The sequence below is a fragment of the Meles meles genome, chromosome Y (assembly GCF_922984935.1).
Source record: "Meles meles chromosome Y, mMelMel3.1 paternal haplotype, whole genome shotgun sequence".
In the NCBI taxonomy this organism is placed as follows: Eukaryota; Metazoa; Chordata; class Mammalia; order Carnivora; family Mustelidae; genus Meles; species Meles meles.
Window position 1 is genome coordinate 14,611,290 of NC_060088.1, and position 144,179 is coordinate 14,755,468.

The 144,179-nt window shown below is 50.7% G+C and overlaps 1 long non-coding RNA gene across 1 annotated transcript; it reads right to left on the minus strand.

Moving 5' to 3' along the window:
• Window positions 1-29,831: 29,831 nt before the first annotated feature.
• Window positions 29,832-120,697, minus strand: LOC123935777. Its single transcript, XR_006817019.1, has 3 exons — window positions 120,615-120,697; window positions 95,762-95,835; window positions 29,832-32,877 (listed from the first exon to the last, which is right to left on the minus strand). It is a non-coding gene; the product is annotated as an uncharacterized LOC123935777 (long non-coding RNA).
• Window positions 120,698-144,179: the final 23,482 nt, after the last annotated feature.

The following is a 144,179-nucleotide window of genomic DNA, read 5'->3' on the forward strand; positions in this document are numbered from 1 at the left end:
CCATCAAAACAAAAAGCTGCTCCGCAGCAAAGGGAACAAAACTAAAAGACAACCTACCGAATGGGAGAAGATAGTTGCAAATGACATACCCGATAAGGGATTAACAACCACATATATAAAGGACTTACACAATTCAACACCAAAATACAAACCAAAAATAAGCAAAGAAACAAAACCCCCAAATAACCCAATATTAAAATGGACAGAAAACATAAACAGACATTTCTCCAAAGAAGACATACAGATAGCCAAGAGACACATGAAAAGATGCTCAACATCACTAACCTGCAGAGAAATGCAAGTTAAAACCACAATGGGATATCACCTCACACCTGCCAGAAGTTTTAAAATCAAAAACACAAGAAACCTGAGCCTGGTGGTGGGTATTATGAAGGACACGTTTTGCATGGAGCACTGGGTGTGGTGCATAAACAGTGAATTCTGGTACACTGGAAAGAAATTTAAAAAATAAAAAATTAAAAAAACACAAGAAACAAGGGTTGGTGAGGATGTGCAGAAAAAGGAACACTTGAGCACGGTTGGTGGGAATGCAAACTGGGGCAGCCGCTGTGGAAAAACAGTATGGAAGCTCCTCAAATGATTAAAAATAGAATTACCATAGGATCTGGTAGTTCCACTACGGGATATTTACCCAAAGAATATGAAAACACTAACTCAGAAAGCTATATGAGTCCCTATGTTTACAGCAGCGTTATTTACGATAGCCAAAATATGGAAGCAACACAAGAGTCTTCTGACAGATGAATGGATAAAGAAGATGTGGCATACAAAGACAATGGAATATTACTCAGCTATAAAAAAAAGAATGAAATCTTGCCACTTGCAACAACATAGACGGATTGAGAGGGTACAATGCTAAGTGAAATAAGTTGGTCGGAGAAAGACAAACACCATACAATTTCACTCCTATGTGGAATTTAACAAACAAAACAAACGAACAAATTAAAAAGGAGACAAAACACGACTCTTAACTGCAGAGAACACACTGGTGGTCCCCAGAGGGGAGGTGTGGGGGACAATGGAAGACACAGGTGATGGGGGTTCAGAGCACACTTACGATGAGCACTGAGTGACGTATAAGATTGCTGAATCACTATATTGTACACCTGTAACTACTCTAATACTTACATTAATTATATTGGAATTTTTAAAATAAATTAATTTTAAAATACATGATGGTGTCTGCCGTATCTTAAAACTTTTCATGGAATCAAATTTTGTTCCATTAAAAACCACCTTTGCTACCCCACATTAAGTAGCTGCCTGTAGCAAAAAAAATAATAATAATCGTGCTGATTCTGATGATATGTCCTAGAATTTTGGATGTAATCCTTGAAGAAAATACAGCTGTTTATTTTTTTTCCTTCAAATACCTGCTAATTGAAAATTTTATATATTTTTTTAAATTTCTGAGGTCCTAAAGTCTGCTTCTCTTGGAAATTCTTTGCAAGAAAACTGCTTTTCCTTTTGAAGAAGTTCTGTCTTTGAACCTTCTCTGAGACCATTTCACTGCCATTTGCTCAATTTCCTGACCTCGAACATGGGGGCAGTGAGTGGGTTGAACTGTTTCACCGGGTCCCACTATGATGGAACTGAGCATGAGCAGGACCTCTCAGGGAGGTGGCTTCCCAGCAGTTTTGACTGTTGCTGTTAAGATGAGAGGGGCTCCTGGGGTACTTGGGTGGCTCAGTGGCTTAAGCGTCTGCCTTCGGCTCAGGTCATGATCTCAGGGTCCTGGGATCAAGGGCCACATCGGGCTCTCTGCACAGCAGGGAGCCGGCTTCCCCCCTCTCTCTGCCTGTCTCTCTGCCTGCTTGTGATCTCTGTCTCTGTCAAATAAATAAATAAAATAAAATCTTAAAAAAAATGAGCAGGGCACCAAATGCATGCCTGGTGCCAAAGATCTGGGGACTCGAAAATGAGTAGTGTGTCCCCTTGAACCTTGGTGTTTCACAGTCTGGTCCAGGAGCCAAGTTTAAACAACCCGAGACCAGAGACCTCAATGAACCCCTCACCAGAGGAAGCATACAGGGGGCAAACAAGCATATGAAAAGATGTGCTCCATGCCAGAGGTCCTTGGGAAACGCACCTGAAAAGAATGATGAGGTACTGCTCCGTGCCTGACAGCATGGCCCAGCTCTGGAATGCAGAGACCGGCCAGTGCTCCCGGGGACATGGAGCAACAGGAACTCCCGTTCACGGCTGGGATGATGCAAAATGGTGCAGCCGCTTTGGAAGACAGCTCGGCGTGTGTGTTAAAAGAGGGGGACCATCAGAGACAGCAAGCGCCAGATGGGAGTCATTTGCTCTCCGGGACAGCAGACCAAGACTTAGGTACGGTTTCAGCCTACTCCAGGAATGGGGGCTTTTAACAGTTGGACCTGAAATTTCCCACTCTGCTCTAGCGATGTAATCTACACGGTACAAATCCGTCCTGTTCCTTTCCCCGCCAGAAGCAAGTGTCATCCTGCCTCCTTCCCTGAGAACTTCCTACCCTTTTTCTTTGAAAAGCTTCCATTTCGTGCGGTCCATCCGAGCGTCTCTCTTCTTACCACATGGTGCGCTGCCTGCATTCACGAACTGCTTGATAAACCCAATTAGATCTTAAATTTACTCTGTCAAATTTTATTGTTTAACGTGACACGAGACATATTGTTCTCGTACAATACGCTAATGGTGCTCTTTGGTATTTCCCCAAATGAACTGAGGATTCGTGTTTCTAAGAAACTTGGCATGGATGTTTATACAGCTTTCTTCACAATTACCAAAATTAGGAAGCAACCAAGTTGCCTTTAGTAGGTGAACGGATAAATAAACTGGGGTCCACCCAGACAGTCAGATACTCCTCAGTGCTCACACGGAGTGAGTTATCAAGCCACAGAAAGACGTGAAGAAACTGAAATGCCTGTTACTAAGGGAGAGAAGCTGATCTGAAAAACCTCAATACAATGATTCCAAATATATGACATTCTTGAAAAAGCGGAACATGGGAGATAAGTGTTTGTCGGTTTGGGATGGGAGAAGGATGAATGAGTCGGGTGAGTGTGAAGATTTTCAGGGCAGTGACCCTACTTATGTGCCGTTGGAATGGTGGATCCCTGTCTTCATACGTCTGCTCAAACCCACAGAACACCCAACGCCCAGCGTCGACCTGAGCGAAAGCTATGGACCCTTGCTCCACAGGCCGTGTCAGCAGACGCTCACCAGTTGTAACACTGTACCCTCGGGGGGGGGGGGGAGGGAGTTGATGACGGGGCAGCTGTGCAGCTGTGGGGGCAGAGGACGTGGGGAATCCCACCACCTCTCTTGTCATTTGGTACAAACTTAAAACTGCTCTAAAAATTAAAGTTTATTTTAGAAAAATGTAAATAAAATACTTTCAGTTTTCAATTTCAGAAACTTACCCTCTGAAATGTCTTTGACAATGCTTAGTTCTGTGGAGAGAGAATGGAATTCAGATGCCTTACATGCATTTGTCACTTAGAGATTTTCTGTTCTCTTATGAGGCCTAAGAATAGATTCAGTAGGATTTTTACTTGAAATTTGAAATCCTGGACAAGTATTGTGGAAGGAGAAAAGGGCATTGAATTCTAGGTCATCTAGTCTATTATGAAAACATACCTGACTTCCCTGATGCTGGGTGCTTATAATTCTGCAGGTAACACACATTTTTCCTGGAATTGAATTTTTGGGAAAGTGCAGTCTCTTCTTGGGGCTATTTCTGTTCGTCTTGTATCACATTTAATTCATCATGTTTTCTCAAGTGGGCTCTCATTAAAGCATGCTGCCTTTTGAAGTTCATATGAAAATAACCCAGAATCATGATGAATGGGTTAGAGTTTCCTATAAGTCAGGGTATAATTGACTACAAGGTGCTCTTTTTTTTAGTTTGATTAATTATTCTGCACTCTCTAATGAATAACACATAACTTAGCACCATGAAAAAGCATATATCACAAGCAAACAATGTGACAAAAATCTGACTTCAAGTCCATTAGAATGGGAAAAACATGGCGTTCTAGTATTTTTTCTTTTCTGTTTAGGTTTTTCCCACTACAAATAGAAGTCAACCAAATCCTGACTCTTCTGGCCTATAAGTGTATAACAAGGTGGTAAATTTTGCTTTCGTATTAGAATAAGTACTTTTAGGACTCAACGTATTATGAAGCCCGTTATTAAAATATTCTGTACAAATGCAAATGGAAAAAATCATTGTCCTTTACGAAGCATTGAATGTTTGGGCAAGTAGAAATTTTCAAGCGGTTCTTGCTGTAACAGCAGGAGAATTCAGCTCCTGCTCTCTGGAAACAGCTTCTCTCTGGCTGCTGTTAATGCTTGTAAGTCATTAGCTCCATAACTTGAAACTAATCCTCTGCTGGTCAACTTGCCAGAAGCCAGGCGTTAATGTGCCTTGTGGGAACTGCTTATTAGGAACAACAGATCACACCAGTCAAGCCTCACATCTGTCCACCCTCTATTGTGAAAAATGGGGAGATTGGAGAGTGCCTTGAAACTCCTTTTTCTTTTCGCCCTCACCGTTACCCTGAGCGATACATAACATCTTCCCAGAGCTGTTTCTTACAAAGAGGCTCGTAGACGGAGGTGAGGCTGAGCCAGAGCGGAGGCCACCTTGGCCTGGTCTGTGCCGGGCGTCCTCGCCTTGAGCAAACTTGTGCAGACACAGGCTTGAGCATGTGCATGCGCGCTCAGTCATCCAGAGGTCGGTTTATTGCCGGATGCAGAACACGGTTTCGTAACTGGAACGCGAGGAGACATCTGCAGGCTGGGCGGGGGACTCCGTCTACTTGGCAGACGTGGAGAGAGAGGAGAAAGAACCATTTGGAGGGATTTTTCATGGAGTCGGGGATAGCAGAGTCACGGGAATTGTTCTCCCTTCCCTGAGGTTCTGCAGCTAGAGCGAAGGTCAGAATGGCCCGGCAGGCCGATCACAACGCCGCACCCGGACCCGCCCTGGAGCTTCTGAAGCTGCAGGTGTGCAGGGAGACCCTAGCCCTTGCGTGTCTGACAAGCACCCAGCCCATGATTCTGGTCTTGGGGCCCCACTTGGAGAACCACTGATGTCAGCTTGTCTACGCGCTAGCTTTCTCTCTCGTGCTTCTCTGGGCTCCGTAAGGTGCGCCCAGTTCTCGCACTCGGTCCTCCGTTCTCTGCCTCTTGGACCCGCGTTCTTCTTCCAACCAGCCGTCCCTCATTCGCGGTCACGTAGAGTTTCTTAAGGTCTGGCTTACGAAACGGGAGTCCGCGGTGGCTCCCATGGCAGAAACGTAACTGAGGACGTAGTCACTTTCATGACATTCATTTGTGAAAGGAGAGGATTGGAATAGTTGCTTTCTCTTTTGAAACCTACGTTGTGGTTCCAGGTTGATGGGGGAAGGAGCCCCTGGGTGCCTCCTCTGACCATGTGTGTTCAGGGATGGAGGACTATGATGAGGACTCCTCAAGGGGAGCCTTAGAGAGGACAGTTCATAAGTAGCCAAGGTCCAGTTATGGAACAAAAATAAAGCACATCAGCTTGAGGGTATGGACGTGGCGTAGAAGGAACAGGCTGAGAATAGACTTATCACGTTGCACGAGAACCCTCTCAGCGTGAATGTGTGGCTATTCCACACTTCCTTAAGCTGTCCGTTTTCGCCCAACGCTGGACTGTTGGATCTGAAACGGTCTACGTTACGGCGAACAAATGCTGCCTTATGATGCAAACATATGCTCTAAGAATTAAGTACTCTCTGGAAAGACGGACAAGGGACGAGTCGTTGTCAGCAAGATGGAGAGACAGATGGGTCAGAGTGAGACACTGTGCTCTGCCATACGCCTGGACATGGCAAGCAGTCCGAAGTTAAGGAACAAACACTGACAGTGATTTTTCAAGCCAACGGGGAACGTCCATGAAGACATTAAGGCAGCGATTCCCAACTGGGTGCTGTTGGGGTGTGGTTCAAACCACATAGCATTTGGCCCAGGGCTTTATTTTTGTCGCCGTTATGGGTTGACTTGTGTCCCCCGTTGCCCAGATCTGTGAGTGGATGGCCTGACCTTCAGTACCTCCAAAAATGACCTTATAAGGAACGGGTTGCTGGAGATGGACTTAGTTAAGATGAGGTCGGACCTGAGCAGGGTGAGCCCTTGAAGCAATATGACAGGGTCCTTACAAAAAGTAGAAATTTGGACACAGATGCTCGTAGGCGTACGGACACAAGTAGAAGGCCACGTGAAGGTTAGACTGGCTGCCATGAGCCAAAGAAACACGAGAAGTTAAGAGAAAGGCGTGGAATGAATCGTTCCCTGGAGGCCTCAGCAGGAGCACGGCCTTCTTGACACCGTGTTCTAGGACCCCAGCCTCTAGAATTATGACAGTCACTTTCTGTTGTCTCAGCCACCTAGCTTGTGGTCCTTCCTTAGAGCAGCCTGAGGAAACTTGGTCACTATGTCGCCTTTTGAATTTTAAATAATATGAAGAATGCTGTGACGTTGTGGTTTATAAGGGATATATATCTGGTAATTCAGGTGACCAAAATAGATTTCTCACGTGTTTGGTTTTCTTCCACTGGTTTCTGGCTTGAACCCCTTGAAATTTCCTGTGATGTTGATGTTGTGGTGGAGGTGTCTTCTGTGACGTTCATGAGGGGACTTGTTTGGAAAGTCCTGAAGTAACCTAAGGGTAGGGGGCAGGTCGCCAGTGGCAGCAGCCTGTGAACGGAGGGTTGGAACTTCCAACGTCCCCCTCCGTCCAGAAGGGGTGAGGTGCTGCAGGTTGACTCAGTCACCCGTGGCCAACGATTTAATCAGTCATGCCTGTGTCATGAAGCCGCCAGAGAAACCCAACAGAGGAGGGTGTAGAGAGCTCCTGGGCTGCTGAGCTCAGAGCAGTGAGAAGCCTGGGGAGGGCCTCAAAGCTTGATCCTTTTCCCCGTATCTTGACCGAAGTATCTCTTCTATCTAGTTATTCTGACAGTACAACCTTTTATTCAAAATCAGTCGCCTAGTAAAATGTTTCTCGGAGTTCCGTGAGCTACTCTAGAAAATCAGTCAAACCCAAGGAGGGGTTTGTTGGAACCTTGGGTGTTTGGCCTGGTGGTCAGAAGCACGGGTGGGGCGACTGGTGGGCTGGGTGCGGTGTGAGACAGTCCTGGAGGCCTGAGCCCTTTGCCTGTGGAATCTGAATTGAGTTAAATTCTCCCACACCCTCCCCTCCTGAGGTCTGAGAGCTGCTTGGTGGGGTGTAGGGAATCCCACAGCCCATCCTCCATTGGAACTGGGTGCAGGAATCCAAAAGAAATAGTCTTTGATGTTATTGGATTCATGACCCCTGAAAGGGGGTTATGGGTTATGGGTTATGAATTCAGATTAGTGCAGCCCCGTGTTAAAGAACTATACTGTCTTCATGCTTTATGTGGATGCAGTGCCGTTGGAAAGTCTTGAAACAACCAAATGATGTAGAAATTCATAAGATTGATCTTCCCCATAAGCAATGGAAAACCATTTTTTTCCTTATTATATCAGAACTTCTTAAGGGCTCTTGGAATTCTGACTTCTCCACAGTTAATTGCATGAGCCACCCAACACTCTAGACCTCTCGGAGACCTTCTACATTATTAACGGTCACCTTTTATGTGCAAATCATTCATCTTGATGGATTCTGCCTCTTGCCAGCTTGACTACCGCTTTGACGTGAAATGATCACAGATGGTCTTCATAAATATCCGTGTCCGCCTTACAAAAATACTCTTCTTGTCGTTTTAGAAAAGAAGAAATGGATTTTTTTTTTTTTCGAACGCTTGCATTTTTGTGATAAGGGACCTGGTTCTGGTGACTCCAAGTTGAGGCATGCTTTCTGTCAGGATATTCTTTCTGTTTGAATCAGCCATGGGTTGCCCATTTTTAGCCTTTTGGGGCTCTAATGTCTTCATCTACACAGGGAGAACATAGGGCTCGAGTCTCTATTTAAACTCTCACAATTCTCATAATGATCTAGAATGTTCCTCCAGAGTCTTGTGTCACCAGGATTGTTGAAGGCTTTCACATGTGATTCAAAGCCACAACAGTGAGTAACCTCGTGTGTCCAGAGAGCCTGGGCGGGGTGGTTTTGAGGGTTAGCGCTCTCACGGGATGCTTAGCTCCTCCCTTCCAACGCACTCTGCACGTGCCCTTTCTCCTCAGACATTGGTGAGCATTCTTCAGAAAGGTCCCCATGTCACGTTCACCTCCAAGGTGTGGGTTGTTGGCATCATCCTCTGCGTCGTACCCCCTGAATGTTATGGAAATGAGTAATGTCTGTGTGATCTTCTTTCTTCATACTCAGTTGGGATGGACCCCATGTTGTGTCCTCATCTGGTCTGGACCTTTGGCTAAGGCATTGTACGTGTTTTGGAGAGAGCGATGAGAGCGTTTTGTTAAGCGCAGAAGAGGATATCAGTAGGCAAGAAGTCTGACCTTCAATAACTCCTCACCCCTTTGCCCCAAATGCATTTGAGAGGTTTCAACAAGAATTCAGGGATGGAAAACTCAATGAGAACAGGGGAGCATGTTACCGAGATGCTGAAACTCTTTCCCTTGGAAAGTGGCTTGTGTTATAAGACAATTACATGTCATTAACGAGTTAGATTTGTCTTGTTTTCAGCAAGAAGATGGATTACATGAACCTCCAAGGTCTTCACTGATTTGTAGTTATATGGTATCCTCTGAGTCAGAATTCTGCAGCATACAAACATTTTGAGTGGGTATTTAGAAACACATTTTGAGTCCCTTTTCTTGTCCTGGTTGCGTTTAGAGAACAGCTTGGCCATGTTTGGATAGACTTGTGGGCTCTCCCAGAGAGGAGTTGACCAAAATGCCCACTGATGGGAACGCCTTGCACAGAGGCGATGTTAGTCGCGATGTAGAAAGTCCCAGAGAGGTCTGGAATCCTACCCGGCTTAGCGGATTACCTGTGGCGGAGGCAGAATTTTCAACGCCCTCACAACGTTTTGCTAGAACCATAAATTGGTTTTGAGTTGCTATGAGTAAGGGCCGTGTTGGCGCACTACCAGGCAGCACAGGGCTGAACCCGGACGTAACTAAGAGAGCTGATGACGTCATGGTTTAAGGGGCTGGGTGCATGCTTTCCGATTTTGCTAGAATTTCTCTTGACGAATTTTTCTCTTTTGTTCCTGTTTAAGACATCCTATGATAGAAATACAGCAGCAGCAACAACAAGAAGGAGGTTTAAAGAAAGGACCAAAGGAGCCTCCTAATTCTTGCTGGTCATTAACGTATACTTTCAGCGAGTTGTACATTTGCGTCCCATCCTAGCCTTTCCAGGGAGCTCGAGCAAAGGATGTTATTAAGAATTGTTGTGTGTTTGGGGCGCCTGGGTGGCTCAGTGAGTTAAGCCGCTGCCTTCGGCTCAGGTCATGATCTCAGGGTCCTGGGATCGAGTCCCGCATCAGTCTCTCTGCTCAGCGGCGAGCCTGCTTCACTCTCTCTCTCTCTCTGCCTCTCTGCCTACTTGTGATGTCTCTCTGTCAAATAAATAAATTCTTAAAAAAAAAAAAAAAGAATTGTTGTGTGTTTACATTGTTTTTCCGCATTGTTCTTGCACTTTTCCCTGCTTTGATAATGACTTTACTTCTTCACAGGGACTTTGGAATGGTGCTGACGCTTTTTTTAAGGAAAGGATTTCTCTTGTTCTCTCAGTGGGTGGGTACACAGCCTCACAACAAAGTTGCTTTTAAATGCACAAAACACGGATAATGAGTTGAAACATTTTGAAACAACACTAGGTTTTTCTTTGGTGAACACGTTCAAGAGAATACAGTTGTCTTAGTTTCATGAATTGAATTTGTAATGCGTCCTAAGCTAGCGTGACCCACCGAGGAAGACCTCGCAGGACTTAGTGAGATCTGTCCCTGGACGAGAATGTTCCCCGGCTCACCTGCGGTTTCCCGTGGTTCCACTTCTGTCTCTGCACTGTAAGGGCGCCCTTCCGCCTGCCACCACTCGGTTCACTCCTTCAACAGCCTCACCTTTTTCAAGAGATGATCTTTCCTGTCCCCTTGGCTTTATTGTAACTTGTATTTTTCCAAAACCTTCTTGGTTGGAGAAAACGCTTTCCCCCGGATGTGTATGGGAAGGTGACTGGTTTTCACAGGTTGTGTTATTCATGGAGCATATTCTGAGCTTTCGAGACGTGAGCTCAGAACCTGGCTGGGCGACGTTCCCAGTATCAGCCCCCAAGGGGGAGTGAAGGACGCAGTGCTAGGCAGGAGTTGGGCTGGTGTGGCTCCACAGCACCATCTGGAGCTGCACCTGCAAACTTCCCCTGCCTGGGACAGGGAGCTTGGTCCTTTGTCCCACAGCATCTACCAGACTGACCCTCCATGTGGGCTTCTCCCTGAAGTCTGTGGCCTGGTTCACGATCCTCTCTTCCACTGAGTATGGTTTCCAGGTGGGGAAAGGTAGAGTTTGGCCGTGAACTGTCTGAGATCAACGCCTTCAGTAGGAAAGTCCATTTCAGCCATGGACACATGGGGACATCTGGGCGGCATGCGACAGGATTCACTACCAATCATTACTTTTTTTTTTTTTTAAGATTTTATTTATTTGACAGAGAGATCACAATCAGGCAGAGAGGCAGGCAGAGAGAGAGGGGGTAGCAGGCTCCCTACTATGCAGAGAGCCTGATGCAGCGCTCGATCCCAGGACCCTGAGATCATGACCTGAGCCGAAGGCAGAGGCTTAACCCACTGAGCCACCCAGGCGCCCCCCGACCGTCACTCTGGTGTGCCACAAAATTCTCCCTGTGGGGTGGAAACGGTTCCAACTGTTGGCACACCAGGGACCAGTCATCCACCAGAACCCTTCTCCCTCACACTTTTTAAACCACGCCTTTCCACTCTGACCGTAAACACTTAACCATTTTCATGCTTTTATTTGCTTTCTACAACCACTCTGTATCGTTGATCACTAACCCTTCACTCCGTCATCCCTCAGAGTTCAGTCTGTTGTCCCAGTTTCCCACCAGTATCACAGCGTAAGCAGCATGTAGGACATCTGTCAGTCCACAGATTCCGGGGTCAGGTCTCGACCCAGAGAACCCCAGCATCTAACAGATTCCACACGTGGTTCTTTGAACCCCCAGTGTGGGATGCACTGGTACACAGGCCCTTCCCCTTTTCATTTCCTGTGACGTCCTGTCTACAACCCATGACGTATCATTTTAGTTTTGGCTTTAGCTTCATTTGTCAATTTAGCTATTTGTCAATAGCTTCATTATTTTTGCCCTTGGGCTAATCTCTGACTGCAGATTTCTGACTCTGAATCCGTCAAGCCCTAAAGCTGCCTACTTGGGTGTGTCATTTCAGGGTGTGTTATTTCAGGGGTGGGTCCTGCTGGAGAAACTCACACGGTCTTGGGGTGCATGGGTGGCCCAGTCAGTTGGGTGTCTGACCTTGGCTCAGGTCATGATTCCCAGGTCCTGGGATCAGGCTCTGTGCTTGGTGGGGAGACAAGCTTGGTCTGTTTGTCCTCTGCCCTGCTCTCTCTCAAATAAACAAATGAAATATTTTAAAAAAATCACACAATGACATGGAACGGTGTTCCTATGACTCTGCATAGCTCACGACCTCAGGTAAACATCTGTACCTTCCACCCATCCTGCCGGTGTAGTTTACTCGCTCCAGCTCCCACGTTCCGTCAGCAGCTAACCCGGATGCTCATGCGCTCGTCCAAGCCCTCCTCCATCAGCTCACTTCTTTTGGAAAACTACTTAGTCCTAATTTCACCGAGAAAAACAAACTGCACAAGAAGCTCCTTCCGCCCCAATTCACGTCCGTAGAAGTTCTGTACGCACGTGCGACATTCGAGGCCATCGAAAGCCACACAGAGTTTACCTTTCCGTGGCCTGGACAGACCCCCGTGTAGCACTGAGAGTCCGTCCTTCACTCCTAGAACCACAGGCTCACTGTCTGTGACACACGCGTCAGTTTAAGAAGCTGCTGGTCCTTTCTTGACTGCAGGTTAGGGAACGGAGGGGCTGCCCCCGAAAGAGGAACTCTCACGATGTGTCATGGGGGAAGAGAGGGGGTCTGTCGAGAGCCAACCTGAATTTGTAGAAGAGATTTTAATGAACCTAAGACACCACAGGTGTGACATCCATTTTTATGCAACCTAAGAAATGAAAAAAAAATGACCATAAAGTCAGGACACAGGCTCAGTGATGGTCTTTCCTAGAGGAAGCATCATTTGGGGTTACCTAGAGGTCTCCGTTGGTGAAGCATCTGCCTTCGGCTTAGGTCAGGATCTCAGGGTCCTGGGAGGAAGTCCAGGCTTGGGATCCTTGCTCAGCGGAGAGCCTGCTTCTCCCTCTTAGCCTCCCCCTGCTTGTGCTCTCTCTCTCTGCTTGTCAAATAAATAAAATCTTTTTTCTTTTAAAGAAACATCATTTAATCCCACTAATATCTTCTTGTTCTGTAATGCCTTTTATTTGGTCCAGGAGTTTCGGTGATTTCTTTCGTGTTTCATCTGCATTTTGTGACTCCTTTTGTTCCTGCATCAGTCGTCACCCGCCACGGCGTCATCTGCTCTGTCCTACTGCTTGCTTACATCCTGTAGGGTATTGGCTAAATGCGAAAGTTCAGGCTTGTGGCAGGACTTGCCACACTTTTCGTTTCTTCATTTGCATGTCTGCATGCACCACAGTTTCCCCTTTCAATGCCAAATCATCGTCTAATTATATTAATCACATTTTATTTTATTAAAAATTTTTTGAAGGTTTCATTTATTTGTTAGAGACAGAGAGAGAGGAAAGGAGCAGGGGCAAGGGCAGAAGTTAGAGGGAGAAGCAGACTCTCCGCTGAGCAGGGAGCCGACGGACTCCAGGACTCTGGGATCCTGACCCAAGGCAAAGGCGGGCTGCCGACGACCGAGTCACCCAGGGGCCCCTGCACTGACCACATTTTAAATGGCGGTGAAACCCGCCCTGTGTGGAAGCAACAATGTACACACCTTAGTTTCACTGGTGAGAGCACGCACAGCGGTGACCGAGTCCTGGTGCGTGAAATGTTGGCCACTGTGACGGGCCAACAGTCATGGTGTCGCGTTCACCGCAGTCGGGGAAAGATGACGGGTGGGTTGTGTGTCTCAGTGAAGCACAGTGTCTCACAGTTTTGCCCATGGTTGCTAAAAGGACAGACTCTATATCCCAGAAGTGGATGCTGGGCATTAACTCTCGTGTCTAGAACTCCTCGCCCCTCTCATTTCCACCGTCTTTTCTTCTGTGCTTCGTCTCTAATGACTGTGGATTACAGCAGGCGTAGCTGGGATGCTCACATGTTAGTGGGGAACCCCTCCCCCAAATTGCACAGTCCTGAGGGTTGCCACGGAGATTACCTAACCCACTACCTAAGCTAACTTAACCCACCGTAGCTAGCTAGCCCACCGTGGCATCCGAGGAGCTGGATTGACGGCCAGCTCTCTGTAAGCGGGGGCTGCAGAGACCCGAAACGGTGCGGATGTCCCTGTGCCTCTCGATGTCACAAACAAAACCTGCTTTTATATTCCAATCTGCTCTTCCATTTGTATGAGTCTTTAAATCTCACGCTGCTGCCCATAGACCCGACGTGCCATTTACCCCGGACTTTGTGGACCCTTTCTGTCTTCCCTGTTCTGTCCGCTTCTCCTACTGCTCCTCCTCCTCCCTTCTTCCCAGTCTTGTCTTTGTCAACATCACTTAGAAATTATTCAGGTCAGGAAAGCGTCCAAGAAAGGCTTGGGAACAGACGTAGATGTGTCCCAACTACAGTACCCCCACTGGGGAAGCGGGTGTTGTTCCTACACAATGAACCCAAAGCCTGTGCCCTGCGGGACTGGCCGCTTGAGTCCCCAAGCATGGGTTTAGTGTAGACACGTCGAGATGGCCACTGGCGAGTGGTTTCTGCGATCAGAAGAACTCACACACAATCGACGCGTAAAGTACACATTTCAGAGTGACGAATGGGAAGCAGTGAAGGAGACTGACATTTGCAGGGACGTTTCTTTGTTGCTCAGGTTTCCTATCAGCATTTCTGTAGCCGTCCGATGTCTAGTAGGTGTTCTTCTCGCGCTTCCCCTTGTACAATGAGTCATTCACTCAATTCTAGTTATGACCTTCAGTGCTCCCACTAAACCAGCTTCAGGCTGGAATTATTTCAGCACAAATCAGGGATTCTGTCGGGAAATCGTCCAGGGTTTTATGTGATTCCGTGGGGACGGCCCACCTTTCTGGAGTTGTCTCCTGAAAATACACATCGGAATACCAAATACGGCTTAGGAAATTCGTATCCGAAGTCCTAGCTGGCAAGAGTGGATCCGGGACCAGCAGGTCCTCCTGGAGAGGGGACTGACGTGGGAGACCGTAGCTTGAGACGTCCTAAGAGAAGCTACCGCTTCTGATCCTGTGTTGGGTCCCGCCCTCCTCACAGGGACCCTGAGGAGTAAAAATTCTGTCCTGATCTAACGCTCTCCCCGATATAGAACTCATTAGAATATTCCTTGTCAAAATTCATCGTAGCATGTTAATAAAACGTAATGTTTTCCCATATGGCATAGTCTGGTACTTGCTGTGCTATAGATTTCCTTTCGAAAACTTTAATTACGTGCATCTGTAAAAAGATAATTCGCATGATCATTTCTAAAATAATTTGTATTTGATTCTGAATGCAAGTTTTTTTGTTCCGTTTTTGATATTCTGATGCTGCATCTCTTGAGCTCTATAGGAAACAAAATAATGAACCTACTTCCTAAAAGCTCCTCTCAGAGAACGTGAAGAGTTTGCGCAGCTCAGTCTATTTAACTTCATGCTCTTCAGGTCCTTATGACCTAATGATTAAAGTGTAAATTTCTCGTATGACTCCCTATTCCCTTTCATTCATTTATTTAATTAATAGTATTTCTTAAGGTGGTCAGGGAGCCCACGGTAAGCAAGAGATACAGACAGACGCTGCCTTTACCATGTTTTCAGGCACATGATCATGAAAAATAACCCATTTACAGGTGTCCACCACGGTAGAGCGTTTTGGAAGAGAAGTGCAAGGAGCTTTCTAGAGTGTGTGTCACCGGGGATCTGGGTTGTCACCAGGGACCTGGGATAGATAGGCTGCAGGGGTCATGGAAGCCTTCCCCAAAGTAGCGGCATTTTCTGTGACCTGAAGGATGCACGGAGACTGGCCTGGGGGGGCACATGTTCTGGGTGGAGGGACAGGGCTCGCACAGCTTCTTATTCCCGACGTGCTGCTGGGCACGAAGACGTGAAGCAAAGACACTGTGGCCAGGCGTGCCTCCCGGCACTGGGCACGGGGAAGGGCTGGGCGTCCGCGGAGACAGACACGTGGATGGCCAACGGTTCTAGAGAATTCAGTTCAGTGTGACGTTGGTGGAATCCAGAGAGGATTTTCTGACAGAGACTGGGGGGTAGAAGGACATTTATTTAAGGAGGGCGACCCGTAACATTTGAAAGAAGTCCTACTTACGATCAACAAATACACACACAAAGCTTACTTTCTTTCCCCTCTCGAAACTTTGATGTGGATTTTGTTTTTTAGAGTCGCTTCAGGTTCCCATCAAAACCGAGGAGGAGGTACACCGTTCTAGAGACTCCCTGTCCCCACATATGCACGCCTCCCCTGGGATGCACATCCCTCACTCACGGTCCGTGGGCTGTGTCCGTGAATCTTCCGTGACACACCGGTGTGACACACCGTTATCCCCCGAGGCCACCGTTCACGTTAGGGTTCCCTCCTGGTGCTGTACATGACAAATGGATAAGGACATGGAGCCACCATTATGCTATCAGAGGATTTTCACTGCCTTAAAAATCCCTTCTGTCGGGGCGCCTGGGTGGCTCAGTGGGTTGAGCCTCTGCCTTCAGCTCAGGTCATGATCCCAGGGTCCTGGGATGGAGCCCCACATCGGGCTCTCTGCTCAGTGGGGAGCCTGCTTCCTCCCTCTCTCTCTGTCTGCCTCTCTGCCTACTTGTGATCTCTGTCAAATAAATAAATAAAATCTTAAAAAAAAAATCCTTTCTGTCCCACCGTTTATGTTCCCCCCTCCTCTGCCCTGCCTGCCCACGATCTTTCCCCCATCTCCTTAGTTTTGCCTTTTTGGGAAGGTTGTATATTTGGAATCCTACAGCACACAGCCTTTCCGGATGCGCTTCTCTCACTTAGTGAGGTACGTAGAAGCGTCCTGAGAAATATTTTGAACAAAATCTATAGTCGAAATGATCACTTGCAAAGATTCATTAGAAAAAAAATTCCAAGCCACAGAAGTACCTTCTCATAATGTCCTTCTCCAGCACTATCTTTTAGCTGCTGTGGAATACAGGGAAAATTCCAAGTATGTTGACTGTAGACGAGCACACCCTGTTAATGATAAATGAAATTAAGTGTATTATTCCATGGTTCCAAAGTAATAGGAAATTATTAATAGGAATAGAAAATGAAATTAAGTATATTATTCTGTGGTTCCAAAGTAATAGGAAATTATTAATAGTAATAGGGAAATATTCTGCATGAAAATGAATTCCTAAATTTTAATCCATACCTTCATTTTCCTTTTTTGATTTTTTTATTTTAGTTTTGTTTATTTAGGTAATGGGGCTTGAACTCACCATCCTGAGATCAAGAGTCGTATGGTCTTGGGCTGAGCCACCCAAGTGCCCATCCATGCCTTCGTTTAAAAAAAAAACAAACCTTACATTCATTTTTATTTTTTATTTCTAAAAAGATTTTAGCTAAGATTTTTTTTTTTTAATTTATTTGACAGAGATCACAAGTAGGCAGAGAGGCAGGCAGAGAGTGAGAGGGGGAAGCAGGCTCCCTGCCGAACAGAGAGCCCGATGTGGGCCTCGATCCCAAGCTGAGCTGAGGGGGGATCGTGACCCGAGCTGAAGGCAGAGGCTTTACCGACTGAGCCACCCAGACACCCCGAAAAACTTATGTTTAATATGAGATCAGAATTGTCAACTGACAGTCAAAGCTGATGATTTGTAGCTTCACACGGTTACATGGTAAACATTTAACGGTAAACCGTGGTGGGTTTTCCGGGATAGTTTCAGTTTCAAATGTTCTGTCCTGCAGTTGGTCACAGTGTAGTGTTGGGTTTGCAGAACTGCCAATTAGCCCTGGTTGCACACCTGCACGTGCTTGTGTTAAAGAAAATGTGCGAGCTGTTCTCTCTTCTCTTTTTGCAAACGCTTCTATCTAGATAGCTAGTTCTCATTTATCCTTATCCTTTCTTTGTGGGTTGTCTTGGAGTAAATGACGTGTTTTCTTTACTCGAAGCTTTTGGAGAATCATTTTTCTTTAAGGAGGAAGGAAATCAAAAAGCGAGAAATGGAGAGACTTTGAACATGAACATGGCATTGAAATAATGTCCGGGTGCAGCTGACTGAACTTACCTAAACTCTTTGAAAGTTGGACTGACTAGCGCTCATGTTTGATCTAGTTAAACCAGTAAAATACAGGATGTAATCTTTACCCCAGCCCCCGTCTGATCCTACCTGGAGCTACAATAATGATTCAACAGGCAATCGTCCTGCGACTCTTTGTCTTTGCTGGCTTGAAGCCAGAAGGAGGCTTGATTGCAAATACTGTATTTTGTGTTCTCCAGTGGCTTCACAGGCGCAGGCTATTGTAATCTGACTGAGAATTTCCCCCAGGGGCGGGATGTTGAAATGTACTGAATTCTTGTATTTTTCCACGGCTCTTCTGCTCCCAGAGCATGACAGGTGAGCAGTGGGGCTGGACGGTTTGGTGTGTGTGCACCTGGCATTCATCGGGGGCTTTACCAGTATCCCTGATGCCATTAGGCAGGGTTCTTAGAAGTTCTTTGTGGAGGTAAATAGGAAGGCGGATGCTGATTGATAAAGGCCAAAGCAAAGAACAGCTGCAAAACCTTGCCGTGGGGTGATTGTTTTAAGAAAAACAGGAAACCTAAAATCCAAAAAGGAAATGCGGACGGACATATCTGTGGACGTGTGTGTGTGTGTGTGTGTGTGTGTGTGTATAGAAATTTCTGCACAGAGAGAAAACATGGATAAATTTAAACGGCGGATGACAATGAAAATGTTTACAACACCTGTTATGGACAAATGATTATGAAATCTAGTTGGCACCCATAGCTGCTAGAGTCGATAAGGCTAAAGAACCCAGAACAGAGATGGTGAAATGCAGACGGTTCGGGAAAGGAGATACGCGTGCCTGAAGGAAATGAAACCGAAAATAATACCTTTGCCCGTTCATATTGGCAAACGTGGCAACGCGGTTACCATCCAGGAGAAAAACGTGGGCTCCCTCTCCTGAGCCTCACTAAGAAGATTGGGCTCCATTATACATATGAACCAGGGGGTTTGAGTACAGGGTCACCCCCCTCCTGAAAACAGTCATAACGGCAAACAAAGTAATGTCGGTCGTAATGGATGTTTTTTTCTGACATCTAGCTCCGTTGCAGACATTTTGCTAAATACTTTACGAGGATTATGCGTTTAATCCTCCCGAGCATTCTGGGACGTACTGTCGTCGGTAAGAACAACAACAGAAAACCCGATTACCACCGTAATAATCTTCCTCACTCGCTTGCTATGCCCCCCAGTATTTCTCTATAATGACAGCTTCTCATTTCATGCTTAGTGGGACATTCTGCTTAGAACGAAAATGTTCTGGTCGAGGAAAAGCCCTGATGTTAATTCCGCCCCCTCCAAATGCACGCAGCTTGGCCGAGAGGCTACAGCTGTTGGTTTGATGGTCTTTGGAGCACTGGGTTTGTGCATGGCGGGGCAGTAGACGGTGCCTTTGCTGGGGCGCTGAAGGCCCTCCGTGCTCCATCCTTGGTGTTTTCTTGTCCAGCTTTGGCCGTTTTACCTACAGTCAAAGGAAGCAAGAGGGAGCTAAATCAAGGTGTGCCAGACTCTTCCTAGCCTTTCTTTCTTTCTTTTTTTTTTTTTTTCCTCTGAGATGTACATAACACATTTTATTTCTAGCAATCAGTCCAAATCGACTCTCATCTGCTCTGTCTGTGCCTGCAGCCTCCTCTCCTGGTCTCTGTTCCAGCCCATCAGTCTGATCTGCTGCTTCCTGAACCCATGACACTCCGGACCATATAAGCAACCTTGCCCCCTCCCGAGATTCTAACTCGGCAGATTCCTGCAAAGCCCACCATCGGGTTCACCCCTTGTTTCTTGCAACCCTTACTCAGGGAGGCATTCACACTATGCCTAGCCATTTGCTTCATGACTCTGGCTGTTTCACTTGGCTTCTGGGAGTCCCCGTTTCTCAGCTGTGAAACGGGTCGATGAAGTGATGTCATGGTGTGGGGTGTGCGTGTGGGCTGAATATGGGGAGCACCAAGCACAGGCCTGCTATGAAGATGTGGGCAATAATGCAACCATAATCCCGACGGATAATAATCCCGGCAAAGGCGTACCCCCACCTTCCATTCATAATACTTTATCGGCCCTCGCTCTGGTCCAGCAGCAACTGCCGTGTCCACTCGGCAGCCCCCGGGTGCCTCCCGCGGGCAGCGACGGACGCCACCTCTGTGAGAGCCGGGAGCTGGGCCGCTGTCCTGGGAGGCATTCCAGGACAGAGGGGAAAGGCACTCCCGTGGCGGAGCTGACTTGAGTAAAAGACGTCTATCCCAAGCCCACAGACTGGGGGGTGCATGTCTCCAGAGCAGCGCAGCAAGGACAGAGGCCATTAGGGCACCGTGACGTCCTCCAGAGGCCTTGTCCATCTGTCCAGGGTGGGGAGGACTGTCCATCTGTCCAGGGCAGGGAGGATGGGGAGGGAACAGGGCAGAAGCTGGGCCATGTCTAGGTTCCCTGCACAAGGAGCAGGACCTTCTGACCACGGTCCTCAGACCGTGACCCCGATAAAGAGGTTGTGTTGGTTCAGACGCTTGACCCTGACTCCAACATCCAGGCTCACTCATTTCAGCCCAGAGTCCCTTGCGAAGGGACCCCACCGCTGTCTGTCACTGGGCGCTGAGCATGGGGTGCTCGGGCTGGGGTCCGGGGTGCCCCGATGAGTGTGGTCCTGGGAAGTCCCCGCAGGAACCCGCCCCACACAGCGCTGGGAGGAAGGGCCGTCCCCGGCAGGACGGCGAGGCTGGCTTCTCGTAGGAGGCTCACCGAAGGCGCCTCGGAGGCCGCTCTCCGCTTTTCCGTGGTGCGCCTCTCGAGTCTGACCTCGGCCTTTTGCCGTGGTCACCCTTCGTCTGGGCGACCACGCTGCAGCCTGCCTGATCGCCCTGTGAACTCCAAGTGTGTCTCCGCACCCGGGGTTCCTCTGACGAGTGTCCGTCTACGCGCGGTGCGTGCTTTCCCGCGTCGTTTCTACGAACCCTTCCTTCCCGGGAATTAACACGGCCACCTTTTGTCTTGCTTTGTCCTCTACCCGGGCTCATTATTCTCCCAATGCGGACCCTGCCAGAAATCACACTTTTCCTCCTCCCCGACTGTTCCTGTCCTTGCCCAGCTCCGGTCCGGCTAGTCCGGCCAGGGAACCTTGAGAAGCAGCGAGAGATGTGGGCGCACTGAGGCCGTGCAGAGGTCGGCAGGGCATCGGGTAGGTGATACCAGATTAGCTGACATCGTGGGTCTGCCTTACGATTCCGGGGCTGCGGGGCTGCAAAGGAGAGTTACGGCCTCATGGTAGATCTCACGGTTACAGCTTTGACATGGGGCTGTGGTGCTTCAGCCCGGCCATCTCAGTCGAGCGGGGGAAACGTTCTGACTCTGTGTGGTTGAGGCTGATCCAGTGGGAATCCTGTATTAGGACGGCGTGTTATTGGAAGTGCGGTATGTTTAGGTAGATTCTTGGGAGCAGAAGAGAAAAATGGGATCTTTCCATACAACGCAATTGGACAAATCGGTAGGAGTGTTGGTTTTCGCAGCCGTAGTGGCAGAGCGAAATCCTCTACCGTTTAGCCAGCCGAGAGCCATGGTGCCGCGTGGCCGAATGTAGACACAAAAGGCCACCTGTTCTACTGTTCCATTTGCATGAAATTTCCAGAATTGGTCAACTCTACAGAGAAGGAGAGTAGGTCAGTGGTTGCCAGGGGCTCGAGGGAGGGAGTTGGGAGCGTGACTGCTGGTGGGTCCAAGTTTCATTCTGGGTTTGGTGACAGAGTTCGACGATGAGATGGGGGCGACAGTCTTGTGAGGGCACCTCTCGGTCTTCAGAACGGACTTCTGACTACAAACCGTTGGTGTGTACGCTTCGAGTGACGTACACTTCGCGTGTATGAATTGTATCTCCATGAACTTGCTGTAAACATATTTTTTAAAAGATATATTGGGTCAGTTTTCTCTTCTGTGAATGGGGAACAAATGGGGAACTGTTGTCTGGGCAGAAGATGATGTTCTCCAAATGCAAAGTTTAGAGATTCAGAGGAATAGGCCCGTACGTGTCCTACCCAACCCTGAACGTCAAGGAACGAGGAACCACAGCATCTAAACTATGGGTTGACTGCTCTTACTCTCTCTACCAACCACTGCAACCTCACACATTCAGACATAACGTATCCTAGCCACAGGAGAAATCACGACCAAGACGTTGGTCATGGGGGAATGAGAGGTTTCCCCGCAGAAATGTGGATGGGAGATACAGTAAACCATAGTTCTGATATTTCTTCCACGCTGAGTGAGTTATCAAGCCATGCTGCGTGGTGTAGGTGTTCTACTTCCTTATGCCGGCAACATCATGCATGAGATAGTGTTCCCTTTAACAGACGGATAAACTCCAGGTACAAGGGTAGCAAGTCCCTTGTCCACACACACACATCCACCCGGTGACTTTCCAGTAACAGCAGACTCCCAGGCTCCAACTCTATGACTGTGAATGGGTTGAGATGAAAACCCCTGACTTCTAAATTTACCAAAACTGCTTACTACTGGAGAGATGCCTAGTGTTCATTTTCCCACTGGTCTGCATTTCATGGCTCAGCACGGCAGGAGAGGTGGCTCGGACCCTTTTCGTCTCAGGCAACTTAAAATCTTTCTTACTTTGTACATCTGTGTTTCTATCATGAGGTCAGGGATGAAACTGGAACTTACGTTAGAAACACGTTTTCTGTTTGGGGAAGAGAGAACATCGGGGTGGCGAAATTGCTCTTCTGTTAAGGATGATATTGAAAAATGATACTCACAGTGTCCAGTTATCAGTTAGAAAATTATTTAATGAGCCAATATTTCTTTCTCTTTTGCAGAACAATGGTTCCCTGGTTTGGTGCCGGAATCACAAGCAATGTTCTAAGGTATGTTCCCTACAACTGTGTCAATATTTCTAAAAGCCTTTAATTTGGAGATAATTCTAGAGTCGCAGGAGGTTGCAGAGACTGCAGAGAAATTACCCATATTCCCTATGCAGTTTCCACCGAAAGTTGCACGTCGCGTATTTGTAGGACAATGTTGAAAGCGGAACGCTGACATCGATGCAATGTACGTGTCATCATATGCCAGCTCATGACTTGTAGGTTCAGTTAGCCACCGCGGCAATCAAGACACACATACCAGTTTTTCTATACATTTCCTCATTTCTCTCCCTGTAATTTTTTTTTTAATCCAAAAACATTTTAAGGGGAAAACGTCTTCTGGTTGCCCCAGAAGATTCACTGCATTCTACATACACTTAAGCTATTTTGTCTGTAGTTTCGTTGGCAGGAATTTGCGCTACTGTGGTTTGTGGGACATGTACGGTGGGTCAGTCCGATGACCGGAATATCTTCTTCGTGTATTTGATCTTCCTCCACCGTTCTCGGCTCACAGCTCCCCAAACCCTTGGGACTTTCTGAGCAATAAGAACACGGGGACCATCTTCTGGGCTACTTGGTCTCTTGTCCTCGGTTTCTAAAATCCCTCTGGAGCCCCAGAGGTAAATCAGGGTCTTGTTATTCATAACAAGCCCCTCTCCACCGCCAAGGGGTTTAGTGAACGAGGTGACTTTTGGAACACGGCTAAGGAAGGGGGCTCTTGCTAGGCAAACCAACCCCGAGTCGAGGGTTGGAACTTTCAGGTCTGCTCCCTGATTTCCAGCACAGGAGAGAGAGCGGGAGGTGGATTCAATCACCAACACCCAATGATTTGATCAGTCGTGCCTAGATAACGAAGCCTCCATTTAAAGCAGAACAAAAAGGAGGGGTTTGGAGAGCTCCCACGTGTGATACGTGCGCAGACGCAGACCTGGGGACAGGTGGCGTCCTTGGAAGCTCCCGCCACTTCCCTGTGCCTGGCCCTGTGCGTCTCTCCCGCCTGTCTTCTCCTGAGCTAATATCCTCTCAGAATAAACCCGTCGAACGTGAGCGGCTCATAAAGTGTTGCTCACGTGTGCTGCTGAGCTGCCCTAGCAAATGAGTGGAAGCCAGCGAGGGGGTCAGTGGGACCCTGCCGTGTGCAGCAGGTCAGGCAGAGGCACAGGTGACCTCTGGGATCTGTCATGGGCACGGAGGTGGGAGTGAGGCAGGGGCGTGGGGAGCAGCCTGTGCGACCGCGCCCTTCACCCCTGAGACGGACACTGTCACCAGGTACGTAGTGTCAGAAGTGAGCTAACATGTAGGACGCTCAGCTCGTGCCCGAGGGCTGGTGGGCGTTTGTAGAAGCCGCACCCGCCCATCCCCACACAAGTTGGAATGGGGTGCGGAACTTTTAGAATTGCTGGTTAAATAATTTGACTCTTGAAAAAGCCTCCTTTCCATTTGAGTAACCCTCGTTGTGCCCACGCTTTCTAAAGTTGTCATTGTATTCATTCGTGCAGGGAATAGCATACGTTTGACCTCAGTCCCCAAACACAGCAATTTTGAAAAAAAAAAATACGTATATAACAGGTATATATTTGTAGTATGTACGTATGAATACAGTTTACTGCTGGCTGAAGATATTGGCAACTCTGGGATCCCAATAGTGTTTGAGGAGCTTTATTTCAGCCACATTACTATTAGACTTAAAATTCCAACAGTCCTTTATTTTATAACTAAAATGTTATCTGGGCAACACATAGCACTAAAGCTGCGTGTTTCTGAAGAACATTATTATTTTGAAGGGTCTTCCAAACCCGTTCTCTCCCAGTCAGTGACCGTGGGCTGATATCCCCACACCAGGAACTTCACTGCCGTGATCCATTCCAACGTCCGTGCACACATGGGGACGTCTAATACACACGGACTTTATTGAAAACAGAATTAGTAGTGAAATGTGGAATGGTGTGACGGAAGTAAGCTTTGCTTAGCTCTGACTTGCTAAGTCTTGGGCAGAAATGAAATGCCTCGTTTATGGTACTTTCACTCTTTTTATGTCATAACTTCAACCTTTGCTCTGGTGAGACCTTTCCTAGGCTCTTTCACATTGTTCTTCCACTGGCGTGTTGGGTAACTCGTTTATGTCATCATCGCAGGAAGGTGTATGTACACACACAGAGAAAATGACATGGGCTGATGAGATTCCCCGAGTAGCGTTTCTGCCCCGTTTTATATTAGTTGAGTATTACATGAAGTACCAGTGTTCTCTCTCATTAAGCAACACTCTTTCTCCTTACTCCATTAAGAAATTAATTCTTTTTTAATCCCTTTAAAAGAAGTTCAAATGGAAAAGTCTCTTGTGAACTGTGTTTTTAAGTATCCTAATTAAAGACCCCCTCCCCCCACCGCCTGTCAGAACGGTGGGTTGTTAAACCGTATCTTCTCGTGAATGATCCAGGCTGACACAAGAGACTGCATTTCACAAGAAAAGAAATCAATTCCTTTTGCCTAGAAGCAAGGAACGCATTAATAAGTTACAGCTAACCCCACCAGAAACTTTGGAATACAGTACAAAGCTGTCGTCAGTTGAAGGGTTGGCTTTAGTCTGAATCTTTGGGAACGAATCTTACGCGCTAATCCAAGTTATCTCCTTTGGATATTACCCCTACCGGCTATGTTTGCAGCTAATTACAGTTTGCATTTCTTTTCAGATCTGTGGAACCCGTAGAGTCTTTCTGCTCTTCATCTTTAGAGTGATGAGGGGAAGCGTGAGCGGTAGGGACTCCATTTCACAGGTGGGGACACTCGGGCACATGCCTAGTCGATAACAGTCCTGGAGTCAACCGGCAGAGGGTGGAGGGTGCCCGAGTGCGGAACGCGGCCTTCTCCGTCGTGCTGCCCAGAGATCAACAACTGGAAAACCTGTTGTGAGTAATACTGCGACAGCCGAGTAACAGATAAAACCTGAGAGTAATAATACTGCAACAGCCGAGTAACAGATAAAACCTGAGAGTAATAATGATGTAACTTTCTGAATGTGTTTTGAAAGATAAGGATCGTGGAATGGTTGGTAGAAGCCACGCACGCTCATCGTTTGTGAGTTTGTGGCTGCCATCGACAAACATGATCCTGCCTCCCGGCCTCCTGCACCGCCGCCCCTGCCCCTTGTCCCGCAGGCCATCGTCTGCCTGGGCCGTCCACGAGCATCCTGTGGAGTCTCCCAGCTGCGGCTTTTGCCCCAAACCGTGCAGTCCGCACAGGGCTCCTGGAATGACCATCTAGACGTAAAAGCTGAATCGTGCTGCCCGCCTTACATCTGTTGCTCTCTCTCCATCTTGCTCAGACCCAAACGCTGGCCCCGTGTCTCCCCTCTTTCTCTCTCCTACTTGATCTCCTCCTACTTTGGCCCTTGGAGGCTGCTCTTCTCTCCACCCAGAACTGGGTGTCTCTCCCCCATGCCCTCATTCCCATCCCAGCGACACGTGCACCTTCTCAGCCTCGCTTTCCTCGACCACCCCCTGCCCATCATCCCACGGTTCATTGACACCCTGACGTGCCGTTATAGAGGTCTTGTTTTATCTCTCACACTCTGTCTCCTGGACCAGAAAGTAAACTCTTGGCAGAAGCCGACTCTGCCTTCTTTGCTGACTGTGCTGTTCCCCACTGTCCTAGCGTACGATGCTGGGGGACACCTACCAGCTGCTCAACAGATATTTCTGAGGAAGGAATGAATGAATAAGACTGTATTACATTTTATCCTCCCCAAAGTGCATCTTTAGTGCATTACCTTTACCAGAAAGTAACAACACAGTCCATTTTGTATCCATGTAACTTAGCAAGATGATTCATTATTCAGAGAATCTACACCTTTGTCCTCTACTCAGTTCTCTGTCACGAGGTCAGCACCGCCAACTCAAGGGTCTTCCGCACCATTCGCCTTGTAGGTCGTGTGGAGTAGTGACTGATTGTCCTGTGTAGGTTTACGCGGTGGTTCTCAACCTGGGGTGATTTTGCTCCCAAGAGCACATGTACAATGGCTTGGGACAGTTTTGGTTGTCTCAGGTGGTGGTGGAAGGCCACAGGCAGCAGGTGGCTGGAGGTCGGGGATGCTGACGGCAACCCGCAGTGCCCAGGACGGCTCTGCACAGCAACAGTTACCTGGTCTACATGTCCGTAGTGCCGAGGTGCAGAACCCTGGTCCGTGCATTTTGGCGGCTACAAAAGAAATGAAGAACGCAGCTCTAGTCTCTCCACTTGTACTTTCTGATGTGATAGAAAAGTAAGTGTGTCATTTACTGGGCACCTGGTATGCATGGAGCGCCATCCAGGGGCTTGGTACCTGTAGGAATTCTCATTCTCCCCATATACTCTCTAATGTCTGGTGGATGGCTCTGCCTTCTCACCCAGTTTCTGCTCAAACTAAAACCTGCCTCCTCACCATCTAGAATTAGGCATCTACATTTCCCAAATCTTCTACATTTCCCAAATGCTGTTAAATATGGCCATGTAACTTATTGCTAGCCCACTGAGTGCAGTTGGAATAATTGTGAAGGACTTTGGAGATGCCTCTGTAAAAAGGCTACTGATTTAGCTAGAAAACATCCTTGTTGGCTCTTTCTTCCCCTTTTCTGTCCTCTGCTGTTTAGGATGCAGACAAACGTCAGCGGCTCCAGCAGCTGTCTCGCTCGAAGACTTAGCCTTGACGATGGAGGCAAGTGTGAGAATAACCAGAAAGATAGAAGGTGTCCAGGTCTTTCATTGCATGGAGCCCCCATTTCAAGTCTTGGACCTCTCAAATTATGTGCACACGGAAGACAGATAACTTTCTATGTTAGGTAAAGTAGCTTTTAAAAAACAACAACTTTGTTTTTGTTGTTGTATAAAGATGAACCTAATCTTGACTTTCTAATTGGCGTGACCATCTCTGTTTCACAGACGCTTGGGAGGGTTTCATGACCTTTGTGCGATGTCACTTGGCTACTAAGTGCTAGGACTTGGCAGAGACGGAATTTGTATGAGTTCTGACGGAATCTGAAGCTTGTGGTTTTCCCATTAGACACCCTACACATTTGAAAGAGAGAACCACGAGAATATTCTGAAAGATCTGCTCAGTGTAGCGGTTAACTTCCTGGTGCTCTGGGTTCTTCCCGAACCATCTTAGGGCTGCTGTGAAATGTACAACTTCCTGGAAACACTGTGGCCCAACTCTATGGAGGGAATCACATCTTCTCCTTGCTTTTCCATCTCCGTTGTCCAGTGCGGGGGTAGCAAGGAGCTCTCTCAAGGTGACCGCCTCTCCTGGTTCCGCTTCATTCAGGGATCACAGCAAGTACCTGGAGCAATGGGTGCCTTAGAAATTCCTCCATGAGGCTCATTGCTGTCTTTGAGATGAACTCCGGGCTCAGGGGAACGTGGTTTGCTGCCTTGCACTCCAACATAAACTGCAGAATTCCCATCTGAACTCAGAGTCAGTCCAGGATGATTTGGGGAGGACTTTCTAAGTATAACCAAATCTACCCCCAAATGGTTATCTTTTAGGATGACTTTTAGAACTTCACTTTTCGTAATAACTAAATCGTACGATCATCTGGGAGGCAAACCATACGAGACTCTTCATATTAGGGAACAAACTGAGGGTGCTGGAGGGAAGGGGGTGGGGGACGGGGTAAGTGGGGGATGGGCATGAAGGGGGCCTGTGCTGTGATGGGCTCTGGGTGTTACATGCAACTGATGAATCACTGAATTCTACCCCAGCAACTAATAATATGCTATGTGTTAGCTCACTTGAATTTAAATAAAATCTAAAAAAAAAAAAAAAGACCATCTGTTTCTAAATTAAGAAATTAATTTAATTTCATACATACAAACATACATACATACATACATTTCATACATACATACATACATACATACATACATTTCATACAAACATAATCTAATTTATGCCTTTGGCATAAAAGAAAGAGGCATTTTTGTATTCTATCTAAATAGTCTATGTAATCATTTTTTTTTTCTTTTTTTTGGTCATGAATTTTTATCTTAATGTTTTCACCCAAGCAATCCTAAGTACTTTTGGGGATGAAATATTACTGCGGTGCTATAAAAACCTAACAAAATATCCAAATAAAAAGTTCAGTTTTGAGAATTTAATTGTTTTAAGAACTTCTTTTAATTAATCTGTCTCTTAAATACCACATTTTTCTATACCAAATATAATTTCCTGATTTTTTTCCCCCATATACCACAATGGGATGGCCATTCAGGCCCCTCATTTATGTGTTTATTTTAACATTTTCTTGAAATATATTTCATTTACTTGTGCTAAGAGAGTTCGGTTATTTCAGTTTCAACAAATGCTCATTGACCGTGTCCTCCTGTGTCCTGGGCCCATGTGATTAAGTAATACAATAGCCTGTTTGGTCTTTGCTCTTACTTTGTACCTGGTCTGGCTTGCTGACCAAGTTCCCTTTTTAACAATCTTCATTATTCCTTTTAAAAAAATTGGCACAGGATCCCTTAAGAGTCCCCAGGATTGTGTGGACGGGCCCGTAGGCCGCCTTCTCCTTATCTCACCAGCTGTCGTATTTGTGTCTTTTTAGGATCCGTCCATCCTTTGCTCCCTGCTGGTTCCGTTTCATTCTTCCCCAATGCCAGCTCTCCTTCCTTTCTGCCACTCAGAGTTTCCTCTGAACTCATCCATTACTTAGTTCTTATGTAAGTGAGTGGGTTTCTGCCTTCTTCTTGGGGCTCTTTCATAGCCCATGACTCAGGACTCACCTGGGCGCAAATATTTGGCGACAAAGGACAGAACTGTTGGGGTGTTGGAGTGTTAGGACTTGACTTCTGGGTGTTAGGACTGTGGTAGGAGTTAGCTGGGTGGCGGGAGGGGGAAGGTGAGGGATGCCCACTGGGATGACTCTTGTAGGAAAGACAGAAGAATTCCGAAGCTAGAAGGACTTCAGGAATTCTTTCATAGTGCCCTTGGGAATCTGATCTCAAGGCAGAGATATATCTTGACAAAGGCAACTGCCACCCCAGTGGAGGGTTTTATTCTCAGAACCTACATTAGATTCAGTGTAATTTCTCTGAAGACCAGTTTGGGATAATTTTGGAGCATTTGCTGCGAGATTTAAAATGCGAGTAAGATACCCTAGTGTTTTGTCTCACTGGAAAAGTCCAGGTCATTTTTATGAACCGTTCTGTGATGTCGAGAATCTCTCTTTATCTTTTATTTTAAAGATTTTATTTATTTATTTGAGAGAGCAAGAATACCAGCACCAGTGAGAGTGGTACACCACGAGAGGGAGAGGCAGGCTCCCTGCTCAGCAGAGAGCCCAGTGCGGGGCTTGATCCCAGGATCCTGAGATCATGACCTGAGCCGAAGGCAGAGGCTTACCAATTGAGCCAGCTGGACATTCTGAGAATATAATTTTCTTAATAGCTTCTTTTTAAAAAAATGTGACCTTCCTATTTTTTTTTTTTGAAAGACTTCTATTTATTCGACAGAGACAGAGCTAGAGAGCACAAGCCTGGGGGGAAGCAGAGGGTGAGGCAGGCTCTCCGCTGAGGAGGGAGCCCCATGTGAGGCTCCATCCCAGGACCCTGGGATCATGCCCTGAGCCAAAGGCAGATGGGTCACCGACCGAGCCACCCAGGCGTCCCTCAGTGAGACACTGTTTTAAGCACTGTACTATGATACTGTGATTTGTAATACATGCATATTTGGTCTTCGTCCCCATTTCTGGCACGGAGCTCCTAAAACCCTTGAAGTTCCCTAAGTGGAGAGAACAGTAAGATGTCCTTTGTTCCGTGAATGAGGTGACATTTGGAAAGCATCCGAGAACGGAGCGTGGTTCTCAGTGCCGCCAACCACACAGTTAGAATGTTGGGACTCCCCGTTCCACCTGGGACCTCCAGGGAGGGGAGAAGGGCGGGAGTTCAGTCTTCCAGGGCCAGAGATTTCACCCATCATGCCTAGGTAATGAAGCCCCTGCAGAAACTCAGAAGGAGGGTTTAGGAAGGCTTCCAGGTTGGTCGACACGTCGGGGTGCTGGGGGAGCGGTACCCTGGAGAGGACACGGAAGTCCCACATTCCCTGCACGTCTCCTCTGCCGGGCTGTTCCCGACTTACATCCCTTATAACTACCTGGTGATCCAGGAAGTACCGTGTTTCTCTGAGTTCCGTGAGCCACTCTAGGAAATTCCTTGAACTCAAGGAGGGGGTGGTGGGCATCTCCGAGTTACAGCCGGTGATCAGAAGCACAGACGACGGGCTGAGCGGGGAGGAGGAACACAGCCTTCCAGGACGGAGCCGTCCACTGTGGGATCCGGGGCCATCTGCGGGTGGATGGTGTCGGAATGGAGCAGGTGGGCTTGCGGCGTAGGGAAGCTCATTCTCGACACACGTTGTAGTTACTGTCTCATACCTTATGCCAGGGGTCCGCACTCGGGCCAGATGGTAAATGTTTTCATCTTTTGCTGATTGTAAGATTGCTCTGGCAACCATCCATCCACTCTGCCACTGTAGCACGAAATCAGTGACCGATAATACATCAACGGATGGGTGTGGCCGTGCTCCAATGAAACTTTATTTATGGGCACGGAAATTTGAATTTCATGTCATTGCCACATGTCATGAAATTTCATTTTTTTCCCCCGAGTTAGCATTTACGAATGCAAAAACAATTCTTAGCCCACCAGCTGTACAGAAAACAGGTGCCGGGCTGGATTTGGGCATTTGCGATAACTCGCCCGTCTGTACTTTGCCGCTGCATTCACGTACGCAAAGCCACACTTACACAAAACAATGAAATGCTTTCTTCTCCCCACACAAAGACATATCTTGACGTATTCAAACTCAAACAAAAATGGACAGTTTCTCACATCACTTATGGATCATTGTTGGTTGGTGTGTGAGGAATGTTGAATGAACGCATGATAAGCAATAGTAAGACAACGTCGAAGAAATCACAGCTTTTGAAAATTCAGTGTTGAAATGGGATGATTAGACCAAGCAAAAATGGTGAAGCACTTCAGATCGAGCAAAACAGAACCAACGTGCGAATGGATGTGCTCTGTCAGACCCTTCCAGATTATCTCCTTTGTCCATTGTCTTTCAGCTATTTTCTTAGTCTGCAAAGGGTAGGAAGCTGGTAATAATGCAGATGAGTCTTGTCCATGCAAATGCAAATGGGCCGTGGCCAGAGGAATGCCATTGATGCTGGCTCCGTGAATAGGCCATTTGGCATCTATCTGTAAATCTGGTCCAGCCCGTCTTGCTGTATGGGAATATATATTTATATTTTTTTGGATTTCTCCTTTGAACCAAATGTAACCTATTCTTGGTCCTGGCAGTGTTTCATGGTGGAATCTAATCGTGGACACACGGTCATGTTATGTTTGCACGAGAGTCATGCATTCGCTTTATAAAAAATTTATCCTTTCATATTTATGCTCTGTGACCTTGTACCTGGGCACCTTGCTCTCCGCGACAAGCCGCCCATCTGTGGAAAGCGGGTTGCTTCTCCTTCTCCTTACGGGTGTTGTAACTCACTCCCTTGACTTGTTTCCCATGCGGTGCTGAGGCTGTGTGTTGAAAAGGGGTAATTTAGGGCCAGGCTCCGTGCCTTGGCATGCTGCTTTGATCTCAGTGGGAGTTCCGTTCTTCTAAGGGCTCCAACTCCAGAGTCTTAGTCATGTTCCAGCTTTATTCAGAGCCAAATTTAGAGGTGAGGAATATTGGTTTTGCTTGTACGTTTTGCTTGAACACTCGAACATCTGGACGGCTTCATTTGACATCTGTGAAATTTATTGGAGAAGGGTCAAACCTCTGAAACACCGCAGAATGCGGCCGTGGAAGGTTTTGTTCTGTGTTAGATATTTGGTGAATCCACAGACCCCAAGGAAAATGTATCTTAAGGAGGAAAATGAAAAACCTGGGCCCCCATGGAAATGTACTGTGTCCGAATATCCAAGAACGTCCTTTACTTCTTTGCACCCCTAATGAGCAGTGGATGGAAAATTTCAGATGTTTTACATGGTTTAAAACATTTAAATCCTATGATAATACTTACTGATATTCTGTCGTTTTCCCTGACTATGCAATCAGCTGCAAGGACAAAGTTGACGTATTTTGAATATCTCCTACGTAACCTACGGCTGTCTCTTGGGAATTACCCATTCTTTCTCCGGCGAAGCCACCACGGACAGTGATTATCAAAGAAGTACAGGTTTGTACCCCTAGGAGAGACAGCTTCTTCTGGAAAACGTCCCAAGTGGAATGATTCATTCCCTTTATTGTGGTCCCCATGCTGTTTCCGTAAGTGAAAATCATGACCTCATTTCTGGGGAAAATAAATGGCATCTCACGCTCTGAGAAGAGAGGCTCTTCTGTTCCTTTAACCAGTGGTGCGATTAAACTTTCGATGGGATGCATATGAGAAGGGTTTAAGGGAGACCTGGGTCCTTAAACTTCCAGTGTGAGTCTAGCGACCAGCAAGCTGGGTGAGGGCTCCTTGCACAGCATCGTTCTCAAGAACTCCGGTCTTGTGCGGGAACGTGCACAAGGATGTCCTCTGTGACGTACAGGCCGAGCTGGGGAGAAAAGACAAAAAGGAGAGAATCTGAAGCAGACAAAAGCAGAAATAACTCAGAAGTGGGCTCACGAAGCATCTGGCGGCAAAACTTCATCTCTGAAGCCGTGAGCAGCAGAGCTGAGCTGCGTGAGAAAGGCAGCGTCCCTGCAGCCGCCCCGCAGGTGGTTCGAGGCGTTAATGGCCAAAGCAATGATGAGATCCGAGCTCCCCGGGGTGCGCGCTCCCCCATCTAATGCCACCCCCAGCACGGAAGGGGCCCAAGCTGGAGCCTCCTTCCGCTTCTCCCCACGTGTCATTCTTATGGTAAGTGTTCCCTGTGCTCATGCTGGGAACTTTTATCAAACATATTAGTGGGCTTCTGGGGGATCATTAGCCCGCGGGAGCCGGAACATTCCATGCTTTTTGGACCTGGAAACTAGCCTGACAGAACACGCACCTCCTGCTGGACCCTCAGTCACCCTGTGAGCAAGGGAGCAGGTTCTCATTTAGATTCAAATCCAACACGGGACACGGGAGCGGCCCGATGTGTTTCCAATTCTCCGTGTCCGCTTTTTACGGGCGTGGACGATGCTTCCACCTGCCGGACTCGCCAAAGCAAAGACCCGCAGGAGGGAAAAGCCCGCCTCCGTGGGAGTCTTTATGCGCACCCTTGCTACTCTGACCGTTTGTTTCTCCTCCCGTCCCAAGAAGGAAGACGCCAGCAAAGTCTCCGGTTTGGTTCCCAGTTGAAGAAGGCTCCCGAGAGCCAGCATCCGAAGGCAGTGTGTGCGAACGTGGGAAGAGCATCTCGCCCAGGAGGCACGGCACGGTGACTGTGCTGTGACAGCCGTGCCGGACCTGTGACGGGTCCATCCGGAGGCGCTCGCTGCGTGGGTGAGCCCCGACAGCTTGAAGACACCGCGGTCTGATCTGGCCGCTGGCGGAACACACCGGTGCTGGGGACAGGTGGCTTTAGAAAGGAGAGGCGTGGACTTTCCGTGGCCCGGGGGGCAGATTTGGTGGCGTCACAGGCATGATTGTGCTTTGTCACCCTACTTCCCCCAAGAAGGGGCCTTGTCAAAGTAGACTCGGACAGTAGAGGGGCGGGCAAGAGCTCTCACGGGATGGAACCCACCGTTGCTTAGCTCTGTGCCTAATCTGGTCTCCATCCGTTCCGCTGACCTTGACGTGAGGATCAGGTCTCGTTCTCCTACCTATTCGTGCACAGGACTTCCTCTTAGAAATCTCATTCGTGTCCTGCCTCATCTGCCTTGGAAACATGATTTCCTTATGTTTTCAAGAGAACAATCACTACAAGAAAATAAATCTAGGTTTTATTTTGTTTCTTTTATTTATTGGTTAGTAATCTCTACGCCCAGCGTGGGGCTCGAACCCACGACCCGGAGAGTCGTGTGTTCTACCGACAGAGCCAGCCAGGCGCCTGAGATCTAGGTGTAATTTATTTTAATTGATTTATTTTGGAATCTAGGCTTGAATTCCAGCTCTGTTTCTATTAGCTGAGTGAACAAGGACACACTCTTGCTGTCTGTCTCACCTGAAAAACTACAGGCCGATTTCCGCAAACTAATTTTCCTTTCTCAAAAGATCTTACCTTTGACCTATTTGATTCGGGAGAAGTTCCATCACCCTTTAAACAATGATGTGCAACTACTTGGATTTATTCATTTTGCAGCCAGTTTAGGACAGAGAACGCCCTTGTAAGATTCATTGCTCAAAGCGTGTTGTTCTTTGGGTGATTTGAGGTGTGGGTGTGGGTGTGTGTGTGTGCCCACGTGTGTGCACGTGCTGGCTAAGCTGGACATTTGTTGTTTTAAATTCCTTTTCAGACTAAAATTGAATTATTGTGGCTGGACTCTATGGGATGTACTACTGAGGTCTACCTTCTATTTTCTTCTGGGTTGAAAGAGAAAATAATTTCTTTTAAAGGAAGATCGTTGTCGTGTGTTCCCGTTACCTCTGATGCATGCCTACACCAAGAGTGCATTGCCCGTTTACTCCAACATCTATGTTAGGCTCTTTGATTTCCACAGTTGATAACGGGCAGACAAAAGTTCTGCTGGCTATGCAATGACGGCCACACGTGAACAAAGCCGCCGTGCTCCTGGGACTCGCCAAGGACCAGGCTATCACACGCTCCGTAACCTCGTGCCGCCAGAAATCAGCAGGGAGAAACCGGCTTCAGACCTGCCCGGTGCATCCATCGCTTCCAGATTTTCTGCAGTCATGGCCTCCATTACAGACCCGAGACTTGCCACGTCCCCATCTCAACTCTGTCCTTTAACCAGTGGTTTTTATTCAGTGCATGTTGCTACAGGGTGGCAGGTGGCATATTCTCACAGACTGTCTCACTGTCCCAGCCTTTGGGACCACCCTGAGAAGCTTGGGAACATGGGACTGTCATCCCATGCCGTCCTTAGAAGGAAGCTTTTGAAGGCATTCATTCCGTTGGTATTATCAGTACTAATTATGTTTGCCCTAGAGCTTGGTAGGGTTTTGTTTTCCCCCTCCTGTGGATGCTGTGTAGTGTCTCCCCTTGCGTTGGCTGTCAGAAACCTAAAAGATCAGTAAAATGCCCTATTCCTAACACGGGTGCTGAAATGAATGTCATGTATTTTGGAAACTAGCTTTATCCTGAATCCATCTGTTTGTTCATTATCTCTGTTTTTGTCTCCCTTTCTCTTGTTCTTCCCACACACTTAAGATCTGCTTTTTGGCTCTATCCTACAGATCTTGGTCCATTGTTTCTGAACGCCTTTAAGAGTGAAAAGGTCTGTTGATAAGTCCGTAAACCCATGAAACAAGAAATAACAGAAAGTTGCCATATCGCAGCTGCGATGGGCTCGATGAGCCTGGACCGTTTCATCCACGATGTCATGGTTAGCCGAGACGAGGGCACAAGACATCTGTATTCCTACCAGCAGACTTGCTACAGGGCAGTGACGATGATGATGGCATCATACTTGGAAAGGAGAATGGCTGCCACTTGTCGATTAGGTCAGGCTGTAACTGGCCGAAAGAAACTAGAAAAAGCCGTTTGAAATGACGAAGGCGGAGGGAGAGCCGTAGGAACGTGCTCTGGTGGGAAATGACGTAAGTGGACCAAAGGTGGACGCCTTTTGTTCGTGTGCACCCTTTGGAACCAAAGGGCTGCGGCCCTGTCTTCACAGATCTTAAGTCACAAATAGCAGAGGTCAAAGAATAGTCTTTAAAAGTACACAATAAAGAAAGGCCTCCTCTCAACGGGCCCCATTCAGAGCAGAGCTGGCCCATGTGGGTGAGTTCATTTTCCGTTTGTGTGGAGGCAGAAAATGACTTAAAGTGTACACTTTGTAAAGATGTCTTTCTTTCTCGCTCGCTCACTCCTTTCCGTTAGTCATCATAGTAGTAGTCATGGTTTGTGTCGATTTCTGTGAGGATCCTTCTCCATCTGCCCTGGCTCTGGGAGGCCACACTGAAAATTTTACGCATAGAGAAATGCATGTAGATAAACAGGACTTTTGCCTTCTCGTACCTGCCGTGGAAACTCCACTCAAGCGACCATGGGAATGAGGATGTGGTCTTCATCAGAGCAAGAGTTCCGTGTGCATCTGACCGTGCATCTGACCATGCAGCTCTTCCTGTCAGGAGACAGGCTGGGGATAAGGCAGACGTGACTAGGAGGCATGAGCTGATAGTTACAAAAATGGGATCCCATGGCCTTGCCTCACCAAACAATATGCATTTCAAGTCATTGCAAGTGACTAATTCTGTGTCAAGTTGCAGAGAAGGAAGCCTTGGGTAGGAGGAACCTCTGAACGCTGCTGGGGCCGGGACGAGCCTTGCACCGTGCAAGCAGAGATCACTTCAGCCTTCCGCAGACTTTTCTCATGTGCCTTGATGGCAGCATTGTTGAGAGTGCAGGAGGGCCGCCCAGCGCCGCCCGGGGACACGGCCCGCTTGGGCCCTGCTTGCTGATGAAGGTAGGGCTTTGATGTCCGTGCACCTCCCGGTTCTCATAGCTGAAAGGTGGGACTGGGGTGCTTGCAGATCAGTGGGCTGCGTTTCCCAAGAGAAAGTGAACAATGGCTCTGGGGCCATTAACTGTGAAGATTCATGCCTTCGTGTTTGGGACTGTGTGTTCAGCAAGTTATCCTTGGGGTGGGGAGGGGGGGCTGTGAGGTTTGGCTTTTTACATCCCACTGTATGCACATTTTCCCTTTTTGTACGGGGACATAATGCCTGCACTGAGGATAGCCCTCCCGTCCTCTTAAATCCTTCCACAAAAAGATACTTATTAAGGCTGGTATTCTGAAGAACTAAATGCTTCTTTAACTTAGCTTTATCTGCTTCAATGAGGACAGTGTACCGAGTCCAGAGAATTCACATGATGGCCATGAGCGGCCCTCCCTATTCTCTGGGGCTCTTTGGGCGCAGAAATAATCCCTTCCTAGGATCTTTTGAGAAACAACTCAACTATGCATGCCAATCAACTGTAGATCGTGGCCAGCTCGAGAAGGGCTGCACAGACCAGCATTGGAAAGTGTTGTGATCGCCAGAAAGCCCTGTTGCTCTGTCTCTTTAAAAACGGACCTGCGTTCCAAGATCCGGACACGGGGGAGGTAAATGCCCTTCCTGGCTGTGTTTTAAAGCTCCAGGATGCTGCTCTGCTCCCTCCTGATCCCTTCCCCACTTTTGTGCTGAGCACTCTGGGTCTGTTTCCCTGCTTCGTTTCTTTGTCATTTTCAGACAAAAAGGCAGTGAGACCCCTTGGAACTTTTGTTTTCCGAGTGGTAATGGAGAACATATAGGGAGGCGTGAACTCGGGACGGCCTGCGACACTGTGTGCACGGGGGAGGCTTTCTAGGCTGCTGTGTCACCATTTTCTGCCCCGCCCGGGTGCAGTCTCTGGCAGGAGAAAACGATCCCTGGGCCGGGACAGTCACCTGTCCACGTGCGTGTGGGCCGCTCTGCTGGAAGCCCCCAACGCGGTACCATTCGCTGTCGCTTTCTGGAAAGGCTGTGTCTGGGTCGGGAGCCCGACGTCATCAGCTTCCCCGCGTTCTCCCTGGCTGGCCGGGTCATGTCGGTGATGCATTTAGAATTGCAGAAATCCAGTATGAAGACATGTGAAGAACAGACTAGAAGCCTCTCTTTCCGGACTCAGCAGACTCTCACAGCAATGGGACCACGGCGTGTGCTCTCTAGTACGGCGAAGGCAGCGTGGGAAGTCCGTGTTCGGCCAGCCACGTGTCCCTTCTGGCCCTGCGGTGCTCTCCCTGCCAGTCCTTCGCTGTGCAGACACAAACTGCTGCGGTATTTCTGTCTGCGGCTGTGCATACAGCTCCGTGCCACTCGTTTCCGGTTGATGGTCCCATGGACAGGCTTGCACTTCTGGTGTCTTCACTGCAACATGCTTCCTCTGCAGCTGCTGGGAGAGGCAGGGAGCGGCAAGGTCCCGGGGCCGGTCTGTGGGTCCCAGGCCTGACCGTGGGACTCGCGAGCTTGGTGACTTGGACTGAATGGTTTCTGTGCCATCCGCAGACCTCTCTCTCTCCCTGGATGCTCCGTATTCATTAAAAACATGACTATTCACTCAATCATGCTAGCTAAGAGCCTTCTTCTCCTTTACCTTTATGCTCATCCTTCACTAAAGCTTTCACATTCATCTCTCAGACTGTTTTGCCATCCCTGCTGCTGTAACTCAAGCATGCTTTGTCCCAGAAATACACTAGTTTGAACACGCTTATCGATGGAGAATGAGAAAAGTTAAAATCTTTATTTTATCTAAACATGTTCCTTCTTTAATGTTCTTCCCTTCTTCAAGATTTACTTATTCATTAGAGGGAGAGAGAGAGCAGCAGCAGAGGGGAGGGACAGAGGAGAGGGAGAAGCAGACACCTCGCTGAGCAGGGAGCCTGACGCCAGACTCGATCCCAGGACCCCGGGATCATGACCTGGGTCAAAGGCAGACGCTTAACCCACTGAGCCACCCAGACACCCCTAATGTTCTTCCCGTCTTTATGTAGATCTGAGTTCCTGATCTATATGATTTTTCTTCTCTCTAAAGAACCTTCTAACATTTCTTGCAAGGCAGGTCTTTTAGCAACAAATTCCCTCCATTTTTGTCTGAGAAAGCCTTTATTTCTCCTTCTCTTTTGAAAGATAATGTTACAGGTACAGAATTCTAGCTGGCAGTTTTTTGTATTTTTTTCCCCTCCATAGTTTAAATATTTCTGTCCCCTGTTCTTGCTGGCACAGTTTCTGAGGAGAAGTCGGATGTTAATTCTTATCTTTGTCAATCTTTAGGTAGTTTTCCCCCCTCTTGGTATTTTCAGGATATATTTTTTTTTAATCCGCGATTTTCTGTACTTTGAGGTGATATGGTAAGGTAGAGTGTTTTGTCCTGCCCTTGATCACGGAGTTCCAGGATCGGTAGTTTGGGGTCTGATACTTAGTAAGAGAGAGCATTCCTCTCTGTTACTAGGGTTTTCTTTGTCGATGTGTTGCTTGTTTGTTTTTGTTATTGTTGTTGTTGTTGTATCGCTAGCAGGATTTCTTTTTTAATTCTTTCTTGGAATATTCATCTCTCTCCTGACATCGCCCACCTTTTGCTTCTTGCATGTTGTCTACTTTTCCCAGTAGAGCCATTAGTAGGTGAATCTAGTCAATGTAATAATTCCGCATCCCTGCCATGTCTGGTTCTCACGCTTGCTTTTCCTATTTGGATTCTGTTTTTTGCCTTTCGGTATGCCTTGTAATTTTTTCTTGGTAGCTGGATCTGATCTGCCAGGTGAAAGGAACTGCTGTACACTGGCTTTCAGTAGTGTGGTGGTGAGCTGTGTGAGGGGGCTTTAGTGTTCTGTGGCTTACGATGACGTCAGTGTTTTGGTGAGCCCTGGCTCTGGGCTGTGAACTTCAAGAGTTCTCCTCCGTGAGGTGGGACAGAAAGGCTAAAGCCAGCTGGCACTGGGTGTTTCCCTGTCCCAGGTCAGTGAGGCCTTGGTGACCCTCTGGCAGGGGAGGCTCTGTTTACTTGGGTTTCCAGAACGCAGGCGCTGCCCGTAAGAACAGGCTGCTCTGGCCCGCTTCAAAGCGGCTCCTTTAGCTATCCGCCTGCCAGACTCTCGGAAGGATTTTTCTCCAGCATTCGCTGTGGTCATCTAGTTGAGCTCCTGGAGGTACACCTCACAGTATTGTGGGGTTCCCTAATCACTGGGTCCCCCTGACGTTTTTCACTCCCGGACTTGCCACACTGAGCCTCCAGGCAATTGGGCAATAATCCCAGTTCAGGCTTTCCTCCACGAGCCCTGCTTCCTGTGACGCTTCCTACCCTGGGTAAAGCATGACTCTGGGCGCGCACCTGCCCTTCTCTCCGGTCTTGGGGTCAGTGCCTCCTTCTGTGTTCCCCCTTGTGGGACGGGTCCGAAACGACTCGTGTTTCCCTCCGTTCAGCTTTTTACTTGCGGTTAAGACGGAGTGGGGACGTTCACAGTCCTTCGGGCGGAGCTGCAAGCTGGGTGTGTCCATTTCGTATGTGTCTGCTGGGAGTCTTTTCCTCTGTGGCTCAGATACAGGGTCTTTCTTCCATGCAGCCTTCCCCAACCTTCATGCTTCCTCAGTCCCAGGACGAATCCATCAGTCGGTCCTGTGGGCTAACAAGACGCTGTTTTTACATTCACACGCGTTGTCGTCTTGTAGGTTTTTGTTTCTGTGGGTTTGCATGTGGGACCTCGTCGCTGGCATCCCCCTTGATTGTGCTTTATGTTTCTTAGCTCACTTGATGTTTGTTAGCTGCTAATTACGGACCATCCATGCACCTGACCAGGACGCTTGTGGACACTTCACTAGGGTGAGGGGATGGGATGTGGGCTGGATGAAAATTTACTAGTCGGAATCTGAATTCTAAAGTTCTGTGATCTCAAGAAGGACCTTGTGATCAGGATGAGTCCCTTATATCCTCAGCTTACACGAGTGTTAATTTGACATTTTTATTGCTTCTAGATGCCTTCTGAAATGTGTTGATGGCGACTTTGACTTGATCTTCACTTACGAAGTTAATATCTTCCATTTGCTTAAGATTTATCGTTTGCAGACGTCTTCGCATAAATTAATACCGTTTGCTTTTCAAAACATCTCTCTGAGAAGGGAAGGGCAAATATTAACTTTCTTCGGCTGTTGTGCAAGACACACTGTAGAGAGTAGCCTCGTGAAAGTCCCGTGGCTAATGAGATGTGAGGACAGTGAGATGGACCCCAGCGTCCACAGTAACTGTGAAGCGAGGGGTGTGGGGGAGCCTGGAGGACAGGAACCTAACTTCATGTTAGTTGAAGAAAATGTGGAAAGAGAAAAATTAGGTTGAAGTTATGGGAGCCCCTCCTTTTGGTAGTTTGGCTGTCAAGAGAAGAGAATAAAGAGGGAGGTCAGGATTTTGAGAGGCTGGTTGAGCTCTCAAACAAAAGATTTTTGCTTTATTCTCCAGAGCGCTTAATAGATAAATATTCCTCTTCATACCGTACTAGTTAGTATTGATACTGGCTTTCATTGCCCCATAGAGAATGATGGGGAGTCGACCTGTGCAGGCAGGGAAGACTTTTCTACTTTTCTGCTCTTTAGCTTGGCCTCCTGGCTCGCACTTGGCATTTATGCTAGTTGTGAGGCTCGGCTTAACGTGACATGGATGCTAGTTGTGAGGCAGGGGTTAAAAAAAAAGGAAGACTCCTGGGATGGCTCCTAGAACTCTTGCTCCAAGCAACAATTGCCACGTCTCCGTTCACAGCCCACTGGCCAAGCAAGTCACAGTGCCCAGAGTGACATCAATGGGATAGAGAAGCATCTATGGACTGCCCTCTTCTAGAAGGGACATTTGGGATCAGCATGCAGTCTGCCTTCCCAGGAAAATCACTTAGAATGATGAAATATTCATTTTATTCATTAGGCGTTCTTCAGATCTGCACAGAAGTATTTCAGTACTAAGAAATACTTCAACTCATTTCTGTTTTCAAAATCTACAATGAAAATGTACAAGTCGGAGAAGTGATCTTTAGCATCACACCTAAGCCCTCGCTATCCTAGCTGTCAGGGAAAACGTGCCCTCTTGTACTTCCATGGCAGTGAAACTACCCTGAGAAGGGAGCTTTCAGTGCTACTCACCTGGATGAAATAGTGTAAATTTTTTAATGTGTGAAATTTCAGGTCCATGTTTTATTTAATACACACATTTGCATAATACTCTGCTGGAAATTTCTGTCAGTTAAAATTTTAAATTATTTTACACGTTTTTCTGCTTACTGCCTTGGCATTATCCCAGGGGTGCCACCAGGCAACTCTCTGGCTTGGGCTCTATCTTCTCTCCTCACCCCACTTCCTTTTCCAGTCAAGGAATCTTATAAAGATGCAAACCTGTGAGATTCGCATTTTAGAGGAATAATCTAGCATCTGCCCTCCTTTACTTATTTGACACTTAATGACTGTTCTTGCCACGAGAGCATACACATTACTGGAGCCATGTCAGGCGACATGTTATAATGCACGTTTGTGTCAAACCCCAACTTTGGGGTCACTCATCTAGACCAGGTTTTTTCAGACTTTCAAGGGCATCACCTGGAGATCTTTCCAACTATAGATCAGTATTTAGCAGGTCTGGGTGCAGCTCAAGGTTTTGCATTTCCTAGGTCCTGGGTCGTGCGGATATTGCTGGTCCATAGCCTGTGTTTTGCCTAGAGAGTGCGTAACCCACTAAACGGGGAATGCAGCAGCCTGTGGGGTAGCAGCCCATCTAGAATCATTTTCCTAATCAGTGGCAACCGTTACTACATGTGGTTGAGTGAACTTTCCATTTTACTGTGTGTTACTCTCCTTTTTATTTATTTATTTTTTTCATCCTGATGGAAATTATTGTGTGCCCCAAGCCGTTCGTTAATTTTATTTCACCACAAACTAAAATCCACTCAGACAAGCTGAGTTCCGGGAACTTTTATTGCCATTATTTTAAAAAGGAGACACTGTGCCTAAGAGACGAGTTCCTTTTATGTGGAGGGGAAAGAGCGTCTCGTTGTTAGCCGTCTGCTCATCGACCAGAAAAGCTGCTTGGACGTGAGTACAAGGCAAATGGAACACTTTACGCCGCAGGATGTGAGCGCAGGGCAGAAGGGAGTGAGTTTAAGCATGAGATCCAGAGCTATCCACAGGGAGGGAAGTGCCGGCCCTTGGCTCCTGTTCTTGCCTTAGCACGGCTTCTGCAGCTCTGCCCAAGCAGAGACGCGGGACACTGGTGCATTTCTAGGGCTGCTCGTCTTCTGTTAGTGGGGTGCACGGTGGGTGCCCTGCGGCGCCTCTCGTCTCGACACAGAGGTTTGCACAGGTGTGAAGTGTGCACGGGCAGGTGTGGGCATGCCTCGTGCCTAGCACAGCCGCATAACCGTGCTGTTCATCTGTTCTTTTTACCATGAGAAGACACACGGGAGATTCAACAGTTGCTGTTTGAGGGGTGTCCGGCTGGCTCAGCTGGTAGAGCATGTGACTCTTGATCTCAGGGTCATGAGTTTGAGCTCCGTGTTGTGCACAGAGCTCTTCTTTTCTTTTCAAGATTTTATTTATTTCTCCGACAGAGAGAGAGTGGGGGAGCATAAGCCAGGAGAGCAGCAGAAGGATAGGGAGAAGCAGGCTATTATGTTCTCTGCTGAGCAGAGCAGGGAGCCCGATGTGGGGCTTGATCCCGGGACCCTGGATTCATGACTGGAGTCGAAGGCAGATGCTCAACTGACTGAGTCACCCAGGCGCCGCCCCCCCCACCACTTTGGTTTTTTTAAAATATTTTTTTTATTGGAGAGGGAGAGCGAGCGAGAGTGCGCACAAGCAGGGTCCAGAGGGGCAGAGAGAGGGAGAGGCAGGCTCCCCACTAAGTCATGACCTTAGGTCATGACCTGAGCCGAAGGCAGACGCTTCGCCAGCCGAGCCGCCCAGGCGCCCCAGCACTGGGTCATCTTTTCAAGCCAAGTTTTTTTCAGTTAACTATTACTTTTTACTCTCAGTTGTTGAACTGAAGGCTGGTGGGCCAGTGTTGTCATGGCATCTCTGGGACTCTTGGGTGGAATAAGGATTCCGTGAATCAGTGTTTTTTGTCCATTGGAAAAGCCCTTGAACCTAACAGATGCCTGACAGTTTCTGTTTCACAATTCAAGAGAGTTGTTTGTTTTGGTCTTTTGGTCCCTGCTCACTCCGAGGGACCTTTACTCTCCAGATTTTATGACCCATGGCGTCCCAGCTGCTCCCGCGGTAAGTGCTGTGTTTCCGATGGGCACTTTCATCTGCTTTGGTGTTTATGTGTCTGTCTCCTTAGATGGATGGCCGTCTCCTTGAGAAGACTGATTGTGCTCACAGCCTCTTGGGCCAGGAGCTTCTTGAACGGTGGGAGGGGCAGCCTTATTCCAAGATTGCCGCTCCATAAAGCAGGGTAGAGGCTTAGAGAAGGTGTGTTGGGAAGCCTAGATGGGTTGGTACACTCTGAAAGATGTCCTTCCAATTTTTGCCATTAGCCAGGAAGGTCATTCTGATTTTCCTCATTTTACAGTTTAGAAAGCTAAGTTCGGGTGGAACAAGTCTTGTCCGAGATTCCTGAAATTGGCCAGTTGTGAAAAAAATGGCAGGATGCTGTCTCTGGAGCTCACGATCTTTCTTTGTACTTTAAATGACCGTTCCTGGCCCCAGAGTCTGTTCGTAGACTCCCCATGCAAGAAGTTGGAGGGGAAATATGTAATTTCAGTGTATTTCATCATCCTGAGTACTGTTTCTCTCCAGCAATAATTGTCCATTTCTTGAAACGTAGATCTGGAGAGTCAGACATGCGTGTCTCTAGGCACTTGGGGCTCTGCCGCCGTTGGGATTTCAGAAGGACCATTTCTTTTGTGCAGTATTCCCTTTGAACTTGGACTCGTTTTGGAACTCTCCAGTCATTGACAGGACTCCCTAATCTACACAGTGATGTCATTTGGAGAGAGTTGTTCTCACTCCTCAGAGGAGGGCCTAGTTTCTGAACTTTCCAGAGTACTGATAAGCCCTTGGAACCACACCTTCAAGGGCCTGGGCTTGGCGGAGCCCAGCCACAGACACGAGGGGCGAGCACCGCAGGTCCGCAGCTCCCCGTGGCTGCCCAGAACCACCGGTTCTGCTCCCGTGTGCTGTGTGTGCTCTGTGGCGCGAGGCCTGCAGGCACACGAACAGCTTGGGGTGGTTACGGCTGTTACTTCCGCCTTTGCTTCCGGACATGCTGCAGGGACAGAGCTGTCTGTCTCATTATTCCCTCCCTGGGTGGCAGGTATGGAGAGAAAACCCCTGCGGTGATTTCCTTTTTTGTCGTTGTTGTTTCCTCTCATTATCAGTTTTGTACCTTTCCTGCGCATGGCCGAGTTAGGATCGCCCCCACTGATCTGAGCTGAAGGCAGCAAACACATAACGATGCGTTAATAAATCAAAAGTTTAATCATCCCACCCATCCTTCGCCCTTGCGGGGGAAAAAACAACCCAAACTTCCCAACAGATTTGTCAACAGTCAGTCTGGATTTTTAGAATCATCTCAGAAGCTGTAAGGCCACGCAGCCCGAACACCTAGTGTTCACTCACCACACTGGCTAGTTAAATTAATGTGCATCAGATACAATTAGAAATTGAGCTCCTCAGCCACATAGCCCAGTGGTTTTCCACCAGAAATAATGTGGCCGCTCCCAGGCGACATTCAGGCACGTCCGGGGACGTGATGGGTCAGAATGTGTGTGGACGTATTTGGTGTTTGGTTGCTCCCTGTGGGATGGGAGGCGCTGGTGGGGAAGACAGTTTCTCATCGGGTCGGTTCTTTAAACGAGCATCTGCAGACTCTAGAGCCCTCCACGGGCCGTCTGTCTGCAGTTTGTTTCAGACCCTGTTCTCGCTGGGGTCACTCTGCTGGTGAGGTTATGGCGGGTGCTCTGTGGGTGTAGGGCTCCTCACGGAAGGTCTGCACACCCCTGCAATGCAGGAGCTCCCTATCTGACAGACGCAGGAGGACCAGAGGGTTGCTGGCGCGCTCGGCCTGCTCACGGTGGCAGGGAATGAGTGGCTTCCACAGGCAAGCCAGCTTCCTGGTGCCCCTGCTGCCCAAGCGCAGTCCGGGACTCTTGGCTTCGGAGCGTGAGCCCGTTCCCTCTGTCCTCCCTGCCTTCACTGGCAAAGTTGTTAAGGATTGAGGGAGTCCGTGGACAACAGCAGAATAGGCTGACTCTCAGAACCCAGAATGGGAATGCCTGGGTGGCTCAGTGGTTAAGCCTCTGCCTTCCGCTCAGGTCACGATCTTGGGGTCCTGAGACTGAGCCCTGCATCAGGCTCTCTGCTCAGCGGGGAGCCCGCTTCCCCTTCTCTCTCTGCCTGCCTCTCTCTTTTCAAATAAATACATAAAAATCTTAAGAAAAAAAAAAAAAAAAGAATCCAGAATGGTTATTACATCTCAGCTCTCCCTGCCACTCTCGACGGGAACAAGAGAGGGAGGAAACAGGGTTCTTTGTCGCTCGTCGAGCAAGTCTGAGACAGTTAAGGGTCTACCGGAGGGGACAGCTCATGTATCACTGAATGCCTTCTTCCTGGAAGATGTGATTAAAGAAGAGAAGCCTCTCCCCCCTCCCTGCCCTGCTTCGTTGGGATTGATGGGCAAGTGGTGCACCATTTTAGAAAGAGTATCTGCTCATACTATTTCTCCTATGTGCAAAGGCCATTTCTCTGAACCGATTTGTGCACACAAGGTAACGTGATGCATGTGCCTCTGGGAGCTTGCACTTGCAAAAGACAAGTCGTGTGTGTCGTTGAGCACTTACCGTTAGGTATATCTCAACCAAAGGAACCATTTTGGAGCGGAAATCCAAGTGTATTCTGCTGGGCCGCATATGTGGGACTCAGTACTCAACTTTAGCTGCTTTGACATTGGAGTTAAATTTAAAAAACAAAAAAAAACAGTCAAACAGCATTTTGGTTGCAACAGCAAGGACTATCCATTAGGACACCCAAGGACAGAGCCCTCTTAACTGTTTCCGAATGGGACTGTGGAGCTAGAAAGGTCTGATTGTAGAGACCCAGGGTCAGGCTTGCCGTGTTTGAGCATCCCAATGGTTGCGCTCTGCCAGAGGTGAAGAAGCTGGGCTGTTTTGGTCTCTGCTTCCAGGCACGACTGCCGTTGTTGTTAATTGCTCAGGCTCAGCCGAGTGGGTGGACCGTCTCTGCCCAGCATCCCAGAGGGAAAGATTTCTGCCGAAGTTGGGACTGTGCCTTTCCGGGCAAGGCCGCGTCTCTGCTTCGAGACCTGCTGGCAACATACGATCAGCTTATGTATTTATGTATCACCACATGTTTTGGCCTAAAAATGCTGCCTATGAAAATGTGGAATCTATTATGCAACAAAATACTCAGCAGCTTCTCTTTGGAAAGGAAATTTGTGGGAGTCAGGGGGTGCCAAATTCACAGCTTTGGGGCTTGAACAGTTCCTTTCTTGGCTAGGAGGTGTGGCGGTCCCCGCGTGCTGGCCTCCATTTCTGAGCTTCCTCGTGGGGCCCACAGAGGCATTTCAGATCCGTCTGGGGAGGAATGACTCCGGGATTGAGAATGGGCCGAGGGAAGGATGACGTGCGTCCCGTGCCGCGAAGCTGACAGACCAGAGGGGGTCTGGCAGGGACGTTAAGTGTGCAGATACTGCACTTTGCTGGAGACGATACGGTTGGCGTTTCAGGGGCGGCCGGGGGTTTCCGTGTGTGAACAGTGACTTTCCCGTAGATGAGGCCTGTGCGTTTTACTGTGACCCTCAGGCTTAGACTGCCGCGCTCCTCATTAGATCTATGTCTCGTTTGACCTGTCTATGTCTCGAGGACCTTAAGACGTACATGAGGCCTCACCACCCCTCAGCGAGTAACATTTGTGAGTTTAAGGCAGGATTTTTGCTTTTACTGGAGAAACTTGTTGATTTTATAAGTCTGATTTTGCTGGATCACAGAAAAGCTAACATAATAAAACAGACCCAGTGGCATTTTTTTTCCTATTTCTACACAATAACAGCAAAAATTGACAAGAATAATTTTCTTTTAAATCAGAAATTGATTGAGACTTTGAGGATGTGTTTTCTTTTTCTGAGCAGATTTGTGTGTTGATCCCGGGTCTTGTTTTTCCGTCCCAGGGAAGGGAAGGGGCCTGACGGGTTCTTCCCGTGTTAGAAAGAAAATCGATCCAGACCATGAGTTTCTCATTAGAGAGTGAGGAGAGGAGCCAAAAGGTCCTTGCATGTGGTTTATGGGGCTGTTTTTGGAAGCTTGTGAAGTTTCCTGCTGGGGTTTGGGGCTTGAGGACAAAGCAAGCACACGGACCGGCTGACACGTTGGGCAGAGAGGGGGCAGGCAGATCGTGCCATGGGTGGGAAGCTGCTCCTGGTCGGGGCCGGCCTGCCCGGACGGTGTCAAGCTCATCGTAACCCACTCCGCTCTGTCTTCACCCCTCCTGGTCGCTTCTGCTCACATCTGCACATCTGGTCCTCCGGTTTCACAGACCGTTGAGCGCTCTCAGCCTGGGACGGGAATCAAGCATTGGTTCTGCAGCCATTCCGGGAAACTCACCTCCCGGTGAGCACTGAAAAGTACGAGTTCGTGGAGCTTTCCATTTTAACGCCGAATGGAACTCACTCAGCATTTCCTAAAACTTGCAGTAGCGGCGTGAGGACAGTTTGCTGGGAGGAGTTGTATGTGTCCTTCAGAGTCTCATTGTTGCCTCTGTCACCCTGGGTCCTGGGGCTGACCTGTCAACAGGTCATCCTGAGCTCTTGAAAGAATCAGGGTACTTTTTTTTTTAAGATTTTATTTATTTCTGTATTTGATGGGGGGGGGGAGAGTGAGAGAGGGAACACAAGCAGAGGGAGAGGGAGAAGCAGGCTCCTTGGTGAGGAGGGAGCCCAGGGCAGGGCTCAACCCCAGAACCCTGGGACCATGACCTGAGCTGAAGGCAGATACTCAATGACTGGGCCCTCCAAGGGCCCCCAGGGTACTGTTTTTGACAGCGTTTGGAGAGACTCTCCAGCTCTGACAGAGACTCCCCTTGTGCGTGGAGTCTGTAACAACAGCGAGCAGAAGCGGGTAGAGCTGCCAGAGTTCGTTGTTGTGAACGGTCTTGAAGCATCGTCGCACCCTATGAAAGCCCTCGTCAGTCTGTGAAGACAACAGAACGTCACTCCTGATGACATCCGTGAATGGAGCAAAGACAAGATTTGGTGTCTCATGGCAGTTTCACAAACAGAGTAGATGAGCAGGAGCTCGCCAGGCACAACGCTGTGGGTAGCGTTTTCCGGGTTAACGTCGAAAAAGTGAATCGATGGTAGGTCAGAAACAATGGTAAAACACGGGCTTTATTGGAAAATTGGGGACCACACCTTCCTGTTTTCAAGTTAAAAGACATCAAACGTAACACCTGACGACAACAGAAAACAATTGCGAGCTGTGTTCTGTGCCGTCGTCTGCCTGTGGTGGGTGCACCAGGGCCCAGAACTCCCCGTCATGCGGGATTCCCGTGTGCGACCCATACAGCCGTCTCGCTTCTTGTCTCCTGCACGGTGCCCTACGCTACTAGACCTTACTGGCCCTAGAGTGATGCAGCAGATGCCCTCCCACTCTTCTCCCCGCTCGGTGAGGCCATGTCCCCTCAGACCCATGAGCTTGCCAATGACTGGCACGACGTCACCAGCCAAGAGCCCGGCTGATGCACTAACAGCTCTGCAGATGCCTTCCGGGGCTGCTGACATGCGGAGGGTGTCTCTGGCTCCGTTCCCCGTCTGGGGACAGGAGATAAGCCCCCGGCCCGGCGCTCCTGGCTCCCACGCTCCTGTATTATGTATCACCACATGCCGCTCACACATGTATAATTAGGAAACACCTACCCACTCTTACCAAGTTACAAGTCTTACACAGGTCTCCCATTTCCACCATTCAAAATGCCCTTCTCTTTATTATTCTGTTTTTATTTCCAACTTCCCCAGCCCCCACCTTAACCCTCTGGATTATTCCCATCAGCCAGACTTGAATAGCAGGGATGAAAATCCTTCAAGGATAAAGCGTAGAGCAAAAAGGAGGATATGCAGGGCTCCTGGGTGGCTCAGTGGGTTAAGCCTCTGCTTTTGGCTCAGGTCATAATCCCAGGGTCCTGGGATCGAGTCCCGCATCGGGCTCTCTGCTCCGCAGGGAGCCTGCTTCCTCCTCTCTCTCTCTCTGCCTGCCTCTCGGCCTACTTGTGATCTCTGTCAAATAAACAAAATCTTAAAAAAAAAAAAAAAAAGAAAGAAATGCCCCTCAGGAGCCAGACCTCAGGGTCAAGACCACTAACAGTAAAGTCTGGCACCCCCAAGCTTCAGGCCAAAGCAACTGGCCACACTTAGGGCAAGGTCAGGCCTTCCCATCTGGCACCAGAACGCGAAAGTGCAGGTGAATACATCACCTGGAATTTTCTGACCTTCCCGATGCTGACAGACACCATGAGACCTGGCTCCTGCCTATGATGTCCTGGGGCTCAGAGCACTGGGTCTGGAGCTGTCCACTCAGAAAAGGCACTCCCCTCTCTGCACTGCAGCTGCCTTGTCCAGAAAACACAGGAGCCGGACAAGAATCTTAAGAGCCCTTCTCAACTCGAAAATCAGGATCCTATGAAATGTTCATTGACTCATTCTGAGTGTCTTAATTTGTAAAATGGAACTCCTACTTATCACCAGGTTCATTTCTCTACATCTGATGTGCCTTAAATTACTGTTCAAAACTGCCTTTATTACTCTATTCCATCCTCTACAGCCACATCTCCAGAGTGTTGCCCAATGCCTGGTGCACAGTTCTCAATCAGTATCTCCCAAAGGAATGAACGAATGAATGATTCTAGTGCTGCATGAGCGAAGAGCAACAGACATGCTATCATCTTCGAAATCACGAGTAAGAGAGAAGATTTTGTACAGTATGGTACTGTCACAAAAACAGATACACAGATCAATGGAACAGAATGGAAAGCCCAGAAGTGAGCCCGTGATTCTAGCCAAGTCATCTGTAACAAAGGAGGCAAGAATATGCAGTGGAAAAAGACAGTCTCTTCAAGAAATGTTGTTGGGAAAACTGAACCGCTATGTGCAAAAAAGAATGAAACTGGACCACTTTCTCACCATACACCAAAACAAACTCTAACTGGATTAAAGACCTAGATGTGAGAACCATAAAACTCTTCAAAGAAAACAGAGACAGTAATCTCTTGCACACTGGCCTTAGCAGTATTTTTCTGAATACATCTCCCCAGGCAAGGGAGATAAAAGCAAAAATAAACAATTGAGACCACATCAAACTAAAAAGCTTTTATACGGCAAAGAAAACCACCAATAAAATGATTAACAAAACCTACCAAAAGGGAGAAAATATTTGCAAGTGATATATCCAAAATGGGCTCAATCCAAAATACGTAAAAAACTCAAACAACACCAAAAAGACAAATAATCCAATTAAAAATGGGCAGACGACATGAACAGACATCTCTCCACAGCGGACATCCAGATGGCCAACAGACACGTGGAAAAATGCTCCACTTCACCGACCAAGAAAATTCAAATCAAAACCACAATGAGATCCCATCGCCTCACACAAGCTGGAATGGCTAGAATGAAAAAGACAAGAAACAGCAAGTGCTGGCGAGGATGTGGAGAAAAAGGAACCCTCGTGCACTGTGGTGGGAATGCAAACCGGTGTGACCACCTCGAGAAGCTAGAAACAGAAGTACCATGTGGTCCAGTAATTCTACTCTGGGTATTTAGCTGAAGAATCCAAAAACACTAATTCGGAAAAGATACAAGCACCCCTGTGTTTATTACAATAACCAAGATAGGAAGCAGCCCAGGGGTCCACCAACAGACAGAGAAGATGTGGGATCTGCACACGATGCAACACTACTGAGGCACAAAAGAGTGAAATCCTGACATTTGGGACAACATGGCTGGACTAAGAGCGTACTAGGTTACGTGAAATCAGCCAGTCAGAGAGACAAATACCACACGATTTCGCTTCCTTGCGGAATCTAAAAAACAAAATGAACAAACAAAAAACAGCAATAAAAAAAGAGGAGACTCACAAATACAGAGAACCAACCAGTAATCAGCCAGAGGGCAGGGGGTTGGGGGTACAGACGAAATAGGTAAAGGGGATTAAGAGCCACCAACTTCCAAAGTACAGCACGAATAAGGCACAGGGATGATCCGTGCAGCACAGGGAATACGGTCAATAACACTACAACAGCTTTGCCTGGTGACAGACCGTACCTACACTGATCGCAGTAGTTCCTAACGTGTGGAACTGCTGATCGCTATGGTGTACACCTGAAACTAATATATGTCAACCACACTTGAATTAGCAATAAAACTTTTAAAGAATTTTCGGAAGAGATAAAATTCCGTAAACTTTGGGAACGTTTGGGGGGCAAACAAAATTTCATGAACTTTCTTTCATTAACTCTGCATGAAGACAGCAAGGAAGATAATTCAATTTCAGTGTCTTGAAAGCGAAAGATCAACATTCCTAAATGTCCTGGGGCAGCAAGAGCATGTGGACGGGCAGCAATCCTGACAGCAACTGGAAGACTAACAGGGACACACAGTGAAGATGGGCACTGACAAGGCTCACTCAACAAATGCTTCCATTCGACTGGAGGGAAAAAGATTTGTCTCTCCAAGAATACAATTAAGAGCACAAAATAAGCACACAGTCATTGTTCTTTAACGGACTGCCATGTAGTAAAGTGAGAGTCTTTATAAGGTTCTAATGGTTCCAAAGCTCATGCCATGGGCATGGCTAAATAGAAAAAGATTTATTTATTTATCGGGGGTGGGGTGGCAGAGGGAGAGAGAAAGAGAATCTCCAGCAGACTCCCCACTGAGCGCAAAACCCAGCGGGGGACTCGATTCCACAACCCTGAGATCATGACCGAGCTAAAATCAAGTCTGACACTTACCCAACTGAGCCACGCAGGTACCCCTCCAGAATTTTCTGATAATCTGTGATGTACTCAAAGGAGTCATCTCTAACCAAGACGCCAATTTATGGTATAAAAGGCAGAGTGCTGTGGTAGGCAGCCTCGTCGATGGCACCCAATGTGCCGACCTCCTGGTATTCAAATCCTGGCCTATCCCAACCCACACCTGGCAAGGTGGGTCCGCGTGACCAACAGAATGCGGCGGAATTGATGATATGTATATCGCTTCTGCAATTAGGTATGAAATGACTATGGTTTTCAGCACTTTCTTTATCTCTTTCTCCCCAATCCCTCTTCCCCACTCTGTCCATTTTTCTCATATGGATCACTCACTCTGGGCGGAAGCCAGGAAATGAGTGGCCCTACAGAGGAACGGAAGCTTCCTGCCAACTTGCACATCCAGGAATGAGCTTGGAGTGGATCCTCCAGCTGGGAGAATTTTCACAGATCACAGCCAGAGCTGACAATGGGACTACAACTCATGAGACACCCTGGACCATGAGACTTGGATTCCTGACTCTCAGAACCAGTACCAGATACTAAGTGTTGGTAACTTTCAGCTGCTGACCACGGGATTATTTGTTACACAGCAACTGATAATGAATGCAGGGGCTGAAACCCAGTATACTAGGAGAAATGAACAAACATGGCCTAGAAACTAACCCCACCAATCCACTCCCTATCCACCCGCTCCGAGCCAATAATTACTATTTAATTCTACTTGTTTGCCTTCAGGAAAGCATAAAAAGACCCATACTAAATGGATCTATCTTGCCGCCATCAAGTAGTTTTGTTTTTTTTTTGTTGTTGTTGTTTTTTTTTTTTTTTGAGACTGAGAGACAGCAGGGAGTGGGGGGGTGGGGGACGCCGTGTGATACAGAAGGAGAGGGGGAAAGAGAATCTCAAGCAGGCTCCACACCCAGTGCGGAGCCGAAGATGGGCATCCGTCTCATGACCTAAGCCAAGATCAAGACCGGACGCTTAACCCACTGAGCCACTCAGGCACCCCTCCAACAGCTCTCTTTTAAGAGTAAATTCTACGCCTATTGGGTAAGTCACTTCCCTCCCAGATGCATGCAGCCTTAGAAACCAGGCAGATACTTCCTCCCCCTAAGTCCCCAGTGAATATCTTGCTCCCCTCAGCTCAGCATCCCCACGTCCAAACGGTACAAGCAGTAGTTCTTCTCCTCAGATCCGAGGACAAGTTCCTGCTGCAAGTTCTCGGTTTCCTAGGAGCTAAATCCTAAACTCGGCTGATTTAGTTGAGCAGATTCCTGACAGGAAGACTCAAGCAGCTGGGCTGCATTTTGCAGCAGCACAGAACAGCACCTTTACCCGAAAGAGTCCCTTCGTGGCTTTAAGCTACTAATGTTACCTTGTGTAACAGAATTGAGACTTTTTACCTCCAGAGCAGAACTCTAGTTTGTTTGGCTGCCTTTTCCATGAGTCTGACACTAATGGCCGGAATGGACAGAATGGACAGATGCATACGCGCTCTAACTGGGACTCTAATTACGAAGCGGGACCTTGTCTGGGGAGCGTTAATTATGATGCGGAATCGTATTCCCTGCTGAGAAAACTGCTACTGGAAGCCGATCCTCCAGGGCCCCTGTCCGTCTCCCAGGGCTGAATTTGGGGACAGATCACCCGGGTCACCTCCTCTTTACTATCTGAAGCCACCAACGCTGCAGAGAGGGGGAAATTCCCAGGTCCAGGTTTCACCTTCCATGCTCTGAAACTTGCAAACACAGAGCATTCTTGAGCAGACGTGTCGTTCAACACGCTTCCCTCAGAAGAGCCAGGGAGTCCTCAAAGATGTCTGACTCCACATCCAAGACTCACCCACCGTGTCATTTCTTTCAGAGAAAACTGGCCGAGACGCCACGGACATGCTTCCGGATCACAGCCACCAAGACCCCATGGGCACACCTGTCCCTCTTCCTGCCCCCCTCTGGCTAGAACAGGAGGAGCGGGGGGCTGCGCTCAGAACTCCCAGGCTCTGTCCCCCACCCTCCCAGCGGCCAGGGACCTTGAACAGTTCTTGCTGTGTGGCTGGATCATGCAGTATTCCAAGGGACAAGGCGAGTGGGCCCGCCAAGGACAGTCACCAGGACCCGGGCTCATTCCTCCTGTTTGGTCATCCGAAGAAGATGCGTCACGCAGCGTGACTGAGCGGGTTCCCAGGCTGAAGGTCCGAGTCAGTGTGCGCAGCCGCGAAGCGCACACACCAGAAACGCCACCCCGCGCCTCTGGGGACGCTGATCATCCAAACCTCCCCTCCTGAGGGACAGACTGCTGGAGTCTGCGGACCCCTGGCAGAGAAACACAAAATAAAAAGTCCCCGGAGTCCATTCTAGCCTCGGCCTGGCTTTTGACCTCATCGCTTGACTATGCTCCTGGGTACAAAGACTGAGCGGTCTTGACCCTTCAGGGAACACTGCACTTGGAGCGCTGTCGGATTGACAGGCTGATTTTATTAAAGACAAAGAATTTTTAACTGGACCTCTTCTCTTGCCTTGTAAAAACGTCCAATGGCCGCGGGCATGCATCAGGTGTGGCTGGGTGGCCAGCTGAGGGTGGGGGTGGGGAGGGGGTCCGGGAGAGGAAGGGCGTGGTGGGCTGAGGTGTGGGGGGGTGACCACTACTGCGGGTCGAACTGTGTCTTCCCCCAGAGGTTGCAGTCTCAACCCCCCTGCACTGCAGAATGAGATCGTATTTGGAAATGCGGTCATCGCAGATGGAATTCATCAAGATGAAGTCATACGGGAGTGGGGTGTGCCCCTGACCCACGCGACTGCTGTGAAGACAGAGACACACAGAGAAGGCAGAGGAGGGGGCGCTGTGTCTGCAAGGCCAGGAGCGCCCAGGGTTCCTGGCAGCCACGGGAAGCCAGCAGAGAGAGAAATGGAAGGATCCTCTCCCCCAGGGCCGCCTCCATTCCGAGGGTGGGTGGCCTCGGTGACACCCTGACGTCAGACTTCAGTGCTCCAGAACCGAGAGAGAGTAAGTCTCTGCTGTTTTAGGCCACGCAGCATGGCACGCTGTTACGGCAGTCCTGGGAGACGGACGCAACCACTAACCGTGGGTGTGGCTCTTACTCTCGCGGCAAACCTCTGGGAGACAAAGGCACCTCTGGCTTTGGTCCTTCATGGGACCTCGGCTGTCCCCACTCGGACAGACGCCCCAGCTCAACAGCACTGACGTGGCCCTCCACCTTTCCCCTCCTGTGCGGGGACACACCTCGGGTTCAGGTGGGTCTGGAGAGAGAGGATGTACCAGATGTCAAACGACAGACTTCATACACTAGGGCTTCCAAATGTTGTCCACAAATACACACACACAGGCATGTTTTACATGGCTGGTTTCCATATATGTGTCCACACATACAGCTTCCGCTTTTGTAAAACAGTGCGATCTCTACCATATTTATAAAAATCACCAGATAATTATTCTGAAAACAAAGATGGTGCTGTGGGTTCCAGACCAGTAAGAGAGACACACTGGAACTGCGGCTTAGCCTGGCCCCCAGGGTCTGTGACAGCAAACCACAGAACGCATGAGAAACCATTACCATAATGAGCTCTTTCTCCAGTCCCAGTAATGAGTCCCCTTGAAGAATTAATTAGAAATTCTGAAATGGCCTCCCTTCAAGGAGAAAGATTGGTTTGTCTGGAAGAACACTAAGCAGCGCGAGTCTGTAGGCACGCGTTTCCACCCGCTCACTCTCACCGCTCAGGACGGCTGAAATGAAAGGCATCTTCATTTACTCCGAGGTCTCTCCGGTGTGTCATTCCACAACTCACGCAGCGAGCCTGCTCGTTTACAGTGACTGCTGGCAGGTGCACAACAAACGTTCCAGGATCTAATCAAGAACCAAGTTTGCCTTCAGAACCTCTGAATCTACAGTTCCTCACGCAGCCAACTGCAACCGGTTATTAGGAACCGTAAGAGACGAGGGGCACCTGGCCCGCTCCATGGGTGGAGCGTGACTCTTGGTATCGGGGTTGTGAGTTCGAGCCTCATGTTGTGGGTGTAGATGTTACTTAAAAATGAAAGCTTAAAAAAAAAAGGAAGAAAGGGAAAAAAAAGACTTAAATCACCTACAGTCCTCACCTCTACAAAAGGAAAAAATAAGGTCTATTATCATTAAATGGCAGCTACCTTATAAAAACTGAAATTCAGTGAGTTTGCATATAAATGTAATCAACTCTACCGAATACTTGGCATCCATTTAGTGTGAAAGAAATCACCTTTTGACGATCCAGTTCATCCGCTGTCATTTAAAAATATGGCTGACGTCTAATTTCAGGGTGGTACATTCAAAGCAGAGGAGCCCCATGTCCAGGACCAGTCACTGCTCAGGATTCGATTTCACCACAAAGCTTCGTGAGCCAGGAATTCTCAGATCAAGAAGGGCTTGTGAGATAGACAACATGTTGCTGGAAATCGCTCCGCTTGCTCAGAGAACCAGCGGCAAGAGGGTATCCAAACACAGTAACGGAAGAGGAACTTGAAGACATATCCAGAATTTGTATTTCATGGCTATGAATACTCTGCCTCACAGTCCTGAAGTCACCTAGCGTAGCTTCAGCCCAGTATGAGGCATTCTAGAAAGTTCTATATATGGGAACCACACAGAGCACCAAATACCACTGTGCTCCCTCAGACAGGTAACACGTGTGAAATAATAAAAGGAAAAGAAGAAAATCGCCTGCTCATCATGCCTTTGACCGCCTGTACACATATTCCGTATTTCTGTCTAACACAGGCACAAACGTGGAGGCTGGGCTTCAATCCCAGTGCCCTGTTGACTGCGATTTTATCCCCGAGCTACACTTCTGGGAGCTGTGGCTATGTCTGCCTTGACCACCTGCCTCCAGAAACAAGCTCGGTCCTTACAGAGGCTGCCCAAGGCTGGACAGCTATCGCCTCACCTTTGCTATTCATGGAATGAAGGGAAAAACAAGACTCTCACGTGTACCCTGCCCGGGGAGGACATTCCCGACAACCGTTGCCCACCACACCCCCCTCCTGAACAGCTCCACAGAGACGGCTCGGGGCTGCGAATCCTGGCCCTATTTGACCCAGATGTCCACACTGGCCCAACCGAGAGCACGGAGGTTCGCTGAATGCAAATGTTTATAGCATGGTTATCGCCCTCCAGGCCCTGAACACCACCCCCCACGTTTGTGCGACAGTCATCACTAATGTGCTCTCCCAGAGACTCGGACTCATACCGCCAGAAGTAACGCCCCAAAACACAGATTTATGACATCATCCTCTACTGAGCAAAACGTCCAGCGATCCCCCATGCACAAGTAATCGAGTCCACGTGTCCTGGTTTGTTCCCTCCATCAAGAAGGAGCTTTGCTTTCTCCTCTGGAGAAAATTCCATTCTGGAAAGGTCCAGCGGGAATGCCAGCGGGTTCCTAAAGCCTGTCACCCTCTAGAGCAGACTCAGACCTCCGCTCTGCTCACACAACAGTCAGTGTTCAGGCCTGTCCTAGCCAATCCAATCCCATAAAAAACTAAGTTCCCTTTACTGGTGTGACCGTGCGTGCATGATACACACGAGAGCCTCAGCAAGTGTTGGTTGCACGGAATCAAAACCCGACGTCGTTATTTCATTACCACTCCAGGAAGAAGCATGGCTTTCCACGGATCTAAGCCCAACACAGCTGGGCTTGTGGGCCTCTTGGGTTTAAGGACTCAGTAAGTACGTGTCAAGTATTTCCATCTGGGGTCAGAAAGGATCGTCAACGTTACCTACGTGGCGAGGAGAGTCTCCTTGTGTTACAAAGGAGGATACCACTGTCTGTAGTATTTTTTCCAACGTCTTGCTCGACCTCCACCATAGGTAGTTAAAAGCATATGAAATCCTAGTGAGCTTGCCTGATCCAACTGAAAGAGACAGAGCACAGCCTGCCCTTGACTTCCTGTCACGGACAGGGTTTCGTGCATCAACCGACAGCGGAGAGTCACAGAGCGCCCTGGGGTCTCTCCTCTCCCCTGCGCTTCTCTGGGGTGCGTACGTGATCACCAGTGCTGGAGAGATGAGTGCCGCTCCTTTTAGGGATTCCCCCACAAGGGAAGCGTCAGCCATACCCCAAGAAGGCCAGCGCGCATGACCTTTCCTGAAAGGAGACCGCTCCCAGCAGCTGCTCCCGGCAGCTACTCCCGCACTCCCGCTTGCGCGGTGCTCCATGGAGCAGGTGCAGGAGAGCTGGTCCTTGCGCGCTCGTTCTTCACCCGCACTCGGGCAAAACCGGCTCTGAGCAGCTAGAGGACGGTCGGCAAACACACACTTGATTTTCCAGTAACAACTACTGCTTTCCTGGGAACCCAAGAGGGTTGAGGCTGCCCCAACAGGAAAAGGAAAGAGGAACAAGGTCTGTGCCAAGGCTCCTGCGCGTTGTCTACAGGAAGACCACTGGCCATCAACTGCACTCCTCCTAGAGACTCACGTCCTGCTCTGGTCCCATAAAACCCCAGGTTATCGGCCCACAGCATCTGTCTGTCTTCCACCTCAAATGTATGGGAGTGCATGCCAAGCACCTGGCTTGTGACAGAGAGTGACCTTTTCCCTCCCAGCGTGAGCCACTGTGCTCCCGCACTGCCAGGTTCCACTGCATCCGGATCTGCTCTGAAAGCCAGGCCACCGGCCACCCGCGTGATGTTACTGCTCCATCTCCAAATGATGAAGATGAAGAGAAAGAAAGAACCTCATTGCCTCCAGTATCTGATGTGTTTTATTTTCTTTCTTCTTATTTTTTTTAAGATTTTATTTATTTATTTGACAGAGATCACAAGTCGGCAGAGAGTGCGGGGGCGGGGGGGGGGGGGAAGCAGGCCCCCTGCTGAGCAGAGAGCCCGATGTGGGACTCATCCCATAACCCTGGGATCATGACCTGAGCCAAAGGCAGAGGCTTTAACCCGCTGAGCCACGCAGGCACCCCGATCTGTTTTATTTTCTAATCAAGATATCATTTGTCAAGATGGCGGAGAAGTAGCAGCCTGAGACGACATCAGGTAGCAAGAGATCAGCTCGATAGCTTATCTAAACATTGCAAACACCTACAAATCCAACGGGAGAGCGAAGAGAAGAAGAACAGCAACTCTAGAAACAGAAAATCAACCACTTTCTGAAAGGTAGGACTGGCGGAGAAGTGAATCTAAAACGACGGGAAGATAGACCGCGGGGGGAGGGGCCGGCTCCCGGCAAGTGGCGGAGGAACGGAGCACAAAATCAGGACTTTTAAAAGTCTGTTCCACGAGGGACATTGCTCCAGGGGCTAAACCGGGGTGAAGCCCACGCGGGGCCAGCGTGGCCCCAGGCCCCGCAGGGTCACAGAAGGATCGGGGGTGTCGGAGTGTCGGAGAGCTCGCAGGTATTAGGACGGAGAAGCCGGCTGGAGAGACAGAGCCGAGGACTAAACTCTCAGCTCGGGGTTACCTTGAACTGGTCGCGGGCTGGGTGAGCTCGGAGCGCGGCTAGAGGCTGGGGATACGGGAGTGATTGGGTGCTGTCCTCTGGGGGTGCGCTGAGGAGTGGGGCCCCAGGCTCTCGGCTCCTCCGGGCTGGAGACTGGGAGGCCGCCATTTTCATTCCCGTCCTCCGGAACTCTACGGAAAGCGTTCAGGGAACAGAAGCTCCGAAAAGTGAACCCGAGCCGATTACTTAGTCTGGCCGCCAGTAAGGGCGGTGCAATCCCGCCTCGGGCAAAGACACTTGAGAGTCACTACAACAGGCCCCTCCCCCAGAAGATCAACAAAATATCCAGCCAGGACGAAGTTCATCTATCAAGGAGAAAGCAGATTCAATTCCTAAGACAGCAGAGCAATTCCAGAGGAGGAGAAAGCAAAGCACGGAACTCATGGCTTTCTCCCCATGATTCTTTAGTCTTGCGGCTACTTCAATTTTTTTTTCTTTTTTCAATTTTTTTTCTTTTTTCTTTTTTCTTCTTATGCTAAATTTTTTTTAAACTTTTACCCTTTTCTTTTTTAACATTTTTTGACTAGTTCATCTAAATATATACATTTTTTCTTTCTTTTTTATATTTTTTATTTGTTTTATTTTTAAAATTTTTTTCTTTCTTTTTTTTTCTTTCTTTTTTTTTTTTCAGAAGCTGTTTTTATCCCCTTTCTCCCCCCCACAATTTGGGGTCTCTTCTGATTTGGTTACAGCGCATTTTTCCGGGGTCTTTGCCACCCTTTTAGTAGTTTATTTGCTCCTTCATATTCTCTTATCTGGACAAAATGACAAGGCGGGAAAAAATCACCACAAACAAAAGAACAAGAGACAGTACCGAAGGCTAGGGACCTAATCAACACAGAGATGGGTAATATGTCAGATCAAGAGTTCAGAATGACGATTCTGAACATTCTAGCCGGGCTCGAAAAAGGCATGGAAGATATTAGAGAAACCCTCTTTGGAGATATAAAAGCCCTTTCTGGAGAAATTAAAGAACTAAAATCTAACCAAGTTGAAATCAAAAAAGCTATTAATGAGGTGCAATCAAAAATGGAGGCTCTCACTGCTAGGATGAATGAGGCAGAAGAAAGAATTAGTGATATAGAAGACCAAATGACAGCGAATAAGGAAGCCGAGCAAAAGAGGGACAAACAGCTATTGGACCATGAGGGGAGAATTCGAGAGATAAGTGACACCATAAGACGAAACAACATTAGAATAATTGGGATTCCAGAAGAAGAAGAAACAGAGAGGGGAGCAGAAGGTCTATTGGAGAGAATCATTGGAGAGAATTTCCCTAATATGGCAAAGGGAACAAGCATCAAAATCCAGGAGATGCAGAGAACCCCCCTTAAAGTCAACAAGAATAGGTCCACACCCCATCACCTAATAGTAAAATTTACAAGTCTTAGTGACAAAGAGAGAATCCTGAAAGCAGCCCGAGAAAAGAAGTCTGTAACATACAATGGTAAAAATATTAGATTGGCGGCAGACTTATCCACAGAGACCTGGCAGGCCAGAAAGAGCTGGCATGATATATTCAGAGCACTCAACGAGATAACTCTATCCAGCTAGGCTATCATTGAAAATAGAAGGAGAGATCAAAAGCTTCCAGGACAAACAAAAACCGAAAGAATTTGCAAACACCAAACCAGCTCTCCAGGAAATATTGAAAGGGGTCCTCTAAGCAAAGAGAGAGCCTAAAAGTGGTAGATCAGAAAGGTACAGAGACAATATACAGTAACAGTCACCTTACAGGCTAATAATGGCACTAAATTCATATCTCTCAATAGTTACCCTGAATGTTAATGGGCTAAATGCCCCAATCAAAAGACACAGGGTATCAGAATGGATAAAAAAACAAAACCCATCAGTATGTTGCCTACAAGAAACTCATTTTAGACGCGAAGACACCTCCAGATTTAAAGTGAGGAGGTGGAAAACAATTTACCATGCTAATGGGCATCAGAAGAAAGCTGGGGTGGCAATCCTTATATCTGATCAATTAGATTTTAAGCCAAAGACTATAATAAGAGATGAGGAAGGACACTATATCCTACTCAAAGGGTCTGTCCAACAAGAAGATCTAACCATTTTAAATATCTATGCCCCTAACGTGGGAGCAGCCAACTATATCAACCAATTAATAACAAAATCAAAGAAACACATCAATAATAATACAATAATAGTAGGGGACTTGAACACTCCCCTCACTGAAATGGACAAATCATCCAAGCAAAAGATCAACAAGGAAATAAAGGCCTTAAATGACACACTGGACCAGATGGACATCACAGATATATTCAGAACATTTCATCCCAAAGCAACAGAATACACATTCTTCTCTAGTGCACATGGAACCTTCTCCAGAATAGATCACATCCTGGGTCACAAATCAGGTCTCAACCGGTATCAAAAGATTAGGATTATTCCCTGCATATTTTCAGACCACAAGCTCTAGCTCTGAAGCTAGAACTCAATCACAAGAGGAAAGCTGGAAAGAACCCAAATACATGGAGACTAAACAGCATCCTTCTAAAGAATGAATGGGTTAACCAGGAAATTAAAGAAGAATTGAAAAAATTCATGGAAACAAATGATAATGAAAACACAACAGTTCAAAATCTGTGGGACACAGCAAAGGCAGTCCTGAGAGGAAAATATATAGCAGTACAAGCCTTTCTCAAGAAACAAGAAAGGTCTCAAGTACACAACCTAACCCTACACGTAAAGGAGCTGGAGAAAGAACAAGAAAGAAACCCTAAACCCAGCAGGAGAAGAGAAATCATAAAGATCAGAGCAGAAATCAATGAAATAGAAACCAAAAAAACAATAGAAAAAATCAATGAAACTAGGAGCTGGTTCTTTGAAAGAATCAATAAGATTGATAAACCCCTGGCCAGACTCATCAAAAAGAAAAGAGAAAGGACCCAAATCAATAAAATCATGAATGAAAGAGGAGAGATCACAACTAACACCAGAGAAATACAGACAATTATAAGAACATACTATGAGCAACTCTACGCCAACAAATTGGACAATCTGGAAGAAATGGATGCATTCCTAGAGACATATAAACTACCACAACTGAACCAGGAAGAAATAGAAAACCTGAACAGGCCCATAACCAGTAAGGAGATTGAAACAGTCATCAAAAATCTCCAAACAAACAAAAGCCCAGGGCCAGACGGCTTCCCAGGGGAATTCTACCAAACATTTCAAGAAGAACTCATTCCTATTCTCCTGAAACTGTTCCAAAAAATAGAAATGGAAGGAAAACTTCCAAACTCATTCTATGAGGCCAGCATCACCTTGATCCCAAAACCAGACAAGGATCCCACCAAAAAAGAGAACTACAGACCAATATCTTTGATGAACACAGACGCAAAAATTCTCGCCAAAATACTAGCCAATAGGATCCAACAGTACATTAAAAGGATTATTCACCACGATCAAGTGGGATTTATTCCAGGGCTGCAGGGTTGGTTCAACATCCGCAAATCAATCAATGTGATAGAACACATTAATAAAAGAAAGAACAAGAACCATATGATACTCTCAATAGATGCTGAAAAAGCATTTGACAAAGTACAGCATCCCTTCCTGATCAAAACTCTTCAAAGTGTGGGGACAGAGGGCACATACCTCAATATTATCAAAGCCATCTATGAAAAACCCACCGCAAATATCATTCTCAATGGAGAAAAACTGAAAGCTTTTCCGTTAAGGTCAGGAACACGGCAGGGATGTCCATTATCACCACTGCTATTCAACATAGTACTAGAAGTCCTAGCCTCAGCAATCAGACAACAAAAAGAAATTAAAGGCATCCAAATCGGTAAAGAAGAAGTCAAACTATCACTCTTCGCAGATGATATGATACTATATGTGGAAAACACAAAAGACTCCACTCCAAAACTGCTAGAACTTGTACAGGAATTCAGTAAAGTGTCAGGATATAAAATCAATGCACAGAAATCAGTTGCATTTCTGTACACCAACAACAAGACTGAAGAAAGAGAAATTAAGGAGTCAATCCCATTTACAATTGTACCCAAAACTATAAGATACCTAGGAATAAACCTAACCAAAGAGACTAAGAATCTATACACAGAAAATTATAAAGTACTCATGAAAGAAATTGAGGAAGACACAAAAAAATGGAAAAATGTTCCATGCTCCTGGATTGGAAGAATAAATACTGTGAAAATGTCTATGCTACCTAAAGCAATCTACACATTTAATGCAATCCCTATCAACATACCATCCATTTTTTTCAAAGAAATGGAACAAATAATCCTAAAATTTATATGGAACCAGAAAAGACCTCGAATAGCCAAAGGAATATTGAAGAACAAAGCCAAAGTTGGTGGCATCACAATTCCGGACTTCAAGCTCTATTACAAAGCTGTCATCATCAAGACAGCATGGTACTGGCACAAAAACAGACACATAGATCAGTGGAACAGAATAGAGAGCCCAGAAATCGACCCTCAACTCTATGGTCAACTAATCTTCGACAAAGCAGGAAAGAATGTCCAATGGAAAAAAGACAGCCTCTTCAATAAATGGTGCTGGGAAAATTGGACAGCCACATGCAGAAAAATGAAATTGGACCACTTCCTTACACCACACACGAAAATAGACTCCAAATGGATGAAGGGCCTCAATGTGAGAAAGGAATCCATCAAAATCCTTGAGGAGAACGCAGGCAGCAACCTCTTCGACCTCAGCCGTAGCAACATCTTCCTAGGAACAACGGCAAAGGCAAGGGAAGCAAGGGCAAAAATGAACTGTTGGGATTTCATCAAGATCAAAAGCTTTTGCACAGCAAAGGAAACAGTTAACAAAACCAAAAGACAACTGACAGAATGGGAGAAGATATTTGCAAACGACATATCAGATAAAGGGCTAGTATCCAAAATCTATAAGGACCTTAGCAAACTCAACACCCAAAGAACAAACAATCCAATCAAGAAATGGGCAGAGGACATGAACAGACATTTCTGCAAAGAAGACATCCAGATGGCCAACAGACACATGAAAAAGTGCTCCACGTCACTCGGCATCAGGGAAATACAAATCAAAACCACAATGAGATATCACCTCACACCCGTCAGAATGGCTAAAATTAACAAGTCAGGAAATGACAGATGCTGGAGAGGATGTGGAGAAAGGGGAACCCTCCTCCACTGTTGGTGGGAATGCAAGCTGGTGCAACCACTCTGGAAAACAGCATGGAGGTTCCTCAAAATGTTGAAAATAGAACTACCCTATGACCCAGCAATTGCACTACTGGGTATACCCTAAAGATACAAACATAGTGATCCGAAGGGGCACGTGTACCCGAATGTGTATAGCAGCAATGTCTACAATAGCCAGACTATGGAAAGAACCTAGATGTCCATCAACAGATGAATGGATAAAGAAGATGTGGTATATATACACAATGGAATACTATGCAGCCATCAAAAGAAATGAAATCATGTCATTTGCGACGACGTGGATGGAACTAGAGGGTATCATGCTTAGTTAAATAAGTCAATCGGAGAAAGACAACTATCATATGATCTCCCTGATATGAGGACATGGAGAAGCAACATGGGGGGGTAGGGGGATAGGAGAAGAGTAAATGAAACAAGATGGGATTGGGAGGGAGACAAACCATAAATGACTCTTAATCTCACAAAACAAACTGGGGGTTGCTGGGGGGAGGTGGGATTGGGAGAGGGGGAGCGGGCTCTGGACATTGGGGAGGGGAGGCGAACCGTAAGAGACTATGTACTCTGAAAAACAACCTGAGGGTTTTGAAGGGTCAGGGGTGGGAGGTTGGGGCAACCTGAGGGTTTTGAAGGGTCAGGGGTGGGAGGTTGGGGGAACAGGTGGTGGGTAATGGGGAGGGCACGTTTTGCATGGAGCACTGGGTGTTGTGCAAAAAGAATGAATACTGTTACACTGAAAAAATAAATAAAATGAAAAGCACCTACAAAAAAAAAAAGATATCATTTGTCAATTACATATTCTTGTCTTAAATTTTTTTTTATTTATTTGGGAGTTGGAGGGGAGGGGAAGAGGTCTCAAGCAGATCTCACATCTCTGAGATCATGACCTGAAACAAAACGAAGAGTCGGGCACTAAACTGACTGAGCCACCCAGGCACCCCTCTATCACAGAGGGCGCCCCTCTTACCTGTGAGCAAGATCTGTAACGTATTCAGGGGCAGCTTGGTTTCTGGTTTTTGTTTTTCAGTTTTGGGGAAACTTACAACCAAAAATCAACTGTGAGTTACAAACAAGGCACGCAATCGGCTGCACCGCAAGTGGGAATGTGGTCAGAGCCACACATGGGAATGGGGAGAGAAGACAGACAACAGCGGAGACTTCTGAGAGAACGCTTCTGAAAATCAAGGGACCTGTCCATAAAAACTCGAAGATCCAGGGCTCACTACCTCTGACAAGGGAATACACCTGCTCTCGTGCCTCTGTGGCCCCCTGGTGCCAGATCACTGCAGTGACCCTACGGCGCTCAGAAAACCCCTGCGCCAGCCATCCCCGCCAGGCCGTTCCGCCAAACCCGGCAGCACGGCGCACAAGAAGAGAACAGAACCATCTGATGCACAATGCTACAGGCTGAATTATGTTCTCCTGAAAAGATACGCTGAAAACTGAACTCCCAGGACGTCACAGCGTCCCCTGATCTGGACATGGGGTCTCTGCAGAAAGCATCAAGCGAAGGGAAGAGCAATGTTCCTATTCCTCCCCATTGCCATAGACTAGAGGGCTGCCTCTAGTCTGGCTAGAATCCTGGCTACCCTTCATGCACTAGAAGACACGGAAAGGCTAGAACCAGTGTCCTAGTTTCACAGGGCAACCAGACCAAAGGGACACAAGCTGGGACGACGCTGAACAGAAATGTCTCCCGTCGCGTTCTGGAGTCCGGAAGTCGGAGATCGAGCTTGCGAGAATCTGCTGCAGGCCTCCCGTCTTGGCTCCTGGAGTCTGGGAGTCCAGAGATCGAGCTGTTGGCAGGGTCGGCACCCTCGGAGGGGGAGGGAGGGAGGACCCGTTGCAGGCCTTCTTCACCCGTGGACGGCTATCTCCGTAGGCACATGCACCTGTGTCCAAATGGCCTCCTTTTATAAGGCCCAGTCATACTGGATCAGGGCCCGCCCCAATGGCCTCACTAACTTGAGTCCTCCTGTAAGACCCTATCTCCAAAAAGGTGACATTCTGAGGGGCTGGCAGTTGGGACTCCAATGTATTTTCAGGGTGTGTGGGGGTGGAGGGGGAACTCAGTTCCGTCCACACTGAACGGCGACACAAACTATTTGATTTCTAGAGCCCTATTAGTGGCGATAATTAACAGCATACACCCAGGTGACCACTGTTTAGAGACAGGATTAGGGCTGCTTGTAATTCCTTCCCTGGCTTGCTCTTCAGGAAAACCTCTGGGCCTACATCTCTAGGATCCAGGCTATGCCAATGGCTATCCCACCAGACAACTCCTGAAGGACACTTTTAACTCAAGGACTGCTCGACTGAAACACTTTCCATAAATGTTGGGCATATCATGCATTTCTTTCTTTTAAAAAACGCATTCTGTCAGGGTCTGTGACTTCTGGCATTTAGAATATCTGGTGGTCTGTGGGCAGCTGAGAATGCGTGTGGGCTGGAGGACTGTGAGAGAGTGGGCCCTTGCCGTTGTTCCCAATTAACATCTTTGGGAAGAAAAATGTGTACAGTTTCATAAAGAAGTTAAAAGTGAAGAATTCCAAGGGTCTTAAGAACATCAGTGGTAGAGGCCCTTGATTCTCTGAACAGATAATAAAACTCACATTCTAAAATAATGCCTAGAGTTCAAGTCTTGGAAAAGATGGGTCTTCCTTTCCTACGGACACTGAGTCTTTCTACCTTGCTTTTCCCTGACTCTCCCGTCCACTTAGGTCTCAGCTCTCCTCCCTAACAATTACTCTCGTATGACTTTTTCCTTATGAGTATTTGAGAACCAGTGTTAAAAATTTATAGCCTCCACCCAGCTACTTATAACGAGGTACTGTGGCCCCGATTATGGTCACAGGAAACCACAGGCCACGAGGCCTCACGGTCCCGCAGCACATTCCTACATCTTCCCCAAAGGGTGGTGGGTGGGAACTGCACGAAGACAGGCGAGCATTACATCAGCTCTCCCTGCTCGCGTGGACGTCTGCACCACGTGTAGCTTTAAGTGCGAGCAAACAGGACCGCAGGACCCCTTGGGGCACGGCACGGATTATGACACATGCGTCGGAGAGAACCATCCGCACCTGGAGTTACATCAGGCAAGTTCTGGGCTGGGAGGAGTCTTTTGATGACTTTTCGTTCTTCCGCACATCTCATGGACACGTGATTCACATGACCACCAGCCTCCATGAGCGACTTCAAAGTGACACCTAAAATAATATAAAATCTACACCCCTCACTGGCCTCATCGATCCAAGAGTGTGCAGAAACGATCCACCTGTTCCAGAGACGACGACTCCAGAGACGACGACTGTCCAGGGCTGTGTCCGTAGGTGGCACTCTGGGAGAGCAAGGATGGAGAACCTCAGGATTCGACTTCTGCCCTCAGCCCCGCCATCTCTAGGAGCCATCTACGTGCCCCTGAACTCCACAGACCAAGAAGAGAGGGGAGGGCGTTCAACAGGGGAAGACCTCAGAGCCTCAGAGTTTAGGGCAATGGTTCCCAACCAGGGTGATTATGGGGCCGGAGGACGTCTGGCAATATCTGCCAACATTCTGGGTTGTCCCAAGCAGAGGGGATCAGTGCCCCCGGCACACACTGGAGGAATTTCAATCCGTGCTGAGGCTGTCATTTCCACTGGCGGGCTGAGCACCTTTCTCGGGCTCCACCCAGCAGAGGTCAGAAGCATCCTCCCTGGTCCCCTTAACAACCAAAGTCTGTCCAGAGACCACCAATCCGGCCCAAGGGGGTTCAATCCGCCCTGCTGAGAACTTAAGTCTAGGCGAATGGCTGTCTTCCTGGACCTTCTGTTTGCTTGTTTTCAAAGATTTATTGATTTGAGGGCGGGGCAGAAAAAGGGAGGAAGAGAAGCAGGCTCCATGTTCAGCACAGAGCCTGACGTGGGGCTCGATCACACGACCCTGAGATCACGACCTGAGCTGAAATCAAGAGCCCGATGCTGCCCAGCTGCCCCATGACCGGTTGTTTTCTATGGATACTCAGATTCAGAGGGTCGGCTTGTCACATAATTAATTATACAAATTTCTTGTCTTCCCTACTCATCACAAACAACTCAAGAGAAGGAAACAGTGACACCACCTCTAGTTGTTTTAAAGTTCTTGGGTTTTTCCCCCAAACGTCACATCTATTGTTCAATAACGAAGGCACACATTTGCCTGCAACACTCTCCCAGGCTGATGAATGCACAGTTTGTTCCCTTCCATAGGCTACAGTGTCTCCTTGTGGTTTTGTTCACAAAATAATTTATTTCACTTAGCGCAGGTAAATGGTTAAATGTCACCAAATCTTCAGAGGGAAAACCCCCACAGGTGCAGGGTTTCTGCATAATTTGATTTTTAGCTCTCAAGATTAAGAGAATGGCTTATGTAAACAGTTTATTTTTTTTAAAGATCTTATTTATCTGACAGAGAGAGCACAAGCAGGGACTGTGGGAGACGGAGAAGCAGAGCAAGGAGCCCGATGCGGGGCTCGATCCCAGGACCCTGGGCTCACAACCTGAGCTGAAGGCAGATGCTTAACTGAGCCCCCCCCCCCGGTGCCCCGATGCAAACAGTTTCAAAATTAAAACAAAACTCCCTAGAACTCCAGGCACCACATGTTGCACACGTCCTGCATGACCTCTTGGTGCATTCTTTCCAACCGCGTCACACGTCCTCAGCTGTGAGGTGGCCATCGGCATGCACGGGCCACCACAGCTGAACATCAGCTGTGAGACTCTGGCGCCCCTGCAAACACGTACGTGCTGGTAACCACCCACCGGGAGGCCGCTGCGCGCACAAAGAAAAGTAACCTTAATTTATAAGCTGTGCTCGTTTGCACCGAGGACTTTCAATTCTTAAAATGCCCTAGGGATCCAAGTCGTGATTAAGAATTTTCTTTCATCTGCAACTCCCTCTTCCTAAAAGCCGGCAGGACCGTGAACAGAAGGACACCTCACTCGTCATGGTGAGGAGCGATGCAATCAGGGACTCTATTAAGGGAATTATTTATAATATGAACCCTCTAAATTGAAAAACTGAAACAAGATTAACATTTGGGCAAAAAGGTATTTACATTTCAAACACGAAATAATGAGTTCCCTCTTATCAGCACAGCTGTTAGGCACCATGCGGTCACCAAATGGAATCACCACGTAATTCAGTGGCTTCACCTTATTACTGACGAGCAAACGGTCACCATGGGAGTCACTGGATCATCTGCCCGGCCAACACGGCCTTGGGCGAGCCGCCTGTGGGAGCGAGTCAGGCCGGGATGAGAATCGGTGCGGATGTCACAGGCCGGTCACAGGCCGGAGGAGGGGCAAACCCAGCTCACTGCCAGGAGACCTTGCCGACAGCACATGCACAAGGCCCCCTCGCATTCGGGGGCTCCCAGAGTGATTCTGATGCTTGCTCCAAAGCACAATTTCTATAGCCTCCTTCACAGAAGAGCACAGCTCTGCAAATACCGAGGAGAGAAGAGAAAGGTAAACAACTCAGAGGTGAGACACAGATCAAAGAGGGGGAATTCCCCTTGGTTCTGTCTGCTCTTGAGGTGTCTCCATCTTACAATCGCCAAATGGATTTGATGGGGTGGTAACTTTGCTCTGGAAACCTTTGAAGCCAGGACCCTGCCATTCTGGTAGCCAACACTGTGGTCAGAAAAAAGTCCAAGTTTTGAAACCTCTTGGATTACTACTTAAAGGTGAGCCCTCAGATGGATTAAAAGCCAATCAGGGCACCTGGAGGGATAGAAGAAAGCCTGGAAGGAGGCCAGGAGATGCTAATAATTGGAAGCGGGAAAATAAAATCACCCCAGCAAGCACAACTTAGTGATTCTGAGGAAAGATCTTTTCTGTCCTAAATCAGGATGCGGGCTGACGAAAATGCTTAAGCAATAGTTTGATATACCAGCATCCTATCTTCCTTGACATATTTGGCTCCAAAACGTGCATTCTGCTGGAAGCTCTTCGCTCACAGAAGACCAATGCAAGGACCCCTCGAGGCGGAAATCTGTTTCTCATGGATTCTTAAGACATTAGCTTCCAAAACGATCCGCTCCTATCTACACACTCACCACAGAGACGGCTACGGATAAATTCCTCTAAATCCCAGAGTCGATCAGAACAGGCAGAGCAGCTTCAGTAAGAAACATGTTCATAGAGAAACTTCCCTGAGACCAAGTACCATGAGTACACCACCATCAAATCACTGCCTCTTTATCCTCCTAGGAGCCCCGAAAACTAAAATGCACCGCTCTCTGCCTAAAAACGTGGCCACACATGCCACCCTGTTCCTTTTAAAATAAAGATCCCTATGGCCGGTTATTGGAGGGTGTTTCTTGGAATCTCAGACAGGCTCCTACCGGGAACGTGTCCTGTTTCGCTAACTGTCGTCTCACTCACTCTGCAGCTTGTAGGCCCTGAATGTGCGACGCACAGTGAGGAGCGCCTTTTGGAAAGCCACACCCTAAGAAATACACTGCCTGGAGTAAGTGCACACGGATGGCCCCCTGAATCCCATTTTTGGGTTGGTTTGGGGGTTTTGTGTTTGTTTTGGAGGGAAAGTATGTTCGCATGCAAGCAGGGGATGAAGGGGGCAGAGGGAGAGAGAGAATTCCAGACAGACTCAGTGCTCAATGCGGAGCCCGCCGTGGGGCACGATCTCACGACCCTGAGATCCTGACCTGAGCTGAAACCGAGAGTGGGACGCTCAACTGACTAAGCTCATACCAAGCACACTCACCCCCGTCCCTGAAACCCTTCTGCATTTTTTAAAATTTTTAAATTTTTATTTTTTTTAAATTTCCTTTCAGTGTTCCAGAATTCATTGTTTATGCACCACACTCAGTGTTCCATGCACTACGTGCATCCTGTTTTAAAAACCACTTCCCTGCTGATCCCATCCCAGTAACATCCCAACTTGGGAGCACTTTCTGCTCCATGTGGCAAGGGCAGCCCAGGGGTTGGTGGGAAATTCCTGGGAGGAAGCCAAGGTGATGGACGGGCTTCATGCCACAGCCTGTGTCCCCCTCAGGGTGTGGGAGGGCAACGTGTATGAGGGGACAGAGGGGTGCTCTAGGCATGAGCTCCAGGTGCGGTGTGGGCAGGGGAGGAGGGGAAGCAACGATCGGGGGAGGTGGCTGGGAGATGAAGGAGGGGAAGGAGATGGGCGTAGGGCAGAAGATGGGCCTGGGCAGAGGGTGGGCTTGGGAAGGGGCTGGGTACGGTAGGGAGAGACAGGCACGGGATGCAGGAAGGGTGGAAGGGGAATGTGAGGTGGGGAATGGGTGCCATCAGGGGAGACAGGTGGCGGGCAGGGGGGCGGGGGAGGGAGTAAGCCACACTTCTGAGCCTGGATACCCAGGACTCACCCCTAGAACGGATGAGGGCGAGCCTTTCCCATGGCCCCCGCGGGGTCTTAGACCTCTTCCCACCAGATCTCACGATCTCAGCAGCAGGTCAAGGTCGGGGCTACCTGGGGTGGTCTTCAGTTCCAAAAGGTGAGCATGAGTAACCAACACCCCTCTGTCCCATCTTCCGATGGAGTGGATCTTGTATCAGAACACGAGATGCTCGAGAGGGTTTTCAAAGCCTCTGGGGAGGCAGCCATGCTAAGCCCCGAGTGCACACTGCCCAGCCCACGGAGACATCCCTGGGCCTCACAGAGGTTTGTGGCTTGGGTGTCAGACAATGAGCAGGACTGAGGACAGGGCCAAGACGGGAAGAAGGTCTGGCCCTCCTCCGGTCCGTCCCGAACCTTCACTTGTCACTGTGCGCCCTATGTCACCACCATTTCAAGTGTGACAATGTGCCCCATTTGTCTACGACACAGAGCACAGAAAAATCACAGCCTCCTCTGCCCCCCAACCTTCACGCCCACGTGCCCGGATTTCCTAGTGATACGTAAACACCAACTGAGGCGGCTATGGATCCCTTAACCCGGCAGGTCCCCATCCACTCTCTCAGCGGACTCATGCAGACTCTTTTTCCCCTCAAGGCCAGGAAATTCCGGCTGCTGCGTGACAACCAGCAGAGAACAACCAGAGAACCAGAAACACCGTCCCTGAAAACCAGGTACAAACGGTCACAGAGACTCACTCTCAAATTCATTCTTTTTCATGGCAGGGGAGTTCTCATGCAAAAGAGAAACGGGTTTAAAAGGCATTGGATCATATATACGGAGGCAGTATGAACCCCTTTTCCTGAAGTTACAAAGTATGAACTCCTTGAGAAGAAAAGGTAATGACGGATGGAGGGAAGGGACGTCGCTGAGTCCGGCACGTGCTGACGCTCACAAACTCCCACCAGAAGGCGGTTCCAGGAGGCTCGGTCGGCTAGCTGGCACCCGGGCTGCCACGACGCCCAACCTGTAGTACAAGTTCAGTGAACGCTGGCTGCGTGAACGAATGAATGAATGTCTTTGGTTGGTCTGACTTAGACAAGAGCAATTCCATAACCAGAACTTCCTACATTTATTTCAGAGAGAGTGTGTGCACGTGTGTGCGTGGGAGGGGGGTCAGAGTGAGAGAGAGAGAGAGTGAGAATCTCAAGCAGACTCCACACTGAGCACAGTACCTGAGGACATGGGACCTCGATCCCAGGACCTGAGATCATGACCTGAGCCAAAATCAAGACTCAGATGCTCAACCCACTGACCCATCCCAGGAGCGCCCCCATTACCAGAATTTCAAAGAGATGATGGACCACATCCCCCCATTGACCTGTTCAGAGGTTGGGCGTGAAAACAAGCCCCCGACACTGAAACTTGGGAAACGTCTTTCCCACGAAGCATGAGACAAGACATAAATCGGACAGGCCCGTGAGCACTGTGCTCGCGCCCCCACACCCCGGACCCTAAGGTGGGCAGTGTGCCAACCGTTCTTCTAAATGCAAGGTGCCCATACGGCGGCATCTTCGCCGTATTAAGGACTGAAATGTTGATATGAGCTCTAACGCAGACAGACCTTAAAAACGTTACACTCTGAGAGACACACCAACCACAGGACAAATATTGCAGGATTTCACTTAGATGAGGGACCTCAAAGAGGCAAGCTCATGGAGATTCTGAGGGCTGTGGGGAGGGAGACACGGGAAGGGTGAGGGGTTGCACAGTGAGTCCAGTGTTCTGGGAGGAAGCTGCAACACTCTCAGGTCGAGATGGTGGACTGCACAAGAACACGAGCAGACGTGAGTGCCACTGAACTACATGCTTATGGATAATGAAAATGACATTACAGGCGCCTGGCTGCCTCAGTAGGTTAAGCGTCTGCCTCTGGCTCTGGCCATGATCCGGGAGTGCCAGGATCGAGCCCCACGTGGGGCTCCCTGCTCCAGAAGGAGCTTCTCCCTCTGCCCTTCACCCAACTCGTGCTCTCTCTCCGTTACACCACTAGGAGCTGTGACATCACGTTGCTTCTTTAAATGCCATTTAGTAAGCGCTGGGCAAAAAAGGCCAACAACTCGGGCAGTAAACAAAGTGGACACAAGGAAATAAATGAAGGAAGGAGGAGGCTATGGAGCCAGCGGTAATAGTAAACGTCTGCATCAACAGACAGAAACTTTAAAGATCTTTAAGGGAATGAACAGTTAAAAAACACATTCGGTTCATGGAAAATTTATTTTATACTCCTATCCAAGAGACTTTAGAATTCCAGGATAAACTCAAAGCTGTTCCTCTGGTGAGCAAGAGGTTTGGTTTAGTCATTCATAACTGAGCGGGCAGATTCCCAGCCCCTGGCCCCGCGGCATTTCCCCGAGTCCCACCTGCACCAAAGGACCCATTTCCCACACAAGCCCTAGGAGGTCACGCTATCCTCTTCCTGAAAGATGTCTTCGTCTGGATTCCAGCAACATCGTCCTGGTCACCCCCGGCCTCACTCCGCTGCCCCTCTCTACCCTCCCGCGGGCAAGGGCAGCCCCACAGACACACCGTTGCGGAGCCGGACGATGCCCCATCATGGCCCTCCCCGGAGGCGGAAGGCGCAGCTTTGCTTCCCAACCGGCGCTCTGCACTCCCGAAGATGTTTGATGATCAGCTGCTCTGTGCACCCCCCGCGACTTAACTGCCCCCCACCACTTCACGGCAACCAGCACAGAGCAAGCAGTGAGTTTCCTTGGGTGAAAACGTTCAGAATAACAAAGATCTTAAACATATTAAGTATGTCAACACGAAGAGACAGCTTCAATTAGCTGAGACAAGGGAAAGCAGTCAATTCGGGCACAGAGCACGGCATCTGAGGAGAGACAGACAGACAGCAGACCGAGCAAGTCCACAGTGTCTTCCGCATTAGAACACGACGACAGAAGAGAGCACCGTCAGCCGGGCCCGGCGTTCGCAGCACCAGGGGCTGGTACCGTGCTGACTGCTTTCCACGGAGAACTCCACTTAATGCCGATACGTCAGGGGAAAGATTATTCTTTGGCAGAGCACAGAAATGAGGCTTAAAACTTGGATGAGCCTCGGGTCAAGGGCACAGGGAGTGAGCAGGAGTCCCCAGCAGCAGAGTCCTAGCAGGGACGGCAGACCCCAGGCTGGACCCATTCCCGCCTCTGCCATCTGTCCCGGGTCTTCCGTGCCGGGTCACTGGGGGCCCCGATCCAGCTTTCCCACCACGCCCCTCCTCCAACCCCCAACACACACACACACACACGCGCGCACGCGCGCACGTACACCCACCCACCCATCCCATCATAACTAGGGGGCAGCCGCCTAGTCTCTGAGGGGGGCACAGCCTCTCTTGCCCTGCGGGTTATGCCAACCAACATTCAAAAGCTCCATCTTCTCATTGGTGTCTTTCAGATTTCTAAGAATGGCAAAGAGGGGCCCCTTCAGTGAGGTTGAAGACAACACTACAGATCAAACAGAACGGTACAAGGGCAGTGATTTAAAGCCTAGATTCAGATTACCCCCAAACAGTCCTTCTCATGAAAAAGCAAAATAGAGAGAGAGAGAAAGGAAAAAAAGAAAAATCTAAAATTCAAATGTCTTTAGAAGATCCTGTGTTTTGAACACGAGTGGCCTTTCTTCTAATGAGAGAAACACAAATGAGAGATACAACAAATTTTCTTACAAAACAAGTCAATGTTCAGAATTCCAATGTGAACCCAGTCCTACAGACACAGCATTTCGTTTAAACTAAGGATGGTCTCAGCTGCTACCGTCCCAGGAAGGTAACACCGATGTACATTCTTTGGCAAGAACCGGAACTACACACAGTTATGGTGATGCCAACTAAAACGTGAGTCATATAAAAACATACCTAAAATGATTCTTTACAGCAAAAATCTCTTCACTTTGAAAGAGGTTTAGATGCACAAAAGGTTGCAAAAATAATACAACATTCGGTATACCCTTCCCCCGGCTTCCCATCGTGTTCAGATCTGATATAAACACAGCAATGATCCAAAGAGAGAATCAACACGCACAGGATACAATGAAGCAAACGACATTTAGTCCCTGAGATGCTCGGTTGTCCTTCCTTGGCCAGTCACGACCAGATACGGGGCACAAGTGCAAGAAGCGGTCTTGTGGAATGCGTCCCAATCTGGGGGTCCAGTTCCTCTCCTGGTCAGGTGCTTTTGGGGCAGGAAGACCACAGGACGGATGCCGTGTCCTTCTCTGGGCAACACGGTGTCCCGCGCCTTGCTCCTGGACAACGTGGCCCCCACGGTGCCAGCTGCTGGGTTTCTTCCCCGTTAATCAGTCACTGTCCTTGTCCCTTTAGTACCTGGTAAGTACCTGGGGAGAGCTACTTTAAGCCCATACTAAGCTTAGCTAACGATTCTTCAATGTTATGGACATGAAAATCAATATATGGCTCACTGTGTCTAGTTCAAAGGGCTCCCTCATTCGTATCCTTTTCTGAAGGAGAAACTCCCAAGAAGAAATAGTTTTAAATGCAATTTTTAAAAGAACACTCAAGCTCCATCACAGATGAGGAGTGAGACAAGAGCACAGAGAATACTTACAACGTGAAGGGATGTGTGTGCAATCAGGAGTCCAGGCAGCTCACCAGGCAGAAAGAAAACCCCAGCGACTCATCCCAAGTGGAAGGGCTCGGTCTCCTTGCCAGTGATCCAAACGATGAGCCTCGTCATGGCTTAATTCAGGGTAATTTTTATCCTGACTGTAGCAAAAGTTCTATTTCAAAATGGTACTGTCAATATAACGAAGCCGATAGCTAAGTTCATTGCCAGTAAACACATCCATTAAAAAATAAATGATTTCCGTAAACCTAAAACTGCTTCTAAAAAAAAAAGTCATTAATTAAAAGACAAAGAGCTATAATGAAAAATTTAAAAATCCAAAGGACCTGAAGTTATGAACAAACACATTCTCAACCCATCACTAAGACCTAGGCATGCTAACCCAGCAGATTCATTTACTTGCAAGCATCAGTTTGCGATCACAATGGGAGAAAAGGAAGTAGCAAGCCAGCAAAAGCCCCGTCAGAGGTTCTCAGTGGGATTAAGTCGTTCCCCCTTATCTGCAAGGAATACATTCCCAGAGCCCCAGCAGGTGCCCACAAGTGCAGAGCACCGAGCCCTGTACATACAACATGGTTTGTGCTATGCATACAGGTCAGGCAGAGGAAGAGGCTCACAACAGTTGTTTAAAAAGAACAATGACAGGTGCTTGCGTGGCTCAGTCTTTAAGCTTCTGCCTTCAGCTCAGCTCATGATCCCAGGATCCTGGGATCAAGTCCCGCATCAGGCTCCTGCTCAGCGGGAAGCCTGCTTCTCCCTCTCCCACCCCCTGCTTGTGTTGCCTCTCTCGCTGGGTCTCTATCAAATAAATAAAAAAAAATCTAAAAAAAAAAAAAAAAGATGAGAAGATACTGCGATAAAACTTATGGGAATGTGGTATCTCTCTCAGAATGCTTCACTGTATTGTACTCATCCCTCCCGTGATGACGGGAGGTGACAAAATGCCCGCAGTGACACGATGAGATGCTGAGATGGATGACGCAGCATCAGGAGACAGCTGACCTTCCGACCTACTGTCAGACCATCTGCTCTTATTTTTTTAGTTTTTTTTAAAAGATTTTATTTATTTATTTGACAGAGAGAGACCCAGCGAGAGAGGGAACACAAGCAGGGGGTTTGGAAGAGGGAGAAGCAGGCCTCCCACTGAGCAGGAAGCCTGATGCGGGGGGCTCGATCCTGGGACCCTGGATTCATGAGCTGAGCCGAAGGCAGAAACCTGACTGAGCCACCCAGACACGCAGACCATCTGCTTTTAGAGCGCAGTCGACCACGGGTAAATGCAACTGTGGAAAGCAAAATCACGAATTGGGGAGCGGGGGGCTTCTGTAATTTTTAAGCGGCAACAACTTCCTTAAGTATATATAAAGGAGTGGCTATAAGGCCTTACGAAAAGGCACAATCAGCCAGTATGTACTAAAAAACTCAAGCAAACATTTCTCATGAACCTGCAATGCAAACCACGACCAGTGTCCTTGGACTTGCAGCCAGCCAGGCCCCGCGGTTCACAAGAGTATGACCCAGAGAAAATACACTCGCTTCCCTCCCGGGCATGGGGTGGTAGTAAAAGCGCCTCTCAGAGGGAACTATCTGGGGTGGACCTACCACGCCCCCCGCGGAGATTTCGGGGAGCTGATGTCCACAAGGAACACGTCAGTGCCGGTGGGTCAGGGGAGCAAACACGACATCACCACAGTGGGCTGAACCGTGTCCCCGGAAAACTCAGATTGAGGTTTTAACCCCCAGGACTGCGAATGTGACCACAGATGGAAAGCGAGTCTTCCGCAGATGGAACTAAAAGTTAAGAGGAGGTCATCCCGGATTAGGGCGAGCCCTGAATCCAGTGACTACTGTCTTTGAAAAGAAAGAGGGCTCTGGAGACAGCCGCGGGGAAGGAGGCCACAGCAGGAGAGGAGAAGCAGAGCCTGGATGACCCGGCCATCTGCCAAGAACACGCGAAGCTACCAAAAGTGGGGAGGGGGCATGGGAGAGATTCTTCCTCGGAGCCTCCAGAAAGAACCAACTTTTCCATCACTTGATTTTGGACTTCTGACCTCCTGGGCTATGAGGGAATAAATTCCACTAGTTTAAGCCATTCAGTCTGTGGTTATCCATTATGGTGACCAGAGGAAACTCACCCAGGGTAAGAATGGTATCATGGGGAGAGAGAGAGAGAGAGTGTGTGTGTGTGTGTGTGTGTGTGTGTGTGTGTGTATGAATAACATTCTTCTGTAACAGAGGCACATTCTGATATACTGACGGGTGACGCGATGTGGTGTCTGAGATTTACTTTAAATTTCCCTACAAAAAATAACAAAACAGGGAAGGACAGGTGTTGACGGTGGCTACAACCAAGTGATAGATACATGGGAAAATACAGGAAATATTCTGTACGCTTCGAGTATGTTTGACGATTTCCACATTAATAAGCTGAGAGTGTATCCATCAGGAACTGGCAGGCAAGTATGTAAATAAACTGCCTATGCAACACCTGTCCCAATCTTTAACCAACGCAATCAACTTTTTTATCGATTTTATTCCCTACCCTCTCTGAAAGAGAAACAACAAAAGCACAGGGTCCCCATTCACTGGAGCTGCCACTGCACACTGCCGTCCAGCCATCCCGCCAAGCGACCTTCCCGCCAAGCGACCTTCCCACCAAGCGACCACCGCAACAAGCGACCTTCCCACCAAACAAACACCAAGACTCTCAAAATAAATCTTAAGTTCACAAAGGTCCCCTCCCTCTATGCTCGTTCAGATGAAGACCATCACCAGGGTGAAGGACATATACCCACATCTGTACGAAAATAAGGGACTCTTGCATGTGGTCCGCCGACAGCACTTGAACAGAAAGGAGGGAATCCACCTCTGCTACGGTGGCCACTTCAGGAATGTGACTCCCCATGGGACGCATCAGCAGGCTGCGTGCAAAGCAGCTCACAGGCCTCATTAATGTAATGTAGGCCAAGGCCAACGAGAGGACTGTAACATGGGGGGATCCCACTTAAAGCTACCACCAGCACGCTCTTTAAACACAGGCTCGTAGTTCTGAAGCAGCTTCATTAAGGACGTGTCTGGAAGGGCGGGGACCTTTGCAACACTCCAATCTCTCTAAGGGAAGCTACGGCCGTCTGCTGCCCAGCCTCCCACCCTGACCATGCTGTGGGAAATGGTCAGCCACGTTCTCATAAAGATGCCCGAGTTTCCTGATACATTTATTTAGGAAAAGGCCGGGCCTGATTCCCCTAATCCCTCCTCAGGGAACAGTCTGCTCCAGCTTCACCTAAATTGCACTGGCAAGAAATGAAATCAGAGGGGCAGCCTCGAGTCCGCAGCCTTCAGGAGAAACTTCGGCAGAATCTAAATGAACAAGGGAAGGAGAAACAGGACTCAGCTGCGCTGGGAGGCCCGCCTCCGCCAGCCCTCTGGTCCTCTCATTTGTTCTGCGGACGGTAGGTTTCCTTGGGTGTGACCCTCACATTTCCCATTTCCTTTCAGAATTCGGAGACCTGCACATCTGGACGGCACAGGGACTTGGCCCTCTCCAAGGAGACAAGCTGTGGGCGGAGAACACTTCCCGCAGTGCCGAGCAAATGAGAAGCACGCAGAGCAGGGTTTCTCCTCGGGGCACCACTGCCAGGCGGGATGGGGTCCCTCCCTGCAGTGGGGTGTCCTGGGCGTGGCAGGGTGCTGAGCAGCCTCCCTGGCCTCCACCCACGAGATGTCAGCAGCACCTCCCCAATCTGGACAACCAAAAGTATCTTCTGACACTGCCCAGTGCTACAGCAGAACGGGAAAACTCCCCTCCCGTGAAAATCCGCGATCCTGGAAAGCTCCTCCCTGGGAAGCCGAATCCCCGAAACGTTCTGGGGCAAAGCATGAATTCCGACCCTCCTGAGTTAGCCTGGGGGACAAGAAACGGTAGAACCAGGCCTCATTACCAAAGAGACCAAGAAAAAGGAACTGTGGAGATGCACGCTGAATCAGACTTACTCAGATGGCCTTCCAGAAGGTTAAAAAAATAAAATGAACATTCTTTTCAATAATTACCATGTCAGACCTCACAGGAAAGAGGGCTTTAAAATTTTAACTTAACTGTGTTGCAATTTCTAGGCACTCAAGACGGATGGTGCCATCATTTTCCCAGCACTTAGGAGAACCCTAACACCCTGAGGACAGGCGGTAGTTTGAGGACAGATGGGATGTTACCGCCCATCAGAGCCGGCTCCCAGCCCCGCCCGCTCTGGCTTCCCGAACCCAGGTAAGATAACCTCAGCCATGTCTGTCTGTGCGTGTCACGCACCTGACATTCTTGAAGACGCTCCTGATCCCACTGAGAGCCCGGCTCCATGCTCCTGCTCCGCTCTCCTCCCGGGAAAAGACCGGAGCAGGGGTACCACGCTGCAGCGACCAGGCGGGCGTGCGGCGAGAACGCAGAGCTGTACCTGAGCCTCCATTCCCAAACCGCCCGCTTCTCATCCACGCCAGTTGTGCACGTCTGTCTCCCACGGGGCTCACTGGGAACAAAGATTTTCCCCAAGACTGGCCACGTGGAGATCCCCACATCCATCCCCCGCATCCAGAATCCTCACACGCCGAGGCATCGTGGGCTGTGTCATGGGACAACCGTCTCCAGCGGTTTGCTTCCCTGTGCCTTCCTCCCGGAGCCTGGCAGGAGGGCATGCTTCCGAATGCCGCCTCGGCTCACACGTGCCAGCAGAGAGCCCATGTAACGATCCCTGTTCCGAATGCCAGTTCCATCAGGAAGCGCCCATGCGAGAAATGGGAAGGCCGGTCAGTCACACGGGTACAATCAACACCCTCGAAGCAGTGCATCTGCTTAGCCCCCTTCCCCCCAGTCAGGGGCAGAAAGTTCCCATCATAACCAGACTGAAGGTCAGGGCTCGTGGGACGCCTTGAGCGTCTGCCAGGGCCCTGGGCGGGGACGCGTCGGGCCCATTTCAGATCTGTTACAGCCGCCTGCACCACACTGTCCGGAAGGATCCTGCTCTACCAAGATGCTTCCACTCTCGACTGAAGAGGAATGTAGCCGGCACTCCCCCGCCTGTGGTTTTACTTCCGTGGTTAGCACACAGACTCATCCGCACATTCACAAATATTTGGGGGAGGGGGGGAGAAACACAATAAACTGCCTGGAACCATAACAAAATGCCTGCAGTCTTTGCTTCAAGGAATTTTACATTAAATAGGATCCAAAATGCCCCTGGGGCTTCCGTGGGAGTGCCAGAGAGCTTACTGCTCTGAGTGACTGCCATTTAACTCGGGCGACGGGCTTCCAAGCCGCTGACACATCTGTCCTACCTCCATCTCTGTGTTTTGGAAATAGGGTAAAAATCATCTTCAGGGAAGAGAAGCATCATGGGTTCACTTTCTTTTTTTTTTTTTAACCATCAATATTACCTGCTTGGCAAGCCGTCCAAGCTTCCTCAGGACGATAGATGCCGCAAGCATTTCCAGGATCCCGAAAAGAAACGGCCAATTCAAGTCCCATTATGCCCGGCGCGGTCTCGCTGCCAAGGCCGCCCCTGTATCCCATCACAGGCGACCCATCTGTACTCGGACACAGGACGGCTCCTGTGTGAACGGCAGCACCTCTGCCCACGCTGCCCCGCCAACAGAGCCCCATTTCAGCCCTCCATCTCCGGGGCTTCCTCCTGCCTGCCCCCCAGCCCGGCAGCGACTGACTTTCCACTGCAACGCTTAAACACGTGTCACTAATCACAACGCTGAGTCTCCACAGCGGGGCCACCTCTAGCTGCAGCCCTTTGGTTTGGGGGGCGGGGCCTTGGGGAGCCGGGGAAGTGGGGGACCACCTCCAAAGGTGTGTGCGCTGGGGACAGCTATACTGGGAGCACTCCCACTGATTTCATCACCCACCGAACGGGAAGTTAGAGTGGCCCTGCGATTATCCAATGAATGGTTTCGGCCTTTGCCCAACAGTGCCAAGACTGGTTTGTAAAAGAGGACCTTTCCAAATGCTTTCTGGGTCTCTCGGAGAGGTGAGTATGCGTACCCGGAAGTGAGAAGGGCGTCTTTGGGCACCGCAGCCCCCTCTCATGATGCTGGGGAGCAGGGCTGTGCGGAGCTGGGGCTCAGGGCTCCCTGTACTGGCTCTGAGGGAACACAGTGCAGAGGCAGAGAGCTCCGCCTGCCCCTCATTTAACGACTAAAGCCAGGACCCACTAAATACCTAAGACTGCCATTGTTACTGGTCTGCCTGCTAACGAACGTGGACTTTCTATTTATTCCCACACTCAATGTCCAAGCCACGCGGAGGTGGAGGCCTGGCTCACTGGCCTCGCCTCGGCCCCACCAGATCCCATGAGCAAGCCACGTCTGCACGCATGAGCCTGGGCTGCATCCCCGAGGACCACGCCGGCCCTGTGAGTCTGAAGCAGGCTTCTCCACCACGGCGCTGTAAATGCTGGGGTCCAAATCACCCTGTCGGTCACCGTCCCCCGCCCTGCAGGCTGCTGAGCACCACCCCGGCTCTCCGCTCCCTAGATGCCACGGGCACAGTCCTCAAGTCAGGACAATCACAAAGGCCTCCAGACAGTGCTAGATGTCCGGGGAGGGGGAGGAGCGGCAAATGCAAAATCACCCACGCAGAAAAGCCCTATTCTAAAGGGCTACTGGTTTCCAGGTCTCCACCTGGATGTGATCTTTAATGAGTTAAAATTAAATGAAACCTATAATTGAGTTCCTCAGGCCCACGAGGCTCATTTCAAGTGATGAAGAGACCCTTGGGGCTCGTGGCGCCCCCAACGGCAACACAGATATGAGCAGCCCCCTCTGCACACAGAAAGTCCTGCTGGAGGTGATTCCAGGTTATCCAAGGTCTTCACTGGGCTAACACCCCCGCATGCTTCCTGAAGACCTCAGCGGAAGAGTAACTACCTGGTGGGCACAAACTAACACTGGGACATCTGAGGTTCTATGCTCAGGAAAATAGGAAAAACTTCCTTTTTTTTTTTTTTTTTTAAGTGTCACGCTATTCAAAGAGTTAAACAAAACAAAACAAAAAAAACCCTGGAATTTCTACAGACTGACCACTTGACCTTAAACTTATAATTTTACTTAGTAGTTAACGTCATTTTTTTGTTTGTTTTTTTTTAGTCTAATGAATACACGATGTTAAGTCCGTTCCCGGTATATGCCTACTGAAGCGAGAAGACATTTACTCTAAATCTACATGTAATAAATGAAAAAACTACAAGCCTGGAAGGCATTCAGATTGGCCTACACTTTCAAATTTGGGTAAAAGGAAAATGGCTGACAGCCACTTCAGTTACTGATCCCAGCAAGATCCATGGAGCCCGCTAGACCGCCAGCCTCACTGATCACGGTGCCATGATACCTCACCAGGGACTCCTGGTGTCTGCCCAAATATGGAGACACAGACCATCCTGACTCGCAGAGAGCCCACTCATGCATGAGAATCTGAGCAGTTACTAACCGATGGGCTGGGGTGGGGGGGGGGCGACAAAAAGATCCAAATGCATTTAAAAGTACCCTTATCTCACCGAGAACCTATAGTAATAAAAATAATAAATCACCTTTTTTTAAAGGTTTGTTTATTTTAGAAAGAGAGCGAGCAGGGGAGAGGGACAGAGGGAGGGGGAATCCTAAGTAGACTACGTGCTGAGTGCAGAGCCCAATGCAGGACTTGGTCTCACAACCCTGAGATCATGACCTGAGCAGAAACCAAGGGTTGGCGCTAAACTGACTGGGCCACCCCGGTACTCCAGTAAATATAACTTTTAAAATGTACATTTGAGAGGACGCCTGGCTGGCTCAGTCCTTTGGTTCAGGTCATGATCCCAGGGTCCTGGGATTGAGCCCCATGTCGGGCTCCCTGCTCAGCGGGAAACCTGCTTCTCCCTCTCCCTCTGTGCTTTCTCTCTCCCCCCACCCTCAAATAAATAAATAAGCCTTTAAAAAAATGTACATCTGCATCCTAAAAACCTTCCTATATTGTCCTGATAGGCAACAGCTCATTGGGTCCGTTAGAGCTTCATTTGCAGGCATCCCCATCAACACTGGTACCGGGTTCACGGTAGCATCATTCACGTGGTCAAAGAGCAGAAACCACCCAAGTCTCTGTCAGCTGAGGAATGGGGAGACAGCAGGGGATCATTCCATACGATGGAGTAGCATCATCTGGCTGAAAAGGAACACAGCTTTGACACGTGCTACAACATGGCTGGGCCTCGAAGACACGATGCAGAGAAGCAAGTCACGAAAGGCCACATATTCTCTGCTTCCATTTAACAAAATGTCCCAAACTGGGAAATCCAGAGGGACAGTGAGCAGACTAGTAGCTGCCAGGGGCCGGGGAGGAAGACCGGAGAGTTGCTGTTACGGAGTGCGGCGTTTCTTTTTGGCAACTGAAATTAAGATCGTGGGGACGGTTGTGAAACTCTGTGAATATACCAAACACCATGGAATCAGATACTCTGAATGAATGAATGGATGGATGGATGGGATGGTAGGTGAATTATGTCTCCATGAAGCGGTTCAAAACATACCCTTGGTGAAAGCTACTCTCGCCCACCTAGCACGGACTGTGAATGATGTACGCGCTCAGAACACACAAGTCCTTCTCCAGGACGGTTCACACAGCCAAGCACAGGCCATTTCCACTCCGATGAAGTGAAGCGCGGGTCATGATGGTCTGGGGGTACTCACCTACTTGACTGTAGCAACCTTTTCAAAACTGCTTTTGCGGGGTGCCTGGGTGGCGGAGTTAGTTAAGCGACTGTCTTCATGACAGTCCTGGGATCAAGTCCTGCATCCCGTTCCCTGCCCAGCAGGGAGTCTGCTTCTCCTTCTGATCCTCCTTCTCAAGCTCTCTGTCTCGCATATAAATAAATAAAATCTTTAAAAACAAAACTGCTTTTGCACTCTCTACACAGGACACTTTTTCTTGCTGGAGACTCTCCGACATACGGGGCAACGAGATGCTGTCTGCTCACCTGAGCCCCCTCCTCCATAGTCCTACACAAAGTGTGTCCTAGCCACCATGCTGGAAGGCAAGTCACTGACCAGAGCGCCTCGTGTCTAAGCATCTGGCACATTCTGTGGTACGCTCCGGCCGTCACCTGTGGTCCCGCAGAACGATGTCACTGCCATTTCCCAAATCCCCGCATGGCCCAGTGCACCGACGTGCACATGCTTTTGTCCTCTTGAGGAAGTTGTACTGAAGGTTTACTAAGACGTCCGGGAAGGTCCCCTCCATGCTGGAGGTGGGCCTCTCCTACACCGGTCCCTGCCCGACACGTGTGCGGTGTGCTCTTCCCAGCCTCTGGAGACGAAAGACCCGGGAACTTGTTTTGGCCCCTGGCACCCCCAAAGCTCCCGGGATGCGGGGCAGCTCTGCCTGCAGCTCGGGAGGCTCATGTGGCGTACACGACTCGGCCCTCTTTCTTGGCCCGGAGGAAGTCCAGAGTGTGACAGGACAGCAGTAAGCCCAAACCCGAGAAGTCACAACAGCAGACGTCTCTCCCCGACAAGGTGATGGATTCTGTCCCATTGGGTCACGCCAGCCCTTGCGAGCCACGGTCCAGAATTTCTTTATTCACAGGTTAACGGCTCAGCACAGCTGCAGAGTTTAGAGGTTTCCAGAGCCATAAATCCATCTGCTCCCTGCTTACCTGAATTTCATACAAGAGTAATATCCTACCCTGCATCCTCTGACAAGGACAAACAGCTACAGAGCACGAAATGACCACATTCTTGGAGGCAAACACTGGGAAAAGGACTCAGCAGCAAACGTGCCGTCTGCAACTGAAACTTGGGGGCTTAGGGGAATCCATATTTTGTAAACCCAATCGCATGTGTTCACACAGAAAAATGTCTTTAAAGCAGATGGAGAAGGGGTGCCTGGGTGGCTCAGTGGATTAAAGCCTCTGTCTTCAGCTCAGGTCATGAACCCAGAGTCCTGGGATCGAGCCCCGCATCGGGCTCTCTGCTCCGCAGGGAGCCTGCTTCCTCCTCTCTCTCTGCCTGCCTCTCTGCCTAGTTGTGATTTCCCTCTGTCAATAAATAAAGTATTAAAAAAAAAATAAAGCAGACGGAGAAGATATTAAAGGCCAAATACGGTACTTCCGACAGGGAGGTTTTTTTTAATGAAATAATGAATGCACCCAATAATGTAATTAATTTTAAAAAGAAACCATAAATTAAAATTTAAAATCGTACTTAAAATTAATCAGCAATATATAACAGAGATTAAATGCAGCCCACCGTCTAAGCCGGAAAAATCCTCCTGCTGGGAGGACCTGCCCTACAAAGGAAGCTTTTCTTCAGATTTACAAAACGACAAGTGGGTGAGAGTGTCTTATTTCATTAGTTTGAAATAAAAAAGCAGACGTCATTTTGAGGAACTTAAAATGCCACGAGAGCACTTTGTGAAGGAAGGTAAACTGCTCCACTGGCTCTGGCTCCTGCAACAGGCTTTCAACTGCTTCAACGAGCTCTGCGCTGGCTCTCCACCTCTCTTCCCACCGGCAACCGGCAACTGCAAAGCCCATCTCAGCTGCCGCAGCCCTCTCCATGCCCCGCTCCATCCCTAGCTCCCAGTGCTCGGAAAGCACTCATTATCTGCACAAATGATCCCATAAACCCTCGTCAGTTCTGTCCTACTTCGCACCAAAACGTCAAAGAAATGCACTCTGACTGGGGCGTGTGATTAGTCAGACACCGAGGGCGGCTCCGAGACCACGCCCGTAAGGGGAGAGCACTGGGATGAGTCCTGGGGGAGTGCTGGGATAGGTAACCGGCCGGACAAAGTCAGAGCCCAGTGCTAAGCCCTGTGCCATGACAGACATCGTGTGTCAGAATAACCAAACACCTTCTCACGTAAAGATCTCAGCATGCTGGCTGCAAAGATGCCTCCACAGAGCATCCACGCACAGCCCAAGTGAGGTCCCAGGAGGTGGGAAGAAGAAAGCCCGTTCAAGGACAGGTGCGGGATGGTCCAGTCAGAGAGAGGAAGGAGGCAGGAAGGAGATCCCACTGCAAGAGCGCATGGTGGGAAGTGGGAGGCAGGGGTGCCTTTCTGGAAGCTTCTGCGCCTGCTTTCAATACTTCCACTGCTCCTGCGTTGGAAGCTAAGCAGGAGAAACATATAAAGCTCATCTCAGAAGAGTACAGTTGATTCCTGAACAATTCAGGGCCTAAGGACCCCCACGCCCCACACAGCTGAAACCCTGCGTCAAACTTCCAGCTGCCCCAGAATGACCGGGAGCCTTACAGACAACATGAACAGTCAGTTCACGCATGTGTAGCACGTGACCTGTATTACACACTGTGTTCTCATGATAAAGTCGGCTTTTATTAGTCGGAGAAAAGAAAACGCCATCAAGAAAATCGTATGGAAGGGCGCCTGGGTGGCTCAGTGGGCGAAGCGTGCGACTCTCGATTTCAGCTGGGGTCCTGACCCCAGGGTTGTGAGGTGGAGCCCTGCACTGGGTTCCGCGTTCAGCAGGGAGCCCGCCTGAGACGGTTTCCTCTCCCCGTCCACCTGCTCACACTGGCCTGTGCACGCTCTCTCGCTCTCTGAAATAAACACATCTCTTTAAAAAGAGAGAGAGAGAGAAAGGAAATCATACGGAAGAGAAAATAAATTTACAGAACTGCACTACATTTACCCAAAAACCCCTGCATCTCCATGGACAACCCCGTCAATCAAGGGCCACCTGTGGTTCCGAAGACAGCAGAAGGCTGTGTTAAGAGCACTTGAGGGCGTGCCGCAGGAACGGTCTGGCAGTTTCTGTGTGGGCACAGCACAATTTCAGCACGCGAATCCACAGTCCTTGGCTAGCTCTGTCTAAACAGCAGTGACGAGCCGGTCACAGGGGATCCCACTTGAAATTATTTCGCTGTAAACCACTCAACCATCCACCAGTGGACGAACAGATAAACTAAACGTGGTCTCTACACAGAACGGAGCATTACTCAGCGCCAAAAAGGAAGGGCATTCTGACGCATGCTACCACGGGGATGAGCTTGGGACATACGATGCTAACGGACATAAACCAGGTGCAAAAGACAAATACGGGGCTCCTGGGTGGCTCAGTTGGTTGAGCGACTGCCTAGCTCAGGTCATGGTCCTGGAGTCCGGGATCCAGTCCCGCATCGGGCTCCCTGCTCAGTGGGGACCCTGCTTCTCCCTCTCCCACTCCCCTCTCATGCTCTGTCTCTCTTGCTCTCTCTCAAGTAAATAAATAAAATCTTAAAAAAAAAAAGACAAATATTGTATGATGGCACCTATAGAGATACCTAGAACAGGCAAATCCAGAGACAGAAAGGGGAATGGTGCGTGCCAGAGGCTGGAGGACGGGAATCCATGTTAATGGGGCAGAGTTTCCACTTGGGAAGATGACAGAAAGTTGCACAAAAATGTGAACGTAATGACAGTGAGGCGAAACTCTAAAGTGTAACGTTAAGGTAGTGTATTACATGATATGTGTATTTCAGCACAATAAAAAACTATTTTTTAATACAAAGAAACACATAAATTAGGAATAGAAATCCAGGCCTAGAGCCTCATTCTTTTCCAAATTTACAGTCACACTGAGCGTTGGAGTCACTGTAGGAGGCCCAAGGCATGTAACTGGCCACCGTGGCGCTTCAGACCCATGCCAGGGCCGACAGTCAGTATTAGGACAGGGACAGAGGGCTGGAGTTTACACACGCAAAGTTGTGAGCCATGTCCCAAACCAGGTGACCTCAACACGACTGACACTTGGGCCAGGTGACTCTCGGGTGTGGGAGGGCGTGAGGGAGGCCGTCCCGGGCCCTGGCAGGTGCTTGTCAGCCTCCCGCCTCCAGGCCTAGATGTCAGTGTCCCGTCCCCACACACCCCCCGCGGCTTGAAAAGCAGGGCTCCAGACTTTGCCACGTATCCCCTGGGGGAAAAAACACCCCCGCTGACAACCATGTCCTGAACTGAGAGACACCTGGGAACCACCCCTGTTTACAAAGCAAATACTAGGGGAAACAACATCCTGGTTTATTACAAGAGACAGTACTGAAAAACGTCAGAAACCAAAGAACTGTCTCATCATGTTGAGGCCCCTTCCTGGCTGTGTCACGACCAGCACCTAAAGCCAATTTCAGGCGTTTAATTCATCAAGAACTTAATTAATGTCCGTGTGAGTCCAACTGCAACGTGAAGAAAGTCACTTGACTCTCAGTCCGTCAGGTGGGAAGAGGGCGCACTCCTCCCGGCTTGCCTGGGCTCCAGAGAAAAGCAATACCTGCTTCCCACAAGGAGTCGCTCTCCTGATCACCTGGAGGCCACGTCTGCGCGGCCCCACGTGCACGTCTGGGCCTTTGCAAAAGCGGGTGAAGCACAAACAGAGTCTGAAAGAAAACAACACCGAGTACATGCGAGCGGCACACTGACAGGGAGCGCCTTTACAAAGCTGGGTCGTGTTCTCCAACAGCACTGGCCAAGGACCTTTCACCGGCGGAGACCAAAAAAAGCAACTGTGTTCTTGGATTATCCACACGGAACTGACGCCTTTAAGTGAAGAAGCGATGGTTCCAAGGTCACCTCTGAGGCTTAACTGCTTTGGGTAAGACAGTAAGACCAGCTCAGCCACACCCCGCTCCACCCCCACCGCGCACTCTGAGCCTGCTGGAAGACCCCTCTGGGGCGCCACCTTCACTAAGTTAGAATGAAACCCCCTCAACGGGGCTGGTGTGCAACACGACGCACCAGCCAGCTGACACCTACCAGAGTCCCCGTCTTGTCCCTATTATAATGCATGGTCCTTTTCTAAGATTTTATTTTATTTATTTCACAGAGAGAGAGACACAGTGAGAGAGGGAACACAAGCAGGGGGAGTGGGAGAGGGAGAAGCAGGCTCCCCACTGAGCAGAGAGCATGATGTGGGGCTCCATCCCAGGACCCTGGGATCATGACGTGAGCCGAAGGCAGACGCTTAACTGACTGAGCCACCCAGCGCCCCACAGTGCCCAGTCCTAATCAACTCCAACACGAACCCACCCTCCAGGCTCCACTGCACCACTGCTCTGAGCCACGGCTCCCTCTGATCACAAGCACCTGGGTCTTTCATGCCCTTCCTGGACTGTACGAATGAAGAGGAACCGGTAAGAAGTGGTCACCCATCCCGTGACTTAGACGGCAAGAAGGACAGCAGTGGGAGATAAATGAGAAAGCAGACGTCAAATGTTTAGAATAAGACGCACACACAAGCACACCCCCTCCACGCCGGGCAAGCAGCATACAGCCCAGAAGAAAACACTGAGTATCTCGGCGTTCTGAGTCACTTGCGGGCTGTGGGGTGGGGAGGGGAGAAAAGAAGTAGAAGAGAAGCGGGAACACACACGGACTCTAAGGGACAATCCGCAGTGTCCTGTCTTGTGCCAAAGGACTGCCAAGTAGGGATTAACCTCCCACTGTACAGAGGAGAAGACTGAGGTTCCAAGGCGCTAACCAGTTTCCAGAGGTCCCACAGGGCGTGGCTGATGAAAACAAGAGGGGAGACCAGGGCTGACGGACTCGAGGTCGGACCCACGTGTCTCTCCTTCCTCTGATCTCCCAGGAACAGCGACGGCCACGCGGAGGCAAAGGGTACCCCACGTTTTAGTGTTTCGATTCGATCAACCTGCCCCACCACCGTGGAAACGAGCAGGCCCCCCTGAAGGCAGCTCCTGGAGACAGCGCAGCTGCATGGCTAGTCCTAGAGAGCGCAGCCTGGTAGTTCTCCGCAGCAATGGGCAGAGCCCGCGGGCCTGACCCCCACAGCCTGCCGATTAACGACAGCCCCCGGGCTTCCTGCTGGCCCCGCTGCCGAAGGAACTAGAAGTTGCCTCTTTGAGCCGCTGCTTCCCCATACACAGCAGTCCCCCGACGGGGAAGAAGTTCGCCGCTGGCTGGGCTCTGCTCCTTTCGTGGCCACTGTGCCTGCCTGTGAAGGCAATCGTCCCCAGAGCCACAGCTCAGTGCCCAGTTCCCTCCGGGTGGCCAGGGGGTCTCACTCTCCAGTCAACAGGGTTCTGAAGGCAGGGAGGCCCAGCCCCACGGCCGTCCCTTTTGAACACAGCGGCTCGAGAGGGCTTCGGCCAGCTGGAGGCCAGTGCAACCGCCCGCTCCCCCACGGGACCCCGGGAGCCCCACGGTCTTGCTGTGCCATCATTTCTGTGTCTGCTCCACGGACCCCAACATGGGCACCAATCTCACAGGGCTGCCCGAGGAACAAAATGGGGACTTCAAACGCATCTGGTCCACCCCAAAACCTGTGCACAGATGTTCACAGCAGCGCTACCTGTAACAGCCCCAGCGGGAAAGACCGCAAACGCCCCGGGACGCATGGCTGGATCAATGAGCTCTGGGACACCCACACGGCGGTACAGCTCGGTGGCGGTGGACACCCACCGCCTGGACAGACCTCGAGGGCTTTAGGCCAAGGGAATCAAGGCAGTCTCCGCACAATTCCATTCATGTGACACTGTCGAGATAACGGAACTCCAGAGACGGAGACCCGGGGTGGCCAGGCCTCGGGGAGGGCGACCTAAAGCAGCGTCATGAGGAGCTCGGCTGGTCACCTAACAGCATGCGTCAGATTATGGCACTGGCTGCATGAACGTGAACGTGAGACACCTGTACACGAGTGTGCAAGCATGCACACGCAGACACACACAGTGCACGTGAATGCTGGTGAGATGCAGAGAAGGTCTGCATCTGGTCCACAGGGCCAGCTCTGTGACCCACCCATTTGTGACCAAATGCTGCCATCTACCCCTGTGAGAGCACAGGTCTCGGATGGTGATCCCCCATTACAGGAAGGTGGGGGGGAGGGCTGTTCTGTTTCTGCCTTTGTGCCCTGGCACAAACCTCCCAGCTCTGTTTCTGCCACTTCCTGTGAGTCTTACATCAATACGGAACAGCACCTTTCAAAGTGACTGTGTGACTGATGAACACATGCACAAAACGGGCCCCTACTCATACAATGGGACAGTATTTGGCAAGAAAAGGGACTGACACGCAGATGCGTCCTACCACACGGGAGGGGCCCTGACGACATTATGCTGAGAGACAGGAGCCAGCCCCAAAGAACAGAGCGAACGACACCGAAGTTTCCACAGAACGCCCGGGAACGGGCAAACCCGCAGACACGGGAAGTAGACTGGTGCTTGTCACGGACAGGGGAGGCAGGGGTGCAGGCTCTAATACGACGACAGTCCACGGATGGCTCTGGCGGAAGGACGCACACCGCGGGGGCACAGTCTGCGAACCCAGCCAAGAGCACCCCAGCACGCATCCCCTCCGCGAACTGTCTCAGGGAAGGTGTGACCAAATGCCGCCGACATCTGGCACACACGTGTTTTGGGACCATCTTGTCACAACTGCTGTTCTTTCTGCCCCGTGCGGGCTAGTTCTGAGCACCCCTCTGGTGCCCTTTCAGTCTACAGGCTGTCCCTGCGATACTGACGGGCTTGCAGTCCCCGGGGCCGTCCAGGTTGATAAGCCACGACAGCCCTAGCACTAAGAGTCAAAGTCTCCTTCGAACACGGCATAGGCACCGTCCGGTCACAGCGCTCGCCCTTCCCACGCACCCTCTCTGCTCCTCCCCCATCACCCGTCACCAACCCCCACCCCCCAGGCTGCTTTATCAACTTTCCCTATTAAACAAAAAGGAGTGGGGTGCCCGGGGAGCTCAGTCAGTGAAGCGGCTGCCTTGGGCTCAGGTCACAACCCCAGGGTTCTGAGATCGAGCCCCGCATCAGGCTCCTGCTCCACGTGGCATCTGCTTCTCCCTCTGCCTGCTGCTCCCCTCCTTGTGTTTGCTAGTTCTCCGTCAGATAAATAAAATAAAATCTTTAAAAAAAAAAAAAAAGGCTTTGCTCTTCCCGACTCCTTTCCTTTTGCCTACAACGTCAGCCCCCGCCTACCCGCCTAGAACGAACTTCCGCACATGTCTGTACTCCGCATATCCATCGGGAGTCTCGCCTCCAGGAGGAACGTCCAGCATCCTCAGTGGCTCGGCCACGTGCTGTTCAGCACCCTGCCCAGAACTCAGGGCAGTCCGGGTGGCGCAGCTGCGTAAGTGTCCGCTTCAGCTCAGGTCACCATCCCGGAATCCCAGGATCCACCCCCCCCGCCGAGCCCCACTCGGGCTCCCCGCTCCACAGGGGGTCTGCTTCTCCCTCTGCCTCGTCCCTTCCCCTGCTCCTGCACACACATGCTCTTTTGGGTAATAAATAAAACCTTTAAGGAAATAAAATAAAACTTCTGAAAAGAGCGCTACTCAGAATTCCCTCAGCACGGACCATCTACACCATGCATGGGACATCCATTCCCACCGCGGCTGTCTGCCGCACCCCCCACCTCATGGGTACACAAGGCCTCGCCCCCCCAAAACAAGACACATTTCCCACATCTCTGTATACGCCCCAGTGCTCCAGAGGCAACAGACTGAACCAATGGTCATCCCAGAGACTGAAGATCTTTCATACCAAGTGCTCTGAAAAGGACGTCCTTGATCTGAGAGGACGCCCGGCCTCTTCATAGACCGGGTGGGTACGGCAGCCACAAGAGCGCTCCAGGCCCCCAAAGGCCTGTTCTCCGGGACTCTGGACTGTTTCTGCTCTAAGGACAGCCCCGGAGGGGCTGAGAATGAGGGAAAACACAGCTGTAGGGGCCGCCGTCAAAGGCCGTGGCGACGAGGTGGTTCTGAAGGACCCTGGCTGGTCCACAAGCAGTTATATGGTGCCCGTCAGTCCGCACACACATACCGAGAAGAACAACAAAGAACGGGGCGCGTGGCGGACCAAGAGTCAGAAGCCCTTGCTGGTCACGAGTCACCTTCTAAAGACAGAGAAGGCCTCAAATGCATCTGGGAAAGAAGAGCAGGAACGATACTTCTCTGCAAAGCTGCAGATTGTGCCAGCCATCTCCATTTCTCTTTCCTGAAGTCTCGGACTTCCAGAAGCTCAACAGAAAGAAGCATGTCAGGCAGACACACAGCATTTTCTGGCTAGCAAAACTACCTGTTACAAGAAATCTTGAGAAATCACCATTTCCAGGACTTAGAGCCAATACAGTAACATTTAATTTTTAAGCCCAGAAAATATGAAGAGGTTGACAGGATATTTATTACATAATAAGAAATCCATTTTTACAATTTCACTTACTCAGAGCCAAGTGTAGGCAAATCCCTTCTTCCTTCGAGGGTTTATTTCGAGGCCTGTTTTCTGTCCTCAGTCACCTGTTGATGACAAATAACCAAGTAAGGCAAAAGCAACCATGAAAACATCTTGAAGTACACCGCTGTCCATGCCACAGGCCCGCAGATATCTGAATCAGGGAATGACAAAACCGGACGAATCCCTATGTCAGAAGTCACACAACCACCACCGCGGACTCCTCAGCGTGCTCCCCCAGTGAAGGCACACAAATCTGGTCGGTTTTATTATCGTGCGAGCAATTAGGAGCCTATTACTAGGGAATGTCGAGAACTGAAAAAATCCACTCCGCTCTTACCAGACACATCTTGTCCTACCCCTCCTAAAAAATGCTACATGAAAACACAGGTATTTCTACATTCAACCCAACTCAGCAAGTTTCTACTGACGACGGCGCATTCAGTCTTGCGGAAAATGCAAACGATGCTCGTTGCGGTTCCGGTATTAGGGACACACGGTGCCTGGCCTTGCGGAATGTTCCCATGTCGGCAGGGAGCAGCGGGGCAACCTGGTGATGGAAGAGCAGGGACGATAAACTAGAAAGCAAACGCCAAGCGAGGGCACGTTGGGTGACAGAACTGCAACTCCAGCTGGTGGGAGAAGACACAGTGACCAGGGCAAGGAGTTTACTCACTTTGGGGCCTGGGGCAGCATTCTTTGAGGAGAGAGCAAGAATGGGGGCGAGGCGCCACCATGCGGACACAGCAAGTGCAAGGGTCCTGTGGTGAGGCTCCCCGTGGCAAGAAGGAGGGAGGCAGGCTAGTGGGCTGGGCACCAGAAGTCAGTAATGGCTGGTCCGGGTCACAGAGGACCTCGCAGCCCACGGAACGGAGTCGGATCCTGCACAGGCCCCTCTACACCTTATGCTTCACCCAGCACCAGAGTTAATGAGAAAAGAAGACGTGATCGTCCGGCTATTTTAAAAAACCCTTCAGGGGCTCCTGTCGTGCTTAGAACAAAATCCAGAGAGTCTCTTGCTCAACGGAGAGCCACCAGTGACTCACAGGGTGCTGGCATGAAACGCGGTGTACAGGGTTCTAAGACCTTCTGACCTAGAGGACTTACGGGGCGGGGTGGGGGGCTGTGGGGGGAAGCACGTGTGATGGGAAGGGGAGAGGAGAACCCAGCATGACTTCTAGCTTCAGGGCTTGAGCAACAGTTTGGAAGGTGGTGCCATTTCCTGAGATGCAGGTGGACGGAAGAGAAGAACAGCAAGACTTCCTCGCGTGTTCACTCTGAAACGCCCATGCTAGCTATCAGTGGACTACTGACGAGGTCACGAAGGACCCCAGTCTGAGCCCTCAGGAGAGGGCACGGCTGCAGAGTTAATTCTGGATGTCATCCTGTAACCAGGATCTTCAAACGCTCCGCACCTGAACAGGAATGCCCAAAGCCGGGTTTCTCACCCCGGGCATGGTTGTCACCGGGGATCAGATAACTCCACTGGGGAGGGACTGCGCTGCGCACTGAGTGGCAGCCGTGGGCTCCCCCCACTAGATGCTGGTAGCAACCCACACATCCGTTCCCTTTGTTGTGATCACCCAAACTGACCCCAGACGTTACCAGCCGTCCCCTGGGGGGCACAAGCGCCCTGCAGAGAACCCCTGGTCTAAAGATGGCTAGCCGAGGATGGAACGCTGAAGGGAGGCGATGTCGATGAGAGACGGGTGTGCAGAGGGGTAGGAGGAAATCCAGGGGGTTGTGGGATCCTTGGCATCTAGGGACAGATATCTCTCAGAAATCATGGAACGATGAGCAAATAACAGCCACTGATACAGATGACGAGGACAGCAGATGACAGGATGACAAGAAACCAGTCTTCTCTGCGCATGCTCACTACAGGGAAGAAATCTAGAGAGGCTTCACAGAGGCGGCAGCATTCCCGTTGGCCCACGAAGTCAGGCGACAAGGCAGAAAAGGGGAGCTGCAGCTTGAGTGGTTCCAGAGGCAACAAAGGCAGGCAAGAGGGCACTGAGGATTCTAAAAACATCAGGTGACACTCTCGGGGTAGTCAGGAGAGGCGACGGGTGCAGCACAGTTCCAGGGCGCTGGGCAGGGGACAGCACGAGTGCCCCATCCGGCAGAGGTAAGAGGAGGCCACCCAGGCAAGTTCGCCCTGCAGACAGCCCACTCCCAGCAGGGGCGACTCCAAAACACCAGACAACCCACAGAGTTCCTCCCGAGCACGAGCCCGGGACCCCCGAGCTGAGCCAGCCGCGATCTTTCTCTTTTTCTCTAAGCTTACTCGGGCTCATGCCCCTGGCACACGACGCTCAGAGTCCCGAACTGTGTGAAAATGCTGACACAACTTGCCAGACGCCTGACCCACTGCCTGACCCCCTTCCGTCTCCATGACGCAGGAGTATTATTACTCTTAACACTGTTGTATCAAAAGAGAAAAAATAAAAGTTATACGGGGGGAAAAAAGAAGGGCAGATCTACACGCCTCACTTTGCTCCCAATTAATTATAAGAAACTCCCTCCGGACCAGAGAGTCCTCAGCTGTGAAATTGAGGGTATTAAATTATTTATGAGGTTTCATCCACATCAAAAAATCCGAGGAACCATTTTCCTGTCGACTTCCTTTGTAAATTCTAAGGGAAAACACTTGCAAAAAACTGAACCAAGAACTTGCACAAGGATGCTGGGTGGGGGAAGGGAGGAGGAATGTCTACATCTATGTGTCCCACAGCCAACCGACCACGGAAATATATCTAAAGGCTGCAGTATTTTCCCCAAGTTGCCGTAATGATTAACATTGGCACCCCAGAGAAACTCAAGTCGTACCATCATGAAAACAATGCAAAAAATCCAAAATATGTTTTCAGAAGCCACTGAGCATAACAGAGAAGCTGCAATTTCCTCCTGAGTCCTTTCTTTTTTTAGTGAGCCCTGAATTACCCGGGCCAAGAGCCAGGGGCTAAGCCACATACTGGCAAGAGGAACCAGAGAATGCTGAACACTTCATCCGCCATGAGGTTCAAGTTCTGTGTAATGAAGCCGTTGTTTCCTGCATTACACCAATACTGAATAGCATTTTTATGTATGGCAATGATTCATTCAGTAACCGATTTTAAATCCGTTAAATCAGTGGTTCTCAAATGCGGCTGTCTCCCGGGGGACAGTGGGCGATGTCTGGGGACATTTTTAGTTGTCAGGACTGGAGGAAGAACGCGGCTGGCATCTGGCAAAGCCAGGGATGCAGCCCATAGCAGAGCCCTTCTTAGGCAAAAAATTATCTGGCCCAAGTATCAATTCTGCCAAGGGCGACCACTAAAATATCAAAGTAATACACGTGCGTTGTTTTAAAAAGCAAAACAATGAGGCGAGGCAAAAGGTGAGGCAAAAGACTCCTCTTTTTACGTAGAAGCTTTTTGTAACGCCATCTATCCCCAATTCTACTTCTCAAAGCCACCATTTTTAATTTTATTTTATTTTTTAGATTTTTCTTATTTTCAAAGCAACCATTTTCAAATCCCAGAACTGTCTGTTCTACTGGCAGTGATCCCCGGTATGGCTTCCATGTTTCCGAAAAACCTCAAAATACGCCCTATCAGCTTTGGATATCACTTAGTTGATTTTCTCACACATAGGTGAGGATTTTGGTTTTTTCAATTCCATCCTCAATCCTACGCTAACCTACCGCGTTTTCCCAATAGCATAACCGTCTCTGATCAAATCGATACTTGACACATATCATTACAACAACGGCGTGGACACTGGCGAGCAAGCAATATAGTACGATGATGACTCCTTTCTTAGGCAACCTTTTTGTTTTCCTTGGGTTACTAAGTGCATCTGTTTTTACTTCCTTCATTTTCGTTTCTGGCTTTATATCCTTTGGTAATTCTTCCAGCAGGGTCCACAATCCTTTGTTTCAGTTTTTCACATGATCAGAATTCTCAGATAATCTGTCAGCTCTATGGGTTTTCCCCCGTTCACTCCTACATCTCCCAAACACACACACATCAGACCTTCCGAAATTTCTTGCCTCCGTTTTGGTCTGTACTTGACAGCATTAAGCCTGTTTAAGAGTCCATGCCGCCTTGAAACCACAACATCTTGAGAATACATTTTCTTTGTTTCTAGGATCCCAAACCTCCCCCTTTCTTGGTTTACTCTCTCATTTCAGTGGGACACTTTCCCTAGTAGATTTCTGAGAACTGATATATAAAAGCTAAATTTTACTGATATCCTGAATACGTACAAACATCTCCATTCTACTCTGAGTTAACAACTAGTCAGAAGAAAGACTTTAAGTTCCGAGGGAAGATTATCTGCACAGAATTCTATACTCAGTCTCTTTTCCAACTTCCAATGCTGCCATTAAGAAACCTGGTATCCTTCTGATTTCAGATTCTTTACGTGACTTTTAAATCCAGGATACTGCTTAGATACTGCCTTTATCTCTAATATTCGAAAATGACATGATGAGCTGTCACGTAATAATTTCCATGTGCTTTTTATCCCCTGTTCTAGTCAACCTGGTATGAGATTCCTCTCTTCTTCAGACTTAAGATTTCTTCCAGCGTCTCTTCCTTAGAATACCTATTAGGCAAAAAATCGGAATAACCATCTCTCATCTATATAGTAAAACTCTCTGCACTTCGTCTTCACTGACCACTAAGGTACCCATTAGCTGCATGTGGTTACTAAGCACTTGAAATGTCTGGCGAGGGCAACTGAGGAACTGGCTTTTAACTTCTGTTTAATTTTGTTTAATTTAAGTGTAAGCAGTCACGTGTGGCCAGCGGTTACCATATTAATGCAAATCGAAAGACTATGACTAACAGGAAAAAAGCAACAGCAAAGGAGAGGCAGCACCTATAGCACCGCTCTTACGACGATATCAAAGAGGAGAAGATGTTCAGATGCTCTGAAGAAAAAATGTTCAGAAGAAGAAATGGAAAGTAATTTCGAACTCCTCACCACTACTATTTTCAGTATGAAGTCCTGGGACTTCACTCCTTACGGCTTCCTTCCTCCTAAGAACCTGAAGACCCTCTACTTCTGTTCAGGGGGTTCTCTAGGGGGTGGACACTACAGGGGCACACCAGGGCAGTCTCTGGGTCTCCATGCACTCCTTGAAATCTCATTCAACGAACATCACGAACACAACAAATGGTTATCCAGACATTCTATGAACAATGACCATGACAGAAAACAGAACCGCAAAAACCAAAACTGCAAAAACAAACACAAAATTACAAAAGTTCTGTGCGCCCAAGCCAAAGCCAATGAGTCTAGTGTTTCATCCCAATCCCTGGGAGACACTTCCTTTAAAGCCTGGTGCCCACCATACAGCAGGCAGGTAACAGGTGTGCCCTGAAAACAAACTAAGGGCAGGCTCAAAACCAAAAGGAAGTCATTATTTTTTTTTTCGACTCAGAAAAGAAACATATCAGCACTGTGGAAACAGGGAAATAAATGTTCGGGAGAAATCATTTTTTATTTAAGGACCAATGGGAAAACACATTTTCTTCACCTATTCTTCAAGTAAGTCATTTAATTAATTAATTAATTAACTAATATCCATTCGTTCCTGCAAAACATGACATTTTATTATATACGTAGGTTTTGCAAAGTCAGCCCGAAAGTATGAACTACTCAAAAAGCAAACGGTCACCAAACAAGATCCTCATATAAACTTGATTTCTTTTTAAAACTATTATGATGCTAATAACAAGATTTCCAGGCTTCTATCACCAAACACATGCATCATTTACCGGCCACCCCACACCACTGGAGCCAACCGTACACCACTCCCAGCAAATGAAAAACGGGTCCCTGGCTCACACGATGATATACCAAACAGACTCTAGACAGAAAGACCAAGCTACGGTTTGTCACGTGAAAATCTGATGTGGGATTAAGGTAATGACATGACCCAATTGGGCTTGTAAGTACATAATCCCTCCAGATCCAACACCAATGGTTGGGGAGATGGGGGAAGAAAACAAACCCACAGCAAATTTTAATAAGCTATCTTCTGCACAATATTTGTTTCTAAGGATTTATTATTATTTAAATTAGAATGATAAATCTCATTTAAGGGCAGGAAATAATCTTTAGTGAGAAAACTAACCACATTTAAAGAAGACACATTAACGTATTAGGATAACATCTTTCTTATTCATCAAACTGTCGGTCAACAGTGAGTGGAGTCTCTGCTCACAGGTACACAAGCAGACTGGATGCAGATAATCCTCACGGGACGGTACTCAGTTCTTTGTTTACAGATGACACAGCGCACGGAGAGGTAGAACAGAATCCCAATTAATCTCTTCCTCGTCTCCCAGAGCACCGTCTCCACACTGTGTAGTGAGCATTAAGCATCATTTTATTTTTTTTAGATTTTTTAAAAAATTTATTTATTTTACAGAGAGAGATCACAAGTAGACAGAGAGGCAGGCAGAGAGGGGAAAGCAGGCTCCCTGCTGAGCAGAGAGCCTGATGCGGGACTCGATCCCAGGACCCTGAGATCATGACCTGAGCCGAAGGCAGCGGCTTAACCCACTGAGCCACCCAGGCGCCCATATTAAGCATAATTTTCAACATAATTGTCAAGCACATTGTCTATTCACGGAAATTATGATAAAAGTTTCCGAACGCCATATGGTCCTGGGGCTCACATTTCAGTTTCTATCCTTGGCCAAACACACGCCCTCCCCCGCTCACCTGGAAAGGTCAATTATATTGCCTACAGTTTCAGTTAACAGTGCTGCAAGCAAATCCCTTTTGTAAAACAATTAAATTCAATTATTTGCTTATATAAACACCTCAAAACTTGGGACACCAATGTCCATGATGAGCCAATGAAGAACTATTAAGACACACACGCGTGCACACACAGTCACACACACACCCCTCTTCCCATTCACCAAGCACAACACCTCAAGGGTCACCTCCACGCTCAGGACATCAGGAGGATGTCCTAAATAAAAACTCAAACGAAAAACTAAGACTAAAGACAGCCAACACTCTTACATAAACACACCGCAGTCTCCCCCATACTGAAAGAAGTTGAAGAACTCCTGTAAAGGCAAACCCGCAAACATCCAGCTTTCCAAACCATACCCATCTAGAAACAGACACCTTCAAAATGACTTTTAAACCCTGGGCTTTTCCAAAAATGCAATTTTTTTAAGGTCGTTGGTGTGGTTTTTGTTTGTTTTTTGTTTTTTGTTTTTAAGGTAATCCGTACTACCCCCAACAAGGGGCCTGAAGTCACGAGCCTGAGGCCGTGTTGCTAGCAAGTGGTAGGAGAGACTAGGGGTGCTGCTACACATCCCCCAAATTCCAGGTCAGCGCCTACTACAAGCACCTCAAAAAGAACACCCCACCCCAACTTCTGCCCAGGTGACGCACAACTGTTCGCATTCCCCAGCCTTGCACCCTTTCAAAGGACCCACATGTCCAAACCCTGCGTTGTTACCATCTCTGTGTCACCCGTCCACAGCCCCCTCTCCGCAAGCTCCCCATGGACCCGCGCCGGGCCACCAGAGGCGCTTCCGTCGGGCACACTGCTCTGGTTGCACAGTGAACACAGAGCCACGGCACCGACCGCACAGACGCTGGGGCCACAGGGCTCTGCGAGAAGGGCGGCCCCCCTGCCAGCCAGGTGTGTGACCCAGGCCCGCGATGCTCGGGCCTCCGGGTCCTCCTCCGGGCAGCGGGGTAACTAACCAAAGCCTCACAACGACGCGAGGAGGACACGCCACCATTCATACGTGGGCAGAGCGGAGAACGCTCCCTGGCACACAGCAGACACCGGGCAAGTGTTGCCCAAAACTGCTTCTGTCCCTGCAGTCCATCTGTGAGGCAATCACCTCACAGCCTTGTCACTAAGGACATGTGCGCTCCCGGACCTTGACCTCTGGCCCTTCACACAGAATACCCAGCCCAGCCCCGGCTGCCGGAGGCCATCAGTATTCGCGGTTAGTGACAGAGAGCAGCTGAGGCTCGGAACTGATCCCGAGACGTCGTGCCCAATCTCTCCTTCCGATAAATCAGGAAACAGCTCTAATCTCTGCACTAATTTTTTTTTTAAGACTTACTTCTTTGTGAGAGAGAGAGAGGGAGCATGCATATGAGATCATGACCTGAGCAGAAATCGGGGTCAGGCGCTTAACTGACGAAGACACCCAGGAGCCACCCCCCCCCCCCCGCTAATTCTTTACACTTGTTTAGTGGGAGACATTTAGGAACTTTGACTTCTGTAACCTCTTTTTCACTTCCTGCTTTTCAACAAGTTGGGAGCCTATTCAGGGCTCCAAGGTCCCACTTCCAGCGGAGCGTCGAGGGAACTGCTCCGCCACACTGCCCGAGACAGAAAAAGAATTTCTGCTCCATTAGATGGACCTGCAAGCCAAAGAAGGTATTTTGTACAACGGTGTGAGCTTTTTATTTTCCCCCAGGAAAATCAAGTGAGTCCAGAGCGTTGCTAACTGTTTTATCTTTCCTTCATAAACTGATATGACAGAACTTTAATTTTCAGACTGGGAAGTCCCAGAAAGCTTCACCTCGGGTCTGCGCACCAGCTGCTTTTGCCCCAGTCCCACCATGCTAAATTTAGAAACACACTCTGTCCCGAGGTACTTCAGCAGGAAGCATCAGATTAAAATAAGATGCCGCTAACACACGAGAATTCGAAAGCTGCTGTGAGCCAACAACCTGCAAGAAACCACAATGCGCTCGTTCACTAAAAGACGCCGCCGTCCTCCACCAGGAGAGAGGAAAAGGGACTTGGATGACGATTCCAGACATACACGCACGCGCACGCGCATACACACACACACACACACACGATCCACAGCGGGGAACGCAAACGGAAGGGGATGGCACCAAGGACGGGCTGGGAGATGAGGACCACAGGCAAAGCCCGGAAGCAGACACAACGTTTAGCTGCAAGGGAACCGAACTTGGATGCTGAGTTTCCTAGCCATCTAGTCAGAGAAACAAACAGGAGTAGTTGTTCGTATCTAGAAAGTGAAGCAGCTCATTAACAACACAGCTTGTGGAGCGGATACACATACATCATTTCTCCCACGGGCCCCGGAGGGGAAACTCTCCATCTCAGTAAATGGGGTCAAGGACACATTTCATGGGGCCGCTCCTTACAGTAATTCTTAACACAAGGCGACCACACAACCCCGCAGCACAGGTAAACAAATCAAGTCTGTGCGGATAAACAGCACCGCGGCAGCGTGCACGACTCCCCCAGGCCTGCGGGACTCCAAGGAGACCTCTCAGATGCGCTCAGAGTCCCAGCTGGGCTGCGGGTCTCCTGGGGTCACCGCAACACGCAGCAGTCTCTTGTAAACACACTTCAGTGCCAATAAACATACCACTTGTATAATATCATTTTAAACAGTTGCCTAGTAACTCACTCTAAGGGCTAAATAAGCTTTTGTACCACTGGACTCAGCGCCTTGCTATTTAAGCAGAGCCTCCATAAATAAGGAGAACCATCTCTTAAGGGTCAGGAAACTGCGGGCCACCACGTAGAAAGAGAAAGCTGCGCTCTCATTCCCTCACGTTTAAGTTAGAGATACCGCATGGCAAGACTACGTCGCATTCCCTCACGTTTAAGGAAGAGATACCGCACGGCAAGACTACATAAGGGCAGTAAGTGCAACGACGCCCTTCCAGTGACATGCGCGTCCATCCCTCACCATGGGGTCCGCGCACCTGCAGGCCAGCAGCGTGCATGGCACGACCGACCGCAGCCCTAACCAACACCGGGAGTGAGCATGTACGAACACACTTCCGCATGACCTGGGAAACAACTACAAAACACTGGGCATTAAAACGTTTTCACAAATTTAAGTTGAGAATTTCAGGAAATTAAATAGGACTTACTTTAGGACAGCAAAGTGACTTTAGTCACCCGTCTGTGCTCGAGACGAGGCCGGCTGATCCCTGTAGTTTCAAGGTTAACTGCGAACAGTGCTGCCTTGCGCTCTCACACACCTCCCAGTGTGGACCTTATGGGACGACCCTAGATATCAGAGGCAAGTCAGCACCGAAGATGGCTGAGGCTCCAGAATGACAAACCAGGAATGCCAAAGTCCCAGTTGTCTAAAGAAACAGAGACTTATTGGGCGCCTGGGTGGCTCAGTGCATCTCTCATTGCATCTCTCCACGGTCACTGCTGCTCTCCTACTTGATAGGCCTGAACTTGATAGGCACACAACTTCCCTCCTCTTGACCTTTCCCCCTGCAAATCCACAAAACCCCATGAATCTCCCTAAAGCAGAGGTCTGATGTATCTCATTCCTCAAAAAGACATCATGGGTGACTACAATGACTCAGAAAAGAAACCCAAGCTCATTACACCGCCTGCCGAAAGTGCTGGTTTCTCCACAGCTAGAAAGGCAGGGGCCAGGTCAAACAGCACCGTGGAGAGTCAGTTATCACCACACTGGAAGCAGACTCCACCTATGGTAAGCAGAGTAACACCCCTGTCACCCAGGCTGTGCACGTCCTGACCTCCAGAACGGTGAGCACATCAGATTACATGACATCTGGGAATCAAGGCTGCTGATGGAATTCAGGTGGCTAGTCTCACCTTAAAAAAATAAAAGACTGTACCCTGTTTTATACAGGTGCACCCAGTGCAGTCAGGGAACTCCTTGAAATGGAGAAGAGGGGACACGTGGGCGGCTCAGTGGGTTAAAGCCTCTGCCTTCAGCTCAGGTCATGATCTCAGGGTCCTGGGATAGAGCCCCGCATCGGGCTCTCTGCTCAGCAGGGAGACTGCTTCCCCCTCTCTCTCTCTGCCTGCCTCTGCCTACTTGTGATCTCTCTCTGTCAAATAAATAAATAAAATCTTTTAAAAAGTTTTAAAAGAAATGGGGAAGAGGGTTGCAAAACAAGCATCAGAGTGATGGAATGTGACAAAACCTCAACTGTTGTTGGCTCTGAAGGCGAACAAGGGAGTCATGAGCCAAGGATTGGAGGCAGCCTCTGGAAGCTGGAAAAGGCAATTAAAAACAAACAAGAACAAAAAACAAAAACTTTCCCCTAGAGGCTCCAGAAAACCACAGGGCCCTGCAGACACTTCCATTTCAGTCTGAAACCCATTTTGGACTCGCGACCTCCAGAACCGTAGGAAACTGCGTTTGTGTTGTTTCAAGCCACAACGGCTGTCACTGTTACAGCAGCAACAGGAAACTCATACACCCTTCTTCCTGCCGCCGAGATCCCACTATACAATATTCACACCGTGTTATAGCATTTAGCACCCTGTACTAGACAGCTGACTGTATACCTTGTAATCGGTGCAAGAGACAGCCCTAGGGACACCTGGGAGCTCAGTTCAGGTCATGATCTCGGGGTCCTGGGATGGAGCAGCTCGTCCACTCCGGGCTCAGCAAGGAGTCTGATTCTCCCTCTCCCTCTCATCCCTCCACTCTCAAATAAATCAATGAAATGCTCTCTTCCTCTCAAATAAATCAACAAAATCTTTAAAAAACAAAACAAAACAAAAAAAACAGAGAGAGTTCTAGGTCTCCGAGCGTTGACGTGACAACCAAGTGTGGTCTCTGTGGCGCCTCCCACCGGAGGTTGTCAGACCCACCACACTGTCACTGAACCTGTACCCCCTCCGTTAGAGCTGCCGTGTAAAAACCCGCCTTCCCTCCAAATGCTCGAAACTTCAGCCCGTCCCTGAAAAATGGAAGCACGTCTTCCAGTAACATCTTCAAAAGTACAGAGGGAAGGTTAATGACCCTGAAAAGTGCTTCACTCCGTCTGGGAATTTATCTCCTGGGACAAATGGCACAGAACCAGCACTCAACGGTCCACACTCATCTTCTGGGCCCAAGCCCTGGCTCCAAGGGCCCTTGGACAAGTGGTGCCCCACCATTCCTTTCTCTGTGGGGAACCATGCGTTAATTACTTTATTGTCTCAGCCACTGAGACCAACCTTTAGGAGAGGCTCGCCACAAGGCACAGATGCAGAGGACCAACCCGGTTCCTTCACTTTAAGAAGCCTGTGGTCCCGGAAGCATGTAATGAAAATCCCTAATTTCCTAATAACCCAACACGTGACACCGTAGGCATTCTAACAGCAGCTCAAAAATTTCTTTGAGAGGGGCGCCTGGGTGGCTCAGTGGGTTAAAGCCTCTGCCTTCGGCTCAGTCATGATCTCGGGGTCCTGGGATCGAGCCCCACATCGGGCTCTCTGCTCCGCGGGGAGCCTGCTTCCTCCTCTCTCTCTGCCTGCCTCTCTGCCTAGTTGTGATTTCTCTCTGTCAAATAAATAAAATATATATATAAAAAATTTCTTTGAGAAATGGTAACAAGCCTTGGTGAGGATACGGAGAAACTGGAATGCTCACGGAGCAGGGCTGGGATTGGAAATTATAGCAGCCATTTTGGAAAACGGTCTGGCAGTTCCTCAAAAAGTTAAACACAGAATTCATATGGCCAAGCAATTCCACTCAAATGAAAACAAAAGTTCATCCAAAAACCTGCGAACAAACTTTCACGGTAGCTTATTCATAACGGCCAAAGGGTGGAAGCAACCCACATGTCCATCAAATGATGAGCGGATATGCAAAATACGGTCTATTTGTAACAAGACCACTGTTCAACAATAAAAAAGAGGGAAATATGGACTCGTGCTACAACATGGATGAACTCTGGAAGCACTAAACTAAATGAAAGATCAGACACAACACAGATCCATACTGCACGATTCCATTTATTTGAAATGTCCAGAATAGGCAAATCCACAGAGACACAAAGATTAGCGGTTCTAGGGCCTGGCAAGGAGGGGAGCACTGTCCTTGGGCACAGGGTGTCTTTGTGGGCTGGCAAATGTTCTAGAACTATATTAAGATAATATCTGCACAACTCTGAATTTACTAAAAATCACTGAATTCTACACAGCACGTGGACTTTGTAGTTATGTAAATTATTTCTCAGTAAAACTGTTTCTTTAAAAGAACTCTGAGATCCTTGAAGCAAAGATTACCTCTGTAAGTGAGTACTAATACTAAATAAAACGTATTGCTACAATATGACCAAAAAACTAGAGACCACTTCCAGTTTTTAAAAAATGGAAACTGCATTTGCTGTGATCTTGAGGATTTTAAATAGTGCATTTCCACTAATGTCAAAAGCATAATTGCATAATTTACCTGGGTAAGAGGCATATAGAAGGGCTTTCTAATTCAAATTAAACCTGAACAATAAAATTTATTGAATCAAGTCACCTTTAGACATGATGTGATTTTCCACTGCTTTGCGATGAAAACCACAACACATAAAACGCTTCTCGTCACAGTCACAACAGAATCTGGAAGATGAAACTCACTACAATATCTGCTTATTAGAAACTCACTACAATATCAAGAACACGGACACCTGAAGCCCTAGTTTAAATGGATCTTAAATTCAGTGGAAGCAGATTAAGAAATTCAATTTTCTGTTGTGACACATGACAAAAACTTCAAGAATGACAGATGTATTTTAACAACGGCCCAACAGCTCATGAGACCGCTGTAGAATTTCCCAGGCCAATGGGAAGTTCAGCGGTGCTACAAACACGTCTGTAACTCACCCCCTTCCATTTCGTCTACTTCAGGCTGACCGAGCACTATAACATCAGCCTTGTTTACAGCCATTGTTTCCCCACGTTCTTCCAAAGAACCTGTTCCACCCTGGCCAGTCCTGGCAACGCACATCCCACCAAGGGGGCCAATGGGAAGGACAATACACAGCGGAGCCCTCTCACTGCCAGGCTGTTTTCTCACTGAAAGAGGAAGAAGAGGCCGTCGAGGAGCCCGCGGAAGGCCTGGACCCCGACCTGCTGCCCCTTCTCGGGTCCCTGGTCCCAGTGCATTCAAGTCTGGCCTGTAATCCCGGCAGACTCAGCCAGGGTCTGAGTCTTCATGTGGCTCTGGTTAACAAACCCACACAAACTAAGTAGCTTGGAGCAACACAGACTTGTTCTCTGGTTCTGGAGGCTAGATGCCTAAAGCGGGTTAGCGGGTTCCTTCTGGAGGCCCCACAGGAGAATCCATATCCTCACCGTGTCCAGCTTCTAGAGGCCGCCAGCATCCCACAGCCCATGGAAGCCCATCCCTCTGACCGCTGCTTTGGTGGACACACTTCCTCTCTGCTTCTGACACTCCCGCTGCTCCCGTCTGAGGAGAAGCACCTCTGGGAGGACTGTGACCTCATGGGACGGTCCTCCCATCTCAAGATCCTGGAGACATACTCCCAGGTTCCAGGACTAGGACGGGGACTACCCTCCGAGGACCACTGCTTTGTCTGCCACAACCATCTTAAGAAATGGGAGGAGTAGGGCGCTTGGGTGGCTCAGTGGGTTAAGCCTCTGACTTTGGCTCTGGTCATCTCAGGGTCCTGGGATCGGGTCCCACGTTGGGCTCCCTGCTCAGCAGAGAGCATGCTCCCCCCTCTCTCTGCCTGCCTCTCCGCCTACTTGTCATCTCTGTCTGTCAAATAAATAAATAATATGTTAAAAAGAAAGAAAGGAAGAAAGAAATGGGAAGAGCACCCAGAACAGGGGCTGGAGACGGGAGTGCTGGTTTTGTGACTCTGACCAGTGGTCACAGCCATTCTTTGCTAGACAGCTGTGGTCTGGGGGGTGGGCACGTGTGGGCTCTGCCTTGCACATTTAATAACTTTGGTTGGCCTGATACCAAGAAGCAGAGGCGGGTGCCAGTCTGGCCAGCTCCACTTAGGCGAGCTTGACCTCAGAAGGCACACAAACGCTGACATCTTAGTCACGGAGGCCCCACATGCACGACTGCCCCAAATCACAGATAAATGGCCTGAGGCCAGATGATTTTCCCAAGAGCACAGAGCTGCACGGCCAGGAGGCTGGCACCTGAATTCCAGACCTCTTCTTCTTCTGCTGCCCAGAAAGGCTGTCTTCCCCAAAGCCTACAGCGTAAGTTCAGTCCGCAAACACCTCCACCCCCTTCTCCCTGAAACACCAAACTAGAAAAGTATGATCTCAAAGCCAGAAGAAATGCAGCCACAGATCTAGGCCAACGCAGGCCCACTGGAGGACTTGTGGGCAAGCGGGGCCGTGCAACGCAGGACATGGTCCTGCCCACGCGGGACCGCAGCTCCTCCTGGACGCCACACGCCTCACCTCCTCCGCCTCATCTAAGGGCCTGGCACCCACAAGAACAGCAGGTCCTCACCGGGCACCCCGGGACAACCACACCTGCCTCGCAGCTCTGCCCCGGCAGTGGGGGCCACTGGTAAGCGCCAGCCCCTCTGACCAGATCAGAGGTTCTCAGGGGAGGGAGACTACGCTCTCCCCCTCCAGCAGCTGCTGATCGCCTGGCATCATGTGCTTGGGAAGCAGCTGCACCAGGAACCCATTATCCTCTTTTTCTTGACCGCCTTACCCAAAGCTCAACATAGAGAGATCCTCTCCACACACACCCTGGAAACACAAGCGCTCCCAAAACCGCCATGTGCCAATACACTTCTTCCCCCACGGTTACGGGGTTCTATGGTTGCGGAGCAGTCCCCATTTCTTTACCCATCACGCCTTCTGTAGCAGGAAGCTGTAAAGGGCAACCTCAGAACATAACCAATTTACACGCACAGAAGAAAGTTTTGTTGAAATACGCCATTCTACGGGCGGCTGGGAGCCTCGGTTAAGCATTTGCCTTCGGCTCAGGTCATAACCCTGGGGTCCTGGGATCGAGCCCCACGGCGGGCTCCCTGTTCAGCAGGGACCCTGCTTTCCGTCTGCCCCTCCTCCCTTAGCAGGAGCTAAGTCTTAAAAAAAAAAGAATTAAAAATCAGAACATTATAAACTACATCTTGAAAATATGAAATCCACTCTACTTTGGACCCTCGGGCAGAACAGAAGCTCTGTGGTCCCAATATCACTGTCACCAACGTCATCAACATGGTATACGCAACACTGCCCCCAAATTACCACACCCTGGGCAAGGGTGGGCACCAGGGGACACGCCGTCCCATGGCACACGTCACGTGTGCAGAGTCAGCAGTGTGCACAGGCACATGTGTGTATGCTTATGTGTGTCTACGTACATATTTTACATTTCAAAACTTGGGAAATGAGGCTCTAAGACACCCTCCAATCCAGAGTGTTTAAATCTCGGCACTATTTGCGTTTGGGGTGGCAGCTGTCGTGTGTACTCCAGGACCCCAGCAACATCCCTGGGTCTCTCCCCATGAGATGCCAGAAACATTGCCCCACTCTCCAGCTGCAGCAACCACAAGTGTCTCCAGACACTGCCAGATGTCCCCTGGAGAACACAATGGCCCCCCGCTGAGATGCCCCAAGTCCCAGATGGAGCGTGGCCTGACGCTGTTTAAGGCATATACAGTCCCTGACATGAGAACAATCTGCTCGCCCAGATTACTCTCAGTTACAACCAGAATTATCTTCTTTGAGAGGTCTTAAAAAAGGCAATAAATTCTGCATTACACTTTCCTGACCAACATTCCATTAAAACGACTCAACTATAAGCTCTTATGAAAAAAATCTGTTTTTCCGCGCAAAAAAATAAAAAAGTCCGTATTTCACCACAATGATTCTGAAGAGCCTAACAAAACCCAAACTTCCTTTCACTAGCTTTACACCGCAGCCCGCAAGCAGGGAGAAAAGGCTCAGGAGGTGGTTTTGCATTAACCCAGAACCCATCTTCCCAGCTGACGCACATTTTTCTAGCTTACATAAATACTGCCTGTAAATTACTGTTTATTTTCCTCCTGCTTGTGGACCAAGAATCAAATGGATTGCTGGAAACAGCGTTGACATCAAAGCTCTCATTTTCTCCTTTGCACTGCGACTCCAAAAAGGATTTTCACGCTTTCGTCTAACCGACTCTTTCTCCCTCCGACGACGAGGGCACGGCACCCCGGGGCTGAACCCCAGAGGACTATCGCTGGGACCCCAGCCCCGTTTGAAAGCGACTGCGATCAGAAGCAAAGGGGGCTCTGAGTGATTCCTGAGAGCACGAGCCTAGGCCAGGCACGGGTGAGGGAACGCGCCATGTCTGTCCCCTTTGCCCTGCCTTCTCAGAGAGCTGTTTGATCTGTTTTTGCCATCCTCCGGGGCGTTCTCCCGGGCCTGGAAGCCCCAAGAAAAATGAAAGCGTCCTTCACGCTGCTCTTAGGACCTGAGCAGAGGGGAGCCAACGCAGTGCTCTTTTTCTCCCAAACTCCCAAAGCGAACTAGCTGTTGCACATTACAAAGTCTAGACCGTGAGGTGCCTGAGTCCTGCCACACCCCACCCCCACATGCTCATGAATGACAGGCAGCTGAAGGAACCCCAAGAATTCTGCACAGCGAGTCCAAGGCACAAGACAGTGCTATGTCCAGGTGGGGCTGCGCGGTACACAAGGGAACAAACGACGCCCCTCATGTGGACTCACGGAACGTAAGAATTTGAGCATCTTTTTTTTTTTTTAAGAATTCTTTTTTTTTTTTTAAAGATTTTATTTATTTATTTGATAGACAGAGATTTCAAGTAGGCAGAGAGGCAGGCAGAGAGAGAGAGAGGAGGAAGCAGGCTCCCTGCTAAGCAGAGAATCCGATGCGGGGCTCGATCCCAGGACCCTGGCATCATGACCTGAACTGAAGGCAGAGGCTTTAACCCACTGAGCCACCCAGGCGTCCCGAATTTGAGCATCTTTTACATGAGTCTGGGAAGCACGATCACAGACATCTGTCTGGAAGGTCTCATTCTACGGAGCTGGCACTGGCGGACGATTTCTGGAAAAGGCCAGATAGGAAATACAGTAGGCTTTCAGCCAAAAGGCCAAAAGGCATCACACCTGCTCCTTGTGCAGAGATTACTTAACAAGAAAAAACTCCCTCCCCAGCTTTCATTGACAACACCCGACACCTTATGAACATGACTTCGTATTTTCCTGTGTCAGGAAACATTCATCTTTTGATGTTTTTCTCCCATTTAAAAATGCTCAAACCGTTCTCAGTGTGAAGGGTGTATAAACTCAGGCAGTGGGCAGGGTCTGGCTGGGGGGCTGCCACTGGAGACCCCTGACATGGGGGAGCAGAAGCGGCCCTCTCCTCCTGGTGGCCGAGCCTGCCCGCCCAGGTCTGGGCCTGGAGGGAAGACAGGAGTCTGCCCTGGCAGCCACAAGGCCACAGAGGATGTGAGGGAAATATACACTTGGTCATCCAGGAGGAAAAGGGTGTTTCTGAGCCCAAAACGCAGTCTTTGTGTTGTTTCTGCTAAGAAACTTGGGACAGGGGACAACTGATACCTTCAAGCATGAGAAAGGTGTGGCATTTTTCATATAAATGACAGAAGAAAGAAAATCACTTAGGAGGTGAGTAGGAATGGGACTTTGGAGAACACTTCTTAATAGAGTTTGGGCTTGTGCACCATGGAAGTGTTTTCACATTCAGAACAGTCTCACTCTCCGAAGGATGGGGGTGTGTGTATGCAAGAGACAAAAAACAGAAGGGAAAGGGACAAAATCAGCATGCGATAAAGACAAAGCCAGTTTGGCAGAATGCTAACAACCCATGAAAGCATGTGTTAATTTTTCTGTGGGCTCAAAATTTTTAAACTATCAAGTCAAGAGCACAAAAAAATGCATAAACTTTGGGCACCCCCAAGCTACTCTGCTCTCTGCCACCAGCTCCACTTCGCTATTACTTGTCTTTGACAAAACACCTCACTTGGTCTTCCTACAGAAATAGTTCAAAATGCTTGCTTAGAAAAATGAAACAAACGTACTGAGCTTACATCTAAAAATGAAACAAACGTACTGAGCTTACATCTAAAAATGAAACAAACGTACTGAGCTTACATCTGTGTTGACCTTGACGCCCACCGCACACTAACACAAGTCCGTCTGGACCTTCCCCTCCCAGGGCTGGACGGGATGACCGCCCTCCCCATCGCAGACTCAGGAAAGCCGGGCATTGTGCGGTCGACCTCCAGAAAATCCAAACAAAAACCGGGCCAGAGCTTCCACACACAACCACACACCTGTCCACAAGCTGCCCAACCACACCACCTCCACAGAGAGCATGACAGATCCCATGGCGAGAACGTGGGATCTGTGACAGTCATACTTATGGGGCTCTCAGCTGAGCAAGTTCCTAATGATAAGCAGGAGTTTGGAATATTGTAGAAAACTCACAACAGCCTTTACGAGCATCCGTTACGCTAGGTGGTGGTACCCACATGAGTCATACGGAGAACATTTGTCCCCATCCTCGCCGGGATCTACATGCAGAGGCTGGGGGGGGGGGGGGGCGGCGGCAATTTGGATTTTTGTTGTTGTTTTTAAAAACAATAGGTTACCTTTTAAACCCCAGTGAAGTCTGCAGAGAAACTTTCTGTCTCTAGCTATTCGCAGTCAAGGTCAATGACCTGCTCCTTAGCAAAACCCTCACCGCTGGGATTTCCTGGAGGCCCCGTGAAGAGTGACTACCTGCCATTTTCCGCTCCTGAGGTACAGCCTTCCTCCAGGGCAATCCCAGTTAACACCTCGAAGTGGTGCGAGACCCACAGCCCCAAGGGAAGACGCGACTTTTGTACAGAACGCCACCCAGGCCACCCCACCCCCTCCGCACCCCGCAAGCCTCGGGCTTACTGAAAATGCCATTTTCCATGGCACGAACCCCACAGCTTCCAGGAGAGCCCCCTGGGGGCACGGAGAGCTCACTCGGCGGCTGTGCACTCCTGTGGCTTCCCTCCCGCTGCCTTCGCCCTCGCGGGGCACCTGTGCTGTTCGGGCAGCCCTACATTTCGCTCGACGAGATTTCCCTTCTCAGGCTTCACCTTCAAGGGGCTGGATGTCCCCCCAAGTACTTGGTTAAATGAGCGAGCACTTCAACGACCTTTTAGCTTGGATGTTGGGAGATCAAAAGCCGTTCCTCGGCTGTAACAGAGGAGACCGTGTGGCCATCAGTCTGAGCAATACTGGAATGTTATAACTGTGTGGGACTCCTCTCTCCCCACTGCTACATACCACACCTGGCACCTGGAAGACTTCAGGTAAGTTCCATCAAATAGGTCGTTCAGAAATACTCGCCCTTTAGACTTCATCAAGATCAAAATCTTGTGCACAGCAAAGGAAACCATCAACAAAACAAAAAGGCAACCCATGGAATGACAGAAGTTATTTGCAAATGACCTGCCAGATAAAGGACTGGTATCCAAGACCTAGAAAGAACTTAACCAAGCTCAACATCCAAAAAACAAATAATCCAATCAAGAAATGGGCAGAAGACATGAACAGACATTTCTCCAAAGAAGACATACAAATGGCCAACAGACACATGAAAAAAATGCTCCACATCAGGAGCTTGGCATCACGGAAATACAAATCAAAGCCACAATGAGACACCATGTCAGACGAAGTTGGAATGGCTAAAATGAACAAGTCAGGAAACAACAAATGTAGGCGAGGATGTGGGGAAAGGGGAGCCCTCCTACACTGTTGGTGAGAATGCAAGCTGGTGCAACCACCCTGGAAAACAGTATGGAGGTTCCTCAAGCCATTAAAAAACAGAGCTACCCTACAACCCAGTGACTACACTACTGGGTATTTACCCCAAAGATACAGACGTAGTAAAAAGAAGGGGCATCTGTATCCCAATGTTCATAGCAGAAATGGCCACGATAGCTAAACTGTGGAAGAAGCTGAGATGTCCTTCGACAGGTGAATGGGTAAAGAAGATGTGGTCCATATGTAGAATGGAGTATCACTCAGCCATCAGAAAGGATGAATATTTACCATTTACATCAACGTGGAAAGACCTGGAGAATATTATGCTTATGTGAAAGAAGTCAGAGAAAGAAACTTACCACGTGGTCTCACTCATACGGGGAACGTAACAGCACAGAGGACCTCAGGGGAAGGGAGGCAAAACCGAATGCCAAGTCCTCAGAGAGGGAGACAAACCACAAGAGACCCTCAACTGAAGGTTGCAGGAGGGGCGGGCACCGGGGGAACGGGGTCACTGGGGCGACAGGCATTAAGGATGGCACATGATGGGATGAGCACTGGATTTACATACAAGTGACAGATCACGGAGCACTATGTCTGAGACTAAGGTACTATGTGTTGCCGAACTGAATTCACATTTAAGGGAAAAAAAAAAGAAAAACAACAACAAAACAGAAACTTGCCCTTCGTAAGCACGGACACCCGGGAGAGTCGCTAGGGCTCCAGGGCAACGTGGCACAGGCAAGGCCCAGAGGCGGGCGGCACGTGTGCACACCTCGGGTCCCCCTCCACCATCCTGGCCTCCAGGGGTTTGCTTTCAATCAACAGAGAAGTCTGACTCGCCCACCCAGACCCAAGGTGCAAGCAGGTAGGTCGGAGAAAAGCAGGAGGAGTGGGAAGAGGAAGGAGCCAAGCCCGAGCTCTTACTCAAAACCAGGAAGACATGTGGTCACAGTCACCCAGCACAGCTGCCGCCCTCAGAAGGGAGACACTCAGGGGCTTACATGTGGCCAAGATCGTAGGGCAGAAGGCCACCGCGCCCAGATCCCAGAACCCCCTTCCAGCCTGCCTGCTCACTTCCTGCCCCTCCCCCACCCCCACAACACCCGCACACACTCACACGAGCACCCAGGAGCGTCAGCCAGGCAAGCCCAGGAATGCACTGGGGGCGACCCACAGGCACATTCGACCAGAACCCTCGGGTACGGACTCGGGTCCCCGTGTCACCAGGGCTGCTAACTTCATGACTCCCAGCCGCACTGCCCTTGCCCCTCAGATGGCAGGATAACGAAACCTGTCACGCCCATCGCACAAGGCCGCGTGCAGAACGGGTGAGACGCAGCCATGAGAACCGCAAAACAAACACGATGGGCAACCATGGTCTGGGAGACGGGCCGAGGGCAGGCACCACACTCCTCTTGGGTCTACACAGCGCAGCTGTCACAGCACAGGGTAAGTGACAGCTGCTGAGGACACCACCGTTTTCGGGGAGATCCCACTTATGACGTCCCTGCGACCCTGGACTCTTCCAAACACCAAAGACACAGAGTTGCATGCAGTCCCATTCCGATTCCAGCACGTCTCCTACAGTCCGGCTCAGCGAACACCGACGAGCTTTTAACCGCCCCTTGTCTGTCCCGCTTCCTACCGGCACCCCCATTCCTTTATGGGGGGCGCCTTTCCTTCTCCATGTGGCAGCCGCTCCTGAGAACAGAGGGGAATGAACGATGCATAATAAAGTCCCAGCCCCCCTTGCTCTGGCCTTAGGAACAAAGTGTTTACAAGCTCCCGTGACTACGAAAATGTGCATCAGCAATACAAGATGACAGCAGTCCGCAGTTCAGTCCACTTCCTCCACTGTGTACCCCACGGAAGGGGACAAAGGGAAACAGAGCTGTCGTGACGCACTCCATTCTGGCTTCGTGGGGTTCAGCGACGAGACCCCTCGCACCCGGTACAGCTGTGTCGTCATGAGCTGTGCGGGCCCAAGAATGCCTTCCAGGAACGCTCTCGTCCAGGACAAACCACCCAACGTCAGGACGCCATGGCCAGCGCCAGACGGCACATGAGCACGGGATATGAGCCACGTGAGGGCGAGGACAATCACGGTGAGCGATGAGCCAGGGTGTGGAAAAGCCTCCCACGGAAATGTTATCAGCTCTTAAAGCATTCGTCAATTTTCATCATTTGTCAAATAAAATACTAGAGGTTCTCCAAAATGTAACAAGCCCAAAGTCCACATGCCATTCCCCGTAACAGGTTGTAAAGCACCCTAACAACGGCAAGAAGAGGTCGCCAGGCCACGTGAAACCCTTGCTGACCCATTTCCTCCACGGAAAATGACCTCACAAAACCTCGGTCACAGAAACGGGTGACCGAAGAAGAACGGCTTAGTTGGAAAAGGGAAAAACTATGGGGGCATGCCGGGCAATTCTTTCCCTCACAAATGTTATTCTCCCAGAGTGTGAGGCTGGTGATATGTGCTTACTTTATTAAAAAATTAATTTATTTATGTCAGAGAGAGAGAGAGAGAGATTGTGAGCATGCACTTGGGGAAAGGACAGAGAGGGAGCGAATCTCCAGGCAGACTCCCCACCGAGCAAGGAGCCCAACACGGGGCTCGATCCCACAACCGACGGGGCCACCCAGGCACCCGGCTGATACCCGCTAACTTCAGAAGTTACAGCTAGCTGCTCCCTCAAAACCTGGAAACAGACACCCAGGAAGCAAACACACAGCCGGAGAGGGCCGTTCCCACAAGGAAGACACTCACCACAGTGACCAGACTCCTCTCTCGTTGGCCCCTGCTCTGGCGCACAGGTGGGCACGTGGGTTCGGTTCAGCCCAGTGGCCACACGCACCTGTCACGTGCACACACGTCTGCGCCCACTCTGAATCTCCAGGTACTGACACGAGGGCAGAGACGTAGCTGGCGTTTCCTTCAGGGTCTCGATCACACCGCTGTGACGGGATCCAGGCCACGCTCTTCCTGCCACAGTGATCGCTACTGTGCGACCTGCTTCCTGCTTCCTTGATTCCTGCTGCTCCCCAACCTCCAACCGTTCCAACGAGCTCTGTCGGCTCAAGTCAGCCAGAAACTGCTTCTGTTTACAAGCAAGAACCTGGGGCGCCTGGGGGCCTCAGTGGGTGAAGCATCTGCTTCGGCTCAAGTCATGACTCCGCGATCCTGGGATTGAGCCCCGCATTGGGCTCCCTCTCGGCGGGGCGTCTGCTTCTCCCTCTGCCCCTCCCCCAGCATGCATGCATGCAAGTGCGCTCGCTTGCTCACTCTCAAAACTAAGTAAAAATTAAAAAAATAAAGAGATTCTGATGTACCAAGAAGAGAATTATAAATAAGTAGATTAAAAAAAAAAAAAACCAAGAACCCCAACGGACACTCGCCTGATCTACACACGGATGAGCGCCTACTGGTAAACCAGTGTCCAAGACGTGTGTGTGCGCACGTGCACGGCATTGTATCTACAGCTTGCCTTCCGTTTCAGAGCCTAGCTGTACAGAACGTGCATGTGCACACGCACACGCACTCACACGCACACCCGTGCCTCCAACTGCATGTAGAACACCTGGAAAACCGCACACCAGACTCTCAACAGTGGTTACTCTGCAAGTGAACAGAGACGGAGGGCTGTGCTTCTTACTCATACCCTCTGCTACTCTCATTAAGAATTTTTTACAATCTAAACGCATGTACTACAACAAAATAAATGCACACACAGCCAAACGGAGGCTCAGACCCAGAGAACAAATGCTGCACCTCCTTCCAGACTTGTCGTCCCTCCTCCTAAGGCGACGGCCTCGCACAATACTGACCCCTGGGCGCATCTCCATCTGTGGGCCACATGCGATCTCCTCTCCAGTGAGCAAAGCGGCAGAAATCTGGCTCTCTCACCAGAGAACAAGAACTGAATTGCCAAATCCAGCCCCAGGAGCTGAAGCCCGACGCCCCGACTTTCCCACACTAGGTGCTCCCCGTCTCATGACTGAAGAATTCATGAATAGATGGGTTGCACCATACCGGCCTTCTGATCATTTGTTTCCACAATATTGAATTAATACACTTAATTATAGCTAAATTCCACCAAACACATTTTTGCTTTTGTTTGGTTTTGCTTTGTTCTTATGTTGCCTGATTCCCAGGCTCCTTCTTTACGAGGGTGAGTGGAATGCCCTTTGTTTGCCGCGAGCGTCTATAGCAAAAAGCACATTCTGCCTTTATTGGGGACTAGAGAGAAAAAACAGCATTAGAAACTGGGAAGAGACTAATGCCCCACTCACACTTAATTCAACGGATAGAAAAAGCAGGTTATGTCCTTGAACTCACAATGAGAGAGGCCTGTAGAGGAGGAGCCCAACAGCAACTCTCCCGGGGGCTTGACACTAAATCGTAGGATTTTCCAAAGAACACCCAAGCGTTCGTGAATGCAAGAGCATCTCCATCCCAACTTCGTCCTTAATAAGAAATTGTGGGAAAAACAACACGGCTTAGTCCATTAACCTAGACTCTGATTAACCCAGTCTTTGATGGTTTAATAGGAAACAGTTTGCTGTTTCTGGAAGAGCACATCTTTGAAAGGAACACAAATCGCCTTTGATGTCCCTTCCCTCTAGGGCTCCAAGCTTCTCTGAATGAGCCCCAAGTGCCACAGTCTGACCACCATGAAAGGTGCACTCCGCTTTACGAGGACGAAAACAGCAGGAAGATTTCCACCTCCAAGGCGAGAAGAGGCCAGCGCCAGAGCTGGGCCTCCCCGGCTCACCCCTGCTCTCTGGCTCACCTTCACCCTCCAGATGACTGCGTCTCTCCCGCCCAGAGAACAAATTCCAACGTGGCCCAAGGGCATCAGGAAGCCTGGTTGGCAGGACGGGGCAGGCTCCAGCACGCCTCGCTCCCATGACCCCCGGGCCAACCCGGGTACCGCTTCCTGTATGGTTCACTCCAGGCCTGGTTCTCACTCGTGCTTGTCCACCCCATACGCCAGGCCCTGTGGACCCCACGTGCTGCCTGGCACCAAGGACGCGCCCACTGCTGCTCTGACACAGTGAAGACGATGACGAGCTACCATGACCTCTGCCGGGAAGGTCACCAGGATGTCTCCGTGCCTCAGACAAGCACACGTGTGTCCAGACGCTCCTTTTCACCCCAAACAAAACTGACCCCTTTCCTCCTGGCAGTCCCTGGAACATACACCGCAGGAGAGAAGTCAGGAAGGTCGCTGCATCCTCCGAGTCTCTCAGCCCCTTGACCCTCACCTGTCAGCCACTCCTCGAGCGTCCTGGTGCCGGAGCACCGTGTTCCCCTGCGACTCTGGCTGACAACGAAGGGCTCCACTCGGGCCACTGTCCTGGCCCTGGCCTGGGGCCAAGGGCAAGTGTCCTGGCCCTGCTTCTCCCCAAGCCCAGCAACCTTTTCCCGCCATCTTTATCTACAGGCCAGTCACGTAGACCTCAGGCTCACTCGTGGCAAATAAAGGCACTCAGGGCTCTGCACATGCGACACCCTGCAAACAGAAAAACATAAACACAAATACCATACCAGAAACTGATACGAGACACAGAAGTGGAGCCTTGCTCCCATCAATGCTTTGCTGCAAGAAAAGTTACATAAACCAGGCTGAAATGATCACAACCGAGAGAGCAGCATGAACGCTGGCCCGACCTCTGAGGGAGGGGAAACCAACAACAACAAGAAATCAGATAGATTAAATCTCATCTCCAGTCTCCATGAATCATTATGTTTCAGCCATTAACGGGACCACCGGACATCAAACAGAGCAAATATCCCCAGCGGTGAACAGTTAACGAAGTCCTCGAGTCTGCATCCTGTCCCCTCCATGGGCCCCAACGCCTGTGACCCTGAACTCAGACGCACTGACCACCTCCAAACAGCATCTTGGTCATGGTCACAGAGGATCACTTTCCTTCCCAAGCCTCCAAGGCTCAACGTCCCCCCGTGCCACCCACGTCTCCCAGTGGCCTCACGAGCCGCCACCGTCCTCTGCAAACCAACGTCGGCTCCAAGCATATGTACACCCGCGTTCGCGCCGCGGCGTTATTCAGAGCCGCTGAAAGCTGCACAGAATCCAAGTGTGTTTCGAGGGATGAATGGAGACCAAGCGGCAGATACACTCAACGGAGTGGCACGTGTCCTCAAAGAGCAAGAAATTCCGACACCTGCTCCAACACAGAACGGCCCGCCGGGACGTCGCGCCAAGGGAGACAGGCCCGTCGCGAGTGCACGGCTCCTCTCCCAGGAGCCACCCGGAGTCGTCAGTCAGAGACGGCCGGAGAGATGACCGGGGGCTGGGGGAGGGGAGAGCAGGGACCGGTTTCAGTGTGGAAAGAGAAGGTTCTGGAGATGGACGGTGGTGAGGGCTGCACAGCACTGTGAAGGCACAGCGAGAGCCTTCTAGACTGAACTCTAACAATTTAAACGAGTTAAAATGGCAAACTGTTGCCTGTACATATTTTAGCACAATGAAAAAAAAAGGTGAATAAAATCTGTAATTCAGATCTTCCACCCTACGTGCCGCACCGATCTCAAGTGTTCACTGGCCACACCTGAGGCCCACCGCACTGGGTAGCACAGAAGGTCCCTACCGAAAGTCCCAGTGGACAGCGCTGGCCTGGTGGCCGCTCACGGAGGTCCCCGCGGCTGACGAACGGGGCCGCGAGGCACGGCTGGAAGGTAAGTCCCCGTGCTGAACCGGCCGACCCGGCTACCCAGTACTCACTCGTCCACTCAGCAATATTCCTCAACACCACTCGTCTCCGTGCCCGGCACTGGCTTTAGGCGAGGCACTGGCTTTTAGGCGAGGCACCCCCAGGACGGTGCAGACAAACCACAACACGGCACACGACATTCCACCCACAGAATCCAAACACTGCGCGTCCCTGGATTCTGTTCTTCACAGAACCCGCTCCAGCGTGTTCTACCCTGCTCAAGGGCGACCCCACACCCGGCGCGGAACTCTCTGGAACGGTCTCTCCTCTCCTCTTCCACCTACCGGCTAGTTTCCTATGCCTGTTTTCCTCCTCATCACCTCGAAGGAAGAAATGGCCTTTTTGTTACCTTCCCGAAGTCAATCCCGCCGACATCTTTTCTCTGTCCCGTCCTCTCTCCCGCCTGTTCTGGGCTCTGCATCATGCGGCCTGTCATCCTCCTCTCGCCTCTCACGCCTGTAACCGGAGCGTCCTCACTCTGCAAACGGAGAGCTCCCTCGCCCCTGCCACCGCATGAGGACACAAGCAGAAGACGGTCGTCTATGACCCAGGAAGCCGGCGCAGCAGACCCTGAAATCTGCCTGTGCCACGAGACTGGGCGTCGGGACTCCAGAAATGGGAGAAAATACCTTCTCTTGCTCCTAAGCCCTCTCCCGCCCATGCCAGTTTCTGGTTCTTCGTCTCAGCAGCCCAAACCCATGAAGACGACCACTCCTAAAAGGACTCCAAACGCCTCGGTATTTGGGAAATCGTCACCGGCCGCCCCCACTGACAAAACGTCAGGGATGAAGGATCCTCGACAGAGCCACAGCGTTTCCTGTCGCAGCCACGGATCACGGTCACGCCCGTGTCACCCCTGCACGCACTCAAGGACCTGGGAGGTGCCCGCTCTGTGCCAACACAGCACGGGGAGTGACCTGCTGGGCAAACCGAATCGACCAGTAACAGCCAGCTCTTCCAGACGCGAGCAGCGGGGCCAGGACGTATCTGTCGCTGACACGCGCAGACTCGTCCGGACAACAGGTGCCTCCGGGGGGACGACCAAGATCCCTTGGGCGCCACCCCCCCCTCAAGACATCTGCTTGAGGTAAGAACTCGGTAAACGTTAGCTACTGGAATCACGTTCCAAATGATCACACGAAGGGTCGGTGGTGACTCTGGAAGGAATTAGTGGACCAACCTCTCGGTAATTGCTTCAAGACCCAAAGAGAAACAACAGTAACTTACAGTCTCGAAACCGTCCTAGAAATATTTAAAATAACACAAAGTCTTTGCGGAACAACCTCTGCACGTCGGTTTCCGTTCGAAGGACACACGTGGCTCTTGTCCGGCCACCAGAAGAGAAAGTTAAAGTCACTGCTTCAAGCCAACGGTGGGAACATGCCGTCTGTGTCACCAAAACCCAGCCAGGAGTCGCTGACCTCCACGTCACGTCACCGTTAGCGCCGTTCCCTTTCTGGGGAGGTTAGTTAGACGCTCCGCAGCGGCGGGACAGGAGTCTGGAGGACGGGCGCGCCCTCGCCTCACGAGGATTCGCGGTGCTCGGATTTGACGGCCGAGCTCAGGACGCTGCTGGCTGACACCGACAGGCGCATTCCGTGGAAGCTCCCCGGGATCACCACCTGCGCGTACCACGTGCAACTTATTTAGCTCCACAGGGCGTTGCTGCCCGACAGAGCTGCTCTGCGCCGACGCCCGGCCAAACACAAACCATGCCCTACGCCCACGGTGCGACAGCTTGCCGCCTCGCCATCAGCGCCATAAGACTTGCTTACAAGCTGCCTGAAAAACACGAAACTGTGGACTTCGGTCCTCACAGGACAGAAGAATCCCATGACCTGTGTGCTCCGGTCACCGGTTTCTAACAGCAACATGCAACGGCGTGTTAGCGGCGGGACACATGAGCCAGCACCGCCTACGCTGCCCACGTCGGGCCGATCCCTTTCCAGCCACTGCACGGCAAGGAGGGATGCTCGGAGGAGTGCCCAGGGGACACGCTCCGTGATCTTCGATGCCCACGTGTCCCCCCCGCCCACCTCGCTCCCCTGATCTCGGTCACCAAGACTCTCCCGCCACTGTGTCCACTGGGCCTCGGACGACATAGCGATGACCCTCCGTGGCCCGAGACACCGCTCCGGACACGTTCCCTCACGGGAACCAGCACAGAGGCGCGCCTGGAGATGGAATGGTAGAGGTGGCTGTTCGCAGCCAAACAGAATACACAAAGTGCTTGACACCAAACACAAAACACGGCCTCAGCTATTAATTCTCACGAGACATCATGAGATGTCAAAATCATGAGATGTGCAAAATCGAACAATGCACGGTGACTTTCCCAAAACCGGAACCATTTCTCAGAGCTGCATGCCCTGTCTCTCCGGGTCTGTGTGACTCCTGTGGGAGGGCCCTGGTGGCTTAAATACCCAAAGACCTCGCAGCAATCAGGTGCACGGGCAGCCCTGAGGCTGTGTGTGCCCACGGGGAACGCACACTTCTTCCCAAACGCCTGCAGGCACACGTGCACGTCCCTGGGCACATTCCCGGGAGGGCAGGTCGTGCACACCCTTTGCCCGCCTCCTTCGCTCTCAGAACAGAACAGAGCTCCATCGGCGTGGGGTGACCCCACTTCCTCATGGAGGAGTGGAAGCTCCTCCATCTCCCAGAGACTAACAGAACCAGCGTGGCTCGCACGGGCATGGCACCAAGCAAAGCCCTTTCACGAGTGGTGGCCTATAGCGCCGGAGACCACCAGGGTTTCGGAGGTCCCGCAGCTGGGAGCAGTGCTGAGAACTCAAGTGAGATGCTGTCTGGAGGCAGGTCGGCGTCACCAGTGAGCTGTGAAAAGACACAAACTCGTGCCCCGCCTCTGAAAAAGGGAGTCCTAGAAACAGGGGACGACAGCGTGCAAGCAAGCACCAAGCCCTCTGCCGAGCACTGAGCATGAAACAGCTTAAAATGTACAACCAAGTGCTGTGAAGGCAGGAACCGGGGACCCCACTCAGGGATGGCCGCCGGAGTTTGTGCGACACCGACTTGGGTGTCACAACGCCTCATGGACGTTAGCGACAAAGGAGAAGAAAACAAAGCAAAACGAACAAAAACATTAAAAACCGTTGAGTCGCGCACTTTAGATGAATGGACTGCACGGTCCGTGACCCCCATCTCAAAGACCTGTTTCTCTCAAAGCCCAGAAGAGCTAAGAGTAAGTGCATCTCACTGTGTGACTCATGCAACAGCGCGACCCGGACTGAAACCAACACCGTTTTGCACAAAACACGTAAGGGAACTGTGTGATAACGCGTGGCCAGTAAGTAACTGTGCTGATTAACAAAACACGTAAGTGATTTTAAACGAGAGAAGCACGACCCAACGAAGGGTGTGTGACGACCTTAGGAGGACCATGACTTCACAGACTTTGGTTCTGCTACGGGAAACCCACCGTCAGCACAAAGAACAAGAACCATCACCCGCCCTGTCTGCCTCGGCGTCTCCCAGGCCAGTGTTCAGCGCGACGAGACAGCTGAGCAGAAAAGACAGTCTGAGAAAACCCCGGCGCAGGCCACCAGGCTCCCGCACAGACCCTCCCGGTCACGTCCCCGAGACTCACTGCCGGCACCCACCGCAGTCCCCTGGCCCAGCCACACACCCCCTCTACGTCCCCAGCATGGGGCGCATCGGCACTCAGTAGAACACATGACCCGACCTGACCTGCTGGGTGCTTCTCCTGTCGAAGCGGGCCGGGCAGGACAGCCACAGGCAGAGCTACCGTCCCCATCTGAACCCCTGCCCCCTCCATCGTTCTGACCTGGTAACTCTGCATCCCTGACCTTCACGGCTCCAAACTATCATGTAAAAACCAAACTGTCACTTGTCTTTATTTTGGGTCTTCTGTGTGCGAGACTGTCCGTGTTTGCCTTAAAAATCACCCTGACCGTGGGGTGCCTGGGTGGCTCAGTGGGTTAAGCCTCTGCCTTCGGATCAGGTCATGATCTCAGGGTCGTGAGATCGAGCCCCACATCAGGCTCTCTGCTCCGCAGGGAGCCTGCTTCCTCCTCTCTCTCTCTCTCTGCCTGCCTCTCTGCCTACTTGTGATCTCTGTCTGTCAAATAAATAAATAAAATCTTAAAGAAAAAAAAAATCACCGACCTTAAGGTCTCCCCTCCCCCCAATAACTGGTTAGAAGGTCCACAGACGATCCCAGACAATCGGAGGATTCTTTGCGGTCAGAACGTGAAAGCAGCATTTTCTCAACATCTGGTAAAAGGGGAGTGTATCTTTTCATTGTAGATTTTCACTCAGAAGGAAACGAAAGGTCCCGAAAGCTGTCGTCCTAATGCATCTCCCTCATATAAGAACATCTCTAAGCTGTAGCATTTCCGTCCCTAGAAATCCATTTGTACGCACTTAAGGACCAGAGGGAAAGGTTTTCGAAACGCTGGAGGGGAGAGGAAAGACCGTAGGATGATGAAAGCAGGGAAGAAGTAAAACCACCCAAAGGCTGCGGAACAGAGACCACACTCACATATTCAACATTACTGTTAAGCGTTTTACGCTGCGAGGAGCCGCCCGTGTCCCCTCCGCTGTGGACAAGAAGCCCTGACCCCCAGGACCTCAGAGTGCGACCGTACTTAGTGCCGTCAACAGGGTAATTACGTTTAAAAGGAGGTCATCGGGGGTAGGTCCTAACCCAGCATGACCGGTGTCTTCGTTAAGTGGAGACTCCGACAAACGGAGAGAAGACACACAACCGAGGAGACAGGCCTCAACAGGAAACGCCACCACCGCCACCACCCCCGCTGACACCCGGGTCCCAGATTCCCAGCCTCCAGGGCCGTGTTTGGGCCACGCAGGCTGTGGCACACTCTCGGGCACCCCAAGCCGGTACCGCACACTCGGCCACGTTCTGTGCCTGGACCAGGACAGGGCGCGGGCATCCTTCTCTCCCGTTCCTGAACCCGAAAAGCAGAAGGCAAGGAGGCTCCTGATCGATCCTGCCCCCTCCCCTCAGAGCCTCTGGGCCCTGTTGAATGAGGAAATCGGACGTGTTTGGACACGGCGCCTCTTTTCCGTGCAGGCCTGTTTCCACGTGCATGAGGGCACCCTGCAGCACGAGCTCCCTGGGAGGCCCGGAGTGAGTGAACACGCAGCTCCCCACTCCGGCTGGCAGCCTGGTTGAGAAGTGACCCCCAGAGAGCCGTGTGCGCCCCCGAGCGAAAGAAAGGAGAGTTATGGGCCGGTCAGGTCCTGCCCTTTAACTGCTGGCGGGCGACAGGTGGGCGTGCTGATGGAGAAGCCTACAGAGGCAGGACAGCACGGTCACGATCCAGAACCCCAGTGAGGCTCAGAGCCTTGCATCCTGACCGTCTGGACGTGCCCCTGCAAAATCCGAGCTATTACTACTCCCACACCAGAGTGGCAGAGGCTACAGGTCTCGTCCTTCTGGCAGGGTACAGAAGGGAAGGGAACAGAGAACCCCTCAGGTATGCTGGGCCTACCTGGACGTTGAGGGACAGTAGGTGACACAGCCCCATGCCCTGCAGGGAGGGGAAGATTCTGAGAAGAGGACACATGACATCTGCACTCAGGACACGGCACCAGCTCAGACATGGGGATCCACGGACCTGGCGTCCGGAAGTAGGGGAAGACCAGGAAAAGGATGTCTGGCTGCCTCAGCAGGATCCTGACCCCCTCGTGGCTCTCCTGTACCTCACGTCCTCGGCCCTGACACGGGGACACGTCCCCGCACAAACACAGCCATCGCTGCTTCAGGATTACCTGCCGCTGACCTGGTAGCGCCTGACAAACAGCCCCAGGGAAACGCTTTCACCGCCAGTGACGTTCAGATCCTTACCGGGGCTCCTCCGCTCCGGAAGGAGAGCCCATTCTTACCGAACAGGTCCCAAAATGTAACGAAAGAGGGGAGTTAAAGCAAAAGATAAACTGTGTCATTCAAACGTATGTACTTGGGGGGGGGGACAGAAACGTCTTCCTCCTGTTACATTTTAAGATTCCACAGGTTCAAGTCAATCCAGACAAGTGACAATTTACAATGGAAAGACAAATGCAATTCCTTCCAGCTGACAGGCCAAAAGGATTTTCTCACCTTATTTAGAAGGAGAAATGTAAATATTTTTGAAGAGACAGGAAAAAAAAATTTAAAAAGAAACATGCAGTACTTTTAAAAAAAAAGAACCCAGTTTTTCTGTTAAAGCTGTAGATAATTTAAGAACATAAAAATGTGTGATGTGGTCTGTTCATTAAAGTGCAGGATTCGGTATAAATTAAATTTTAAACTACAAATTACCCAGACAATAATCTCGAATGTAATAACCGAATTTGCTTTAATTGCTTTCAAATTGTGCTGGCAAAATTTTAAGGAAACTCCCAATTCCTGCCAGTATCTGAGAAGCAGTCGAACTCAAGCAGAAAAAAAAAACCATCATAAAAGCAAGTCTTCCGGGCTTCGGTGTCCCGCACGAGGCCACGCAGACCCAGGGGCCGCTTCCTTCAACTGGAGGGAACGGGAAATGAGAGCAGAGCCTGCGCTCGGTGAAAATAACGTCCGGCGCATGAACACACGATCCCTGCGAAACGCGTCGCCACAACCGGACACGTGCGCCAGCGGCTCTTTAAACTGCCTTGCTCGCTGCGGAAGGAGGAAGTCATACACGCTCCCCCACACGCACGACGTCTTCTGCTGTCCGAGTTGTGCTCACTCCTCACGCGGTGCGCTGGGAGACCCGCTGCGGTCTCCCGTGCTTGGACAATTGGGCGTCCCTGGCAGGCGGATTCTCTGCCGGGTTCACACTCCGAGCCTCCTCCCCGCTTCCCGCTACTCGCGAACGGCCACAGAGGGCACAGCAGGGGGCTGCCCCGCGAACCAGGGGGGGCTCTGGCGGAGGCACACGGAGACCTGGCTAGAACCGCGGGGCAGCACCGCGCCGCCGACCTGCAGGCCTCCGGCCAGCCTCTCCGACAGGGTCCCTACGCCGCGCACTCCCCTATGGGCGTCCCGCCAGGGTCCCACGTACTGTCACATGCAGTGACCCCACTCCCCACCTGCCACCTGCACACGTCACAAGCAGCGACCCCACTCCCCACCTGTCACTCCGCACGTCACAAGCAGCGACCCCACAGGCAGGACCTGTGGACGGCACATGCAGCGACCCCATTTGCGCGAGCACCACCAGAGAACGTCACGCACAGCGTCCCCACTCCGAATGTCACACGCAGCGTTCCAACTCTGCGGGCACCACCTGCTGACATCACACGCAGCGACCCCACGGCGTGTGCGCCACCTACAGACGTCACACGCAGCGACCCTATCCAAGTGACACCTACGGACGTCAGACGCAGCGTCCCCACTCTACGGGCACCACCTGAGGATGTCACACGCAGGGACGCCTCTCCGCTTGCGCCGCCTGCGGACCTCACACGCAGCAACCCGACTCCGCATGCGCCACCTGCAGACGTCACGCACAGCGACCCACTGCACGTGCCACCTGCAGACGTCACTCCCTGCGACCCCACTCCGCGGGCACCACCTAAGAACGTCACACACAGCATCCCCACTCCGCATGCCTCACCTGCAGACGTCACACGCTGTGAACCATTCCATGTACCACGTGCTGATGTCACAGGCAGCAACCCCGCTCCACGGGGCGCCACCTAAACACGTCACACGCAGCGTCCCCACTACGCGGGCGCCACCTGCGGACTTCACACGCAGTGACACTACTCTGCATGCGCTACCTGCATACGTTAGCCGCAGTGTCCCCTCTCGCCGTGCGCCATCTGCACACATCAAAAGCAGCGACCCCACTCCGCGCGCAAGACTTGTGGACGGCACATGCAACACACCCATCTGCACGAGTGCCACCAGAGGACGTCACACGCAGCGTCCCCACTCCGAACGTCGCACGCAGCGTTCCAACTCTGCGGGCGCCGCCTACAGACGTCACACGCAGCGACCCACTCCGCGTGCCATCTGCTGACGTCAGACGCAGCGTCCCCACTCTGCGGGCGCCACCTAAGAACGTCACAAGCAGCATCCCACTCCGCAGGCGCCACCTGTGGACGTCACATGCAGCGAACCACGCCACGTATTACGTGTTGACGTCACACGCAGCGACGCCACTCTGGTTGTGCCACCTGTACACATCACAGGCAGCAACCGCACTCCCCGCGCACCACCTGTGAACATCACACACAGCGTCTCCACTCCGCATGCGCCACCTGTGGACTTCACAGGCAGTGACGCCACTCCGCATGCGCTACCTGCCTACGTTAGACGTCCCCTCTCCACGAGCGCCACCTGCAGAGTCACAGGCAGTGACGCCACTCCGCGTGCGCCACCTGCCAACATCACTCACAGGGATCCCACTACGTGGGCGCCACCCACAGACACCACACGCAGTGACCCCCAAACACGTGCCACCTGCTGACGTCAGACGCAGCGTCCCCACTCCGCGGCCACCACCTGAGGACATCACACTCAGTGACGCCACATGTGGACGTCACTCCTAGCGACACCACTACGTGGGCGCCACCCGCACACGTCACTTGGAGCGATTCGCTCCACGTCAGACACACCGTCCACACGCCATGGGCGCCCCCTCCTGACGTCAGACGCAGTGACGCCAATCCACGTGCGCCACCTGAGGACGTCACACACAGCGACCCCACTATGCAGGTGCCACCTCCAGACCTCAAACGCAGTGACGCCAATCCACGTGCGCCACCTGATGACGCCACACGAAGCGTCCCCACTGCGTGGGCGCCAGCCTAGGATGTCACACGTAGTGACGTCACTCCCCGTGTGCCACCTACAGACATCTCTCGCAGCGACCCTCCACGTGCCACCTGACATTACACTAAGCGTCCCCACTCCGCGGGTGCTACCTGCAGACGTCAGTCACAGCCACCCCACTACACAGGTGCCACCTGCAGACCGCAGACAAAGCAACCCATTCCACATGCCACCTGCTGACGTTAGATACAGCGTCCCCACTCCGCGGGCGCCACCTGAGGACATGAGACACAGTGACGCGACTCCACCTGCGCCTCCTGCAGACATCCCTCGCAGCGACCGGCTCCACGTGCCACCTACTAACGTTAACACTAAGTGTCCCCACTCCACAGGGGCCACCTGAGGACGTCAGACGCAGTGACGCCACTCCGCGCGTCACCTGTGAACGTCACACGCAGTGACGCCACTCCGCACGTGCCCCCCGAGGACGTCAGACGCAGTGCCGCCACTCCACATGCGCCACCTACAGACGTCAGTCGCAGCGACCCCATTCCGCGGGCTGCACCTGAAAACGTCAGACGCAGTGACGCCACTCTGCATGCGCCACCTGCAAACGTCACACGCAGCGTCCCTGCTCCACTGCGCGCGTCCCGCGAGCATTCCGCGCAGCGCCCGGGCCTCTACGCTCTACCTGCACGCATCCCCGAAGCATCACACGCTCGCATCCAGGAGCACGAGCTCCAGCACCGCAGTTTGGCAAACGCAGAGCAGCCGTCACCGTGAAAGGCCTCCGACGTCCGGACGCATGAAGCCTGCGGCCACCAGAGAGCGGAGGGCCTGACGCGTCGGGGAGTAAATGGCTCCGACTCTGTGGGGCGCCCCGTCTCCGACTGCCTGGCGGGGCGCGGCCGGCGCCCCGGGAGAAAACGGGGTGTGGCTGCTTCCCAACACCGGACTTTCAAAAACGGCGGCGGCAGAGCTTTGCCCCGACCCGGAGCGGGACCCAATCTTGTCCGGCGCCGCCGTGGTGACTAGTTGTAAACACTCGCACACGCACATAAACCGTGAAACCATCAGGAAACACTCCATTCTGCCGCGCCACTTTCCGGGACGGTCAGCAACCCGCTTCATCGCGGACCGTGCCGTCCTGCCCCGCCAAGACCCCTCTTCCGACCCTTCTCCCACCCCCCAAGTGCCAGAAGCTCGGTTCCCCTGAAGCGTGGCCCCAGTGGGGGTAGGGCTGAGAAAGGCCCGGAGACTTGAGTCAGGACAGCTGCGGAGCCATCCCTGGGCTCTGTCCCTTCAAGGCAGCCCGGCTTCTCCCGCCCACTCTGGCCTCCCCGCAGCCCAGCAGGTGCTGACCCCAAGAGCCGCTGCCGGCGCTTCCTGCGAGCTTCTCCTCGTTCCCAAGAGTCTCTGCGGGACCCACTCAGAACCGGGTCGGTTCCCACCGGCCAGGGCTAGGCTAGGACTGGACTGCCCAAGGCTGGAGGGGCGGCTTGCACCGTGTTCTCAAGCCTCCGTCTTCTTGCCCCGGGCAGACACCCCCCTTCGCCCAAGATGCGGACGCCCGTCCCTTTGTATTTCATGATCTCATGAAGTCCAGGCCTCAGGACAACCCCTCGCTCTTCATAAGAGAAACCCTGTGTGCCCCCAGGATGGCCTTCAACGAGGAAAACTCCTGGCCAAATAACCCAAGAAAATTTACTTTCCAAATACTTCCCCACCGGTCTCTACATGCCTCGGAGCAGGGTTCAGCCTCCGGGAGCAAGGAAGTCCCGAAACCCGCTCCAACGAGGAGGATCCTTGCCGACTCGAGGAAGAGGGAAAGAGGCCAGTCGTGAAGGCCAGACACTGTGTGGTTCCCCTCCCTGCAAGGCCCTGGAGTCATCAAAGTCACGGAGGGCAGAGTGGGGGTCGCCAGGGGCTGTAGGGAGGGACGGGGAGGATGTCGTTCGAGGTATACACAGCCTCACTGGGCAAGACCGGAAGGGCTGGGTGATCGGCGGCACAAACGTGTGAATGTATTTACACGACATCAATGACCGCTCTGCCCATACGGTGTCCACATCCCATACGGTCCTAGAAGACCAAACGACAGACCATCTCGCCCTTTATATAAAAGTTTGCTGACCCGGACAAAGATGAACCAACATATCCAAAAAAAATTTTAATGCAGAGTTAGGTTCAGCGACTAAATACGGGCTAAACGTGTCTCTGGTCCTTTTTGGTAACTAATCCCTCTCCCCCAAGAAAAATAAATGATGGTTTATCTCAGGAAAGGGACCGCGTCTTCAGAGGGGGTGCTGAACTGGTCACTCTTCAAAAACCTGAGCTTTGGCTAAGATTCCACCCGAACCATGGAGATCACACGGGGAAGCACGGGCCCCCCCACCCCTTCTCAATCAGGGACTGCCTGGGATGGCTCGCTGGCTCCTGGCCCATGATAAGCCACCCCCAATCTCCAGGTCTCAGCTCTCTGTGGGTCCATCCCCTGGAAGGGCCCTTGTAACCTGCAGAGCAGGGCAGCTCCCCCAACGCCAGGAAACCACCTGGGTCTACGAACGTTACCGGTCTGCGAACATCACAGATCTGCAAACATCCTTCAGTACCTACCGCCCACTGGTCTACCAGCTGCAGGAGGACAGGAAGCAACTCTCGTTGGTCCCAATACTCACCACCAGCAAGCAGGGGGCCTGCACAGATTTAGCTACAAAGCAGTGGTCACCGAACAAACTAACCCAAGGACCAACAGAGACACAGAACCCCACAGAAATGCCACAGCACTCCCACAACACGAGTGAAAGCAAACCCACCATCTCTGGACAAGGTCAGGGAATGCAACTCACGTCTAGAAAACACACAGAGAAAGAGAGAGAGAACGCTGTGAGAAAGAACCAGGAGCCACGTGCACTATTTTTATTATTGTTGTTATTTTTAAAGATTTTCTTTATCTACTTGACAGAGAGACGCAGCGAGACAGGGAACACAAGACAGCGGGAGAGGGGAAGCAGGCTCCCCGCTGGGCAGAGAGCCCGATACACATTGTCAGTGTAGCTTTTTAAGATTTTTTAGTTTATTTATTTGACAGAAATCACAAGTAGGCAGAGAGGCAGGCAGAGAGAGGAAGGGAAGCAGGCTCCCCACGGAGGAGAGAGCCCGATGCGGGGCTCGATCCCAGGACCGTGGGATCATGACCTGAGCCAAAGGCAGACGCTTAACAGTCTGAGCCCCCCAGACGGCCCTGCCACGTGCCCTCTCAAGAACTCGGATCTGTACAGTCCACACGCTGCAGACCAGAGGGCAGGACACTACGGCCCATGGGGCAGATCCAGCTCACGGGCTATGGTGGCTTTGTGTTGCTGTTTTGTTTTTTAGTTTTTTAAAAGGTTGGTGAGGGAACAAATCAGGAGGACTCATCTTTCAGGAGACAAGAAAATTACAGGGTATTCAAATTCCAGTGGCCGGGAGTGGAATTTTCCTGGGGCCGTGCCACGCGCTCATCTGTTGACAGAGCACCGAGGGCTGCCTTAGCACAGGGCAGGGTCCAAGGGAGGCCCCGGAACACCGTCCCGCCAGCACAGCTACTACGGCGGCTACCATCCGGCCCTCCGCATGCAAGAGCTGCCCAGCAGTGCAGACGAGTCAGCTCCGGGCTCCGAACCCCGGACTGCCATCCTGGCCACGCTCTGCGTCCAGCGACGACCCCCTCCCCCGCCGCGCTCCCTCCTGCAGTTTGCACATCAAGGAAAGGCAGAGACCTGACCCCACCGTCCGCAATATCTCCCCCAGCTCCATACTCTGATCCCTTCTGAGGCGGGCCTCCGGCGTGGGCGGGTTCAAAAACAGGAGGGAAAATGCAGACTTCAGCTCCGCGAGACACGCTGTCCACTCTGCTCTTTCTGTTTGCTTCTTTCCAGCTCCCGTCCACCTCCGGCCCCAAAATGAGCGGAGAGAAGTTCACTCCGGCACACGGAACCAGACTTCTGGCCGGGGGGTCAGCAGGTCTGCCAAAGAGACTGTGTTCGCCTGCGCGCACTCTCTCTCTCTCTCTCACACACACACACACACACACACACACACACGCACACACACACGCCGCCATTGTGAACTGTGGCCAGAGGCTGCACGCGCTAGTCTTGTCCTGACGCCGGGAACACGACCAGCAGGAAAAGGCAGGCAGGAGCATCTCCGTGTGCGTCACCAAATGCTGAAGCGTTCCATCCTCTCAGCCGAACGAGGGAAAATAAATCTAAGACACCGTGTCCTTCATTCGGTGTTAGCCTTGTTTAAACCCAAAACCTTTCTGGGAAAACTTATTTTCTCCGCACAAAAACAAGTAAAGACACAGAGAGCAAGGACCAAGGACTTGACTCGTGGCACGCGGGGGCTTCCGTCCGTGGAGCATCTCGAATCTGGCTCCAGTCACAAGCCCAGGGCGGTGGAACCCAGCCCCGCCCGGCTTCCTGTCCTCGGGGCATCCACTGGCGATTCTCTCTCTCTGCCCTGCCCCAGCCTGGCCGCAAGCATCAGTGTCTCTGCTCTGCTTTTTGCTGTCTCGGAAGTAAAGGAAGAAACCGCAGAAAGATTCACGTAACGACGTGTTTGCAGCCCAAGCGGGTCTGGTCTTATGTGTCACGTACACTTTTGCCACCAAACACATGCTTTTCTCACAGACAAAACAGGATTTTCTCCAGTTCCCAATCGCCTCTTCAACGGGACAGAACCGGAGGCCAAATCCCACTCGGGAGTCGCTACGACTTTTCCACGAAAATGCAGAGAATTTCCTTTTTAAAAGCGAAACCCCGTAATGTCAAGCTCAGCAAAACAGTCGCCTTCTTGAGCCATCGCGCACTGTCTGGGGACGCGAGGGAAGGCCCAGGAACGGCGGCAGGCGGTGGGGACGGTCCCGCACGGCATCCGCGGTCACGACACAGACGTGTGCTTACGGGGACAAGTACCGCGCAAGCCGCTCCCACACCTCACAGCGCAGGATACAACATACACAGGCTCATGTCGGCAGTCTGGGGGAATGTTTTAAACAGCCAAAGCAACCAAGTTCCGTTTGCGACGTCCATCTAATGGACACTCAGGAAGAGCCCAGAAACAAGTACGGGTTACGGTGGGAAGGGAAAGCTGTTACAAGGACACGCAGCGTCAGGGGTTTCCATGGAACAAGAGAGGAGGCAAGGGAAGGACCTCCCCAGTGACAGAAATCACAAAACCCCTAAACGCCCGGGGAGTTTTGTCCATAATGAACACCGTCCTCTACCAGGCTCTAACGGCCCACTGCCCTCGCCGACTCCCTCCGGGTCACCGTGCACGGAGCAGCCAGCGCCTGCCACGACGGACAGACGGGCCGTTCCCGTCTACCAATGCCACCTGCTACTGGGAGGACGAGCTCTGACTTCCGGACGGACACAGCCCAGAGACCTGGCCAAGGGGCCGTGGCCCCGATCTGTCTGCCTCTGCTCATCAACGCTGCAGCTCTGCACATGCTGGTCCTTGGCCAGGCACCCCCTCCTCCGGACCCCTCAGGTCCCGTCTCCAACATCTGGGGACACGAGTGAACTAGGAGGGCCGGCCACAACCTTACCACCACGAAGCTTTACTGCAGTCCCCGAGGAAGGCCGGGGAACAGGCCTCCGTGGAATCCGCAGACCCCGGAGATGTTCAAGTACTGCGACCCTCCCCACGAGAGCGAAGTGACAGGTGTGAAAGCCACTGCTCCACGGCGTTACTGAAAATATCTGAAAAGACCGTATTACAGAATGGCAAACGGATCTCGCAGAGACGCGGGCCCTCCCGCATGCACAGCAGCATGACAGGCGGTGGCGAAACGTAAGCAAGTCCCACGTCTCCGCACGGACGGACAGACAGACGGGATGCGGTCTGCACACACGCGCACTGTTCTCAGCTTCAGACAGGAAGGACCTGCCAACACCTGCCGTGACGTGGGTGAACCTGGAGAACGTTCTGCCCGTGAAAGCGAGGACCCATGAAAGCGAGGACAGACGCCGTCACTTCCGGGAGGAGACGTGTCCGTAGAGACAGCAGAACGGTGGGTGCCGGCAGCCAGGGAGAGGGGGGAGGGACTGCTCCTGGGGGGTGTTTCCACGGGCGAAGACACAACGTTCTGGACGTGGGCCCTGCGGAGCTTGACAACAATGAGAACGGACTTGACAACGGTGAAGACGGTCCATTCTAGTTGCTTTATAATTTACCACGATGAGAAAAGGAAGGGGGGTAAAAACACACTTTACCATTAAACGAATAAATTTTGGTTTTAATATTGTGTTGACTTTTAATCACTTCCTCTGCAAGCCGAGTTGTTTTTTTTTTTTAAAGATTTTATTTATTTATTTGACAGAGAGAGAGAGAGAGATCACAAGTAGGCAGAGAGGCAGGCAGAGAGAGAGGAGGAAGCAGGCTCCCTGCAGAGCAGAGAGCCCGATGTGGGGCTCAATCCCAGGACCCTGAGATCATGACCTGAGCCGAAGGCAGTGGCTTAATCCACTGAGCCGCCCAGGCGCCCCAAGCCGAGTTTTTGAAATGCACGTGAAAACGTGATTCCTGGGGCGCCTGGGTGGCTCAGTGGGGTAAAGCCTCTGCCTCCGGCTCAGGTCATGATCCCAGAGTCCTGGGATCGAGCCCCGCATCAGGCTCTCTGCTCAGCGGGAAGCCTGCTTGCTCCTCTCTCTCTCTGCCTGCCTCTCTGCCTACTTGTGATCTCTGTCAAATAAATAAAATCTTAAAAAAAAAAAAAAAGAAAGAAAGAAAGAAAGAAAGAAAGAAAGAAAGAAAGAAAGAAAATGTGATTCTGACAAGCGTCCGCACTGATGGACGGCTCAGGCGGGTCCAAGCGTGAAAAAGAAGGTTCAGGATCCTGGTCTACGCAAACGGGGCAAAAACTGAAGCCAGATCGTTCCGCGGGTGGGGCACGAGGAGTACAAACGTGGCGTCTCCTCGTGGGAACTCTTCAGTGTCTGTCCGCATGCCTGATGCTCAGCCACTGGCGCTTACGGGGTGTGGGGAGGATCCCCTCTGCAGCCAGATGGAGAGGGAAGGGAGTGGGGGAGACGGGGCGGGGCCAGGTGGGGCACAGGAGCTGGAAGACGTGGGGGTTGCAGGATCCCACGTCCACAGGCATCTGGGAAGGACGGCTTCTTCCAAGCGGGGGGACAGCTTCTTCCAAGGACGGGGAAGGATGGCTTCTTCCAAGGGGCCAGGCCGGACTGCAAGGGGGCCAGGCGTGCAGGGGTGAGCACGTCAAGGCAGCGAGCACGCGACTATTGTGAGGGACGGGTGATGTGCAGGGAAACGGAAACAGGCACGAGGCCAGCAGACCGAGCAAAGGGCTGTGTCGATTCTCTCCGTCAGGCTGTTTGTGTTTCCAGTGCTATGGGCGAGTGATGCGTGTGCAGCACTCAGCAGGGAGAGGGGTCTTTCCTTGCAGAACGTGCGGTATTTAACCAGTCCCACACCGTGGGAAGCCCAGCTGAGCTCCCACGATGAAAGCCACGTTTTCAGCACGTCAGGCAGGCTCGCTCACAGTGGACACTCTGAGATGACCTCTTCCCTCCTCGAGGCTGAACGTCGACACTGACAATGCAGGCGTGATGAGAATCACCGGGCAGAGACGGGCCGGGCCGTGGGATGCGGGGGAGACCATGTTTCCGCGTGGAGCCCCCCACCGCTCCCGGAACCCTTGGTCAGCCTCGCCTGCGCACTGTGCGTGTCGGGCAGACATGGCCTCCGCACAACTCCCCAGGGATGCCCGAGGTGCAGACCGGCCTCCTTGCCTTACCGCAAGGAGAAACCGCCATCCCAGACCGCCCGTCCTTCACAGCAGAACCAGCCAGCAGCAGGAAGTGGGGGCGGGTGAAACACGGGGAGCCCCACTCTGGTTCGTGGGGCCACAGGCACTGGACCATCTCTGCCCCACGCCGGTTCTCTGTGCCCATGTGGTCGTGGTCCCTTCAGCCTCACCACCCGGACCGCACCCGGAGGCCCCACGGACAGACTGTCCTCGTACGCTGTATAAGCCATGAGAAGCCCACACACTCCGTAGCCACACGTGACTCACGGGAGACCGTCCGCCAGGTGCGCAGGCCGTCCACGACATGCAGAGATGCGACATCTCCGTCGCAGAAGAGAGCTGTACCGGACAGCTGAAGAGGGTCGGCCCGGCCTCACGCGGTCCTGCTCTGTCTCCGCGTCCGCCCAGTCCCCTGGCTTTTAAGAAACAGCCCAGGTACAAAGCAAACAACCTCCTTCACACACCGCCTCATCCAAAGGGGGTTACGCGCACGACACTCAGATTCAAAGCCGCGGCGGTGATCAGAGTCGGCATGAAGCAAGAGGAGGAGAACTGGCCCCATACGGCCACCATGTGCCTCGGCGCAGCCCGTCTGTTCCCAAGTGCGGTCGGAGAGCCAAGCTGGTGTCAGGCATCAGCTTCGAGTCAGGACCGCCCCCCTCCCCCAACTTTTCAGAGGAATCAGTCTCTTGGCTCTCTCCTCCCTCGTGAGGATGCACCCCTTCCCGGCCATGCTCCCCAGCCTGGCCTCCTGCGCCAGGCCCCCTCTCCAGCACTCAGCCACCGCTCCGGAAGGCCCGGGCATGGGGTACGCTGTGCCGGAAACGACCTCACAGCCTGCGGGCCCGCTGTCCGTCTACACCGCAGACCCTCCAGGGATCGGAGCGTGTGCTCCCTACTCTACAGCCAGAGGCCCTGCGTGAATGGCTCCAGTCAAGCGGGGCGGCCCACAGCCTCAGAGCGCCACGCGTCCTGCCGGGACTGTCCGCACACACATCCCAGCCTGGACGTGCGGGAAAGAGGGCACGGGGAGAGAGAGCACTGGGAGAAGCTGAAGCAACAGAAACGAGGGACAGATCAGGCGGCTAACTGGCAAGGGGCAGTTCCAGTCATCGGCCCGCCTGTCAAGTCTACCGCCCGAAGGCTTCCGGAGGAACACCAAGTCCCTTCCAGCCTCTGCTCGACCAAGACCTCTCCCAGGCCACGGAGATCAAAGGGCCCCATGCCCGTCCCCACTGACTTATTTTTAGACCTCGCCGCAGAAGGGCAGGAGAGACCAGAGATTTTCCGTTCTGCCGCGGTCTGGCAGCACTTACAGTAGGTTAGTATGTAAAATTATCTGGGCTGTCAGGCTACTTTTCGGTTCTAGCGAACGTTTCATCCCTTCTCCTGCCACCCCTGGCGGGCGGCTCCCAGCCAGGGCAGCCGGACGCTGGAGCACAGGCCGACCAGGCTCTGAGAGGCCAAACAAGAGTCTCCAAGATCTCGCCCACAGGCCAGCCACTCGTGGAAGGTACCACAACACAGCCTCTGCCTCCCTGCGACGGGCATCACCAGCAAGTCCGACGACGAAAGCTGGAAATTCAGGCAGCCTCCCGACCACGAACGGGACAGAGTCCAAACCTTCGGGGGTTTCTCACTCAGAAACCTTTTTCTCCCAGAAACAAAGCTGGAAAAACACGGTCAAGCCGCCAGTGAGTCAACAATGGTCTCGTCAAGCCCGCGAACGTGAGTGAGACATGAATCGGCCACGAAAAACAGGCGAGTGGGACAGCTCGCCGGGACAAGTGCAGAGCGCGGGGCCGTGCGTCTCCAGTGTCCGTGGGGGCGTTTCAGGGCAACGTGGAGTCTCCCCCAAGGGCGCGAGACCAGCTGCTTCCGGCGAGACACACCGAGTGCCGCGTCCCTTGCGCCGAAGCCTTAGGAGAAGCAACCGTGCAGAACCGCGGAGGCAAAGGCAAGGAGCGGTTGTCACCCTTGCACGGAAGCCAGCACCACACAACGTACCGGAACGCAGTCACCCACGCCGGGGCTGGAAGACTGTCCCCGCCAAACGCGGACTCTGCCCCTTCCCAGCCGCGGACCTGCCTAACAACGGCACCGGGACCAGAGTTGCACCCACCTGTCACCCGGCTCCCGGAGGGGCGAGGGGAGGAGCAAGCACACCTCCAGGTGAGGTGCGTCCTGGAAGCTGGCCGTTCCCACAGAGCAGCTGGCGGAGGACTTGGCCCATCAACGCTCCCCGCTTCTGGCGCACAGAGCAAAAACGCAGAGAACGCAGGCAGCAGACGAGGTCAGTTCTGCTCCAATTCCCCTCGCCCGCTGCACACAGGGGCACCCCCTGTATCCTCATCTTCTCCATCAAGCACTGCTCCGTTCTGACAAAGCCGGCACCGGCCCTTTCCAACGCCAAAGCACCCGCATAGGTGTGAGGTGTGCCCTCGCCCAGAACTAGAAGCACTGACTGGGAGAAGGTTCACACCCAACAAGCGAGTCTCTAACTGTGGAGAACCGGGCTCCGGGAAGCAGGTGAGATGGAAACAGGCGCACATGAGGAAGGGGTCAGGAGAGAGGGGACAACGCAGGGCACAGCACGGAGGCGGGAGAAGCAGGGCCGTGTACGTGCTCCGCCAAGGGCCAGACAGCAAATGCTCCAGGCCTGCCAGGGCCAGAGGCTCTCTGCGGCCGTGCTGTTTGTAGGCACGGAGGGAACCATCCATGAACGCGCGTGGCTCTGTTCCAAGAACTCTGGGGACCAACATCCGAATTTTACATCATAGTCACGTGTCACAAACTATTATTTTTTGTGGCCGTTTAAAAATGTAAAACCAGGGGCCTCTGGGTGGCACAGTGTTAAGGTTAAAGCCTCTGCCTTCAGCTCAGGTCATGGTCTCAGGGTCCTGGGATCGAGCCCCGCATCGGGCTCTCTGCTCTGCGGGGAGCCTGCCTCCCCCTCTCTCTCTGCCTGCCCCTCTGCCGACTTGTGACCTCTGTCTCTCAAATAAATAAATAAAATCTTTTAAAAAATAAAATAAATAAAAAAGTAAAACAATTCTTAGCTCGCAGGCTGTCCAAAAGGAGGTGGTCGGCCAAACGCAGCCAGTGCCTGAGCAAGCCTGTCCCAAGCTTGACCTCAGAGAAGCTGCTGGAATCCGACGAGGTCATCTTGCACGTTCCCAGGCACCAGCCCCAGCCTCGGGGCCGGGGCCGGGGTGGGGGGGGTGTCCCTGCAGATCCTAAGACCAGGTAAGTTCCAGGAATCCGGGGAAACCCTCCAGGGTGTGGAAATGCAGGGGCGCCCCGCAGAGAACACGGGCTCTGGAAACATCGCGCCCCGGCCTGCCGCTGCCCACCACTGCTGCCCTCCCCTGTTCAGAGCTGCAGACCAGGACTGCAGCGCCCTGGGCTCAGCTTCCCCGACTGGACCACAGAGGGTCCTCCCAACCCTCTGCACCCCCCCTGCAGAAAGTGTGTACAGTGTTGAGATCACGGCCCCGTGGAGGGCAGACCCCGAACCACAGATGGGCCAGGGGCTCCCCCGAGCTCCCCTCAGGGCTCCCGGACATTCCTCCTCCCGCCCCGAAGTTCAGGCCCAGGTGTCCACCCAGGGACGGGCCCCCGGCGCTGGGAACGCAGCAGGACACATGGACCAAGCCACAGCTGAGACAGCTGAGGCCAGAGGCAGGACAGGCCACTTGGGTTTCCGCGCAGGAAGTCACCAAGAAATCTCCCTCCACAAATTGGATTCACACCCCAAGGGCAGCGGGCCCTCCTTCCCACACTCCGCAGCCGGCATCTCCATCCCCGGCCCCTCTGCTTCTGCCCGCCCTGGCAACGGTCCGTTTGTTTCCGGCTCACAGCCAAACTGTGTTCCCACGCAGGTCACGGAACACCAAAGACGGCTGTGATGCCACCTTTCTCCAGGAGACTCGACCCCTGAGAGCTGTCATTTAACCAGAGCGGCAACGGCCGTCACTGCCTTCTCAGCATAAGCAGAGCCATGAGACAGAGCTCACGGCACCGGCGCGGACCGGGTGTGACCGCTGAGTGACCACCGGGGTATGGAAGCTTGTTTTGGGAACAGATTTTCCACCAGAAGCTGCTGCTTGTTTAGCTCAGGGTACGGACGAAGAAAGAGTTTGCCGTGTTCGAGACCAGGGGCCTCCGGTCGTTTCCGACCAGAGTCACCGACAGCAACACAGAGGTCATCGCTGGGGAAGCACGTCTGCGGCGGATTTCCCGGGCAGCCTTCCTGAACCTCCTGCCTCTGTGTCATCGAAGATCCTCAGCGTGATCCGAGGTACTAGACGGGTCAAGTTTTTCCCGCACTCTGGCCTGTCCCATGGAGGCCTTACGGGGTCTGTCCGCGGCCAGGTCCACCCGAACGCTGGCTGTCAGGAAAGGGTGGGGGGCTGAGCGCGGGTCTACTTCCCTCCCGCACACGCCCGGCTCGTCTCAAAAGCCGGGGGCACCCTCAGCCGGGCTCCACGGGTGTCCTGCGTTCTCTGTTTCTCGCCAGTTCGTTGGTTTGTGGGAGGCGGCCGGGCAGAGGAGAGCAGGAAAGCAGATCGGAACAACACAGAGAAGACGGCCCCACT